General features: G+C 43.3%; 2 protein-coding genes across 4 annotated transcripts; one reads left to right on the top strand and one right to left on the bottom strand.

Annotated features, from left to right (window-relative positions):
* The first annotated feature begins 25,329 nt into the window (after positions 1-25,329).
* LOC148518650 (uncharacterized) lies at positions 25,330-63,945 on the top strand. Of its 2 annotated transcripts, none has more exons than XM_088477416.1 (5): positions 25,330-25,365; positions 52,630-52,682; positions 54,695-54,848; positions 56,953-57,119; positions 57,496-63,945. In XM_088477416.1, exons 2-5 carry the CDS (start codon positions 52,680-52,682, stop codon positions 62,098-62,100), a joined length of 4,929 nt encoding a protein of 1,642 aa, XP_088333542.1. In that variant the 5' UTR covers positions 25,330-25,365; positions 52,630-52,679; the 3' UTR covers positions 62,101-63,945. The 2 variants fall into 2 exon arrangements, with proteins under 2 accessions (XP_088333542.1, XP_088333543.1); XM_088477417.1 differs by lacking the exon at positions 25,330-25,365 and adding an exon at positions 47,704-47,767.
* A 16,417-nt stretch (positions 63,946-80,362) lies between these two features.
* On the bottom strand, positions 80,363-141,693 carry EDARADD (EDAR associated via death domain). 2 transcript variants are annotated; one of them, XM_088477646.1, is made up of 6 exons: positions 141,592-141,693; positions 96,497-96,558; positions 95,966-96,005; positions 87,275-87,363; positions 86,046-86,091; positions 80,363-82,395 (listed from the first exon to the last, which is right to left on the bottom strand). In XM_088477646.1, exons 1-6 carry the CDS (start codon positions 141,617-141,619, stop codon positions 82,028-82,030), a joined length of 633 nt encoding a protein of 210 aa, XP_088333772.1. In that variant the 5' UTR covers positions 141,620-141,693; the 3' UTR covers positions 80,363-82,027. The 2 variants fall into 2 exon arrangements, with proteins under 2 accessions (XP_088333772.1, XP_088333773.1); XM_088477647.1 differs by having other exon boundaries at positions 96,497-96,555.
* Positions 141,694-144,179: the final 2,486 nt, after the last annotated feature.

Below are 144,179 nucleotides of genomic sequence, written 5' to 3'. Positions count from 1 at the left end.
TAATATTTTGTATGTGTTTTTTATAACAATTATTTATATACTTCGGAGAGCTATTCAATATGTGAATGATATTTTATGTGTAATAAAACACTCATAATTGTATTATATTCATCTTGTATTTTTGAGCGCTGCTAAGCACTGCACATATTCTTTGTATTTCTGACTGTTTATATGCCTTTTCATGTCTGACTATTTAGATTAGCCACTGCCATCTCCTTCTCAGCATGAGAGCTCCCTGCGTGTCAGCAGAGCTGCAGTGTTTGTGGCTGGTCAGACTTGACATACATGCTGCGTGGCTGCCCTATGTGCGCTGATGTTACAGATGTTTACGCTGTTGCACATCGTCGGACAGATATGAGACGGCAGCAGTGGGCGTCCCTATGCTCGGCTGTACTTTGGAAGGAATCAGCATATTAAAGCAACGGCAATCTATGTCTATGCGGTTGCGATTGCATTAGTATAAATCTCTGAACCAGGCCCTAAGTCCATACTAAATTCCCTGTTTAAAAAAGGAAACACCCTATTCTCCAACTGATAGGAAGACAATTTGCAAATTATCTTTAACTACTCTGCTGTTCCAATCACACCACCTGTACACCAGTAGGAAACCATCAGCGATTGTTCCTGGCTGCTCTTTGAGAACCTCCCAATATTGTCATAAGGTTCCCACAAAGGAAGGAGAGCCTCTCAGCCTCAATTAGAGTCAGGATCACAACTAAAACAGGGTCAGATTTGCATTTTGGCAGAACCATGATGTATTACCACCTCCTGCATCTAACATGGGAGACTCCTTTGGAGAGTGGGAATTAGGGTAGTTGCACTGGTGGAGCCTGGACAGGTCATGTCATCTATGGCGGTGACACATTGGACCTCTGTCATTGGTGGTAAGAGCATCATTCGTAGCAAATCATAGACAACTAATGGCCAACCGTACCTCCTCCTTGGCAAGCTTTGCTACATTGTCAGAGGCCTGCCAAAAGACTCACACATGTTGCCTCTCCGGCACTACCTTTCTTGTGTCTTCTGCTGCAGGGAAGTATTTGGGCCTGAGTCATTCTTTGTGTTTTTCACTCTCTTGCTGTGTTTCTGTGTCTGATGCCTACAGGGTTCATAATTTGTATGCCTGCCTTTAGCTCTTACTTTTCTGCCATATCTGGCAAGGGGAATCATTCCAGGTCTGAATTTGGAGGTGTTTGACAAGTAACTTTCTACACTTATGTGAATTGTCAGACTAAATAACCCCAGAGGTCAGTCAGGCACAATTGTCTTATGTGCAGCCTGTGAGGTTGAAAAATGATTGTTGCTCACGCTTGTGGTTTGTGCTACTTAACTAGCAGAACCAGCTTGGGCAAGATCACTGGCCCAATATGTCTTTGAGTTTATGCAGCTTGTGGCGGACCCCAGGTGGCAGGCAAGGGAACCGTCCAACCATCTCATTTCTTAGGCTTGGATGGAGATAAAGTGGACTGAGATAAATTACCACCCAACCAGCTCCTAAATGTAATTTTTCAAACACAGCCTGTGACATGGCAGTTAGGAGCTGATTGATTGTTACTTTATCTCTGTTCACTTTATCTCCATCCTAGGCTTAGTAAATAGACCCCTTAGTAGCTGATGCTCCAGCTGTTGATGCCATATATCTGGGCCATCAGATCTCTCAGAAGCACCATTAGACAAAGACAAGCCCTGGTTAAGTCCATAAAGGATTTTAGATTCCTCATTATTAGAGAGGACATTGGAGGACTCTTCAGAAGCTAGCCCCATGAAATGTCAAAGTTCATCTGTAGTCCCGTCCTGGGGAGAGTCTGATTCTGAGTATACCTCCTAGAAAGATGGCGAAGCAGCAGAGGAGTTAGTCAATGAGGACTCTGAGATGCTATGTTGTGATTTAGTGTAGACTGTGCAACAGACACTTCACCTTCAGGACATTAGGAAATCAGCTAAGCCTAACCTTAGTCTTAAAGAAAGAAGAACAGTTTTTTTTCCTTTGTCCCCAAACTTGTATCCTTTTTTCTACGAGGCATGGACCAGGTTACCTGCAGATTGCTGACCATTTATCCCCTGTCTATCAGGATGTGGCCTGGGATCGGCCGCTACTCATCCCTACACCGGCATCTTCATGCTCCGAGGCATGTGGATGTCAAGCCTAGGAATCGGTAATGGCTGAGTATTCTCCCTGGGGTCTGCTAGAATTCTCATCTGCGTTGGTTCGTGCCATCTGACTTTTGTCCTCCACTGGTAGCCTGCGGTCGGTCAGCTGCCTCATTCGGCCAATGACCAGCCACCTAAGGGTATTTTAGTTCAACTCTTGGAACAGGAAGTTGCCTGTGCAACTTTGCTTCTCTAGTGTTCATTTGCTGAGACTGCATCCTAGGCTCAACACAATTCTCTAGTGTTCTCTATCAAGTTGCAAACCTGTGTTTCTCATCGCTATTTAGCGTCTGGATTCCCAGTCACCTAAAACCTTCGCTACATAGCGTCAAACTCACCAAAACTTTTATCCATCAATATTCAGCGTCTGGATTCCCAGCAACCTTGCTATTCAGCGACTGGTTTACCGAAGCTGTTCTTTTCATCATTCAGCGTCTAAGTTTCCCAGTACAACTAATTGTGGCAAACAGTGTCTGGATCTCCATTGCTAATCAGTGACTGCCTCATCTAGCTGATTTTCCTAATTGCTCCTCCAGCAAATTCCTAGTCCTTGTCTTCCTGCTACTCTCAGATACCTCCTCTGGGGGTTGCGACCTGTTCACTTTGGAGGGGTCATTGGAGAATACCATCAAGTGGATTAGACTCCGCGCCCTGGAGTAGGTCTCACCAACATCTGCGAGTATACATAAAAAATGTACAGAATTAAAATGCGCAAAAAAAGCAGCTAGTGAGATGGTGTCAAAATAAAGAGGTATCCTTCACCCTCCACCACAATAGTAAAATAGAAGCAGAGTGACACCCCACCACCAGCGCTGATGTATCTACAATACTTAGAGTAAATGGTGGGTAAATCCAGAATCCTCCAAATTTCATGAACAAAGGATGGTCAGGTGAGTCTCACACACAGCATATTCCGCAGAAATAAATAGCATATGTCCCCATATGAAAAAGAGGATTGGCATATAGTGAAGTACAGTTTAATTATAAAAAACACATAGCAAATAAACAACACACAGAGAAATCCTTTTCTGATGTGCAAAAAATGACTAATTAGCACATGATGGTAAGCAGTCAATACTAAAATGAAATCCCCAACCAGCTGAAATGCAAACAATTACCAGCTGAGTAGGGGAAATATGCGACAGTCAGGTCTTTATACACCGGTGAATGCGCCTCGATCCAGCATCTGCCTGGAACATGAACTGGAGTCTTCCGGCGTTCGTTACACGGTCCCGGCACTTCCGTTAATTCCACGCTTTCAAACAAAACACAACCAACGCGTTTCAACCCCTTCCCTGGGGTCTTTTTCAAGGTCAGCAATCGGAATAATCCCAGAAGCAAACGAGTCCATTAAATACGTAGTGTGTCCTATCAGAGTGGTCCGGACACAGCTGATCTCTATACAATGATAAACTACAAGTCCCATGATCACTTGCTGTGTCCGGCCAATCACCTCCATTAATGCAAAGCACGTGACCCCTCTCCTTCCGCTATGTCGCCACAATCCATGGTATTTCTCCTCATTATAGCGATACGTCACTTCCTTAGTTGTATCCATGGTAACGAAGCGTTTCTTAGAAGCGGTATCTCATTTCCAATACAGATCATTCACTTATAATAGCGGTACGTCACTTCCTTACTTTAACCATGGTAACCGGACGCTTCTTAGGAGCAGTATTTAGTTTTCAATACAAGTCATCATAGCGTGGCAATTAAGTCTGCGGATTGAGGTATTGTGATTTAAAAGTGCTCTGTGCCTATTAGTACAAAATAACATAATATTAAAAATCCATAATCAGACAATATACATAAAAAAATTCATAAAACAACTCATAAAAACCATTTTACTTCAAAATCGAGGTTCAACCCTCCCGGTTTAAGAGTACCTAGTTCATAAATTTTCCTCATCTCAGCTTTAGCTAGCTGTCTAGGTAAATCTTTCTGCCTCCAATGTCCCGTAATTCACGATAATCCTATAAATCTTTTTATAGCTGATGGACAGCATTTGTGACACTGCTTAAAGTGACCTGACAAAGCATGTGTCTCAAGACCCTTTCTTATATTTCGCAAATGCTCCCCTATTCGTACTTTTACAGGTCTTGAAGTACGCCCAATGTAGAAAAGGCCGCATTTGCATTCTATAGCATATATCACATTGCTAGTATTGCACGTGATAAATTCCCGAATTGGATGTGTCTTTCCATTTATCTCAACTGTTGTTATCTTCGCTGCTCCAGTACTTTTAATATGACGACAGGCTATGCATACACTGCACCTGTAAAACCCTTTCGATTTGATAGTTGTCATATTTTTAATTCTTGGTAATGCACTTTTTACTAGAGCAGTTTTTATTGAGGGGGCCTTCCTATAGATACATTTAGGTTTTGTTGGAAGTAGAGGGCCTATAATCGGATCTTTCTGTAAGATAATCCAATGTTTTTTCAAGGTTTTTTCGATTATCTTATGTTGACAGCTATAAGTTGTGATAAATGCCCAGTCAGCAATATTTTGTTTATGCTCCGATCTTACATCTGGTTTTTTCGCAAGAAGTTCTTCTCTAGGTATCCCATTAATCTCTTCCATTACTTTTTCTAATAGATCTGACTTATAGCCACACGCTAGGAATCTATTTTGAAATTCTTTGGATTGTCTATCATAGTTGTCTTTCTTTGTGCAATTGTGTTTAAGGCGTCTAAATTGACTACCTGGAATTGAACTAAGCCAGTTGTGGTGATGGCAACTGTCTGCCTGAATATAAGTTTGTGAATCTGTTGGTTTAGTAAAATTCATAGTATTAATAACCCCACCCTCAATTAATATAGTAATATCCAAAAAATTAACCGTACTGTCACTAGCTGTAAATGTAAAATTGATATTTTTGCAATTGGTATTAAGATAATCATAAAATTAATTTAAAAGCTCCCAACCTCCTTTCCAGAAAATAAAACATCATCTATATACCTAGACCAGGACACCAGGTTTGCTCCATAGGGATTATGGTCCCAAATCTTCTCGTTTTCCCATAGTCCCATAAACAAATTAGCGTAACTTGGAGCGAACCTGGTGCCCATCGCAGTCCCAACCTTCTGTATATAGAAATTGTCATTAAAGTTAAAATAGTTATTGGTTAAAATGAATAGTACTATGAATAGTTGCATTTATCACAACTTATAGCTGTCAACATAAGATAATCGAAAAAACCTTGAAAAAACATTGGATTATCTTACAGAAAGATCCGATTATAGGCCCTCTACTTCCAACAAAACCTAAATGTATCTATGGGAAGGCCCCCTCAATAAAAACTGCTCTAGTAAAAAGTGCATTACCAAGAATTAAAAATATGACAACTATCAAATCGAAAGGGTTTTACAGGTGCGGTGTATGCATAGCCTGTCATCATATTAAAAGTACTGGAGCAGCGAAGATAACAACAGTTGAGATAAATGGAAAGACACATCCAATTCGGGAATTTATCACGTGCAATACTAGCAATGTGATATATGCTATAGAATGCAAATGCGGCCTTTTCTACATTGGGCGTACTTCAAGACCTGTAAAAGTACGAATAGGGGAGCATTTGCGAAATATAAGAAAGGGTCTTGAGACACATGCTTTGTCAGGTCACTTTAAGCAGTGTCACAATTGCTGTCCATCAGCTATAAAAAGATTTATAGGATTATCGTGAATTACGGGACATTGGAGGCAGAAAGATTTACCTAGACAGCTAGCTAAAGCTGAGATGAGGAAAATTTATGAACTAGGTACTCTTAAACCGGGAGGGTTGAACCTCGATTTTGAAGTAAAATGGTTTTTATGAGTTGTTTTATGAATTTTTTTATGTATATTGTCTGATTATGGATTTTTAATATTATGTTATTTTGTACTAATAGGCACAGAGCACTTTTAAATCACAATACCTCAATCCGCAGACTTAATTGCCACGTTATGATGACTTGTATTGAAAACTAAATACTACTCCTAAGAAGCGTCCGGTTACCATGGTTAAAGTAAGGAAGTGACGTACCGCTATTATAAGTGAATGATCTGTATTGGAAATGAGATACCGCTTCTAAGAAACGCTTCGTTACCATGGATACAACTAAGGAAGTGACGTATCGCTATAATGAGGAGAAATACCATGGATTGTGGCGACATAGCGGAAGGAGAGGGGTCACGTGCTTTGCATTAATGGAGGTGATTGGCTGGACACAGCAAGTGATCATGGGACTTGTAGTTTATCATTGTATAGAGATCAGCTGTGTCCGGACCACTCTGATAGGACACACTACGTATTTAATGGACTCGTTTGCTTCTGGGATTATTCCGATTGCTGACCTTGAAAAAGACCCCAGGGAAGGGGTTGAAACGCGTTGGTTGTGTTTTGTTTGAAAGCGTGGAATTAACGGAAGTGCAGGGACCGTGTAACAAACGCCGGGAGACTCCAGTTCATGTTCCAGGCAGATGCTGGATCGAGGCGCATTCACCGGTGTATAAAGACCTGACTGTCGCATATTTCCCCTACTCAGCTGGTAATTGTTTGCATTTCGGCTGGTTGGGGATTTCATTTTAGTATTGACTGCTTACCATCATGTGCTAATTAGTCATTTTTTGCACATCAGAAAAGGATTTCTCTGTGTGTTGTTTATTTGTTATGTGTTTTTTATAATTAAACTGTACTTCACTATATGCCAATCCTCTTTTTCATATGGGGACATATGCTATTTATTTCTGCGGAATATGCTGTGTGTGAGTCTCACCTGACCATCCATTGTTCATGAAATTTGGAGGATTCTGGATTTACCCACCATTTCCTCTAAGTATTGTAGATACATCAGCGCTGGTGGTGGGGTGTCACTCTGGTTCTATTTTAACATCTGTGAGTAGCCTATGAGGAAGACTTATAGAAACCTCTAAAGCTGAAATTAACCCTGGGATCCCTAGTCACCTCCACCTGCTATTCACAAGCCTCTGAAATGTGCTTGCTGAGTGACACTAATATACATAGCAATGCTCACTATTTTCCTATCTGCACTATCCCTAAGAGCTGCAGCATTCAAGTCCGGAATAGTGATGGCCTTAAACATATGTGCTATAGGAGCATCCACCTTAAGTGTTTACAAATGAATTCATCCATTTATCCATATCCAACTTAGATGTCAGGCCCTGGTATAGATTGTCCTCAGCTGTGGGTTCAGTAGCCAGGGGCTAGGTTGAGTTGGAGGTAAGAGACGGGGAGGCAAATATTCTCATCAGACTCCCTGTCTCAAGATGTTTGGAGGTAAATTGAGAATTTTGCCTTGCTCTGTTGCTGTCTTGTTCTGGATAAGATCATTAATTAGATCAGGGATAGGCAACCTGTGACACTCCAGCTGCTGTGGAACTATACATCCCAGCATGCCATATCATGTAGCAGGGCACGCGAAGGTGTGTAGTTCCATAGTAGCTGGCGTGCCACAGGTTGCCCACCCCTGAGCTAGGTGATGGGTGGAAGAGCTCCTTCCTGCTGGTGAGGTTTCCTATCACATGCATTATGAGCTACAAGCAATTAACCAGAGGCAAGACAAGAAGTGTGAGTGGATTTGTTAGCTACAATAATACATTTCAAGCATCATATTTGGAAAAAGAACATATTAGGTCTCATGGTCACCAAATTAAAATATGTACGTTTGTTCGGGAAGGCCAATTATTGGCTTTGTAGCTATACCATGACTCAGCTTCAACTGCTGTTTTAACAATGCTGAATCTATAAATATCAACTGTCATTACACCCATTTAAATATGAATCAGGTGTGTATATCTATAGCATGATAATGAGACCAAATACTGTATACAATTGTTTTCTCCATATCCTTCTTCTCCCTACCCTATTCATTTTTATTCCAGATGTCTTCTAAATATTGTAAAAATTAAAACCGATGTCTATATAGAAATGTGAACCCTTTCATATAAAGACAACACAATTAAATGTAGATGTTTAATGATATGTCTATGGGCAGCCATAAAGAGAGAATGCCAGATCCCTAAATATTTTCAAAAACATCACATGGTCAGTGGAATTTTTTCCCTCTGAGTGAAAGTTTCAAGTAATTGCATGTTCTCAGTCTCTACTACAGCTTATGTTATTTTAATGGATATAAATCAAATGTGTATGGCAATCTGCCGTTGCCATGTACTGATGATAATTAGTCTTTCTGTCCAAGGGCTTATTAAAAGTCTCCACCCGGGGACCCCTCCTCTCTAACTGGTGGTGCACAGAATAGACTCTGGAATTTAGCAGGTCTCTGGGAAAAAAAGCACGGCAACCATTTTCCCAGTGATTCCTCAACAGCTGAGAGACAGGCATTATTTTGTCTATGTAATTACTTCATCCAGCTGCATTCATTTAATTTGGTGTTATACAATACATGTCTTAAATTTATCCTCTTCATGAGACCTCCATCTTGATATGCAGTCGCGGACGGTCTGGGGCTGTGCTTTATAGCAATAGGCTGCACAGCCCCTGTACCACACGGAGGAGGAGGTGTAATGTGTGGTGTTTTAACTTAAACACCACACAATACCCCTTCTCCACCAGCCGTACAGCCTATTGCTATAAAGCACAGCCCCTGACAGTCCGCAGCCGCCGCTCCTTTCACATGTTTGTCCCCCCTGTTCCGACACCCATGCTTAAGCCGGTATGTGATTACTATCCCTACAATCATTTAAATGTTTGTATTCACATTGCGATCGCATCCTAACATAAGGACACCCACTTCACCTTACTCACATCCGTATACTAGGGGAACATAGCAAAACCATTGGTAACATCGAAAAACATCGGACCATATGCACACTTCCACAAGCCCTGACCTTACTTAGAAATTGCTACCAGCCACGCACGCTATCAGTGCTTTGGCTACTTATAGCCACACAGTGAATAATTTATGCACGACCCCTCCCCCCGTCACCCCCCACAATTGGCACTTCCTGTCTATCACAGTGCTCTTGGTCTGCATAGCCTTGCAATTGCAGTTCCCACCTCAATTGCTAGTTTGCTCACGCGCACTCCGATGCACGCACAGAGCATAAACATCGACCGATTGCGTGCGTATTAGCATCTGCGCTCCTTGCTGAATCAGGCCCTAAGTTGTCTGCAGTCAAGTGCAGGAGCACATCAGGTTGGAGGACAGACCTTCATGCCGACTCTGGGTACTAGTGCCCAGCACAATGTTGTTGTTTTTTTAACAACAAAGACAAAATGAAGGGGCCTATTTATCAAGTTTTTTTTTCATTAGATTATGTAGAAACTGCAGTGGAGATTCCCAGCTTGTGGGCAATTTGGAGGTAATTGATTTTTTTATGCGCCTTTTTTGCTATATATACTGGCTTCTTTGTTTAGTGTTTGCATAGGCCCCTGAGGAAGACTGACAGAGATCAGTTGAAACAGCTGTTGTCAGGGCCGCCATCAAGGGGGGACTGCCGGGACTGGAGTCCCAGGCCAGCACACTTGGACAGCAGCTGCACTGGCCTGGCAATAGGAGCAGGAAGGCGGTAGGAGCGGGTGAGAATCGATCTAGCAACAATCGTGAGGATAAACCACAAGAGTAGATAGTAAGTCTGAATGGGGTGTGGAGACTGGCTAGGGTTGGAGAGACAGAAGGGGACTGGATGGGCTAAGGAGACAGTGCAGGGCTGGAGACACAGGATGGGTGCTGGCTGAACACAGGATGGGTGCTGGCTGACAGAGAGACAGAAGGGGTGCTGGCTGGGAGATAGAAGGGGTACCAGAGAGACAGAAATGGGCATGCTGGACCTGGAGAGACACTGCAGAGGTGGAGTTGCAAAAAACTCTGGGAGGGGGGGTGGCAGGGTTATCTGCCTATTATTTTCAGTCCCGGCCCCCCCAATTTTCTGTTGGCAGCCCCGGCTGTTGGGCATCTGCCCCCCCTGTCATTGCCAGTATCATGACGTCATATTGAATAAAGTCCACCACTATCTACTGAAACTGTGAGTGCTGCTCGTACACTTTGTAAGGGCTGAGGAGAGTGTTGCTATATATATATATATATATATATATATATATATATATATAAAAAGCCACCCACTTGGAGCAACCTGAAAACATGGCTACCCTAACCAAGACAGAATACCAGCGCTCCATTACAAAATGCAAAAATGGGTTTTACTGTAACATAAAGCAAACAGCCGTAAACATGTAAAAAAACAGCAATACTCATCAGTAGTTCATCAATCTGCTGGTCTATTCAAGGAGCCACATAACAGACATAGGCCCTGATTCAGAGCCGGACGCTCTGACCAGAGCGCTCGCTCTGAATCAGGGCCCTCCTCCATTAAAATGGAGCGTCACCACCCACAGCATATACGAGCGTCCAACAAGATGGTCGCGATGGTCTTGACCATCGCAACCATCGGACTTGCGAGTGAAACCCTGTGGTCGGGTTTCTCAACCACAAGCCCTGGAGTGATTTTGGCTCTATCAACATCGACAGCACGCCCCCTTTGTGCGAGACCCGGAGCGATGGAAAGTCCTTCGCTCGCCGGGTCTCGCGCATGCGCACGATGGAGCTCCCTCCGTCGTGCGCATGCGCAGTGGGGAACATCGACCCACTTGCGAGCGTACTGCCGCTCGCGAGTGGGTCTGAATGACCCCCATAGTCCCGGTCTCGACAGCTGTTTCGGTGCGCCAGCACCTTTGCCAAGAGACTGTCACACACTACATTGCACAAGCCCGACTAAAATACCCCTCAGGGAATTAACAACCACCTCACCTGTTTGTCGAACACCTGTGCACAATCACCGCCGGTCTGCATGGTGTCTCCCTCACCAACAGGCTCGCATAGCATGTGCCGGAAGTGATGTCGCGCCAACCATAAACAATAAATAATAACACCAGAAATAGATACTGTTTAGTAATAGGATGCATCATCCACGCATCCAAACTGATCACATCAGAAACATTTAAGTTACACAATGAACATAACAAGACATGACAATACAAATAATACAAATAGCGGATCCATAGTCAATACTGGAAACAATGCATATAATGCAAAATGAACATCAATCATGTTTTTTATATATTTCATAGAACAAAATAAGACTTGAGGATCTTAGGCATGCAACCCAATCCTGTATCACAGGAAGGCTGAAAAAAAAAACTCCTCATTTAATCCTGATGGGGACATAGGGCCTGATTCAGAGCCGAACGCTCTGACCAGAGAGCTCGCTCTGAATCAGTGCCCTCCTCCATGAAAATGGAGCGGCCTCCTGGCCGCTCGCATAGCTGTGGGTGACCACCCACAGCATATGCGAGCGTCCATGATGATGGTCGCGATGGTCTTGAACATCGCGACCATCGGGCTTGCGACGGAGACCCTGCGGTAGGGTCTCGCTGCCGCAAACCCTGGAGTGATTTTGGCTCTATCAGAGCCAAAATCACTCCCACTGACATCACTAGTGATGTCAGTGGGGCCGGCTTCAGACGGTAGGCGTTCCCATGGGAACGCCTCTGTCTGGCAGGCACGCCCCCGGCACGCATACCAAAGGGGGCGTGCTGTCAATCAACATCGACAGCACGCCCCCTTTGGTGCGAGACCCGGAGCGATGGAGAGCCCGTCGCTCGCCGGTTCTCGTGCATGCGCACGACGGAGCTCCCTCCGTCGTGCGCATGCGCAGTGGGGGAACATCGACCCGCTTGCGAGCGTCCTGCGCTCGCAAGCGGGTCTGAATGACCCCCATAGTCCACAATTTGTGAATCCATTGTCCCTCTTTTTGCAACAACAGCTTGTGTCGATCTCCCCCTCTCCTCAGGGGGGGACATAATCAATGGGCATAAAGAAAAAATCTTTGATAGTGTGACCATATGTCGCCCAATGTTTTGCAACAGGCGGAGTGCCAGATTCAACCAACAGGTTAGCTTTTTTAATGGAGGATCTATGCATAGCAATCCTTAAGCATTCTTATTGTCTTACCCACGTATAGTAACTTGCAAGGACACATGATGGCATATATCACATATTTGGTCATACGGTGACATAACTTGTAGGTCGTATCCATAGTGGGGTGTACAAACCTATCACCCAAAAGCATATGCCGACAGTTCGCGCATCCTGAACACCGAAAGGCTCCCATCTGTGGGTTAACCAGCACTTATTTTATGAGACCTTAAGACTTATGTCTGAATGGCTTATCCTTTCTTTAAGGTTATGGCTGCGCTTATGGCAGAATAAGGGTATGTTCTTGCATTTATTGCCCAACACCGGGTCAATGGCTAAAATGTGCCAGTGTTTCAGGATGCTCTTACGTAGTGTCCCAGAAGTAATCAACTAAGTACTAGAAAATACCATCCTCTCCATATTGGCTTCAGTTGATGTAGCCTGTAACAACTGTGCCCTATTAATGGTTAAGCATTTTTGTATCGCGTCCTGCACTTCTCCTTTTTCGTAACCTCTTTGTATAAAGGATCAACCCATTTTCTCAACTGCACCTTGGAGTTCAATAATATCTGAGGTAATGTGAGCCGCTCTCACCAGCTGAGAGAAAGGCAACCCTTTCTTTAGGGATAGAGCATGAAAACTGGACGCCAACAAGAGGGTATTCTTATCCATCGTTTTTTTTTTTTTAAATCTTAGTAGAAAAGCCTTCTTCCTGGACAGTAACAGTGACATCCAAAAAATCTAATTCTAATGGGTTGCATGCATAGGTAAACCTAATGGATCCAGATAGCATATTTAGTGTCTCAACAAATAGTTTCAGCTTGGCCTCCCCTCCAGTACACACAAAGAACAGGTCATCAATGAATCTGACATAAAAAGCAATAAATCTAGAAAACATGCTATTCGCCATAATGTGGATGCGTTCATAATGGTACATATATAGGTTAGCATACGATGGGGCCATATTCAACCGCATCACAGTACCCACTAACTGCAAGAAGAACGCATTGTTAAACAGAAAATAGTTTTTGTTTAGAATGACCTGCATTAATAGTAATAAGAATTCAATGGGCGGACCTCCATAGTGCAGGCTGGAGCATAAGGCCTCTTTAGTAGCTCAAACTCCTTCTTCATGATTTATGTTAGTGTACAAGCTCATGACGTCAAGCGTCACAAGCAAACATTCAGTGGGTGGTCGACCAAATAAAGACAATTTATTCAGAAAATCAGAGGTATCCCACAGAAAGTATGGTGTGTTTTGCACCACAGGTTTCAAAAAGAAATCAACATACTGTGATAGTGTCTGACTGAGGGACCCTCTTGAGGAAATTATTGGTCTACCCAGGGGTTTGTCAAGTGTCTTATGTATTTTGGGTAAAATATACAAGAGGGGGATCCGAGGAAATTCCTGTGTCAAAAATTTGACCGTATGTTCATCTATCCACTGGTTAGCATACCCAAGTTGGATTATAGAATCAATCTCCCTCTTTTATCTATCTGTTGGATCAAACATAAGCTTTTTATAGCAGGTGGTGTCCGACAATTGACACATCACCTCATCAATATAGTCGGATCTGTTCATTAGAACCACGCCCCCACCTTTGTCAGCGGGGCGTATTATTACCTCAGTATTGTCTTGCAATGTTTTGATGGCCAAGGCCGCGGCCCTTGATGTATTGGACTGATGAATCTTAGCCATAGAAACCTGAGGGAGCGTATCCATTTTAACCAATCTCATGAATGTGTCTATAGAAGCATTTGATGAAGGTGGATCAAACGAACTTTTGACCATAAATGGGGATTTATTTTTGGCGATATCAACTTGCTTAGCAAACAAGTCTTGTAGCCGTAGCTGCCTATGAAATTTGTATAGTACGATTTCACAATAGAGGGGCCTCTGTCTATATGTCTGGATGAAGGATAACCCCTTGGCCAGAACTTGCATCTCTGCTGGATTGGGAGAATAACTAGACAGGTTAAAGACAACTACCTCTTTGCCCCCTTGTTCTTATTTTTGAGCCCCCTGTATCTGAGCCCCCCTCTCCCGCAGGGTTTTCTAAGTTTTTCCCCCTGGATTCTTGCTGCGGGTGTAGATCTTTTTGCCTAAAAAAGCCCCTCTTGTAGTAGTAGACTGGTCTGAATCACTCTGTGATGTGTGCGAATCAACGTCCATGAATTGAACATCTATTCACTCCTACCACCTTGTCCTGGTCTCCAAGTTCTTCTATTAAATTGACCAGTTAGTCATGGGTAGACCCTTAATTCACGATAATCCTCTTTGACCTTTCTATATTTTCTCTTTTTAAAGGCTAACAGATCTACTTTAAAGAACTCAACTGTCTCATCTAGTTTGGTCAACCAATCACAACCACTGTCGGCCTTAAGGACCTCAAGACCACTAGCTTCGCATGCATTAATCTCTTTCTTAACAATATCTATATCAGTGTTCACTTGTTGCACCACCAACAACATCAAATCTAAACTGCATTGGTTCAAAATCATACACCAATTTCTGCAAAACTCTTTATTGCTGCGTCCCAAAGTGGGCTGATTCTTTAAGCGGAAGCCCTTAGGAATAAGGCCATCTTTGTGATACTGCGATAACGTGAGCCCATGTAGCTCTAATTCCACAAGTCTTTTGCGAAGTTTTAGCAGATCAGCATTGATTTCCGCAGGACTATCTAAATCAAAAGCAAGAGAGTCAGTGTTTGCAAAAATGATTTTAGATGCATCTTTATCAAGGAATCTTTTCGTGCCAGTGATATCACCAATATCAGGATCCATTAGGTTAATCACACTGGTTTTGGTGATTCAAAAGAGATTTCTTTAATTAGACAAACTTTGTACTCAAAAAAATATCTATAAACATTTGTAATTAAATTTGTGGTGCCACTCCAGTTCCATTACAGGTATATAGAGATAAAGAGTGGGGAAGCCGCACACACTTATAAGTCTTGAATTGTTTGGGTGCAAGGTAATAAAATTAATTACAAAAAATCCATCCACTTGGAGCAACCTGAAAACATGGCTACACCAACCAAGACAGAATACCAGCACTCCATTAGAAAATGCAAAAACGGGTTTTACTGTAACATCAAGCAAACAGCCGTAAACTTGTAAAAAAACAGCAATACTCATCAGTAGTTCATCAATCTGCTGGTCTATTCAAGGTATTTTAGTCAGGTTTGTGCAATGTAGTATGTGACAGTCTCTTGACAAAGGTGCACCGAACAGCTGTCGAGACCGGGACTATGTCTGTTATATGGCTCCTTGAATAGACCAGCAGATTAATGAACTACTGATGAGTATTGCTGTCTCTTATACAAGTTTACGGCTGTTTTGCTTGATGTAACAGTTTGCAATTTCTAATGGAGTGCTGGTATTCTTTATCTCTCTCTCTCTCTCTCTCTCTCTCTCTCTCTATATATATATATATACACAGTCAGGTGCATAAATATAGGGACATTGACAGAATTTTCATATTTTGGCCTCTATTCACCACCACAATGGCTTTGAAATGAAACAAACAAGATGTGCTTTAACTGCAGACTTTCAGATTTAATTTGAGGGTAATTACATCCAAATCAGGTGAACGGTGTAGGAATTACAACGGTTTCTATATGTGCCTCCCACTTTATAAGGGGCCAAAAGTAATGGGACAAGCTAAACAATCCTAAATCTAATTTTAACTTTTTAATATTTTGTTGCAAATCCTGCAAATGTCTTCAGTTCCTGCTTGTTCTTGGGGCATTTTCCCTTCAGTTTTGTCTTCATCAAGTGAAATGCATGCTCAATCGGATTCAGGTCAGGGGATTGACTTGGCCATTGCATAACATTCCACTTTTTAGCCTTAAAAAACTCTTTGGTTGCTTTTGCAGTATGCTTCTGGTCATTGTCCATCTGCACTGTGAAGCGCCGTCCAATGAGTTCTGAAGCATTTGACTGAATATGAGCATATAATATTGCCCGAAACACTTCAGAATTCATTCTGCTGCTTTTGTCAGCAGTCACATCATCAATAAATACAAGGGAACTAGTTCCATTGGCAGCCATACATGCCAACGCCATGACACTACCACCACCATGCTTCACTGATGAGGTGGTATGTTTTGGATCATGAGCAGTTCCTTTCCTTCTCTTCTCTTCCCATCACTCTGGTACAAGTTGATCTTTGTATCATCTGTCCATAGAATGTTGTTCCAGAACTGTAATGGCTTTTTTAGATGTTGTTTGGCAAACTCTAATCTGGTCTTCCTGTTTTTGTGGCTCACCAATGGTTTGCATCTTGTGGTGAACCCTCTATATTCACTCTTGTGAACTCTTCTCTTCATTGTTGACTTTGACACATATACATCTACCTACTGGAGAGTGTTCTTGATTTGGCCAACTGTCGTGAAGGGGTTTTCTTCACCAGAGAAATAATTCTTTTGTCATCCACCACAGTTGTTTTCCATGGTCTTTCGGGTCTTTTGGTGTTGCTGAGCTCTCCGGTGCGTTCTTTCTTTTTAAGAATGTTCCAAACAGTTGATTTGGCCACACCTAATGTTTTTGCTATCTCTCTGATGGGTTTGTTTTGATTTTTCAGCCTAATGATGGCTTGCTTCACTGATAGTGACAGCTCTTTGGATCTCATATTGAGAGTCGACAGCAACTGATTCCAAATGCAAATGTCACACCTAGAATCAACTCCAGACCTTTTACCTGCTTAATTGATAATGAGATAACGAGGGAATAGCCCACACCTGTCCATGAAATAGCTTTTGAGTTGATAGTCCCATTACTTTTGGCCCCTTAAAAAGTGGGAGGCACATATAGAAACCGTTGTAATTCCTACACCGTTCACCCGATTTGGATGTAATTACCCTCAAATTAAATCTGAAAGTCTGCAGTTAAAGCACATCTTGTTTGTTTCATTTCAAAACCATTGTGGTGGTGAATAGAGGCCAAAATCTGAAAATTCTGTCAATGTCCCAATATTTATGGACCTGACTGTATATATATATATATATGGTGTGACAAGAACCGGAAAAATCCATCCGTAGCTTTTATTGTTCACCTCAGGCAGGTACACAGGATTCGGCAGCTTCACAGGCAAGATGTTACACAGTCTTCCAATACAACACTATTTCTTCACTGGACTCGTAGGTCCAGGAGCCCTAACATTAGTCAACCCCGGGCCTATAAGCTGGCCGACTATTTCACCGTCAGACTCAGTTTCCCCAGTGTCTCTGCAGCTCTTAAACCAGCATCACACAGGTGTCTGTAATCAGCTGCCTTTTCAGGCACTGATTGAGGCAACACTTGAACTGGACATAACACAATCTTAATGCCTTTGCTCTGCCAAACCTGGGAGATCTGGATATTCCACATTTACTTCATGTGGAATTATGCTGACCCTGTCACAATATATATATATATAGATATGAAATTGCCAACAGAAGAGACAGCAGTACTGATAGAGTAGTTCATATTACACGGATTTCATAAACAGTGTTATAAATAATCAAACTAGTGTACCAGTGACATAAAGTACAATTGTCATCATTACTATTTTATGATGTCTTGAAAAACAATAATTTTGACGTGTGTATTACAACTAATAAACTAGTATTAATCATGTTTTATTTAGGAAGTAGCTCGTTTGTCATCATTAATGTTGTTGACAGTCAAAATGTTGACGGCATTATGTCGACGCAACAGTGCAGACAGTTGAAATGTTATTTAAAGCATTTTAACCATATTGACATTATAACTTTAAACACAATCCTTTATGATCATGTTAAAAGTTATAATGCCGACACAGTTAAAATAACATTACAAATTTGTCAGTATTATCCCATTAACATAATGCTGTTGACAGCATTAATGTCGACAATACATATATATCCAATTTTATTTGTACAAATTCACAGTTTCCTACTTAATTTATGGCTACCTAGTTATTTGTAGACAAGTAATTAAAGGGAGCAGATTGGTAAATAAAAACTGTACCATAATAAGGACACTTTATTCCTTTGTACATGCATAGATTCTCTTTAGATTGACTTAGCCCTGCAGCCGTAGTGATTTATTTTCTATAACTTTGCTTAATGCTTGGCAAAAATGTGTCCAGGCATGCTGTACTTGGCGACTTGGCGTAATACTTGTGCTCCCCAGTTTGTGTGCGCCAGCTCTTAAGTGGTTTCAGCATGCTTCACGCAGACTCTGCGGTCTGGCACCATTCACTTCTGCCATAGGTGCTGGAGTGTGATACTTCCTTCACTTAGGGGCCTATTCATCAACACCAAAATAAAGTTTTTAAGGACATTCTACTTAATTAATGTTATTTTAGTATTCATGAAGAGACTTAACACAGGAGATATCACTGATATCTCCTCGTTAAGTCTCCCTGTTACTGTCCACCATTGTGAGGTGGCGTATAGCAGGTGACACTTACCTGTGTCAGCATGTGCAGGTCCCCCGGCGTTTCCCTCCGGTGCTCTGGTCCGTCCTCTGGCTCCGGTGGCTGGTCTGACACGTGTTCTCCCAGCAGAATACAATAAAGTTTAGAAAAAAAAACAAAACTTATTTTTTTCCTCTAAAATGTACTGTGGTCTGCTGGGAGAACACGTGTCAGAGCAGCCACCAGAGCTGGAGGCGCTGCAGCGGGCAGGTAAGTACAGGGATGGGGGACTCAAAATTACCGCAGCGGTAGGTAGTGCTGCGCATGCGCCGGTTTTACAGATTTAAAAATTGCAAAAATGACAGCTTTCCGGAATAAATAGTTCTGGAGAGGAGAAATGATGAATTCCTCCGGTAATTAGGTAGCACTCCATGCGAGTTCTAAACCTAATTATCTCCATCGAATTTTTAGGCATGATGAATAGGCCCCTTAAATGACGTGGCCGCTGCTGTCACTGGAAATGGGTTGTTCAAATCTGGCCTCCTTATTTAAGCACTGCTCTGGCTGCATATGATTGCCAGAGTATCAGGTATAATCCTATTCTAGTGTGATTGATTGCTACAAGCAGTATCTCCACTTGTCCTCATTAGATTATTGTGATAAATCTCCCCCTAATGACAAAGACAATTTCTATAGCACAGGCAGGCTTATTATTTGCATCACTTATAGCACATTAGTGCTAATGGGCCCAAACAGTCATATTTTCTGTATACATACAGGCAGCATGGATGGTGTAGTAGTTAGCATTACTGCTTCACAGCACTGAGCTCATGGGTTCAATTCCCCCTAACTGTGTGGAGTTTGTATATTCTCCCTATGCTTGCGTGGGTTTCCTCTGGGTTCTCCAGTTACCTCCCACACTCCAAAAATATACTGGTAGGTTATTTGGCACCCAACAAAAATGAACCCTAGTGTGTATGAATGAGCATGTGGTAGGGAACATAGATTGTAAGCTCCACTGGGGAAGGGACTGAAGGGAATGGCGATATAGTCTCTGTACAGCGCTGCTGAATATGTGTGCTCTATATAAATATAAGTCACAGTATCGGTTTGAAATGTTTGTAGATTTCCAGTTATATTATATATTGTGGAAGTTTCAGCGTCAGAGGAAGCATTCTACCGACTGTTCCTAATGTGTATATGTAGAGGCACATCTGAAATGCACATTTTAAAATACAATTGACATGTTTAATTCGCCTTGCACCAAGAAAAAATAATGCTGCAATAATAATAAATATACCACATTGGAAGTGGTGATCAGGGGTGTATCTAGGGACCCAAGCACCCCTGGCAAGGTAATGGACTGGCACCCCCCTCCCCCCATAATTTTAGGAAGTGCCCCCAGTAGTAGTCCCCCTATGCAGTGCCCACAGTAGTAGTCCCCTCTATGCAGTTCCCCCAGTAGTAGTCCACCCTATTCAATTCCCCCAGTAGTAATCCTCCTTATGCATTGCCCTCAGTAGTAGTCCCCTCTATACAGTGCCCCAGTCCCCTCTATACAGTGCCCCCCTATACAGTGCCCCCAGTAGCAGCCATCCCCCCATAACATGCCCCCAGTAGCGGCCCCCCATAACATGCCCCCAGTAGCAACCCCCCCTATACAGTGCCCCAAGTAGCGGCCCCCCCATAAAGTGCCCCCAATAGCGACCACCCCCTATTCAGTGCCCCCTAGAAGCCACACTCACCCCCCCCCTGTGCTGTGCCAGAAAAAAAACGCACACACAAAAAAAAAAAAGCAACCCACCTGATCTCTGCTCCTGCCGACAACCGCTGCTGTCCACTCCTCCGGGCCCGCTCTAGCTCAGCACTATGGGATGGGAGAGACATCATGACGTCTCTCCCATCACCCGCTGCAGGGGGAGCTGGAAGACGGAGCTCATGAGTGAGCTCCAGCCGGCTCCCTCCGTGGACGCAGCAGCCAATGAGATTCTGTCTGACTCTCATTGGCTGGCTGCTATAACAAACACACAGCCGCCGCTGGCGCCTGTCTGCTTGTTACTGTGTAGGGCAGACAGCTCTCACTGCGGTCTGCCCTACAATGGTGGGGCGCGGGGGACTAGCGGGGCTAGTTCAAGCCCCTGGGGTAGTCCACCCATTGGCTGCTGGTGGCACTGCCGGACGGCGCCCCCCTTTGGCCGGCGCCCCTGGCAAGTGCCTCCTGGTGTGAATCAACAAGCTGAAGCCCATACTTCCCGGCATTAGTGATGAGTGGATAAGGACAAGGGGTGTGGCCATGTTACAGAGGAGGAATGTCTGCATCATGGAAAGAGCGTGGCCACTAGCCATGGGGCACTTCTAGTATGGAAAAGCACATTGGGCCTGATTCATGTTTGTACGCAAATGCCGACGTTTGCGCAGATTAAGCGATTATTAGCCAATGTACATACATGTAAGCTGCAGTGAGCACGCGCAGCGATACTATTGTGATTACACCCACACAGAAGATTAATTCGTAAAGTGAGTGACAGGTAGTCAGCGTTTGGGGGAGGTAATGGGGGGTGGCTACAGAAAATCAGGGATGTCAGGACTGTTTAAATACTATATTCTGGGCATGCATAAATTAGCCACTGCGTTCTTGCTTGCAGCAGGAGAGCCCTCTGCATGTCTGGAGACCCGCTGTGTCTGCGGCAGGTTATACATACTCTGCAGGCTATTGGCTGTCTGATCTGCATTCGATGTTTATGGTAATGTTTGTAAGCGGCAGATGTCAGATGCTTTCAGTGGGCGTCTCTATGGACTAGGCAGCAGGGGGAGTCATTAGCATATTTTCGCAAATTTCCTATCAGCAAGAGATCGCAACTGCGATTGCACTTGCATACAAACCATACTTGCCTACCCTCCCGATTTGGTCGGGAGCCTCCCAAAAATCGGGTGCCGCTCCCGACCTCCCGGGAAGGCAGGCAATCCTCCCGGCCCCGGCGATGTGTCCGCACCCCCCCGCGCCTTTAAGTACAAACCCCGGCAGCAGGGGGGCCGGTCGCGTCATCATGGCTCCACCCCCGGCTGCACAATGCCATTAATCACGGCATTGTGAAGATGGGGCAGAGCCACGATGACGCGATTGCGCTGTCACGCCCCCATGCTCTGCCTCCAATGCTGCGTCATGTGACAGGCCCCGCCCCCTTTGGCCACGTCACGCCCCCAGCCCTGTAAGCCCGACAGCTCCCTCCCGGAAGGAGGGAGCCAAATGTCGGCAAGCATGATACAAACATGAAAAAGGCCCTTTGTTAATAGTTGTTTCTAAGTTATTGACCTGTCTGTGTTCTGTTTTATATACTTTTTATGAGAGACCTTATATCATGTTTTGGCTTTGCTGCCGCTGCTATGCACAGTTGCCACCTTACTCCTGTCACCCAGAGCGATGAGATATGTTATGAAATGATTGATAAACTTGCTCACATCACTAAAGGTATAAGATGTGAACTGAGCAAACTTTTAGTCAGTCTCTTTTCAGATGTATGCTTATCTGATTGTTACTCTGTGTACACATTATGGAGCCCATTTATCAGTGAGTTTTATCATACGCAACGAGTTTTAGAACTCGTTGCATATGATAAATGGTGCTCAAGCCAACCAGCCAACCAGCTTCCAACTGTCATTGTTGAAATAGATGACAGTTTGGAGCTGATTGCCTGGAGCGCCATTATCATACACAACAAGTTTTAAATCTTATTCTGATAAAACTAATTGATAAATGGGCCCCCAAATATTACTTCTTTCATACTTACAGATTTTGTATCTTTTAATAATGAGAAAAGACAGAGCACACCTAGGGCCTGATTTAGAGTTTGATGCAAGTCACAAATTGCCTTTTCCAGTGAATGCGAGGAAAGATCTGGCTACAGTGACAGTTTCAAGTAACTTGCACTTGTGACCCCTTATGTCCATACTTGCCTACAGTCCCGGAAGTCGCGGGAGGCTCCCGATTTTTCAGGTAGCCCCCCGACCCCCAGAAGCATAAGCATATCTCCTGCATCCTGCCCAGTGGAGCGGATGGGATGGGGAAATTTAATGGGGAATTTGCAAGTCCGTAGGTAGGGGGTGGTGCTAAATGACGCAAATCACATTGTTTAGCCCCACCTCTCCTCGCGCACCTGCGAATCACAGACTTTTTGGGAAAGGGTAGAGCCTAATTACCCTTACAGTCCGGCCCAGCCCCCCCGAACTGGTCAGCGGCATCTCCTCTTCGGGCTGCTCCCGGATAGAAGTTTTACAAGGTCGGTAAGTATGCTTATGTCTGAATAGCCAGAAATGGATGCACGTATGTACAAGTGTAATAATAGGGTGCTTTGGGCTGGGCGGCAGGTGAGCACCTACTCGACGTGCCCATACAATTTGAACTGTCTTATACTACTTCAAAATTATAATTAATTGGCACCTATGAAAGTTGAGATGTCATTAAATTATGCAATCTATTCAGGTGGTCCCCATACATTAATTGTAGAATGGCTGGAACTATCCAACAAATCAGAGTGCTGGGAGCTTTCTACTGGGTATGACAGCATCAAACCACAGCATTTTAAAGCCACCAGAGCTTTTAGGTGTCTGCACTGTGACACCACTAGAAATATAGTTATGGGGATCTGTATTTTATTATGACCTCCAGAGCAGAGTTGGCAGTGAATTATAGTCACTAAAATGCATTGTGTTTGGTGTATAGGTAATGAGATTGCTCTTTGTATTCTATGGAGAAAATTAGAATTTTCACTATATTGTATTTGTTTAGTAAGCCACAGTACACAACACCACTGCCAGGTGCAGGAATACTGTACCTATTGACCAACAGTGGTGGCTCCAGAGGTGAGGCCACAGCACAGTCCAGAATTCAAATAGGGAAACCACATTAACTGGCATCCTCACTGGCAGTTGGTGTGGCTCCCTTATTTGAACTTTGGACTGCCTACCATCTCACACCCTCAGGGGGTGCACACAATAAAACACGATTTTCCTCTGAAAAAAGAATGCGAGTTTGAGATTGGACTGCAACTGCAATTCGTGGTTCTCCATGAGAACTGCTCGCACCTAATGAAATTGACCCCAATGTTTCATGTGTCCTACTTTTAAATCACACATCACATAGAAATGCTCAATGCTTTAGTTAATACTAAACACCACTAGACAGTACCTTTTAGTGTAGTATCTTCACTATCCAGTCTACACGTGTAATAGAAACTCCCTGTACAACATTTTTTTCTTCTCAGGTTATAGGGGACCAATTGGTGATCAAGGAGGGGACAGCAGCTGAAACACTATTAGTAGCTGTAAAGTTAGATGTGTGGGTTGTATTAGAAAAATGGTTAATGAGGTTGGGTGGAATGGAATACTATTAATAATTTTATTTATAGTATCTAGCACCATTATGCAGTGCTATATAGATATATATAATTGTAGAAGGTTTGTCCCACCTCTTCAACGTGCGGGCAAGGGAAGCCTGGGCGTGCTTCCCAATGGCTCCCACTGTGAGAGAGTCATTGAGACTGGAGGAGGTTGCTGGGGGGAAGTATGGGAGTGGGTGAGGGTGGTGAGGGTTGGCAGAAACGGAGGGACAGGGGGGTGTGCGTGCAATGGGGCAGGAGGGGACGGGTTTGAGCAGGGTGCAAAGACCAGGTCTGTTACACAAGTATTAAATAATTCATATCAGTCCCTCCTCTATTTGAGCTTACAGTCTCTGTTCTCTACCACACAAACCCTAGTGCCCATTTATGCCAGTATCTATCTAGTCTACTAGTATGTTTTTAGAGTGTATGAGGAACCAAAGAACCTGGAGGAAAACAAAGAAAACAAATACAATATCCACACAGATATTGCCCTGGTTGGAATTAAACTCACGTCCACAGCACTTTGAGGAGCAATCTTGACAACCTGGCCCCATGCTATCCAGTACTATATTAGATTATAGTGGACTATAGTGAAAACCTGATTTAATGTTTCATTTTACACAACATTTGGAACAAATATTTTCGTGATGGCCCTATTTTATATAAAGCATTATTTTCTATGCTTGTCATACTTCATGATTAAGTCATTTTATGATGTATGAAGCCAAACAAGTCTATTCAAAGCTACTTACAGAAGCATATAGAAGAACAGCTGTTAATAGTTATTGATTTAAAATACCTTACATTGTTTTGAGATGGTTTTGTAAACTACTGTATAATTGGTGGATGTTACACAATGCCCTTTCATATTTGAGCTTGAATTTTTGGAATAGTGACCTATAATAGGAGTGAAATGTTATTAACCTGGTGAAGCTCTGGATGTTGCCTTCATCTCTATAATTATTGTAAGGAAACAAACATTGTCACTAATGCAAATAATGTAGATGTGTCCCCAAAGCATTCTGGGTACCCATGGCACTTGACAGCTTTCCAACCTTTATTTAGTCATCTCTCTTTTCCAGCAATGTTACAGCCTTATTCTCTGCAAGAAGTTACAGCACAAGGTGTCACACTAATTCTGTAGTAGGTGGCAAAATCACAGTAGCTGCCCATCCCGAAATTAAGAAGCCTTCACAAACTAATTTTAGAGGCTTATCAGTATGCTCATTTTTTGTGAATGAGGGAGAGGTACATCTTATTGGTGACTCCTCTGTACCTTTTGTAGTTTCACTGTGTACATCTCTGTGTTTGCATGTGCTATGATGTAATTTAATGCAGGCCTACTTCATACATTTCTGGCCCATCCCTTTTTGTCATAAAATTGTCACCGCCCAGCATTTTTCAGCTTGCAATACTTGTTTGGCTTCTACAAAGAATAGTACCAATTGTAACAAGTGACAAACGCTCACTTCCCTAGCGTGACAATACCTGGACACTTCACCTTGGGCATCTTCTAAAGGTAAATCAGACTACTTATATATATATATATATATATATATAAATGATTGTGTGTGATGTTATTCATTGATAATGTAACTGGTCGCGCAATATGATTATTAATCAGTTATATTTTACATTATTCTCTATTAAATTTGGAAGTATTTTCGATAAAGATAAAAAAAAAATTATACAAGATTTATTTTGTCCACAGTCAAGCTGTTTATAGTATCACTAAGTATTGGATTATAAATGCATAACACCCTCATTCAAGAAAAAAAAAAAAATATATATATATATATATATATAATTATATATATATATATATATATAAAAACATATAGGGTGAACTGACATTCATGGTGTTTTTTAAAAGTGCATGATAGTGTATTAACGTTTTGGAATGAGTCGAAAAAGTTAATCAATCAACGTACACTTTCTTGCAATTGTAATAGTCCCCTTGATTTCCAGATTGTTGTATTAAAATTGCCTCCTGTTTCAGGATATTAATATACTGTATATTTTTGGAGTTCCTATAAAGGATATATATATATTTTAAACATAAATATATATATATATGTATATATATATATATATGGCACAGAGGACGTAGTGGATATCATTGCTGCACTGAGGTTGAGAGTTCAATTCCTGGTCATGGCCAATCTGTGTAAGTACTTCTGTGTTTGCGTGGGTTTCCTCCAGGTGCTCCGGTTTCCTCCCACACTCCAAAAACATACTTGTAGGTTAATTGGATTCTGATTAAAAATAAACCCCAGTCTGCGTGTCCATGTGATATGGAACATAGTTTATAAGCTCCACTGGGGCAGGGACTGAACCCCCAGCTAATTGAATCTATCCCCTAGTGTTCTGTGCACCTGGTGAACAACACAGCTTGTACTTTGTCAGAACAACAAACGCTATATATTATATTGTATTTTCCTTCAGATGCTGACCAAAAAAAAAGAAAAAAACAGAGAAAATCCTCAAATCTAGATTTATATTACCCTTACTTCCTGCATCTATTTCTTCCTTCATTTACTCCCTTTCTTCATTATTTGAATAGGTTTTGGGAACCCTTTTAATGTGTATCATCAATAACTGACTTAGATATAAATGTCACTTAAAAACCTTGCAAGTTGCATTGAACAAAGAGCTATATGATCAGACAGTCTTCAACCCACTACACAAGGGCAGTCAGATGACTATGCTACTGTATATGCAGGCACATCACAATGCAGGGAACAATATTGGGAGTTAACATAAATGTTAAGTGTATTATTGCTAACCACTTAGCTGGGATGGTTGCATGGGATGCGACCGCTACCAGATGGGGTTTTTCTGACAGGGCACTCCCACTACGTCCCCACAGGAACTACTGGCCCGACGCCCTGGCAGTGATGTAGTGGTCTGTGACCGCTGACATCACTGCCGATTTTGTGCCCCAGAATGCTGTGCGGACGGCATTACAGAACACATGTGCTCGTAGTAAAAGATAAAAGCAAGTGCAAAGAGGGGAACTGCGCACTATTAGTTGATACCTACACTCTGAGTGCAGAGCTCTGCTGGGGGACTAATGATCGACCTGCCCTGCTGCCCTTTGCAGGAGGCTGTTGGGGAGGGCAGGTGACCTGGGGGGTGGGGTGCATCCATACCCATTGGGGGATTAATAGATACAGGGGTTGGAGGTTAATGCCTCAAGGTAGTTTATTGCCCCTGCAGGGGAGGGGGGTTACTATTACTGAATTTTTGGGAGGGGGGCTTCGATAGTGATCTATAGATACTAAAGTGGTCAGGAAAAACACTAGAGGATCTGTTGCTATTAGGGGGGATTGGGATTAAAGCCACTGGGGGATCTGTTGCTATTGAGGGTTAAAGCCACTGGGGGATCTATCGTTACTTGGGAATCTATTGCCACTGGGGGGAATCAGGGTTAATGTTTCAATTGGTACCTATGGACATTGGGGGGGATGCTAGGTGTTTTTTTATGGTTGTTGCTAGATCCAAGTTGGAGAATGGACCTCTAACGTCACAACCACGTGACCGCTACCAGTGTTACAATCCACGTGGGCATAGAGGGTGAATATAAACCTGTAGCAAACGAAGCGAGCCCCCGAGGGGACATTTTTGGCCCCCATTCTGAACCTTGCTTCTCCTCCTTTTGCTGCGGGTCAGATGGTTGTGACATCAGAGGTCCTTTACAGCACCTCGTTCTAGACCTAACCGTTTTTTTATTTCCACTAAAACATTTAAATCTTCTTTTAAAAATATATTTTTTTAATTAAGTAAATTAAAAAAATTAAAATTTGTATGTAATTTTTTTTTTTTTTTTTAACAGTTAGTCAACTGGTTAAATAATCAACATGAAAAGCATCAACAAAGTTCACTTTGATATAAGTAAAATAAGTAATTACAAATCTATGCTAAAATTGAAAGCACTGTCTTATGTGAAATATTTTACCAGATTTGGGCATGGTGAATAAGTGGTGTTACTTAGACATAAAGTATGTGACCAATGCAGAGATAAGGGGAGTGAGGAATGAGAATGTATGTGTGGCGCTGGGCAGAGACTGCTGAGTCTGACAGGTGAAGTGAGCTATGAGATAGGAATGAAGAAGATGGGAATGTTGTCAGGTGAGTCAAAAGCAACGTATCCATGCAAACATTAAAGCAACTAATTAATTGGCATGACGTTATGACTGAGCTGATATAATCAGATACCACAACCCAACAGAGCAGCATTAACCTCTGCAACAGACACAGCGGATACACACACCAGAGACAAACATTATTTATGAGACTGCGCCCTGTCATTTCTCAAGGTACTAGTCTATATGCATGATTCCATGGTGTAATTGTTGGTCAGGGACTTGCTTAGCTGCTTGGTCTTATTTAGTGGCTGAACCTAGCAGCACGCTTGGCTTAGTGGTTAGCATTACTATTTCACAGCACTGAGGTCATGAGTTCAATTCCTGACCACTTAATTACAACCAGGGCATTGTCTTTGTTCAGTTTGTATTTTCTCCCCATGTTTGAACGGGTTTTCTCATGCAGTCCAAAAACAAACAGGTGGGTTGATTGGCTCCTGACAAAAAATTACAGGGTCTTGGGGCACACCACCTCTAAACATGCCAGCCAAGCACCAGGAGGCGGAGCTGCTCAGCCAGACCTTTAGATGGCTGGACAAGTCCATCAGGCCATCGTCCCTTCTGGCATTTGCCAGATGGCCAGTCTGGCTGTGAATAAATATGATCTCAGACCCTTTCTCACCCAGGATGCTACCAAAACTCTCATACATTCACTGGTCATCTCCAGATTGGACTACTGTAAACTACTCCTATCTGGCCTCCCCAAATCCCATCTCTCTTCTATCCAGTCTGTGCTCATTGCTGCTGCTCGGCTCATCTTCCTCTCCAAATGCTCTACATCTGCCTCCCCTCTCTTACAAGCCCTCCACAGGCTCCCCTTCCCTTTCAGAACCTAATTCAAGGTTCTCACACTCACTTACAAAGCCCTCACCCATTCCTCTCCATTTTCCATCTCTGATCTCATCTCCCTTCACTCTTCTGTTCACCCTCTTCGTTCACTTAAAACACTCCGCCTTTCATGCCAATTGATATCTTCCTCCCACTCCCGCCTCCAAGATTTTGTCCACACTGCTCCCCACCTTTGGAACTCCCTCCCTCTCCCCATCAGACTCTGCACCTCTCTACAATCATTCAAACGAGCTCTTATGACACACTACTTCATTAAAGCCTTCCAGCTCTCATCCTAACTTGCTTCTGCATCTATCTTCCTCCACGCCCATCTGTGTCACTCCTGTTTGTCTGCCCCTCCCTTAAAGACTGTAAGCAATTTCGAGCAGGGCCCTCTACCCTCTTGTGCTTCTCCCTACTGTAATTTAATGTATCTCTTACTCCCCACTAGGTCAACTTATACTTGGCTGCTTATGTGGGTGTTAAGGTCGCTAATATAGCAATGTTTATTATACATGTCCGTGTCCTGCTTTGTATTGTACTGTATTGTAAGTCACTGGTTACTTATTTGTTTATGTTCTTTGTAAGGCGCTGCGGAACACTTGTGGCGCCATATAAATAAATGATGATAATAATAATAATCTCATCATAACTTATTTAACTCAACTCAAAAAAAGTTTTATATTTCAAATTAAGCTTTCAAGTCATCTAACCCCAGAGATAGGATCTGTCCAAGCTATAAACTCTCTTTCACACTAGTAACTCAAATAGGCCAAGTTCAGATTTACTATTAGGCAAAGTGGGAAGAAACTGCTAGGTAGCTATTGCTGCATGTATATCAATGTGAAGATATCAATGTGAGGATGAAAACTGCTACAATAGTATTATACTTGGCTATTCTCCTGGATCGTCTAGAAGTCTCCAGAATCTTGGTTGGCTCTCCTGGATGCCCAGAAGAATGGGCAAGACTCACGGAGGGAAGTGGGTGCTCTGGGTGGCTTGATGATGTGATTTGCTCTGAATTGAGTAATCAAGAACCCACTCCCTGCAATTTACAAGTTGGTAAAATGGATGTGGAAGATGGGGAGAAGCAGGCAGAGAAAGAAGGGGATGCGGTGACAAGGGTCTGGTGGGATGTGAGTTCCTGATGGATTGATTAAATTTTTTGATGTGAAGTCAAGGGCAGGGAGTAAGGAAGGGGCAGAGGAGGGAGTTGAAAGTGGCGAAGAGATGACGGGGGTTGGAGGACTGGGAGGAGATAAGGGTTTTGAAATAAGACAGTTTGGAAAGGGAAATGGCATCACTGTAGGTCATTATATTTATTAACAGTTATTGATATTGCACACACATTCTGAGCACTTTACACATGAAATGTACCCATTCACATCAGTTCCTGCCCCAGTGGAGCTTCCAATCTGTGTTTCCTACCACATGCACACACAGCTAGGGTAATTTTTCAGTTAGCACTCCAGTATATTTTTGGAGAGTGGGAGATAACCGGTATACCCAGAAGAAACCCACGCAAGCACAGGGAGAATATACAAACTCCACACAGTTAGGGCCATGGTGACAATCAAACCCAAGACCTCAGTGCTCTGAGGCAGTAAGGCTAAAGAATAATACTATCCATGCTGCCATCACAACGGTGCAGTGACATGTGGTGAGGTAAATGGCTGGGGAGGCACACATGGAGATGGGTCTGAGTGCTGGGAGACTGTCTCACTCCCTACTCACTGTAACTCTCCCCTCACTATGTTAAGCTTCAGTGTCCATTGATTATCCTACCAGCATCACTGTGTCTTCTCTTGCTGCTGCTGACTGAGCTCCGATCTCTAAACAATGCAGTGCACTTCATGGTCACCAGTGCTTAAGACATGCCCCCCATACTCAGAGGCATGCCTCTACTAGCTCTCTTTCTGTGCAGCTTACTGCCCATGGTGTGGCCCCGCCCCCATCTCAACAGAATGACATGCAACAGTGAGTGAAGATCAGATCAAGTGAGTGTTCAATCACATGGGATCACATTCACACACAACAACCCAGACGTTAGGTGGAAGGAGCCGGACAGGGGCGGAGGGATTTGTTTACGTGACCCGGGACTCGGAGCGATTAGCGGGAGCACTCACCATCTGAAGGTGGAGAGTGCTCCCGTAATCAAGCTCGGGAAATATAAAATTTTCGGAGTTTGATGAGTTCTGTGTATGGGACAGCGGGCCATTCCACCAGAGGAAGATAAGCGTATCTGTGATATCTCATCCTTTACCTTTACCTGCTTTTGTAAAAATTAAGTGATAATGAATAGGCTGATAAGAGAGAATGGAGGGTGCAGGGCTTAGTGGTGGGATAGCAGAATCATGGTGGAAGAGTGATTGAAAATGGAGTAATGGAATGCAGAGGAGAGTACCATATGGGAGGAAGGGAGACAGAGGTGGAGGTGACTAAGCGGGGAGAAGAGAGGTAAGAACAGCTGGTAGAAGAAAGGATAATCTAGCCACTGATTGAAGGGGAAGTTGAGGGACATGGTGTGGATGAGAGAAATGGTGGGGGGATCAATTGCAGTAGTAATGGAGAGCGTGAGATACAGAAACAGTGCAGTTAAAATGTAGAAAATGCAGATAAAAAGAAGTGCTGGTAAATATATAAGCACAACTACAATAGTATATTATGAAGATGGATAGTTTGGAGCTGGTATGTATGAAGGAATACAACATTAATATAAACAATGTTAAAAATGTATGGATGTGAAGCAATGGCAATGCAGGTAGAAAGTACAATGGTATGAATCTAAAATGACAAAGGAACTGGAATGATATAGACTATGGGCCTCATTCAGCAGTGCACACAGGTGCACTGCTGAATGCAGATTCCCGACCATCGGCAATCTGCACATGCGAAGTCCTGCTTGATTGTACGCAGAGCGGCAGCAGATTGTCAGTGATTGAAAGTCTGCTGCAAAGGCTGCCCTGCGTGACCCCATTGTCACTAGGCCGGCCAAGAATCAAGCAGATGAACCGATGCTGCGTCCATGGGGGCATAAACAATTGGGCACAAGGTTTAGCGAGGAAAAAACCTTGCGCCCCTCACGCCCAATTTAGGAATACTGTGGATATGCGCGCTCCCGATACCCGCGGTATTCAATTTAAAAAATAGTGGTCGTGGGGTTTTCAGCCCTGAAAACCCTGTACCGCGTAAAAAAAATAAAAAATTCTTCACCTACCTGGCCGGGGGTCTGTGGTGGTCTCCGCCACTCCCAGAGGCATCCCCTCTTCTTACTGGAGAGGAGGCTCCAGGGGCTGGTGGGAGGGGCAAGGGCTGCTGGGAGATGTAGTTCTCCCAGCACCCATTCTGGGGGCTACACGGATACTAGGGGGGCACACTGGCAGTGGGGGTCACACAAACTCATACACACAAACACACTTACAAACACCACACACACTGACATACTCACCCTGCTGCAGAAGAGCCGGCTCCCGACACTGGATGCAGAAGACAGCGCTGCAGTAGGTAAGTAATTAAGGACTAATTAAGCTCATTGCAAACTTCCAATTGCTTAACTAGTCTAGTGGGGGTGTCGCCGGAGTGCCAGAGCAAGTCCCACTAATTTTTCCTAAAAATAAAGATTTTAGGAAAAATCACGCTTGCTCTGGAGGTGCGAGAATAAAATCCTCGTGGAGCGCAAAAAAACCCCACACATCTAATTGATTAGCAAAAATGCTGCACCTGCAGAAAAACCTTGCAGGTGCGGGTTTTTTGCTATTCTCACCAGGCCCGCTGAGAGCCGCAGCAGGCCCGGTTAATAGGGGGCATGGCCTAATCACGGGAGGCGTGGCCATGCCCCCTCCCGGCAAAAAAAAAATAAGTTTTCTGGGAAGGGGGGCGCTCTGGGCCCGGGTAATCTGTACCCGCTCCCCCCCCTCGGCGCCCCTGATTCTCGCACCCAATTGAATATGCCTCATGGATGCAGATTGGATCTTTAATGCATGCAGGAGGCATGACGCCTCCTGCTGTATCAATATAATTGCAAGGATGGAACTGGAAAGCTACTTGCATGCAGCTTTGCAATTCCATCCACTGCTGAATCAGGCCCTAAAAACAATCAATAAGTGCAGTAAGCAAAGTGTTGTAAGTTGCAATGTCCAAGCAGGGAGATCAGTAAGAAGTGTCCAGAATACGGAGAAAGCAGGTATTTGAGTTGGAGGTCGAGCACACGCACAGCAGTAAAAGTAGTCACACAGTGGCAGAGATTTAAAGTTGAATGTTCTCCTTTTGTTTTCTTCTGTTTAACTCCGTATAACTCCAAATAATGCTTTAAATCTAAATACACTGAACAAAAACACAAATAAATAAGTGAGGAGTGCGTATGTCACATATGGTAGAATAATAGCAAGGCTCTTCCCTGGCTCCTCTACTGCTCTGTGCAGGAAAATAAACTGGCCATAGAGTGCACCATTAGTGCAGAGGAATAGGGAAAGGGAGGAGCAACCGGCCAATAATCGGAGCACCTCCATATTGCAGGAAGTGTGGATGCTATCCCCATGCAGGGCGTGGAGTCAGGCTAGATGATCGCACAGGTTTGATAACTAAACCAAGTTATTTAGACCTATTTTTTAGAGCCATTTTCAGGTTGTGAACATGTCCATACAGTAATTTCATCGGCTGATCTGAAAGCTTATCGCTCAGTGTATGGCCAGCATACGAATGTTTCCTTTAAGAATGTATCAGTCGTGCCAACTTAATTAAGATGATATTATTTCCCAGACTCCTTTACCCACTCCAATCTCTTCCCATCTTATTGACCAAAAGGGACACATTAGAAATTGAATAATTGATGAGAACATTTATATGGAGGGGGGAAGAGCCAGAATTGGCATGGTGCGACTTCAACAACATAAATCAAATGGGAGTATCAGCTTGCCAAACATTACTCTGTATAGTCATGCTGCACATCTTCGTTACCTAAGAGATTGGATTCACAACAAAAATCAATACGCCAATACGACATTAGAAGCAGCCTTCCTGGACAAAATTAATATTATATCTTTTAAACATTTACACGATGAGGAAATACCGGAATCAATTCAGATTAATCCTCTTCTGATGACCACCAGAAAACTATGGCATATCCTACGGCACAAACATGAATTAAACCCATATTTTTCCTTACACCTCCCATTTATACAAAAACCCAAATTTCCAACATGGTGAGGCTGGACATCCCTTTACCTTATGGCATAGAAGTGGAATCACTTCCATCCGACATTTCACGGATAACACTTTAAGAAAACCCTTAACATTAACACAAATAAGATAAATATCCAATGGTCAATTTATCACCTCTATCATACTTTCAAATACAACACTACATACACGAACTCTAGCTCCGAATGACTTTGTTAATGACTTAGATAATCTACTCAATACGGAAAACCCCCAAAATAAAGCTATATCATGGCATTACTCGTTCCTACATAACTCTCTAGACTATAATACCCAATACATGGGTTTGGCACAGTGGACAGAATATTTCCCATCCTTACCATTAGAGGATCTACTGCGTTCATATGAACTATCAGTCAAATTAGTGCCAGCAGCCTCTTACACAGAACTCTTCTTGAATATATTACACAGAACCTATCTTTCCCCTAATCGTAGATGTGTAATGGGATTGTTGGAAAATTCTAAGTGTCTCCGTTGCGGAGCACAGGATGCAGAATTGATGCATTGCTTATGGAACTGTCCAATCATACGGGGTTTTTGGGTTATGGTGGGGAACTATGTAAATAAATATTTGGTGAATTGCCTTCCACTAACACCCGAATGGGCAATATTCGGTATTACACCTAAAGAAACCAAAGTACCAAAAGGGGTTAAAAAGCTACTGATTATTATCTCAGCAGTGGCTAAGAAATGCATATTGCAGGTATGGTTGCAAACTACAGTACCTACACTTATGATGTTTCAAGGGAAGCTTTTCCATATTTTTCGTATGGAATGGCTGGAGGCCATGTTGCAAAAAGAAAAGTTCACTGAATTTTATCCCAACTATTGAAAGAACAAATAGAGAAGTGTTTTAGAAATACACTTTGGTATGAAACACGTATTTGTTCAAATGATCCCCCAATATCATTCTAAGGTATATGAATACCGAGCTGAGAGTTATGGGGAAATATAAAAAAAAAAAAAAGTGTCAAGAACCCGGGCTTATATCTTTATATCTATATCTTTATATTTATATAACACGATTATTGCTTATATATTTATTAATAGTGTTTTATTGATTGAATTGCAGTGTTGTATTGGTACAATCATTTATTGATAGGTTATTGGATCTCTTTTCAAATGTTGATTTTTCTGTATAAATACCAGAAATATACCACTGTTTTATTAATAATATTTTTATATTTGTAACATTTGTACTTATGTACACAATTATTTTGCTTCACTAAAGAAATATTTTTTTAAAAAAAAGAATGTATCAGTAATGCTGGCCATACACGCTGCAATTATCGGGACGATCCGCCCGATATCGGCGGATCGCCGCGATAATTGTAGCATGGGGGGGCAACCGAGGGTTAAATATTGCTCGGTCGGGCATGCTGGATTGTCCAGCATGCCCGTCCGATGCGATATTTACCCGGTAACTGTCGGCCGCATCGGGCAGTGTATGCCCAGCGCGGCCAACAGACAGACATTTCCTGTGTTCCTTCCTACAGAAGGAACAGGGAAATGTCTCCTCCCCCGGGGGCGGAGCGCAGATGTCGGACTATACACTGTGAGATTTCTCTCACAGTGTATGCCGCGGACATCTGCGGCTGGCAGCCGGCCAGATAAAATGTCTGTCGGTCTGACAGACATTTTATCTTGCCGTGTATGCCCAGCATAAGTGAACCGACTAATGAGATTTATGAGATATAATTTACCTCGGCCGTAGCTACATTTTTCCATGTTATCAAAATGAATGAGAAAAGTCAATATTTATTTGGCTGCTTCGATAATGCCCCTATAGTTACCACAATGAGGTGTGTTCATAGTACGCTTGTAGTCTCAGCATGTCATTTTGTGCGTCTGCAGGAATGTGGTAAGATGACATTTCTGACCATGTTTTGCTTCTTTGCGATCGTATTTACTGTGAGTATACGGAGAAATGTCCTGGAGCTGAGGTGTATCTGTGAAATCATTTCATCCTGTAAATCAATAGGTTGAAGGCTGAAGAGTGAACTTTGTCACAATCAGGCTGCACAGTTACTCAGTGAAAACTGCTTAACTGCATTATAGCTTGTCACCCTGCTTTAATTGTAAGGAATCTGTTGCACACCCTAAACTATACAGTTATGCACAACATCTCTTAAAATAATATCATAGAAAGAGTAAGTGAAGATTATCTATGGGGGAAGATGTTTAATGATCCATCCTGACAATTGTCCCTTTTGTTCTTTCACCACCTCCCACTGCCCAAGTCATTAAAAATTATTAATATCATAATTATGTCACATTTTGCCATAACCAGTCCAGGAGATCCCCAAAACGTTAAAGCACCACATATGATTATTGCAATTCAGTAAAAACATTGATTTCAGTTTCCTGTACCCACTCTCTCACCTGTTGCTCACCATGCTTCTATGTATGGACTTTGACTCATTTCTGCTATATCTAACTTAAGGAAGAACTTCACCCTCCATGATTTTCTCATTATCCCCCTCTCTCTAGCTGGTGTACTTATGGAGTTCCATACACTATAACCCTATCCTTAGATGGAACCCTAAGCCCCTGATTCTACAGTAAAGTAAAGTGACGGTTGGGGTCAGATCCAGCAAGTTCAATTGTCCAATCACTTTAGTTTCGCCTATAGGGTTTGCTCATTTCAGTTCAAGGAGCACTTTCTGCTCTTGTCAGACATCTCCAAAAACCACAAGAGGTTTGCAGGGAGATGTAAGAATCTGAAAAGACAGACTGTTCAAAGGTGTAAATGTTATATGAAAGTCCATCCTCCTACCACTTTAGAACCAAACACCCCTTTCATTGAATTCAAATTTACAGACGAAAGAGTTCAGTTAGGACAGTTTAAATTGTATCTTGTTAATGAGGACATGCAAGTGGTATCTGTGTCATAGCCAGCTCAGTTCAAGTGCAAAATGCAAGTGTCTGTGCAGGTATTAATGACTGTGCATCTGTCTGCAAAGCAAAGAATGCCTCTAAAAAATTGCCCTCAGCACATATTTATTTCATTTTCACCAAAACTAAATCTTATTTCTGCCTTACTGGCATAAAACTGGCAGATGGGTGCATCTACTCTATACTTAGCAAGGATTTGTGGCAGATTTTACCTAGGTGCTGCAACCCCCCAATAAAATCTGTCACCTCAGTGAGCTAGTTGCAGTCTGTGACTACACTGGCTACACTGTGACAGTCAGTGGCTTCCCATTGGAGAGATCGATTATATTCTCTCCATAACGCTACATACTTGCATCAGAGTCAGCCAGGAGAATCCTGCATTAAGACTGTGAGTGCTCCCATAAACATACAACAGCACTCTAGGGCGTTACTTGAGTAATGATTGCTTGAACGTACTGGCTATTCTCCTGGTAACCAACGGCGGGTGCTTGATTGCAATAGTGATGACTGGTGTCAGAGAGGAGAGTGGAACACAGACATTGGGAGCTTTTTCACAGCTGAGTGGTTGCTCTATATCCATAACGGGCTTACTATTAAAAGTCATTGATTGGAGTACTTACAAGGGGAGTGTAAGGTCATTCTGTATTTCATGTAGAACACTGGCCTTCATTTATTTATTAATAAGAGAATGTCACGTTTCTTCAGATGAGTGGGATAAATGAACAAATCCCCCAAGGATAATCTGCTGTCATTCTGAATGGGACAGAGGAAAGTATTTAACTAGCTGCTTTCACACGAGTATCTTTATATACATTTCCTTATGCACTTTTTATAAGTGAAGTGGGGTTATTTCAGGGCGGTGAGGGTATAGATCCTCTGCATTATTCAGTGTGTGTATTTATTAATGTCATAGTTATGTGCTGTGTGTTTTTAATGCTTTGAATGAAGATTAAGTGTTTCCTTCTTTTATGGTAATAAAATATTGATTGCTTATATACCTGTGTCTCAGTTGATATAGTATCGCGCACCCTCAATTGGAGTCATTTTTTACTCCTCTTTTACTTTATTAATTCCATTGGGAGGCTCACCTGCTAGTCACACACAGGACAGGCAGTCCCAGGGGAAGGTATATTCTCCCACTGGGACTGCCAGTCCGGGCTGCGATTAGCAGAGAGCGTCTTCCAGTGTCAGGCAGCACTACACGGCTTCTAGGGGCTGCAGCCAATGCAGTCTTTAGAAGCCGGTGTTATGGTCATGCGCGGTGCCACCTACACTTGTGCACATGCGCCAGTCCCGGCACCTGCCAGATCCATTGCGCAAGCACCGGGTCCCAGTCGGCCCGGACCAGTAGCAGCGGCAGCCCCTTGCATGGCAAGGAATGATCCCACTCCGCACAACTCCTCCTATCACCCAATTCAAACTTCTGCTCCCCTGCCAGCTTTTCCATCTTGCTCTGCAACCAAATGCACTTTAAAAGATATATAGGTGCTCCAGCACAACTGGAAGATCGCAAAATCAATAAAGAGGATTTTGTTCATCATCTCAGCCTGTGACTAATATGTACATTTAGCTTTACAGGGGGAATTCAATTGTTTTTGTCGCGGCTGACACCGACAGAGAAATTCAATTGTGAGTGCTCTGGCTGCACACATTTCTGCTCGCAGACTCCTCAGATGGCAAGCAAAAATGTTCAAAAAGTCAGTGGTTTGGATGCCATAAACAGGATTTTAGATGGGTTTTGCCGATTTATGTGGCTAAAACCGGTCTATTTGGGTGCCACAAGCGTAATAATTAATAGGTGTCCAAAACAGTTGAGTTGCTCCAACGGGCGCCCATTAATTATCGCAGTGATAAAACAATTGAATGACTCCCTACGAATGTAATGTTGGCCCTTATATTTAATTGTTGAAATGTTATCTCCTGTGTCCAGGACATAGAAGACTCAGGGATCTATATACAGTGGATGTTGCAAGGTGGAAGCTGCAATGCAGTCAAAACTGCCAGGCAGGATTCCGATAAAACAATAAAATGAAGTCTACCCTGCTTCAAATGTAGGTGCTGCTGGGGATCGATCGTTAAACAGGGGATCAGCTAGGTCTCTGTGTGTATCACAGTATTAGCCAGCCCCCAGACTCTGGTGTCAGCTAGCTCCCATTGGCCAAAACTAGCCAACGGGAGCTAGTTTGTACTTATATAAATTGTTGTTTGTCCTATTCCCTTTGTACTGCACTATGGGCCCTTGTGGCACCTTATAAATAAAATAAAAAAATTATAATTAAATGAATAATGGCAAATCATTACGAAGGAAAATTTAGGAGACTTGCCATCTTGTATAAGTAAAATATAAAACAAATATGAAGTTGTAAACAAAGAAAATTCTAGAGCATGTTGGAGAAGACTTGGTGATAATCTAGAAGACATCTAAAAAAACAAACACTGTGCTGACACAATATGAATATATGTCAAATAACTGTGGAAACATGGCCCAAGATGATATGTTGTCCAGCTGATGGCCTGCTTTTAATAACATATATGTAACCTTCTTATATAATCTGTTTTCAAATGTGACCTGGAAAATTACAAGATGCTCACAGCATTACATCATGCTGGTATTTAGAAATAAAATGTTTATTTAATGAGACAGGGCGTTTTATGCATATTTAAAATAAAAGTATCACCTCTGATAAATTGATCACTGTAATGTGCCTTGTAATAAAAAAATCTATATAATAAATGGTATAGTAAATGCCTAATATAAGTTAACCACTTATGGTAACGTAATTTATTAGTCACAAGTAGTAGTAATGCCCAATAATATTACTAGTGTATGGGGACAGCTGGGCATTCCACAAGAGGAAAGTAAGCAGGAGATATCTGTGATACTAGTGCACAGGTTCTCAAACTCGGTCCTCAGGACCCCAAACAGTGCATGTTTTGCAGGTGTCCTCACAGAATCACAAGTTAAATAATTAGCTCCACCTGTGGATCTTTTAAAATGTGTCAGTGAGTAATTACTACACCTGTGCTCCTGCTGGGTGACCTGGATAACGTGACCTGTGTGGGGTCCTGAGGACCGAGTTTGAGGACCTCTGTACTAATGTATGGGGACAGCGGGCCATTCCGCAAGGAAGGTAAGCAGGAGATATCTGTGATCCTAGTGTATGGGGACAGTGGGCCATTCCACAAGAGGAAGGTAAGCAGGAGAGGTCTGTGATACTAGTGCATGGGGACAGCGGGCCATTCCGCAAGAGGAAGGAAAGTAGGAGATATCTGTGATCCTAGTGTATGGGGACAGCGGGCAATTCCACAAGAGGAAGGTAAGCAGGAGATGTCTGTGATACTAGTGTATGGGGACAGTGGGCCATTCCACAAGAGGAAGGTAAGCAGGAGAGGTCTGTGATACTAGTGCATGGGGACAGCGGGCCATTCCGCAAGAGGAAGGAAAGTAGGAGATATCTGTGATCCTAGTGTATGGGGACAGCGGGCAATTCCACAAGAGGAAGGTAAGCAGGAGATGTCTGTGATACTAGTGTATGGGGACAGCAGGTCATTCCGCAAGGAAGGTAAGCAGGAGATGTCTGTGATACTGGTGTATGGGGACAGTGGGCCATTCCACAAGAGGAAGGTAAGCAGGAGATATCTGTGATATCTCTTGCTTTACCATCTTGATGAATGGCCAAATACTTAATTCTTACAATTGCAGGTGAAAATTGTAATTTTCACCTGTATTTGTAAAAATTAAGTGATGATGAATAGGCCCATAAAACTGTTCCTTTAGTTTTGATGAATAGGCCCCTAAGTGTGAAAACATGAGGAACTTCAAATAAGAGCTTGGTGGAACTTCCAATCGAAAACTGTTGAGGTGTTGTTGGAACCAATTTAAATTAGAAGAATGAATTAAAGATTTGGAATTAAAATAAAAATTAAATTAATTCCTAATGTGGAACCCCAGCTTGTAAACTGAGAGGAGCAGTGTTAGAACAAACAAATGTAGTCACATGGCTAACACTCCCAAAAATGGCTGTATATTGTTATTTTACAGAAAACTGTGTTTTTAAATTGAGATTGTTCAATACAATTTCCAGCTTCCCTCAGGTCCATGGAAGTTTTGGAATTTAAAAACATTATTCTTAGGGGTATATTTACTAAAGTGAGAGTTTTAGAAGCAGATTATACTTAAAATTTAATTAGCACTTTCTAAAAGATAATAGCTAGAATCTGATTGGTTGCTATGGGCAACATCTCCATTTCTAAAAACTCTCACTTTCGTAAATTTGCCCCACAGTGACCATTATTCAGAATTTTTATATAGCACCAAAATAGGGCCTAAATTTGAGTAACGCAGGTCTCTTAGCACAGATGCAAATGGAAAATGTTTTGCATATAGCGCATTCATAGAAGCAATATTACGCTATTCCGAGTCAGACGGAATGTGGCTGGATCTGTCTTTCTGTCCAATGGGGAAATTCAGAGCTGGTACTGGACAGTGACAATGCCATTGCACATAACCACCCTGAATTGTGTGAATGTAATGCATACTTGCCGATATCCTGGCTGCCCCTACCGGGAGGGAGCAGCCAGGTCGGCTTAGCAGCAGGGCGGGGCCGATAAAAGGGGCGTGACAGGGCATTACATGCCATTTAGGGGCAAGGCTAGGGCGTGACCATGTACTCGCATCATTTTGGCCCCGCCCCTGCTACACAATGTTGAGATTTTCGGCATTGTGGAGTAGGGGGCGGGGTCATGATGACGCGATTCAGCGAGAATCGCATTATCATCAGCCCTCCCGCTGCGGGTGTTTGGAGATGCATTGGGGGGGTGCGGACTGGAGGGGCTGGGAGGCTTGCCTACTTTTCTGGGGGCCAGCAGCGGCACCCAATTTTCAGGAGGCTCCCGGCCAAAATCGAGAGAGTAGGCGTGTCTGTGCGATACTGAGTCATGTTTACAGGGAAGAGAAACCTGTTACTGACAGATCTCTTGCACCCAGCATGGGGCTGGGGCAAGTGCAGGTACTAATGATGACGGTTATGGTGGCCCTGGTTTTCGCTTGCAAATACACTAACCTCGGCATTAGTTGAACGGAAACGCGCATTAGCATAAGGTAGTAAATCTGGCTGCCGCGGCCTAGCTGTGCAGAGATAACTTTATACAACTGTTCCACCCTATGATCTTGGTGGCTGGAGCTTCAAACACTGCCCGTGATTGCTTCTATGACCCCACCTAGACTTTGTGTTTCCATCCTTCATGAAGACATTGGCCAATAGAATGGCCATCGGTGCCACATTACATACACAGAATCCAGGGTTGTGTGTGGGAGTGTATTCCGGGAAGATGAGCACGGCCACCTGCCTGGGTCCCCTGAGACTCCAAATAATGAGCTAAATGAAGATGTGTTTGTTCTCTTTCTTAATAGCACTCTCTAAACCTGACAAAGTTTTATTACAAAGCTTAATGTATCAAGCAGTGAAAAGTGTGGAGAAGTGGACCAATGGAGAAGTTGCCCATAGCAACCGATCAGCTCCTACCTATTATTTTATAGACTTCACTTGATAAATACTACTACAAATGTGATTGGTTGCTATAGGCAACTTCTCCACTGGTCCACTTCTCCACTGCTTGATATATAATCCCCCATGTCTGCTAGAATATTGCAGCCTGTAAATTCAAATTTGATTTTGTTTGAAAGTGCCTGCCAGAAGGTGACTATCAGAGAATTTATATTCTATCCAATATACAAGGTCATGACGCAGAGTCAAATATAATTTTGACCTAGAGTCATCGAGAGCGTATGTAATGCAGTTCTGCAGTCAGTAGAATCATGCAGAATAGGATCATTCCTCATCATGGGCCTTATTCAGAGTTGGACATAAACACAATTGCAAAATGTGTCTGGAAAAAAAATTGAGAGAGCTATTCTCATTGGGTTAACACAAGTTAGCCAGTGCAGCTCCGTCCCTTTGCACATATTACGAGAAGCACCAGACATTTGACAGGAGGTACGGCTTGGCTGTGTGTAAAATAGATGCAGTTCACAATGCAGACACATTACTATAAATGGCAGTATAGTGCAGTCAATAAGTATACAAGACCCTTGGATCACGTGAAATGCTAATGGAACAAGATGAAAATATAATTTTTAGTTTTAATGACAACATTCATAATATAGGCAGCCTTCCCCTTCTCAACCTGAGTTTGAAACCTTCTTTATTTGTGTAAAACAAGTATGCAGTGAAGTGCAATTGGACTTTTCAAACTGAGTTGCAGGAGTTTCACTCTATTTGCATTAATAGCTGTGTTTTATTCAGTTTCATCCAATCAGATGCAGCCACAAGTCAATTTGTGTCAACACATCCACACCACACCCTTACTGTAATTAGACTTCTGTACGTCTACACCCCCATGGCTGAGTCTCCAATCACCTTGTCATAGAGTCACAAGTCCAACGTCCCAGCAACTTTGTCATATAGAGTAGCAAGCCCAACCTCTCAGCCCCCTTGTCACATAGGGGAGAATTCAATTCAGTGCGATGTTGAGTAGCCGCGGGAGGGAGCTCCCGAAGCTATTCAATACACTGCGTTGTTTGGGCAGGCAAAGGATTTCTTTGTGCACACCCCTGGGGATGCGAGGAGAAATCTGACAAAAGTGCCGAGTGCGCAGCTGTTTAACTGCTTAGCGCGACGCTAACAGCGGCATGCCCGGCACTTTAGTCAGAGAACACCGGTTCTCGCACCTTAACACACTTGTTAAGTCACGAGAAATGGCATTCTCCGATATAACAGCGCATTGAATTGAATAGCTCCGGGAGCTCCCTCCCATAATTCGTGTTGAATTGAATTCCCCACATAGAGTTACAAGCCCAACTTACATGTGAAGAAATGCATGAGCACTAAATAGAAGAGGAAGTTGAGGCAAAAAATAAAATAAAAGCTGCAACTCTGAATAAGGACCCATATGTAATTCATACCAGTGAAGAATACAGCAGTCAACTACCATTGTTTAGCCTCTTTTTGTAGAAAAATAGCTTATAACAGAGAACAATTGCTTACACTCATAGTAACTCAGGGGCGTACTTATAATAAGTGCAGGGTGTGCGATGAGGTTCAGGGTAAGCCCATTCCGCACACCATGCAAACCATACTTTTTTTTTTATACTTACCTCTCCGATGTCCCACGGCGTATCGCTACAGAAAACGCCTGGAAAATGGCCGCCGCATATGCATGCACAGTAGAAAATCATAGAGAAAATGATTCTAGTGCCCTGAGTCTACCGCTGCTGTCAGTTCGCTGATGGCAGCTGGGGAGAGAGGAGGGGGTCCCGGACGGTGAGTGAACACGGGCTTCTCCTGTCTAAATGCGCTCCTGTAGTAATTATAAATACAATGTGAAATATCTAAAGTTCTTTTAAAGAATAGGATTATTAATAAGAATGGGTTCTTTATTACAGTGTTTTAAAATTGATGCTGATAATTAATATGGCATAGGGATGGACATCAGAAGCAAATAGTTAGCAATCACTGATTTTTCCGTTTCGATGGAAGCACTTTTTCCACCGAATAGCGGGAATTCGATGGTTGCCAGTCATCGCTTGCAGCTTTCCGATGCCTATCTGATGGCTGTCTCTGGGGGCAGTACACACCAGCGGGAGAATAGATGCCATGTGCATGTGCCCTGCATCTATTCTCTGTGTATGGGGAGCCCTGGCTAGTTTCCATCTCATCGCAGGATTTGATGTCGGAAGCCCGGAAACCATTCGATGCCAGGCTTCCAATGTCCACCCTAATATAGCAGTGAAAAATGCATGGTTACATATTAGCTTGAGGCAGGTCCACTTCCCCAAGACCACAAAGGTCAGAACAAGGTATTTAAGCCAAGTCAATCGGGAATCCTATGCTGCTGACAGCAAAACCCCTCTGCGCTTCTACCTGTGTGAGAAAGGTGTCTTTGTTTTATGTAGATGATTAAGTGCTAATATAATTGATTAATGATTCCACACACCCATATCCACAGATATTACTGTGACCGCCTAAAAGATCCACCTAATGCATAAAATCTAAATACAATATGAGTTATTACATGAGCCATTGCAAATGCAATTATTCAAAGAAATTATAGCAGAAAAATGTTTCTCATCTTTTTTTGAGAGATTTTTCAAACAGCCCATATATGCTGATATAGAGTATACACAAGCGCTGTACAAGAGTTTACTATTTCAAAACAGATGGGTATAATTTGCATACTGTCTGTAAATATATGATTTAATGAAATATAATAAATTTTTGATTATGGTTATTTAATTAGATATTAAAGCTATGAAATATTAGAAATACTGTATTAGATTTCAAACTGATGAGTTGTTTAGAAGCTTAACAAATATCCATAGCTAATGAAAAACCAAATAAAAATTGAAACATACTGTATTAGATATCAAACTGATGAGTTGTTTAGAAGCTTAACAAATATCCATAGCTAATGAAAAACCAAATAAAAATTGAAACATGAACGCATCTAGCGAGTGGGTCTGAATCAAGCCCATAATTCCACTGAGCCTTTTAGAATTATGATGAACAAGATCATTAGAAATTAGGGGTTGATGTATCAAGCAGTGAAAAGAGTGGAGAAGTTGCCCATAGCAACCAATCAGTTCCTACTCCTATATATCATTTTATGCAATGTACTTGATAAATTCTACCTTGAAGCTGATTGGTTGCTATGGGCAACTTCTCCATTGGTCCAACTCTCCACTCTCTTCACTGCTTGATACATCAACCCCTTAGGGCTGTATTCAATTAGTTTTGCATCGGCGAGGAAGTTTCGCCTGCCTGATTTTTCGCCACCTTCATGTGTTTTGGATGTGAAAACTTTTCGTGCGCACTCCCGATTGCCAAACAGGCAAAAAAGGGACACAGCGAATGTGAAACAGGCAAAAACTGCAAGTTGAATTTGCAGGGAATCACTCTGTGCCCCAGAAAAAGATGGGCTGACTTCGGAAATCATTACGGTAGTTTAGTATTAGCCCTAATTGAACTAGTTGGGGTACTTAAGTGGTGGTAATTGCTTGCTATTAGCATCTAGGTAAAAGTGGTGAAGAATGGCATAAAGCAGTATATTTTGGAGCAAATAAGTAGTTCCATTAAATTTGGGGTGCTTGAAACTGGGTACTACCATATTTTAAGTCTCTAAAGTGAAATTTTCTAAAAATGTAATTCCTTTGTCATACAAACACCTGCAATCCCAAAAATACATGGCCCCTTCTTAGAGCACCCCCAGGAGCTTAGTTCGCAAGTTTTTTAAGTTGTTCCCCCACTTTTTTCATTTTTGCCCCAAATTTCAAATGCATTTTTTGGGGTGTTCCTGGATTTTTTTATTTCTTTTTTTGGGGGTGAATTGTCCTTTGGGGGTGTACCAAGGGTTCTGAGTGGTTTCCCAACATCTGCACCCCAAAATACAGGTTTTGCACTTCTTTCCTCCTGCTATTCTGTGGAGAAAAAGTTTAGCCTATTTCAGTGCATTAATTTCTCGTAAAGGCGAAAACGGACTGGAATTGAATATGAAGATGAAAACGGCTCTTCGCTTCTAATTGAATACGCCCCTTAGTATGGTTTGGGGGCAGGGAGGAAACCCCGATACAGTACACAACGTTGTAATTGAAAATATTAGAAGTGCTGAAGGTGAGATGACTAAAAAAAGGAACAGTAAAACGTGGAAAACACAAGAGGGGAACTATTGACAAGATGAAAATTCTTTTTGAAAATTATTTTTTATCCAGGTTTCAAGGCTCTCACACTGTACATAACACTGGAGTTATGGCCGAGCTGTCTGTTTCTATGGCACAGACCATGGGTAGTATACCGCAGGTCTTGTTTACTAGTGCTAGATAAACTGGCCATTGTTGCCACAGTGCATGTATAGTCCCAAGATGTGGGAGTGCGGTTCTTTGGAAAGACAAATACGGCTTTCTGCATGGATTATATGAGTGAGGAATATACTGAATTGTAGAAATGGGAAGTTGAATGAAGTGGCTGCATATTTGAGTTTGTTCTCATTCCTGAGCACACTCTCTAAAGCGGACATCATTTTTATTAAAAGCATAATAAGCTCATCAAGAGATGCTGTAACCTTGCAGTCTGTAAATTCATCCTTTATTTTGTCTGAAAGTCCCTGTCAGAATCTGGTGGGTGCACACTTGTACAATCTTCATTCATTTCAATCTGACCCCGACCTACCAGCTGATACGACTTTGGAAGCATGCGTATGCTCACCCGGCCTCTGCTTTCATCCAATCCTTGTCATCTGTTCAGGTCAAAAGTTTTTTGTAAAGCTGCTTAAAAATCAGGAGATCCGACCGCTAATCAGCTGACCAATATAGAAGTGTGTATGCCGCTGTTTTGTCCAGTTCTTCTCCTGATTTCTCTCTCTGGTAGCTCCGCCTTTGTGTGCAGGGTGAAAGCACTGCGGCTTTGTGATGTGTTAAAAAATAGAATAAAAGGTTAAATAAAAAAATGGTTGGATTCCTCATATTTTCTAGTGCCAGCCCATGCTCAGAAGTCCAGGCTGGTTACTGAATGTGGGGAGAGGGATCCACACATTATTGTTGTTTTTTACATTTAAATCATGCTGTGTAGTATCTCTGCCCATTATTATGTAAATTGTTGTTTGAGTGGCAGCTGGTCTGCTAAAGATTGGAAAGTGTGTACAGTGATACAGTCCTTTCAGCAGGTGGCGATTGGAGGTCTGCTGCAAAATTGGAGAAGTGTGTACATATAGATTGGATGGAGAGTCTGCGACCAGGTCTGCTGTAGAAACAGTGTGGAGTTGGATCCCCTGTGATTTGAACAAGTATGTACCCAGTTTAAGACTAGAGCATTCTTATTCCCATTGAGTTACGAGGCCTTGGTGCACAATTAAATAGCATTCTGACCTAGAACCATAGCAAACTGCCAGAGGTGTATCAGACTTGCAAAAATAGAAAAGACCCAGTCGGGCTCATTGAAAACCTTCTGAAACGCTGCACAGAAGGCAGTAGCATTGCACAGAATAGGAAGGATCATTACTTTACAAAGGGGGAGGTTCAGACTAAGGGGTCTATTTACTAAGCAGTGTTAGGAGACAGAGTGAAAAGTGATAAGGTGATAGCCAATCAGCTCCTAACTGTCATCTCACAGGCTGTGTTTGAAAAATGACAGTTGGGAGCTGATTGGCTGGCACCTTATCACTTTTCACTCTGTCTCCTAACACTGCTTAGTAAATAGACCCCTTTAAACCACTTTGGCATGTTCAGAAACAAAGGTCCCAGACTGCATCTCAAATGTAATCACTCCCTGGTTAAAGAAAGCCCTGAAGGTTTGAAGATGACTATTGTAATAAGACAGTGAGGGAATGTCCAGAGCAGTGACTGGCTGCACAGACGCGGCATGGCAGGTGTAGGAACAGAAATTGTACTGTTAAAGGGACACTAAACCTACATTTTGCTTTATGCAAAAGGTTGCAAACTTCCTGACACTAATTACAGCATCCTGCGCATGTACAGCACACAGGCGGAGATCGCACCTGCGGACAAATCCACCAGACGTTTCTGACCGGTAACTGGGTGGCGGCCATGTTTACGCACGCACTAAGCTGTTCCGTCTAGTGGGAGTATCATGGTCATGGGTGTAGAACCAACATCAGCAGCGTGCGGATGGAGATGGGTCGCCTGTTTCAGACCGAGACCAATTTTTTGCGCCCAGCATGTGGCAGGTACATGTCCAGATACTAATGATAAGTGATAATGGTTGTGGTTGCAGACACAAAACAGTGGTAGGGACGGCGTTCCACATGAAGATGTATTGATATTCAGCAGACAGGCAGATTTTCGCATTATACTATAGACTAGTAGTACGTAAGCTTCCACGGCAAAATGGAAGAGCGGCTGCAATGCATCCGACTCAGAATCAGCACCATTTTTGCTATAACATAACTGTTGAGAGTCTCATGCATTTATACTCACAGTCACAATATCTGCCGGCATCCTATTATACTATTTTTAATATAAGGTTTTGCACTTTTTCTTTTTTTACTTGTTTGGTTATTACCGGCACATATATATTTTGTGCTGCATCACTGTATAATGAGGATAACTCTATGTGTCTGATCATTCTGACATCATCTTTGTTAAGCACAACTGAATATTCTGTACAAGGATTATTCCCCTAGAAATTACTCAGGAAATTGTTATATGCACAATGGCACTTTATTTCACTAAACAAGAAGAAGAATTAAATCTGCTGTTAATCCCATTTTGGGGTCTATGTATTAAGCCTTGGAGAGAGATAAAGTGGACGGAGATAAAGTACCAACCAACTGCCATTTTGCAAACACAGCCTGTAAAGTGAAAGGAGCTGATTGGTTGGTACTTTATCTCCGTGTACTTAATGTCTCTCCCAGGCTTAGTACATAGACTCCTTTGTATTATGATAGTGTCAGCCTCAGCCTGTGTGAGAACGTTGTCTGTTGCTTTATGTAGATGAACAGCTGTTAAAGTTATGGATTTATAATTCCACACACCCATAATCATAGGAATTACTGTGACCGTCGCTAAGATCCACCTAGTGCTTAAAATATTTATATTAATGGAGTTATAGCATGAGCCAAAGCAAGTGGAATTATACTAAGTAATTATAATGTTTTTTTAATAAAATAAAATAATAATAATAATAATAATAATAATAATAATAATAATAATCAGGTGCCAATAATACTAAAATATAATTTGTAGTGTAACTGACTGCTGCTCCTATTTGAGGGAACACAAGGAACCCCCAATAAGGAAACACAAAACAAAAACAAAAAAAGAAACACTGTCTGTCAGACTGACAACATTTATTAAAGCAGACAATGCACAAAATTAAGATACACATATATGTAATAACCACACACCCGGTGTATGTATTAAATCAATTGTGTTATTCGTATAATCATTATTCCTATCACAAGGGTTAACTAATAAACCAAATAATTGTAGTCCATAATGCTTACAAATTATGTAGTACCGTATAAGCCAGGGCTCAGGATCCCAGCGGTCAGAATCCTGATGCCGGCATCCCGACAGGGTTAGGATACCTGTCGGTAAGTATCATATACCTATCCCTACCCCTAAACTTAACCCTCCCTCCCCAGCAGCCTAAACCTAACCCCCCCCTGCAACCTAACCATAATCACCCCCCTCCCCCCTTGTGCATAACCCTCCCCCTAGTGCTTAACCCTAACCCTCCCCCTAACCCCTGTACTTAACGTTGGGATGGTGGCACCGGGATTCGGACTGGTGTCGGGATTCCGGCACTGGCATCCCGACAGCCGGGATACTAACTACTTACCTAAGCAGTAATTGCTTTCCTATAGGGATATGACGGAGAAATTGGGTGATGGGAAATAGAAGCTCTGTGTTATATTGAATTTGATGAATAATTCACAATATTTATCCTTTACATGCTATGTTGTCTGTTTTGGCATATGGTAAAAGGTTGTGCAGATTATTTCTGATTTTCAGTTCTCCCAAGTATACATTATGTGACAGATATTAAGCTGTTAAGCTGACATTTGGTGTTACATAATGCCCCTGTGGACTTAAGCTAGCTACACACTGTCAGATTTTTTGGAAAATTGAAACCCCAATATCTGTGCTACACATTATGCAATATTCCCATAGAAGCTAGCGATTTGTCACCACACCACAATGATTTTGCATACGTCCGCCCACCAGGATGATGACATAGTGACAGGAGAACATCGGGAACATGTGCAGATTATTGGGAATGCACACACTGCTCCATATTGGGAATTTGAGGCTGAGATTTTAGTTCTTGACGGACAGATCAGATAATGGGAGGAATGCAATTGTGGATGTTTTCTTACCGTTTTATCGGTGAAACACTGAAATGATCATTCATATACACTATACAATAAATAAGGGCGATCATCCAATTATTTGCAAATCGGCCCAATAATTGTATAGTGTGTAAGTAGCTTAAGGGTCCTTTCTTCCCTATGAAAACCCAATCAAGTCACCTGTTCATACTTCTATATATAATATTGTAGTGGTCAGTCCTCTTTAATCAGCAGCCCATTTCCCCTCCATCTACGCTGATATTTATTTCCAGCCCAGAACAGGAACAGACTGACCCATAGATTTAGCTGGTGGATATGATAGGGGACAATGCAGTTATACAAAACTCTGCAAATTAGCGGAGTCATTTCTACAATAGCGTCTTTCTTTTTAGTTAGATACGTATAACATGTAACCATTGTTTTGCCTTAGCCCCAATGGTCCTGGGTAAAGTTTATTACTATTGATACAGTTATATTATGTATACATGTGCAACTGGCAGCTTTATGGCTGAATAAAAATGTAGATATACTGGAAACTCATACATGTTTACTATTCAACAAACTTTTTTTTAAATATACAATAAGATTTGCTATGACCAAATTATAGTGACGTAATGCTTGAAATTGATATTGTTATTTATTTTATGGATTTCTCCTACCTGCTATGTGCCAATGGCTCAATTCATCAGGAGATTTTCTGGTGTAGAGTATGGGGGAAGGGGCAAATAATGATGGGTAACTATTTGTTTAGAAACTGTAGCTGTCTTTTAAGGTATGGCAGTTACCCTAATATAGGAAAGCAATTACTGCTTGGGTATGTAGTTAGTATCCCGGCACCGGCATCCCAACCGCCGGGATACTAACTACATACCTAAGCAGTAATTACTTTCCTATACAGCACATAAGTTGTGTGGTATGATGTAACTGCTGGACAGTGTGGCATAACTATGACATACAAGATGGGTGATATGACATGGGTGACGGATGCTGTGATGGGAATTTGGGTTGCGTGACATAACAGTTGTGCAGTAGGACATCGAAGTTGCATGAAATGACAAATAGGTTATACTATAGGGCAAAGGAGTTGGGTAATATGATGCATGAGGCGGGCTGTATGATGCTAGAGATAGGGAATATGATGTAGGAATTGGGTGATGGGAAATAGAAGCTCTGTGGCATATTGAATTTGATTAATAATTCACAATATTTATCCTTAAACATTCCTTAGAACAATGCTTCCCATATAGGTGTGTAACATTCCATCTCTCAGGGGTCATTTACAGTGATGCATAACACCCACTTACACAAAGATTAAAAGAAGCCTCTTGTCCAAACCACATCTACTGTATTACATTTGTTATGAGGCAATTATACTGCATGATGCTATCTCTAAAGATCGCAAATATACTCAGGGTTCACCTGAGATTGCGGCTTTTCATGTTATCAGCAATAGACATTAAACTTTGCTGTATACTGTATGAGCAAGGGCAGAGGCGATTTCTGTATTGCAGCACAATGCCTTACTGCTCTGCTTATTTATTACAGGAGTTACAGGACAATATGGACTGGATCTTAAGGGAGGATGAAACTCATAATATATTTTTAATTTATATGGAGCGTCTAGCAATGCATACCTAATAGAAATAGATAAGGGTTCATGAACGTATCGGTACTGCAGATATTTAATATACACCACACAATTACTTTATGACTTATAGACATTTGAACCTATATTTAATTATGTCACTGCTGCTTTCCATGTTACTCCAACCTATAGATTGCTTCTAGCACGCTGTCAAATGTGTTGACTAAATTATACTAACTTCTTTTGACAGATATGTAAGAAAAACTCAGAATAACATGAAATTGTGACTTTGGTTACAAAATGGTGAGTAAATAAACATTGCCTGCAGAACCGCTGTTACTATGTGATGCTTGTGGTGCTAAACATTATTTTGACATATATTACACATATCTCTCTTAACGATCATATTTGAAAATATGTTGAAGGCTGACAGCTCGATAACTAACAACTGTGTAAAACCTGAATAACAGGTCACGGGATAAAAGAGCACCTTTTACATGCTATGTTGTCTATTTTGGCATATGGTAAAAGGTTGTGCAGATTATTTCTGATTTTCTGTTCCCCCAAGTATACATTATGTGACAGATATTAAGCTGTTAAGCTGACATTTGGTGTTACATAATGCCCCTGTGGACTTAAGATAGCTACACACTGTCACAATTTTTTGGACAATTGAAACCCCAATATCTGTGCACATTATGCAATATTCCCATAGAAGCTAGCGATTTGTCACCACACCACAATGATTTTGCATACGTCCGCCCACAAGGATGATGACATAGTGACAGGAGAATATCGGGAGCATGGGCAGATTATTGGGAATGCACACACACTGCTCCATATTGGGAATTTGAGGCTGAGATTTTAGTTCTTGACCGACAGATCAGATAATGGGAGGAATGCAATTGTGGATGTTTTCTAACCGTTTTATCGGTGAAACACTGAAATGATCATTCATATACACTATACAATAAATAAGGGCGATCATCCAATTATTCGCAAATTGGCCCAATAATTGTATAGTGTGTAGGTAGCTTAAGGGTCCTTTCTTCCCTATGAAAACCCAATCAAGTCACCTGTTCATACTTATATATATAATATTGTAGTGGTCAGTCCTCTTTAATCAGCAGCCCATTTCCCCTCCATCTATGCTGATATTTATTTCCAGCCCAGAACAGGAACAGACTGACCCATAGATTTAGCTGGTGGATATGATAGGGGACAATGCAGTTATACAAAACTCTGGAATTATCATTTCTACAACAGTGTCTTTCTGTTTAGTTAGATACGTATAACATGTAACCATGGTTTTGCCTTAGCCCCAATGGTCCTGGGTAAAGTTTATTACTATTGATAGTTATATTATGTATACATGTGCAACTGACAGCTTTATGGCTGAATAAAAATGTAGATATACTGGAAACTCATACAGGTTTACTATTCAACAAACTTTTTTTTAAATTTACAATAAGATTTGCTATGACCAAATTATAGTGACGTAATGCTTGAAATTGATATTGTTATTTATTTTATGGATTTCTCCTACCTGCTATGTGCCAATAGCTCAATTCATCAGGAGATTTTCTGGTGTAGAGTATGGGGGAAGGGGCAAATAATGATGGGTAACTATTTGTTTAGAAATTGTAGCTGTCTTTTAAGGTATGGCAGTTACCCTAATACACGGGATACGTTTAAGAAGCCGGCGGCCCCAATCCTGACCGCCGGCTTCCCGAATCCTCTATCTTGCCTAGGGTTAAATGACAGGCGTCTAAAATCTAGATGCCTGTCATTTTCCCGACGCCGGGAGACAGGCGCCCGGCATCCCGATCGAAGGACAGCCGCGGGGCGGGAGGGTTAGGTTTAGAGCACCATGGGGGAATTAGGGTTAGGCACCCCCCGGGAGGGTTAGGGTTAGGCACCCCCGGGGGGACTTAGGGTTAGGCACCCCCCCGGGGGACTTAGGTTTAGGCAGCGGTGAAGGGGGGGTTAGGGCTAGGCACTTAGAGGGGGGAGGTAAGGGTTAGGCACTTGGGGGGAGGTTAGGGTTAGGCACCCCTAAGGAGGGTTAGGGTTAGGGGGGTTGGTTAGGTTAGTTTATACTTACCTTAGGGATGATCGGGATTTCCAGAGCTGTCGGGCTTCCGCTGCCGGGCTCTGCTGTTTTGTCGGGCTGCTGCAGCCGGGAATCAAACTGCCGGTCATGCGGCAGCCGGGATCCCATACCGAATGCCTAATACACAATTATTCTGCTTTTGTTTGATGGTAACTAAATGTTTTCTGTATAGAGCTAAATATCCCTGTTTCTTTTCTTTTAGAGTTACTTGTTGGAAAATAACAATAAGGTGGTCCTCACCGGCCGCCCTGGAAGCATTTGTGATTTGCTAACATTGGATGATGACAATGGGAGTGTAGTTGTCGCTGGGGTTAGGAAAGGTGACCCTGCGGCCAGCAGTCTGGGAGTGAAAGCAGGTACATTGAATACAATGCATGTGACGTCATTGACCCTCACACATCCTATCCTCCTTGACATATCCAGTCAGTGGAGGATTAAATCTACCATTGGTCCTGATTGAGGCTCATGAAATTGATCCCTGTACATTTTTATCTATTAACCATGAAAGTTTTCTTTTGTTTTTTAAATATTCCCTAAAAAATATTTTTTTTTCAGTTTACATTTTCATTACAACACACACAGTAAGCCTCACCCCATGTCACTGTCACTGTAGTCAAAAGCAATCACTTGTACACCTCCAGTATAAAATCCATAGGCAAATGCAAAGGGGGTTTCTGTCTGCCTGGAAACCCCCCTCCCCAGCCCACACCATGACCATAATAGAAATAGTAATGTAATAGAAGTTTACTAGTACTGCATTATCACAAATTAAATAATTAGTACCACATGTGGATCTATTAACATGTATTAGTCAGTAATAAATAACCTGCGCACCAACTAGGAGATCTGGAAAACATGCACTGTTAGGGATGTGCTGCTATAGAGCACAACATGTACATATACAGTATGTCCAGGGCAGTGTTAGGTTCTTCTGCTGCTCTCCCGGACTTGCTCTAATACTCTGGAATGGTGCCCACATCTAAAATAAATACATACAGCTCATGCAGGATGGCCCTACTGCCACATCTAATGGCTTACTGTGATTGCTGGTTCTCTATATGCTGAAATTATGATACACAATACCCTTTGTATGACACATATTAAAGCTGGTTAAGTGCTAATTCTGCCCTCTTCATGGGCTGGCCACACTCACTCTAAAATCAAGCATTTGGAAGCACCCCCTCTACAAATCCTGTGTTTGCCACTGATATCAGCCGCTGAAGCCCATCTCTGCAGCCATCATTAGGAGTAAAAGCACTTATCGAGGCAAATAGTCCAATTTGTAGACATTTGTTAGATCCATCTCTGCTTTATGTCCGTCATATTACCTTTTTAGACCCAAGTAACATCTATAAAGGTAGTCTTTGTATCCGTGACAACATTCATGTACATTTTTTACTACTAGATCAATGATAGGGGGCGTCACAGGTTTTAAAGATTTATCCCTAAAATGTAACTATTTTTCAATGTTGCAGGTGTATATTGTTGAATGAATGAATTAAATCAGTATTAGTGAAAACGGAGATAGAGCAGAGACCCATAAGCAGGGAGAAATTAAAATAACACAGTAGGGAGATCAGTAATGCATATGTGCTATGTACACTCATCCAGGCATATCGGCAGTGGCAGGGACACTGAGGTAGTTCTAGGAATTAAGCTGGATACACACTGATAGATATATCGCCGTTCACAGCAGATCGCCAACATATCTGTAAGATATATCGGCCCTCTGTTGGTGTGATTGGGCGACCCGCTGATCGCCTGTACACATGCTGCGGGACCCGGCGGTAATTGACAGCTCAACTGAGTGGGCAATTTAAATGTCTGCCCATTTGAGCTGTCAAGCCCGGCACATCGGTCAGACAAAATTGGCAAGTGTCTATACACTTACCAATCATCAGATAGATCGGCCAACCCGTCGACCTATTGTGTACCCAGCTTAAGTAAAACATTAATCATTACCAGAAGCAGATTTTACCTAGAGACTGCAGTAAAATCCACTACCCCCAGTGAGTGCCCAGTAAGTGCACTGGCATTGGCTTCATATTGAAAGTGCATTCTTCTGCTAACTGCACGCCAGAGTGGCAGTCGCAGGAGGTGGTGTTTTCTCTCCCTCAGCGCTTCCAATGTGAAGCCACTCCTCTGCTATTACAGCAGCCTTATCGTGGTAAATGCAGGAGACAGCACTAGTAATTGCTATAAGGAAAATGTAAGCAAGAATCCAGCACAACCGTGTAATAGAAGACAGCTGCTTTCGATGACTAAAAGGAAGTGATCTAGTGAGACACAGTGGCCATGTGGACATGGGGGTGTATTGTAATTGCAATGGAGTAAAAAGCGGAGAGTGCTTAAACTGTAGTAGGAGACCTTCTACCTTTCTAGATGCACCATGATAGATACAAAGAAAAAGTGGCTAATTTCACGCTTTTTGTAACCAAGATTTGTAACTTTGTTTTCCAGGAGATGAGCTTCTTGGGGCCACTATCTTTTTTGATAATCTACACAAAGCAGAGGTGCTTGATATTTTGAAAGCTGCAGAGCCCTACAAAGCTGGTCTACAGCTGCATACTAAAAATGAACCAGTGCAGCCTCAAACCAGTTCTTACGCACTGAGATCAGATAATCTGGTAAGTTTGGCTTCCTTGATAAATTGCAAAAAAAACCCAACACATTTAGTGTTTCAGAAATATGAAAAATAGTCAAACAACAGATATGTGCATTACAAACAAACAAATCAAACAACACAGGAAAATGACAATGTAAGATAGGAAACGAAAACACATTTTTCTATTAAAGAGGGAGGAGAGGAGATGGGTGCTGAGTGGGGTGATAGTGACATGGCAAGTAAAGTGTAGGAGGAGGATGGAATCCAAGGGAATAATTCAGGTTAAGAACTAAAAATCAAAAAGGCTGTAAATAAAAATAAACAATGTATCTGTAGGTTATGAAGTGAGGCCTAAGGTTCTCAAACCTTCAATACAATTATTATTTTATTTTTTACAGAGTATGAAAACTTCAGCATATGATGATATTTTCAACAGCAAGATTCGGCGATACCTTAAAGGTTCAGTCTCTTTGCAAGATGTGTCCAAGCCAAGTGAAGGACAGTTTAAGTCAACAATACCTGTCCCCAACATAGGTGCTTATGGTTCATCAGTTCAGTTATCTGATATTCCATCTTCAGAATTTTCTATTCCAAAAGAATATGGAGATATCAATGATGTACAAATCAATGCACCAAAGGTCAACATAAAAGGCCCACAGATTAAAGGGAGTGGACCACAGTTTAAGATGCCCTCTCTTAACTTTTCAGGACCAAAAGTAAATTCCTCCAATTTAGATGTAGATATGAATAGGCCAAATGTACAAGTAGATCGTAAAATGAAGGTTCCAGGTGTGGAACTCCCAACACCAACTGTATCAGGCAACATAAAAAAGCCTGACGTGAACATAGCTGCACCAGGTTTAAAAGGGGCAAAGTTTAACATGCCCTCTCTAAACCTTTTCCATTCTGAAAATTCATCTCATGACAGTGATATTACAGTCCCAAATGTAACAGGATCTGTCAAGGTTCCTGAACTTGCAGCTGATTTGCCAAGTTTCCATGGCCCTGACTTTAATGTGAGTCTCCCTAAAGCAGAGGTGCAAGGTCCACAGTTCAAAGGCCCAAAGGTAAATGTTGACATTCCAAAAGGAGACATTAAAGTCCCCAAACTCAAAGCTCCTGAACTGAATGTAGACCTTCCCAAAATTGGCTTAGACAATCCTAAATTCAAGGGACCAGAACTCAATGTAGATCTTCCTAAAATAGGTGTGAAAGGTGCAAAATTTCCTGATTTAGGTGTTGATGTCCCTAAACCCGATATAACTATACCAAAGTTGAAAGGTCCAGAAGTAAATGTTGATCTTCCTAAAGCTGATTTGCGAATGCCAAAACTGAATGTTCCAGATGTGAATTTTGATCTTCCAAAGGCTGATTTTCAAATGCCAAAACTCAAGGGTCCAGATATTAATATTGACCTCCCAAAGGCTGACATTAAAGCTCCGAAATTTAAAGGTCCAGATGTGAACATGGATCTTCCTGCAGCTGATCTCCAAATGCCAAAACTGAAGGGTTCAGATGTGAATGTAGACTTTCCTAACGCTAACATCAAAGTTCCAAAATTTAAAGGGACAGACATGAATTTTAACCTTCCTAAGGCTGACTTTCACATGCCAAAACTGAAAGGTCCAGATGTCAATATTGACCTTCCTAAGGCTGATATAAGCATGCCAAAACTCAAAGGTCCAGATGTAAATATTGACCTTCCAAATGCTGACATCAAAGGTCCAAAACTTAAAGGTCCAGATATTAATGTTGATCTTCCCGATGCCGATCTCCACATGCCAAAACTGAAGGTTCCTGATATGAATGTTGACCTTCCTAAGGCTGACATCAAAGTTCCTAAACTTAAAGGGCCAGATGTAAATGTTGATCTTCCTAAAGCTGGTTTTCAAATGCCAAAATTCAATGGTCCAGAATTCAATGTTGACCTACCCAAGGCTGATTTAAAAGTTCCAAAATTAAAAAGTCCAGGATTCAATGTAGACCTTCCCAAAACAAATGTAAGTGTTCCAAAGCTTCAGGGCCCAGAGGTGAATGTTGACCTACCTACAACTGATATAAGCCCTCCCAAAATGAAAATTCCAGATGTAAATCTTGATTTACCCAAATTAAATCTAAAATCTCCAAAATTTAAGTCTCCTGGAGTAAATATTGATCTACCGAAAGCAGATTTAAACATTCCCAAACTTAAAGGGCCAGAAGTTAATGTTGATCTTCCTAAAGGTGATTTTCCTAAACTAGATGTAAAGTCTCCAAAACTCAAGGGCCCAGAAATAAATGTTGATCTTCCAAATGCCGATTTAAATATTCCCAAACTGAAAGGCCCTGAAGTTAATGTTGATCTTCCTAAAGGTGCAATAAAAATGCCATCAATTCAAAGTCCAGATGTGAACCTTGATGTTCCAAAGCCTGAAGCAAAAACAAAATTTAAAATGCCTTCATTTAACTTGTTTGGTAGCAAAAAAGGACTACCTGATGCCGAATTGAGCTTGAAATCTCCACATGTGAAGTCTGGAACAATAAACGCAGACATAAAGGGGCCAAACTTGGATGTTAATGCCCCTAATCTGAATGTGTCAGTTCCAAAAATAAAAAGTGATGTATCAGGTCCAAATGTCAACATTGACCTTCCAGAAGCAGATATAAAGGGTCCCAAATTTAAAATGCCTACTTTCAACATTAAGGGATCTGAACCAAAAATAAAGGCACCAAAAGTTAAAATGTCAGGGCCAAACATTCAAGCCCCTGATGTAGATTTTGATGCATCATTATCTACTCCCAATGCAGACATAAGTGCACCTCAAATAAACCTAAAAGGTCCTGAAGCAGACCTAAGTGTTCCAAAGCTTAAAAATCCATCAATTAATTTACCTACATTTCAAATGAAGAGTCCAAACATAAAAACACCTGATATAAATATTGATGGATCTGTAAAGGGTCCACAAATAGATACTAATATACCTCAGATTGATGTAAAAGGCCCAGACACAAATATAAATGCCCCCAAATTTAAATTGCCTTCATTTTCAATGCCTTCATTCCAAATATCTGGTAACAAGATGGATACCCCAGAGTTAGAAGTTGAGGGGTCTCTAAAATCTCCACAAGTGGATCTAAATGCACCAAATATCAATGCTAAAGGTCCAGACACAAAGTTTAAAGGCCCATCATTTAAAATGCCCTCTTTCCAAATGTCCGGCCCAAAAGCTCAAGCCCCTGATATTGATGCATCTTTAAACACTCCACAAGTAGATATGAATATACCTCAAATTGATGTTAAAGGTCCAAACACAGATCTAAACCTGCCTAAATTCAAATTGCCTTCATTCCAAATGTCTAGTCCAAAGGTGGAAGCACCCAATGTAGATGTTGATGGGTCATTAAAAACTTCAGAAGTGGATATAAAAGCACCCAATATTGATGCAAAAGGACCAGATATACAAGTAAAAGCACCAAAATTTAAAATGCCTTCCTTCCAAATGACAAGTCCAAAAGTCAAAACACCTGACTTAGGAGTAGATAAGTCTTTAAATGCACCAGAAATTTATATAAATACTCCCCAAATTGATGTAAAAGGACCAGACACACAGATGAAAGGCCCCAAATTTAAATTGCCTGGTTTCCAAATGACAGGTCCAAATAATAAAACCCCTGATGTATCAGGAGAGGGGTCTTTGCAGGCTCCACAAGTGGATATAAATGCTCCACAAATAAATTTGAAAGGAAAAGAGCAAAAACTGAATCCACCCAAATTTAAATTACCCTCATTTAACATGCCAGGTGCCCATGTTGGTGCACCAGAGGTAAATGTGGGTGGTAAAGTAAAAAACCCTAATGCAAATGTGACATTTTCTCATGGTAGTCCTGATCTACAGGCAGAGGTACCACGTGTTGAAAAAGAATCAAAATTTAAATTTCCAACCTTGCGTATATTTCACCCTAAAGCTAATTTACCAGATGTTGACTTAGGCCTAGATTCTCCTTCACTAGAGACTCCTCCTGTTAATTTACAAGGAAGTGCCACATTGCCAAATATGAATATCAATGCTCCAAATGTCAATCTTAAAGGATCTGATAAGAAGATGACCATGCCAAAGTTTAAGATGCCAACCTTTGGAAAATCTAAATCACATGAATATGATTTTAAAGGTACAGTACCTGATGCATCCTTGCCAGAAGCTAACCTTGAACTGAAAAGTCCAGAGTTGAATGCAAGTTTACCCAGCACTAATATAAAGCCTCCAAGATTCAAAACACCTGATGCGAATTTGAAAGTTAAAGTTCCAGAACTGGAAAGTCAAATTAAGACTCCAGGTGTTCAAGTCAAAGCACCAAACTTAACTTTTCAAAGTCCAGAAGGAAATGTTGCATTACCTTCTGCTAAAATATCTGTTCCTGAAACTGACATACCTGATAGGCAAGTGAGAGTACCAGGTGTGGAGCTATCCCCACTGGAAATAAGTGGGCCTAAATTTAGCAAGGGTTTGCCATCTCCCAACATCAAAACACCTAAACTGAAATCTCCAGTGATACCAGATATGAATATTTCGCCTCCAAAGACAGAATACGATGGACTAGATGATCTGGATATCGATGTTGATATGCCATCTACACGTGTGAATGACCCAAAGTGGAAGGAGCCTTTCCCAGGTAAAACCGAGGTGCCATCTCTTGATATTAACATTCCACAAGCGAGAGGAGACATTCATTTCTCACCTCCAAAGTTGCAAACATATCAAAATGATGACCATTCGTTTAATGTGAATTTGCCCTCTGCGCAAGTGAATGCTCCAAAGTGGAAAAAGCCTTTTTCTGGTCAAACAGAAGAACAAGGAGATGACATAAATGTTAAAGTGCCTCCTGCTAACATTGCAGTAGATCTTAATTCACCAAAGAAAAAGGACACTTCTCAGTCAAAGTTCTCTTCTATCTTTTCTGATACTAACTTCACAATACCTGATGTTGGCTTCGACTTCTCACCCCCACGTATCGGTACATCCTAAAATATCTCAGGGGTGTGCATTGCTTGTGGCAGGTTGAAATGAATAAATGTGTGTAAATACTAAATAGAAGAAAGTACAAATGACAAAAATATCTGTGCTCACTCCGTCCCACCCCAAAAACATGTTACTTTTTGAATGAACCAGTTTAGACTAATGTAAACACACATGTTCATGTTTATTTCACAACTAAACAGAGCCCATAATATTAATTTATGCCATAAATCTAATTTTTCTAAACTTCATTGTATTGTAATTTTATAAAATTACCTACATTTATAAAAATTATATGTTGGGAAATATGGGAAATTGTACTTAAAATATTATAATTGAACATGATTAAATGTCTAAATCTCTTATTTTACCATCTTCATTTGTAGACTTAATAGGATCAGTTTTATGGCAATTTACCACTATGATTGAACTACAAATGTGGCACTCTAACACCATTTATTTTCATTTCTCAAGAAACCTCTCCAGTTCACTCACCACACACATTACATACATTCTCATGCTAACTATATATATATATATATATATATATATATATATTCACACTCACACACACGCATATATATATATGTGTGTGTTTGTAAATAATAAATCACCACAGTTATAGTATAAGTTGGAGAGTTATCTCAGATTTCCGTATGATGGATCACTGTTATTTTAACGACATTAAGAGTCAAATTATTTCCAGAACAAATTTTATTTTGCAGGAAAATAAATCTATTTATCTGAGCGAAATGTTGTTATTTTTTTCTGATACATTTTATGTGCTTTGTAATTTAATTTATTAAAAGACCTTAAAAAAAAAAATGAAAAAAAAAAAATTATATAGACCCCTATGGGAGTTCTTACTGAGGCCCCATGATTTTAAGAGATCCACACCTCAGCTCCCATAATCCCCCACACTCACAGCCCACTGCTCTGTGCATGTGGATCCCTGGAATACATCTGTTTTTGAAGGCTATCTTTAATGATTGTTCAATATTCTTGTAAATATTTATTTGGTTACACTTGTGGTATTTCAAATGCATTTTGCAAATTTAAATGGGAGCTCCATAATAATGTCTCCTATTGTTAAGCCGTTAGGGGTATTATTTACTAAACAGCGTGTTTCCAAAGCCAGCATTTATCAGTGGTTCTGACCACTGGATTTGAAATGGCAATTGCCATAAATATGAAACAAATGTGATTTAACATTTATTACTGTTGCCATTTTAAACTCAGCTGTCAAAACTGCTGGGAATTGGGACCCTTGTTTAGTAAATATACCCCTATTACAAGTCAAAAATGACCAATTGTCAATAACTGTGTGAGGTTCAGTGACTGCATTGTCTTGGCATACTGATTAAGCTAAACTTTAGTCAAATCCTAACATGCGAATGTAGACCTCCACTCCTGAACAAGGAATTACCAAGTACCAAGTAGTATTTTTTAATACTTACTTTTAAGTAGCTGTCTCCATATATTCCATAGCGGGAGACACAGAAGTGTTATACTATAATAAAGTTACTAAGGAAGGAGATGACAACAATTCTTACCATGTATATGTATTTTATCACTATGAAGGATACATGATCACTGTACAATGTTTCTTAGAGCAATATATGATCAAGCTTGAATGTAAAACCCTATGTGTACTATATTTAGTAATTTTGTACTACAGTATGCTGTATGACAATAAATATTATATTTCCTTTCTTTAAGATTAGACTTATATATGTCATCAACATTTATGTTTAAACATATTAAAAGGGCATGTTTAATAAATATATTCTTTACTCTGTGCATCATAATATTTTTTTTTAATATGTAATGGTGTTAAATATAATAAAAAGATTAAATAATCTGTAATACAAAGAGACTTATTATTTCCAGAATGCACGTTTTAATAAAATAACAATCCACATACAGGAGGGAGCAATATTATATACTGTAATAAAGGCATGATATATAAATTACATAAAATGTAATTAGAGATAGGCATCTAATGTACACTGTAGGTAACTTGCTGTGGCTTAATATTTCCCTAGAGTCTAGCAGTATAGACGTAAATCCTAATACTGGCACTGCAGCACAAATGGCCCAGTATCACCATGCATGTGAACCAAAAACATTGTTAGGTCCTGTAAGTACTCTATTGTAACCGATTAGTGCCACTAAAAATAATTGAAAAGTACAAAACATGTACACATCAGAGGTATACACATTACAAAACACATCCATTTGTCCACCTAGCACATTTATAGCTGTACGACCATATTCCGACTTTGGCAATTCCCCCTGACAATCAAACTGTAACTGTTTCTGCGTTATTGGGGTGTGGCTTCAAACGCGCAGGGTAAGAATGAAAAGTCCTGATTACTAATATTTTAGGACCACCCTTCTCATTCATTTAAACATAGAAATTATCTTAAATAACTGCCTAATCTAGTCTTATTACTAGCATTTGCCAGCAGCTTTGCTCGTATGGATGTATGTTATTGCTGATAGATCTGAACCAATCTAATTAATCACCAGCCCAAGTTCATTAGTGTATGTCACACCCTTGCATTACTGAGATCTCAGGAGACAGAATCACCACCACCACACTTGGCTTCAAGATTCTCTCTGGCTATATTTGCATGTAGACAATAATATAAAACACAATGTTCATACAATTGCAACATATCAGAATATTCACATATTATATCTCACTACAGGAGTATTTGTTAGCATTCATTACATTATTATCTTATCTTATACATGTGGGAGTGTTAAGGGGGGTTAGGCATACACAGTTTTATTCATAACGTTATCTGCATGTTTATACATTCCAAGGTTCTTTGGCTCAAAGCTCTGCAGAAATCATTATTTGTAATATTACACATTTAAAGCTATGAATAACTTAAAGGCACACACCATCTTTTGACAAGATGGAGTCTTATGTGGATAGCTTAATAACATATTTATCATTGATTAACGGAACTAATTGTAAAAAGACAGTAGTGGCATATAATATTGTGATGTATATTTTATATTGTAGATATTGATCACAAAATGTCTTTGTAAGCAATATTTGCAGTATTTCCTTCAGGGACTAACACAAACAGATGCTTAAGGCTACTAACTTGTGAGTAAGCCGCATAAAACTGCCCATGGAAGAAGCAGCTGGTACTGAGATCTACGCCTGCAGCCCTGAGCGTTTGTCCCTGCGACCTGTTGATTGTCATAGCGAAGCAGACGCTTACAGGAAACTGCAGGCGCTTGAATTGAAAAGGAAATTTGTTGGGGATAAGGGGTATAAACACAGTCTCATCTGCGCCAAATCCTGTTAGAATCTGTGCATCAATTAGGTTTCTCTGTAGAGCAGTGACTTTAAGTTGACTTCTGTGGCATAACTTGGGTGAAGTCAAGTTCCGCAGAAGCATGATCGGAACGCCAACTTTCAGTGCAATGCTGTGCGCTGGAAATCCAGCTGCACTATCTTGTAGATCCCAAATTCGTTGCTACTTAACCTACAGTAACACTGAAAGGTTGCAAGTAACTTGAGCAGCAACTCTATGATATGTAGTACTTGTTTTGGTGCGCCATCTAATGGATTGACAATACTGCAACTTTACGAGTCATGATAAACTGCCTATTATTAGTGCTTAATATATAGGATTTTCCTGCGAAATAGATCTTGAGATATATATACCTATGTATTTATATATGCATACATATATATATATATCTGTTTGCGTTCGAGCTGTGAAATATATATATATATATTGAGAGAGAGAGAGAGAAAGAAAGAAAAACGGAGAATCAGCAGCACTCAGAGACTTGTAAACTATTTTAATGTGATCCTTCACATAGCACCAATGTTTTGGGGCTCACATGCCCCTTTGTCAAGGTGAATATATATACTTTATTCACCTTGACAAAGGGGCGTGTGAGCCCCAAAACGTTGGTGCTATGTATAGGATCACATGAAACTTGTTTACAAATCTCTGAGTGCCGCTGATTCTCAGTTTTTCTACATATCACTTGCAGATGGCACAGAAGCATCATTTTTTCTGTACAGCGGAGTGCCGGTCCAGTGAGTATCTATATATATATATATATATATATATATATATATATATATATGTGTGTGTGTGTTTATATTCATTTTGGCCTTGAGGAGCCTGTGCAAATTCCAATAAAAATTTTGTCTTCATAGTTCATAAACAGTCCCCCAAAAATTATATTTACATACATTTATTCATTTTTGGCTTGAGGTGTCTGCACGCGCCGAGTGTCAAACGTCTGGTTTTTCCTTTATTGCTCCTCTCCTTGATATCACAATGAGATAATACATACCTCTTTCTGGTGACTAAGCTATACAATATTAAAAACGCAATCCAAATTCATTCCATAGTTTTTGCGTAATGCCGGAACAAACAGACAAAAATTCGGAAAAAAAAAGTTTGTCTCCATAGTTCATACACAGTCCCAAGGACTACATTTCTCTAAAAAAACTTCTATGTACAGACACAACCATTACAACTTTATTATAAGTATAGATTAGGTTATTAATATAGCACACACATATTACTCAGAGGCCTATGTATCAAGCCATTTTTTACATAAAATGATGCAGAAACTGGAGTCCCTGCAAGCTCCCCTTTTTACATAACGGGGATAATTGAATTGAAAATGAAAATATCCCGGGGGAGTTAGGTAGATAATTATCACAGCTGGTCCACGATTATTAATACATAGACTCCTCAATGCTTTGCAGAGAATATTTCAGTCATTCACATTAGTCTCTTCCCAGTGGAGCGTATAATCTATATTATGTATCACGTGGATGCACATACATACTAGGGTTATTTTGTTTTTATTATCAAAAGCCAATTAACCTACCAGATTGTTTTTGGAGTGTGGGAGAATACTGGAGCATCTGGAGGAAACTCGCACAAACACTGGAAGACCAGCTAACATAAGGAAACCATTCAAACCCTACGCAGACAGTGCCTTGGTCAGGAATTAAACTTATGACTTCAGTGGTTTGAGGCAGAAATGCTACCCACTACACCAACCATGCTGCCCATGCTTAGGCTTATGTCTCAAATTATAGTAAAGATGTAACATTATAATAACCACCTTTCTACACATGTCCCTTTAGTGAGGGTTTACTTTTTTGTTTTATCCTATGTTTATACACTATGTAGACAAAAGAGATTGGACACCCCCGTGCAAGCGATATGGTGTGCTCCTGGATAGTGGAACAATGGCAGCGAGTATTATGAAGTAACGAATCATGATTTACATTTTTCAGATCAGATGGACATGCTTGGGTTTGGCAATTGGCAGGAGAATGTCTGATGCCAGAAGTGTACAGTACCTAGAGTAAAGCATGAATGTGGTGGCATTATGCTGTGGGTCTGTTTCAGCTGGTTTGGCATTGGGCCACTTAGTTGTAAATGTAATGCATGGTCACATTAACTCTGAGAAGTATAGAGACGTTCTCGATAGCTCTGTGCTCCCTACATTGTGGCAGTTTGTTTTCAGTGTCACAGTTGGTTACTGTACTTAAGGCGGAATGGCAAAAGATACCACCTGTTGTTGTCCAGGAACTTGTGGACAGTTTGCCAAGAAGTATTGACACATCAATAAAATCTCGTTGATCTATTTGCTGTCAGTGTCCAATCACTATTGTCTACATATACAGTATATATCTAAAAGATATGAAAATATAAAAGTATAATAGGGATATGGTAGAACCCACACAAAGATCAAGACGCCATTTTAATATCATATAGTGTTTATATATGTATTCTGAATAAAAGTAACAATATTATAACAATAAAAATACAACAATACAACCACATTGATAATCTAGTAATAGCAGCATGAACATTAGCAGCAGCCCACTTGGATCTAATGCACTATAATAAGAAATCCAGACCTGAACCATCGATAGTCAGCTTTGAAAAGTACAATTCTGTATATAAGTGCAAATTTAGCGCCCGCATAGGAACCTCGCCACATCCAACCGGAAATGGACACCAGAGTCTGCTCTTATGTACACAGGTCTCCGGACCGGTCACAGAGTGCACCGTCTCGTGCTGATAATAACGCTGCGTGTGTAGTGGCGGCTGGGTGTCCCCAAAATTTCAAGGGCTGAAGTCAAGTCAGCATGTGATGGCCCCAATTGATGGTGTACTGGTGAATTGTTCCCTTAAATAGCGGACCTCCAATTAGTCCATGCATATATTCCACAATGGAAGCGAATGATGGTAACAGGGAGCAGTTTCGCTCCCCTGCTGGAAGCTTTATCAAAGAGCATATCTGCTCTTTGATAAAGCTTCCAGCAGGGGAGCGAAACCGGCCAGAGGACTTGTATTACCACTGGATCTTCCATTTCAAAAGTGACCTTCGATTGTTACCATCATTCGCTTCCATTGTGGAATATATGCATGGACTAATTGGAGGTCGTGATTCTTCGGCTGTAGTTCCACAACCAAAGAAACACTTAAAAAAAAAACACGACACACACACTGTGTCAGTAAAAGTTTATTATAACATACATGCACACTCACTATCACACATACTCACCTAGTATTCCATGTAGACATCCAGGGGGTTAAAAAAAAAAAACCAGCCAATTCCCGAAACAATGCCGGATAGGAGAAAAGGTATGTGTTTAAACATACCTTTCCTCCGTGCGAATGAGTGGCTCACGTGTGCCCAGTCATTGCAGGAGCCGCCAGCAAATCATCGGGCGTCTCAGTCGGAGCTGCTCACTGACTGGCTGCTGTGTGGTCAGCCTGTCTCCTCTATAGACTTCAATGGTGAGAAATCTCCATTGAAGTCTATGGTGTTAACAGCGACATTGAATCCAATGATGTAACCATAAGGTTCACCTCAAGTAACCTTCTGGTTACTAGGGATACTAGGTGAGTATGTGTGATAGTGAGTGTGCATTTATGTTATAATAAACTATTACTGACATGGTGTGTGTGTTGTGTTTTTTTAAAGTATTTCTTTGGTTGTGGAACCACAGGTACCAGTGGACATGTAATGCCCCACATGCTGGTACTTGTGGTTCTCCAAGTACCAGCATGCATGGGGAGGCTTGCTGGAATGTGTAGTAACACAGCTAAAGACAATGGGCCTGATTCAGACCCACTCGCGAGCGGCTGTCCGCTCGCAAGTGGGTCGATGTTATGCACTGAGCATGCGCACGACGGAGGGAGCTCCGTCGTGCGCATGCGCCAGACGCGACGAGCGAAGGAAAGTCCTTCGCTCGTTGTGTCCGATCAAAGGGGGCGTGCTGTCAATGTTGATTGACAGCACGCCCCCTTTGGTGGGCGTGCCTCCCTGACGGGGGCGTTCCCACGGGAACGCCTCCCGTCAGAAGCCGGCCCACTGACATCACTAGTGATGTCAGTGGGAGTGATTTTGGCTCTGATAGAGCCAAAATCACTCCGGAGCTTGCGGTTGAAAACCTCAACCGCAGGCTCCGGCTCGCAATTTCGATGGTCGCGATGGTCTCGACCATCGCGGCCATCACAAAGCACGCTCGTATAGCCTGTGGGTGGTGACCCACAGCTATACGAGTGTCCAGGAGGACGCTCCATGAAAATGGAGCCCGGCCCTCATTCAGAGCGTGCGCTCTGCTCAGAGCGTACGGCTCTGAATGAGGGCCAATATTTTAACTTCTAATTTTTACACAACACATTAACACTATCAACCCAGCACCCACCGGACAGGGGTGCCGGGGATAGCCCCAGGCTATTAAGACTAGGCCTGGTGTGCCCTGGAGAGGGGGACCTCTTTATTGGGGGGCAACACCACCCCAGGGAGCCACGGCCTAGTGGTCAGTGGTAATGCTTTGAAATAGGGAAACCGATGAAAGGTTTTCCCTGGCTGTGGCATTACCCCCCGCTAGAAAGAATCTGGTGCTGGTTATGGAAATTACAGGGGATCCCTACTCGTTTTGTCCTCTGTTTTTCCACAACCAGTACCGGCTCAAAAAAGCCCTGTGCTGGTACTTAATATACAGGGGCCCCTACGCATTTTGGCCCCTGTATTTTTAGAACAAGGACAGGCTTCATATAGCCCGGTGCTGGTTATGCTTTTGGGGAGGGGGTGCACATCTTTTTTATTGTTTTTAAAAGTGTTTTTATATGTACACATAGAAATATGCACGTATCTCATGGATATAACCTGATCAGGATAAACTTGCCTATCTGAACCTGGTCTAAAGTTCTGGCGGAATTTTAGTCAAGTTTGGTTTGCGACTTTGCAAATCTCAACCTATTCCATTTGGCGAGTTGAAAGTTTAGAATGGGAAAACATCTGGATGCGATTTGGCAATTTGTGATTTGGGGAAAAATGTGAAAAAGCCTTCTCACACACTCTATTACATTTGTGATTAGCCAAACATGCACATTTACTGTCAAACTCCCAAAAAAAACAAAATTGCGGCTTATTACATTTGGCCCCTTGTCTATTTTAAAGTTCCTATACTGTGACAGTGTATGTAGCCTATTATGGAATTCAGGGCCTGATTCAGACCCGCTCGCGAGCAGGTCGATGTTGGCCAAGGGCACATGCGCACGAGGGAGCCGGCTCTGTCGTGCGCATGCGCGAGACCCACATAGCGACGGGCAAGCCGTCGCTATGGGTCTCGCACCAAAGGGGACGTGCTGTCGATGGTGAGTGACAGCACGCCCCCTATGGTGGGCGTGCCGGGGGCATGGCTGGCCAGACGGAGGCATTCCCATCTGATAGAGCCAAAAGCACTCCTGGGCTTGCGGCAGACGAGACCCTGCCACAAGGGTCTCGTCGCAAGCCCGATGGTCGCGATGGTCTTGACCATCGCGACCATCTTTTTGGCCGCTCACTATAGCTGTGGGTGGTCACCCACAGCTATGCGAGCGGCCTGGAGGCCGCTCTAAAAAAGAGAAGGAGGGCACTGATTCAGAGCGAGCGCTCTGAAAGAGCGTCCGGCTCTGAATCAGGCCCTCAGTACAAGCTACTGTCATTTTGGATCAGTACGATTACACCAGGGGTGTATCTATAATGGGTGCAGGGTGTGCGGGGAACACGGGCCCCTGGGTCCAGGGGGGCCCCACTCCGCACACCATGCACCCATAATATTACTTACCTCTCCGGAGTCCCACGTCGGCGCCGGCGTCCAGCGCTGTAAAATGACTGGAAAATGGCCGCGGCAGCCATTTTCCTGCCGTTTGCGCATGCGCAGTACAGGGAAAATGGCCGTCGCGGCCATTTTCCCTGTGATCTGTGCATACACTATAGACTCTGGGCACACTCTAGTGCCCGAAGTCTATAACTCCGGCACTGGCCGTGCACAGCTCAGTGCGCTGCCGGGCGGAGAGGAGGGAGCCTGTGTCGGAGACACACGGGCCCCCTCCTCTCTAGAAATGCCCCTAGATTGCACAGATTTTTTTCTGTTAAACTGGGCAGTGAGCTGTAGACAGCTTTAGGCGTACCACCAAACTATCCTGATTCATGGATCCGCAAGATGAGGCGGTAGTTTAAATAAGTGAATTGAGCTGCATTGGACAGTTGTCATATAAAAGAATGGAGAAACACCCAATGAAGACCATCCAACAGTGCAGCCTCGATCCAGACTTCTTAACAAATACCACAAGTGCAGATAGAAAGCGCTGGTACAACAAATGTAGTGTAAAATGTCTTTCCCACAAAAAAAAGACAGTTCAGTTAAATAAGGTCAAGCAAAACCAAACCTGTAGTTTGTTCCTAGGGATTGTTATTCCTTATGGACTGAGGGCCTGAATTAGCAAGGAACGCACGGATGCAGTCGCACGCACCCGTCCGCTGCGAGAATATGCTAATCAATGCACAAGCACGGAGACCGCAGCACAAGATGCAGACGCCCAGCTCCATATTTTATCCACCCATCTCCCTTTACTCACAGCCTGATCAGCACGCAAGATAGCGTAAACATCGGTAACATAGTGAACCATCAGACCTATTAGCATAATAGTAGTTGACCTGACCTGCCAGAGGATTTTGCCAGCTTCCTGTGTACATGTGCCGTCGCACTGCCTTAATTATGCACGCCCCTATAACGTGTAGTCTGCGTACCATAACCCAATCGCACTGGCTAGCTCGCGCACGTGCAGTGCAATGCATACGCATTGCAAAAACATCGGCCAAGTGCGTGTGTGAGGATACGGGGTTCTCTCAATCACCCAGACACCGAGCAGATGAAACCAACGTGATGGTTTATTTTTCCACAGCACACAGCAACATATAATATGTCAGGACAAGCGGTAAATACAGTGAACAGGTAATAAACAGGTAGCAGTCCAGACAGAGGCAGTCCCAGTAGAGTATAATGTCCCAGAACAATTCCACAAAATAGCTAGAGACCCTCAGTCCCCACGGTAGAAACTATCACTGATCACACAGCAGTGAATAGCGTATGTCCACTCAATCGCTTCCAGGACCCCACACGTAGAAACTATCAGAGATCACACAGCAGTGATAGTCCCTGGGTCCAAACAATTGATTCCAGGATCCCATACAGTAGAAGCTAATCACAGAACACACAGCAATGAATAGCGTATAGGTCCTTGCAGAATTTCCAAAGTATAAATCCACAGAGAACTGGTGATGCGTTCCACTAGCACCTTAACAGAGCGAGACCTCTTAGCCAAGGTCAGCGACTAACATGTGGAGTTGCCTTCGGTGACATGTTTTAAAATCTTCCAATTTCCCACGATATTGTGACCACCCAGGGGGGGGTTGCACCGTTTGCTGATTGGTGCGCGTCCCTTATGATGTCACTTTCTCCTACCTCCTCTGGGTATTACTTCCCTGACGAACACCTGCTGGGATGGTTCCGTTCAGACTACCAGATTCACATGAGGCACAAAACAGGCAAATGGAAGGAGGAGTAAATCCTGAGCGTCCCCTGGGGAGGTGGGAATTAACTTAGAGGGTCTTTTGTTCTGGGAGGTGTCACCTTGCTCTAGTGGTTACGAATAACACAGACATATGGACCAGGCTAACATCAGGGCTTATCCAGTATTAAACATTAGAATTACTTACATTATTACAGTACATAATATACATGCTAAAGGAAATGTGTGTCCTGAGAATGATCACACATACACTAGGAGACGGATGGAGGACACAAAAGGACTAAAAAGTAAATTAATCTCTGCAATGACTGAGATGCTGCCAGTACATTTGTAACACACATCTCATATCCTCACATTCCTCTCCCACTTTTTAGGCCTTGTTCCCTGGGGGGGATCCAGAACCACTACTGCTGGGCGAGGTGGGGTGCAGGGTAAAGCCTCTTGTGGGTGAGTGTGCCACCAGTGTCCCACAGAGTAATGTAACATAAGACCCAGGATGTAAGAATTAGTCTAGTTAGACAATCCACAAGTACAAAATTACAATATAACATGTCCCCTTTTACCACCAGAGGATTTAGCAATTCCCTCAAGTCAGACGTTCGGTGTTCCCCCATCACATTATCACACCCCTTTCCCCAAAGCATACTAATCGGGCATCCTAACACCCTCACTTCTGGAACACAGGGACAGTGGGTACCTTCCCCCTCACCACCTTGTACAAATAACGGTTGCCCAGGGGCAGGCAAATATTGGGTCTCTTTACATGGCACTTCTGTGGCAGTGTCCATTCCTTCCTCCCCCAAACACCAACTGGGGGGCTGACAACTTTTAGTGCAACCTGTGGGCTCCTCACGGCTCGGGCCCCAGGATGAACCTTGTATATGGAACAATGCAGTTAGTGGCTGCAGGGGAGCCACCAGGACAGGCTGGTCCTGTCCCAGCCCTCCCCCCTCAAAAGCCAGCGTCTCACCTTTAACTTCTTCTGGACTGTCCTCCACCTTGGTAACTCCCTCTACTAGCCCGGTCAGCTGGATAGCTGGTTGGGTACCACTCAGGCTTTTAACCGCTGAACACTCCAAACTTTTTTCCATGAATGTCTCGTGTTCTGTGAGATGCAGGGGGCCGGGTTGTGCAGTGCCTTCTCCCTGGGGTGGGAGAAGGGGTTGCAAGCGCTGTCTCCTGACATCCACCTGGTCTATACTTGCTGGAATCTTACCAACGGCAGGCATATCCCCTGGCAAATAGTTACAGTCCACACCACTGTCCGAGTTATTACAGGGTGATAACAAATCCTCTTCTGATTTATGATCTGATGTTAGGTTAACAGTCTTTGCTACCCATGTTCCATTTAAATCACAGGGTACGTACCAACATTTTGCCTGCAATTCCTCAGTTTCCAAATAGGGGAACGGGTACAATCCTTCATATCCTTCAGGGGGAGTTAGGATAGCAGGATATACACAGGGAATTTTCTCCTCAGCCACCCCCGATGAAATAAAAGAGTCTGCCAGTACCAGTTCATCATGATGGGCCTCTCCCAGCTGAGTATGCTGAACAGCCTGGACTACGATGCCATCTGCGACTGGTATGCTTGTGGTCGGGAAGTGAGACGGTACTCCCTCAACCTTGGTGATCTCCTCTCGGACACCATCCACATAGATCCCCTGGCAGCTGGTTAATAGGTCTCCATCTTCCACCTCAGCAAAAGGGAAGGTGTAGTGCGACTCCTCCTGGGGTGCCTGTATTATGGGCACTGCTTCCTTCACTTGGGCGCTAGCCTCTCCCAGTATAGTGCACTGGGCAGCTGTGTCCTTTGGGAGTGGGAGAAGCTGTTGCAGGTGGTGCCTTTCTGCATCCACCCTGCAACACTGGTCCCGCCAGCCTGGGGTATCCAGGAGACCACGATCTGAGGCCTCTTCCTCTGCCACAACAAAGCACGACTCCAGACACTCCAGCTGTTCCCCCACACTCATCGGTGGGCTGTGATCGAGTATAAATGTCCAATAATCAGTGAACGCTTTGGTGGGGTCCCCCTCGTCCTGGAGTATACACTGAAGGATTTCCCTGCGCGTGCCGATTTGGCCAGGGATGCCCCGCAGCTGGCATTCTGCTACCAACTCCTCCATGCTCATTTCGTCCAGAGGGCTTAGGGGCCCCCCTGACAATGACCCCGCTCCACTGGTAACAGTTAATTTTGGGGCAACCCCCTCGGTTGTCTGGCCCGGGTTGCAGTAGTTCTATTTCGGATCTTTCCTCTGGGTCTGTCCAGGAGGACAACATATCCTGGACCTGCCCTTCTGTCTTTGTACAGTGGCTTCCTTGTATCATTTGGGCCATTGTAGCTTTCACTTCCTCCGCGAATTCTTCAAACTCTGGTTCATCCAGCATCTTCCATGTGACTGCTTCACTTCTGCAGTGCATGAAAGCATCTCCCAGATAACACAATTTATCTGTTAAGCTGGATACTCTCCACCCGCTAATCATCCTCCGAGCATCATTCCAGTATGCCCATATGTACTGCATCCTTATAATAAATAATATATCCGGCTTCCTAGCCTGCCGACATACCGACGTACCTCCATCCACGAGCTTCACTGCCCTGGGAGACTTGAGGCACTGACTTTCTTTCCTTAGCACCATTTTACCTTTTACAGGACTGATGACCACTCAGTTGCTGGGACCACTTTACTGCAAATTCCTTACATATGGCCTGATCCTCTCTTCTCTATTGTGAGTGACTTCCCGCTTTCACTGCTCCTTGATTGATGTCTGAATGATCCCACTGTCGCTGCCGCCAAATGTGAGGATACGAGGTTCTCTCAATCACCCAGACACCGAGCAGATGAAACCAACGTGATGGTTTATTTTTCCACAGCACACAGCAACATATAATATGTCAGGACAAGCGGTAAATACAGTGAACAGGTAATAAACAGGTAGCAGTCCAGACAGAGGCAGTCCCAGTAGAGTATAATGTCCCAGAACAATTCCACAAAATAGCTAGAGACCCTCAGTCCCCACGGTAGAAACTATCACTGATCACACAGCAGTGAATAGCGTATGTCCACTCAATCGCTTCCAGGACCCCACACGTAGAAACTATCAGAGATCACACAGCAGTGATAGTCCCTGGGTCCAAACAATTGATTCCAGGATCCCATACAGTAGAAGCTAATAACAGAACACACAGCAATGAATAGTGTATAGGTCCTTGCAGAATTTCCAAAGTATAAATCCACAGAGAACTGGTGATGCGTTCCACTAGCACCTTAGCAGAGCGAGACCTCTTAGCCAAGGTCAGCGACTAACATGTGGAGTTGCCTTCGGTGACATGTTTTAAAATCTTCCAATTTCCCACGATATTGTGACCACCCAGGGGGGGTTGCACCGTTTGCTGATTGGTGCGCGTCCCTTATGATGTCACTTTCTCCTACCTCCTCTGGGTATTACTTCCCTGACGAACACCTGCTGGGATGTTCAGACTACCAGATTCACATGAGGCACAAAACAGGCAAATGGAAGGAGGAGTAAATCCTGAGCGTCCCCTGGGGAGGTGGGAATTAACTTAGAGGGTCTTTTGTTCTGGGAGGTGTCACCTTGCTCTAGTGGTTACGAATAACACAGACATATGGACCAGGCTAACATCAAGGCTTATCCAGTATTAAACATTACAATTACTTACATTATTACAGTACATAATATACATGCTAAAGGAAATGTGTGTCCTGAGAATGATCACACATACACTAGGAGACGGATGGAGGACACAAAAGGACTAAAAAGTAAATTGATCTCTGCAATGACTGAGATGCTGCCAGTACATTTGTAACACACATCTCATATCCTCACAGCGTGCATTCTCTCCTTTGCGTTCCTTGCTGAATCAGGCCCGGAATTCCACCCTGGGTTTCTGTAGGGCTGGTAGATGAAAAGACTCCCTTCTCAGGCACATGGACATCTTTGGACTCCAGAGTCAGAAAATATGTGGGTGAGAAAGATGGAAATCTTCTGCATTACCTTTATTATATAGGCATACAGTAGGAGAAAACATTATTAGTAACACCAATAGATGGGGCTAATTCTTTCCAATCAAAGCTTACTTTTAAGAGATCAGTAAAAGGCAGGGACGTGCAGTCAGGGGAGGCAGAGCCTCCCCTGATATACTCCCTTCCCTATTATACTCCCTGTCATGCTCAAGAGTTTTGATATAAAAAACTGTGTTTTTATGTGTGCCTCCCCAGTCACTGACCTCACCACAAGTCACTGGTAAAAGCAACATCTGAAATAGAGATGGTGGACCTGGTATATACAGCCTCGCTCTCCAAGTGTTTCCAGTCCCTCATGTTTGGGGTGATTGATAGAAAGCGACCACTAGTGCGTTATCTCCAACAAAACATATTCATACACAAACATTAGACATACAAGATCCCCAACTTAAAAATCATGTACCAGAGTGAACAGATGTAATCAGCATGTAGGATACCTGGAATTACCACAACCAACCGCAACTGGAACCACTCTTGGATGGGGACCACCATAAAAGCAACACAAAGAATACAACACTGATACGTTTCAACAACCCACAGTCTTTGTCAAGACTGATCTCCTGTATATCTTGGACCAGTTTAAAAAGGCCCAAACAGAAAGTGCAGTGCAGTATAGACCCATACAACATTAATACAATACATCAATGAAATACAGTATTCATGTATTAACATAAACAAACATTTCAAACATAAACATTCCAGTTAAACATCTCCTCACATAAAGGGGGGAGATATATGAAACTCTAGAAAGTGAATGTGTTGCCTATAACAACCAATCAGATTCTAACTATGATTTTATAGAATGCAATAGATAAATGATAGCTGTAATCTGATTGGTTGCTATGGTCAACACCTCCACTTGCCCTCTTTACAACGATCAATAAATCTCCCCTCAAGAAACAGTGCATCAGGAACATGCACATCAGTAACCATACAGCTAATTCGGACGTGCAAAAAACGGTTTGCTGCGGCCCATAATGAATACTGGCAGCTACCTCTGTTGTGAGATCACTATAGTAGTGATTTACTTTTGTGCACTGATAGATAAAACAGCGCCACCCAATCAGCTCTGCGCATTCGCCTGGATTGGAAATACAGACCGTTATTAATACAGGACAAATGTAAGCAGACCTGTGGATGATATGGATTGTACGCCTTTGCCATGGAGGCTGCTGGTGTTAATCAAATATTTATACTGGGCACTTGCAAGATATGGATGGATTACAGATATGACCATATAACAGGAATTAGCTATTTGTAGCAAGTAATGTGGTAGAAAGGTGGTACAGCTCATCAATATATCTAGCATGGACATTCAATCTATATTATGAATAGATAACTAATTAATATTCTGCTGTCATAGGCATTATATAGGTAAGTGGATATATTTTTGTCCTGAATCTGCTTGGATAACTGTTGGGAGGTAGGTTTATGGAATGTATGACAATGAGATGAATCTCTATGTGACACTAAGACAAATATTTTTTTCATATTTGATGATAATTTGAAAATCATCGGGTAGCACAGACGGTGTAATGGTTAGTGTTACTGCCTCACAGCACTGAGGTCATGGGTTCGATTCCCACTACGGCCTTGTGTGGAGTTTGTATATTCTCCCTGTGCTTCCTCCGGGTACTCCGGTTTCCTCCCACACTCCAAAAATACACTGATAGGTTAATTGACTCCCAACAAAATTGACCATAGTGTGTATGTTTGTGAGCATATGACAGGGAATATAGATTGTAAGCTCCAGGAACAGGAACTGATGTGAATAGCCAGATACTCTTTGTAAAGCGCTGCGCTATATAAATAACTGGTAATAAATAATAATAATAAATAATTTGCAGACTGGTAAAGGAAATGGTTTCCTGGCATGCTGCACTGCCCCGTGTCATTTAATCATTTAGGAGAACTTGCCTTCTAAAATTAAAAAGGTCAAGTCAGATAGGTTTATCTGATTTCTTGTGCAACTCATTGTCCAGCGTAAATCTTGTTCCATATTTTATAATTCAATTAAATAAATGTCCATTTGCCCCATAGTGTGTTCTGTTAGTCATCTAGAAAAAATAATGTACAGTACAATTAATTCTGCTTTCTACTAATAGATTAATGTACTGTATATCAAAAAGTGTTGCAGTCATTCAATTGTTTTTATGAATGTGAATTAATGTTCTAGAAGTAGCACAAGCTGAGGACACCAGGTGCTTAGCTGTGCTTTGTAAGCTCTAAAGTGGACATTATACCCTCTGGGACTTCTACTATTTACCTCTGGGTATCGCATTAGACAGAAAAAGGATTTTGTATGTATCTCATAGAGGAATATGGTTTAATGGTGTCAGAAATTTATACTTTTTAGTCAGTCCTGATCTGTTGGGTCTTTAATATTCAAGCATCTAAAAGGAGAAATTTAGGGCCAATATCATGTAGCCTCAAAGGGCTAATTACCCACAATGCAATGCCCGTATTCAATTACAACCTGCAGCCACTTAACGCGGATTTCTGTGCACCTCCTCCTGAGGCTCAAAGAGAAATAAGTAGGACTCTCTGCCCATATCGCGGCAGCCACGAACATGTTACCATATAGCTCCGGGTACTTATCTTGGAATCTGTGTGTTAACGCGAATTAGCAGCAGATTTACCGTGCAAGTAAAAGGGATTATAACTGAATTCCCTTGGGTGTAAAAGTCCAAGGCTATCACCCTTTCCCCCACAAGGTATATTAATGCGGCTTATTGAATCTGGCTCTTACAGTCTTTGGTGTGAGCCTGGTTACAAAATGCATTTGTGTCTGAGCAGGTGACACCGATAAGGTTGTATAGTAAATGCTTCTTCTGCTAAGATTGTAATCGACCCAGTGTCTAAACACAGGAAATCCAACAGGCAACCAGGACTTACATGATCTGCATTCTGTCCATGACAAGTTGCAGATGCAATTTAAGATAAAGCATTTATACAGCTGGCATTCAATTATTTAACACTGTGACTTTCAACGTCTTGTCACACACTGGTATCCTGTTAATCCTTGGGTTTAAAACACAAATTTAAAGGGCCCAAAACACATACCCTTGCCTAGAATATTTGTATCACTACCGTAGTCACCATCACCAATAGGCATTGACTGACAGCCAAGATAGCGCCTGAGCCGGAAAGAAGGACTTTAAAAAAAAAGAAAACATTTCTTATAAAAGAATACTTACAAATAGTATAATACAAGAATGCTTACCAAATAATGTATAATACAATAATGCTTACCAAATAATGTATAATATAAGAATGCTTAACAAATAATGAGTACAGAATGATTTTATTTAAACAAAAAAGTTATTTAAACTAAATAGCTAGTGTACATTACATTTTTACTGGGTAAACTACTTATTTTTTAACAAAAGGTAGTTTGTTTTTGTTACATCCTTGCAAGTTTGGCACAATTTTATATTTGTTACAAACAACTTTCACTTATATACATTTATTTTGAAAAGTTACTAAATTTTTACATTATTTTTAAATTTATAGTTGTTGATTTATTTTGACCACTTTGCATAAGATACATGAAAAGGGAAGGAAAAACAGACTTCATGCATCTTTAGTAAAAAGCATAGCCAACTGTAAGCACTTTACCGGCAGTTCCTTGATATCTAGCTGTGTGAGCATTACTCAAACACTGACACTAAGTGGCTGGTTCTGGAATTGTTTATACCTGTTCTCTATGCTGCAATGTTTAACTAGTTTACTTGGATTACTTAGGTTAATCGGAAAATTATCAGTAGGTCAGAAAAAGGACATATTGCTACAATTAATTGTATTTGTTTTTTTGGGCTGTCATTTTCTTCATATTTTCTATCTAAGAGCCTGATACAAAAGTGGACGCAGTTCATACAATAGCTGCTGTGCGAAATACGTAAAAGCAGCAGGAGGCGTCTGTAATAGAAAAATGTACACTGCAGTTTTTTGTGATCCGCCGCTGCGTCCGAAGACGCAGAATGCAATGGATCCCATCCAAGTGAGCACAGAGGGAGAATATATTCATGTGGCGAGCAAAGCGATCCACCGTGCGCGCAGCGTGGCGAGCGAAGCGAGCCCGCAAGTGGCCAACTTTCTTATTTTCGTGGAAAAGTGTGGGCAGAAGCCTCCACTTCCGCCCTCACTCACGTCACTTCCAGGTAGAGCTACTGAAGGGGTTTTATGCTCTCCCCAACACTACCCCATCTTTATGTAACACTGGCCATCGCCACCCCTTCCCCGCCTCCAAATGGCTGCAGCTTAGGGGTCACAGATACAGATCTGCACATGTGTAGTACAGGTCCTGCGCATGCGCCGATCACCAAACATCGGAGTTGTACATAAAGCATTGGGTTTGTGTACTACTCTATATCAGGCCCTAAGCCCTAACATTAGCAATATGTTTGTCCCATGTATTCTATTAGGAGCCTTCCCCACACATTCTGGGAGACTATTCCATGGATCTATCTCCCTTCCTGTATGCAAGTTATGCCTGTTGATGAAACTTTCTGTCCTTATAAAGACTTAGATTTTATGTAAAAACACCTTTTTTCTGAGCTTTATTTGCTATTTAAATGTAGCAACTTTTTATATGATTGCATCTTATTTCTAATATATTATAGATACTTCCTATAAGACTATAGTGAGGACGTATAGTGAATACTACACTAGCACAAAAAAAGTAAGAAAAATAATGTGCATTACAGATGAACCAATTGGTTCATTACTATAACATTATAATTTATAACCAATTACAATCAGATTTAAGAGCTTTTCAAAATTGCCTGTTTGTTTATGGACAATGGCTGAGTCTGTAGTCAAGCGGGAAGGGCAGTCCTGTACTTCAGATGCCTATTTATAAATGCTGCTGTGAAATGTGAGGAATATTATGCACAGGCAATGGGAATGTAAATTAAATTGTTTAGACATATTCTGCAATGCTTACAAAAAAAAAAAATCAAAAAACAAATATTTATAAAACAATGATCAGTCCACACACATTCCGAGTCACACGCTGTTCCTGTACGTTTTATGTACTCTCACTGCCCAATCTACATTGACCCATTTCAACAAAACTTTCTGAACATCGACCCTCTTATAGAGTTTGCACAGGTCAATCAGCTGCTCCACAGTCCTCTCACTGTTCCGTAGCAAGAACCCAATGGTGGGACTCTGTTGCTTCTGCTCCAGGAAACACAATTCATCGTAACTCATCCCCCATTTGCTGGCAAAGTTTCTCCAGTTCTTCACAGTAGGGTGGCAGGGATCTAATTTTATCTTCAGGGTATACAACAGATCCTCATCATCCAGCAAATCACTGATCGTTGGGGGAGAGTTACACGTCTCACTGCTTTCTTTATAAGAATTAGTTAAATCTGTGAACAATACAATGTGAGAACTGGCTGCATCTGAATAATACATATATTGTATACATATAATAACTACTGAAGTAATACAGTCAGATAACATTACAATGTCAATGTTAAAAGGAACTCTACTCAAAATAGATTATTTCCCTTAAGAAAGGAACCACTTACGTAGGGTAGCTCCCCCTGGTCTCCCTTTCCTAATGCACGCACTACTAGATATACTGGGCCTGATTCAGACCCGCTCGCTAGGCTGCGTTCGTATGCAGCCAGCCGTTTTTCTGCAATCTGCACTTGCTTACGCATCGCAGTTCATGTGCGCAAACCAGTGCGAGTGATCGGGAAGCATTCGCTCGCTGCACATAGACAGCCCGGTTGATTGCGTGACAGGAGAAGGAGTTTGTGGGTGGTGACAGGGGTTGGCTGCTAGAAACGGGGGAGTGGAGGCATGCCTGAGCGTCTTAACGCCATTTCAGAGGCGTGCATAATTAAGAGGCATCATCATAGTACCGTCACTTGGCTGAAATGTACACTGAATCACTCGCAGTGCTTGCGGTAGGGTATGGTCAACCACAAGCTCTGCGATCGCTTCCGATGGTACTCGATGTTACCGATGGTTGCATACACTTCCTGGAGATGATGTGCGCAAGTGGGCATCTTAAGACAGGCTGGTGAGCATCTCCACACACAGAGCGATCGCACGCTAAGACATAGTGGGCATGCTAATGCCTTGCCGTGCGATCGCCTGCCTTTGCCAGATTTGCATATAATGGGTGCATGCGAACGCATCTTGCGAGCGGATCTGAATCGAGCCCACTGTTCAATAGAATGATGAACAATATATCGATAGCGGATCGCCGGGTGTGTACACCCGATATGTCTATGAACAACGTTGTTCACAGACATATCAGGTCAGCCCTGCAGCACAGCCGATGTTGATATACACTGCAGATATATCGGCTCGTCTGGGCCGCCATCAGGGTGGGACTGCTGGGCCTGGAGTCCCGGGCCCAGACAGAGAGGGGAGCCCACACCTGGCTTCTACCCAGAGGCCGGCCCGGGGGCCCGGTGACATCTGCCTCCCAGGCCAGTACAGTTTTGTTACTGGAAGGTGCAGGGCCATCGGCTGGCAAAGACTAAGGGCCTGATTCAGAGCCGCTCGTAAGCGGCTGCTCGTTCGCTCCGAGCGATGTTTGCCCAACTGCGCATGCGTACGGATCGTTATACGCATGCGCGAACCAGTCAGTGCGGCCGAAATTCGTTTGTTCGCTAAACAGCTAATGCCTGCTATTTTGAGTGACAGGAGGAGGCGTATGTGGGTGGTAACAGGGGAAGGTGCTTGAAAACGGGGAGTGGAGATCCGAACGCAGGCGTGCTTAAAGGTCAAAACGAGCGTTTTAAGGGTGTGCATAATTAATACAGGAGCGTCATTGACCACGTCACTGGGTTATTTTATAGCCAGAACTGCTCGCAAGATTGTGGTAGCAAAAACCAACCACAAGAATAGCGAGCAGTTCATACGCTGGTCGATGTACTCGATTAATCTAATAAATAGCGGACATGACGTAGGATGCGAGCGGCCAGGGGGCGTATTTTTCCAAAAAACGACTGCAAGTTTTGTTCGCTCGTTCAGACCTAGAGGCGTGAACAGACCGCAAAGAGCGAACGGTTCATTTGAATAGCCACCCCTATTTTCTGGACAAGCGAGCGCTAATTGCGTCCGGCTCTGAATCAGGCCCTAAGAGCTCCGCTCCCTGGCTGCATGGCCACTTCTGTGCTAGGGGACAAGGTGAAGTGCCGGCGCCCCTGGATGGAGTCATGAGGGGCCGCCTGGCGGCTGTTTCAATGACTATGTATGCCTCCCTACCCAGAATCCCTCTTCCTTCCTATGTCGGCACGCTGCACTGAGAAGGGGAGTGATGTTAGGACGTCTCATGCACAGAAGAGCAGCTCCTCCCTGGCCAGCGTGAGTCGATCCCTAGCAGTGATCACACGCAAGAAGAGAAGTAGAGGAAGAAATGGAAGAACAGGTAAGAAAGGAGACCCAAGATTATTAGGGACACATACATACTGTATAAGAGAAAGGGTGGAGGTGGTCTTGGGGGAAAAAAAAATCAAATACATATATATCACATATATATTGTAAGAGAGTTTGTGGGGGGAAGGCAAAATCCTAAAATATATAAGGTAGGGAGTGGGCATGGGGAATGTAAAATAAATGAGAAAGAGAAGGGAGGCTGGCTGGGGAGACAGAAGGGGTGCTGGTTGGATAGATAGAATGGGGGTTGGATAGACACTGCAGGGCTGGAGTTGCTAGAACACGGGGGGGGGCTATTTTGTCTGTCCAGGGCCCTACAATTTCTGATGGCGGCCCTGCGTGTGCACAGGTGACCTGCCGACCGTCCGTACACTGGTTGCAGCGACCGAACTCAACTTTCCGTTCAGTGGTTTTATACTAATGTATTTTTAAGTTGAATAATAAAAAATAACAGACAACAGTTACAATTTATCACTGAAAATGATTTTACATTGTATGTAAATTAAATGTCAACTGTCCGATGTTAATCTGAATGACTGACAATATTATTAATAACATAGTTATTTCCTGTGGGTGGCCATCGAGCAGCCATTGATGGTCTGAACCAGATGGTGAGTTTTTTTCACCATTGATGGCCAGCCACCGATGGTAAAATATCAATGGCTGAGCCCGATGGTGAATCACAAATGCATACGAGGGCACCGACTGTGCAGGTGCAAAATACAAGCCATCGATGGCTTCTCTCAGATGGTTTAAAACACTAATATTTCCCCCAATCTGTATACATGTTGGGACTGATGCTGAGATGAACATTGCAGAACGTATCTTGCCTATTTTTGTACTGCGCATGCTCCAGAACTGTATGGCCGTTGTAGAGTCATGCGCAGTTCAGTCACACCTTCACTGAACTGGGCTGTAATAACAGGGTGTCCTTACATAAGCTAAGTTCAGTGCTGGCGTCAACGGAACTGCGGGCTATAAACACGGTTACACCTATTTTCAGACATAAGCTAGTGCATGTCCGCACTGAAGTAAAACAAGCATACGGATAGGAGGAAGGTGCACCATATAGATGCATACAACTCTGTGACTGTTTCTGGTGCACCTCTCAGCCAGCAGCTGCATCTGCTTACGCACTTTGACTGGCCCTGGCGGCGTAGTCATTGCACATCTTGTCACCAAGGGATGCTCACCTGGAATGGGCTTTGTAGCGGCATTAGCAGGCATGACAGTGGTAAAAGGCGCAGACCACGTATGCAGCTGTGTCTGATTTAGAATAAGGCCCTAACTCTTATAGAATCCAACAGTTTAGAAAATATGGTGTATGTGACCAACAGAGAATTAGAGATTCATACAAAGAACACACATAGGGGCCCATATGTAATAGACTGCCAGTTGTGTGAACAGGCATGATTCTGGCGATTTAGCCCATAGATTTAAAGCGACACTACTTGACAAAGGCAAAACCTTAGTTTTTCTTTTATATTATTGCCGCTTTAAATCCAAGGGCTAAACTTCAAATATCACACCGCTTCCTGCAACTGGCAGGCTACTACTTATGGGCCAGCAACTCTTTGATTTGCTTTCACTGTCTGAATGTTTGCAAATATACTTCACTTACCTGACAGAGCATTTATAGTAGATACAGGACAGTCATTTTCTTCTGGCTGGAGAATAAACAAGTAACAGAAAGCAAAATTACTTGTGTGGGATTGATTCTGGATTTACTTTTGTTATACTCTTCAAAACTTTGCCATAGAAAATAACTTGTTTTCATCTACTTTAGGTAGAACTGGGCACTATATGGCCTAAGAACTGAAGTGGGTGGGAGTGTAGCTCCTCTATGGATGCTACCGATAGACCAGGCAGGTACAGTGCAGTCACATGACCACACTAGAGCTGAATGGGCTACAGATTCCCAGTTCCTAGGGAGATTTCTGATTGACCGCTAAACTCTTACAGTGCAAAGTTGCAAACATCTGTACTACTCACTTCCAGCCACAGGTACAGTGGGTCTCATTCAGACCCGCTCGCGAGCGCTGTACGCTCGCAAGCGGGTCGATGTTTCCCAAATGCGCATGCGCACGACGTAGGCTGCTCCGTCGTGTGCATGCGCGAGACCCGGCGAGCGACGGGGAAGCCGTCGATCGAGGTCTCGCACCAAAGGGGGCGTGCTGTCGATGGTGAGTGACAGCACGCCCCCTCTGGCGGGCGTGCCGGGGGCGTGGCTGCCCAGACGGAGGCATTCCCATGGGAACGCCTACCGTCTGGGTCCGGCCCCACTGACATCACTAGTGATGTCAGTGGGAGTGTTTTTGGCTCTGATAGAGCCAAAAGCACTCCGGGCTTGTGGCAGACAAGACCCTACCATAAGGTTCACGTCGCAAGCCCGATGGTCGTGATGGTCATGACCATCGCGACCATCTTTTTGGCCGCTCGCATAGCTGTGGGTGGTCACCCACAGCTATGCGAGCGGCCAGGAGGCCGCTCCAAATTTAACTAGGAAGGCCCTGATTCAGAGCGAGCGCTCTGGTCAGAGCGTCCGGCTCTGAATCAGGCCCAGTGTTCTAGAGTACTTTATTTTCTAGTATTCAGGACCTTGTCTGTATATTGTTCATTCTTAGATTGTCGCCTGCCTGACCACTGCATGGACCCTAACTATTTTTGGATTGCTGTCTATTTTGAGCTCTGCCTGGACCATGACCATTTTTAGTTTGCCACTTGCCCGGACCTAAAACCTGGACATTGAGAACTATGGACCTTCACTTGCGGGTATCAATATTATTGGGGATCATGCTAAAAATCAGTACTTGTACAGATATAATAAGAATAAAGTGATAGGCCTCTTACCTGCTTTATTCTACCAGAGTCTGATATGGGGGATGCCACAGGATCAATTGGACTTTCCACAGGTACATGATCTGTTAAGCTACTGTCATCTATAGGAAAATTAATTAGAACTGTCACTTTATATAATACCCAAAGTATAGAAATATCATATTTACTTTGCAACATTTCACACTAATAAGACAATGGAGGAGATGTATCAAACCCAGTAGTGGATATTACCTAGGGGCTGCGAGGCTGCAGCCCCCCCAGTAAAATCCTCTGCTGTTCAGTGAGCTAGTGCTGTCCGTGACTGCACTGGCTTCATTGTGACTGGAGGTGGCTTCCTATTGGAAGCGCCACCTGCCAGTCACGCTGAAGACAGTCAGCCAGGGGGAGGGGTCTCCTCCCCCTGAGACTGCCAGTCTGGGCTCTGATCAGCAGAGAGCGGCTTCCAGTGGAAGCCGCTGCTCTGCCTTTTGGACAGCCCTACAGGGCTTCTCGGGCTGCAACCAATGCAGCCCCGAGAAGCTGGTGTTAGGCGTGCATATGCGCAGGTCCCCACGCCTGCCAGATTAAGTGAGCAGGCGCAGGGACCCGGGCCAGCAGCAGCAGCGGCAATCCCCCTCAGGTAAGAGGACAGGAAACGCTGCTGATCAAAGCTTAACGAGAGAAAAAGTGGAGACGTTGCCCATAGCAATCAATCAACTTCTGTCTATTTTTTATCTGATGCTCTGCTGATGCATGCGGCAGTAAAAAGGTGATTGTGAGGGACAGGAAGGGTTGAAGGGTCAGTCTAGCGCTTCACGCCCCAGGGTATAGCTACGCCCCCTATATGACAGTAACATGCCCCCAAGCTGTTGTGAGACGCCCCTCTGTCCTGATCCAGGCTCACAATATGTTGGGTGATAATCCCCTCACTTTCATGATTCATTTATAACAGCCTCTGAGAGCAGAGTGGAGCTCAGAAGGCTGATGTGGCTATCCAGGGGTTAAATATAGCATCAGCAGACCCATAGCAAAATTTGGGCAAGTGTCTGGCACGATGACACATTTCCATCCATTTCCTACTCCTGCCTATATGGGCTCGATTCTATTCTGCGCGAAGTGAATAGCGCCAGGAATCAGCTCCCGGAGCTATTCAATACACCGCGTTGCTACGCCCGACTAAGGATTTCTTCTTGCACCCCTCCGAGGATGCGAGCAGAAATCCGACAAAAGTCCACGCACGAGGCTGTTTTCTGCCCATCACGCCTGGAAAACAGCATTAGGTCTGGGAATGCCCGTTCTCGCGCCTTAAACAGGGTGTTTAGTCACAAGAACGGGCATTCTCCAACTAAACACCGCGCACAAATGAAAAGCTCCGGGAGCTATCTCCCGGCGCTATTTACATCACGGGCAATTGAATCGAGCCTATGACTGCTAACTATTTAGACAAATCCCACTTCTTTATTACAGCCCAGCCTATTCGCATATATACCACTCACACTGGTACACCCTCACTGCGTCATTAGGCTCCTTTCCCCCATTGTGTAATGCAACAAATCGCAGGTCTATAAAAAGGGGGCAGGGCTGAAATAACGCAATTCTCACAGAATTACGATTCCAACATTTTGCCCCCCGTCACTAAGAAGTGGGTGGGATGCCTGAAAGCTGCCTACACTTGCCAGTGCCTGGAGGGCTCCCCAAAAATATGTGTCTCCTAAACATTTATGAAGAGTGGGCAAGTATGTATGTATATACTGTATGCGCCCCCCCCCCCCCCCCCCAATTGTCTGGCACTGCAGAGCAAGGTTGTACATTACGAACCAACAACTATATTAATAAATGTACCTTTCACTATTGGAGAACCACGCAGAATAATTTCTCTTGTGCTGTATACTTCTTACTGTCTTTTCTTATTCTTCTGCTTTTATAACTTACTATTTATTAATGAGTATTTAATATACAGAAAATCTATTACTAGTAAGTTTGGTAAACAAGTAATGATTGGGTAGATAAAAATACCATTTATTATATTCCAAGAATTACTAAAATTATTAAAAAATTGCGGCTTTGTATGTACGAGTGAATGGAATACTTGACTGTGAAAATGCTATCACTGCTATGTGACATCATACTTTTCTGGCTCTAGAAGCATGGTGTGCTAAACCGACTGAGCCTCTAGACTTACACTGTAATGGGTGCCAGGACAGTAGTCATTAACAGGACTTCTGAGATTTTATATAATGATAATGTAATTATCAATATCTGTCCTCCCTTCTCACCTCTTCTTAGGTCACCTCCAGTTTCATCTAGATCCCCTTAGATTATAAACTCTTAGGAGCAGGGCCTTCCACCCTCTTGATTCTAATCCTGCCCCAGCTTCCCAGGGCATGAGGGTCTTTGAATGTTACTGTTGTTATTAACTCTGATTTTGTTGTATCGTGATCTCATGTTTGATTGATTTTTGCCTCTATACTGTTTGGTTGAACCTTTTTTTATTTTATTTTTTTAATATACTATTGCAATCTCCCTACACAACACTACAAACACGTGGTGGTGCCTTTTGAATAATAGAGAATAATAAACTATGAACTGCAGTATTATAGTCTTATTTTGCAGCTCTTTGATAAGAAGGAATAAGTGCATATAAGTCGGCAGCTTTTTGTGACTACTTTTTTGGCGTTAATAGGTACTGCTATTTACTTGAGTTCAAATAAGTCTAAGTAACAGATGAGAAAGCCTGGATGTGTTAATACATGTCTCTAGCAACCCCTCCCCTACATCCCTCTAGGTGTGCAGTACAAAAAACATGGCCGAATTCCAAACAGGAGAACGGCTGACTAGTGATTATCAAGCACTGCTACTTATTAAATTATTTTATTAAATTCAGAAAATCTCATTATAATATGCGTGAAGGTGGAAATCTTTTCATCTGTTGTGATATTAAATTATTTGTATAAAACTTTTGAAGTCTACTGTTCAAATTTAAAGCAGGTTTGACATTTTAATTTAAGCCAACTAATAGAACATCACTTCCTGTCAGGAATAATAATTTATAACTAATTTACTCATTTTCCAATTGGTACGGGTATTCTGCATGGTAAAGGCTTATGATTTGACTCAGACATAGCATAGTTTGCAGAAAGAGGGATGTGCACTTTGTCAGTCTCCATCGTTAGGGCTTACTTTTGGAGCACAACTGATTTGAGATCCTGCATAACCTTCAGCTATAGAGCACAGTGATCTATAATCCCCTTTTACTGCAATATTTTAGTAAATAACATACTATTATTAAAATCTGGTACAACATTTTACCACATAAATAATGCAGTCTTCTTAATCTAAGCTTAGTCTAAATAAAGAAAGCATGGACAGGAAGTACTGTAAGAAAGCTATACAGTATAAACTGGTGAATAGGACAAATTAACCAGTGCAGAAAAACTTAGGGCACAATACCAGATGCGTGCGTGTGGCTAGCTCACATTCCACAATGCCCTGACTTACAGTATTCACCTGACCTCAGACAGAGCAAATATTTGTACCACCACAGTCACCCCGGTGTTGGCCAAATAAGCTAATTAAAATAATGATTTTATTTATATAGCATTTTTCTCCAAAAGGACTCAAGGCACTTTATGCTTTTCTGCACCTAGATTTTTACAGCTTTGTGCATCACCTTTGTTTTGCTTTTGTTTTTATGGGTCCAACGTCCAACTTGATTATTTGGTGCCATGGATGCCTGTTCAGATGTTTCCTTAGGGTAGCTGTTGTTTTTGTAATCTTGTAAATGAAATGTTTAAAAAAGATAGATAGTCCAAGAGCCAGTAATGGTGTGCTGTTAGCCCCCCTCCTTGTGTAGAGTGCAGCACGCCCACAGGAAGTTTTTGCCACACTTCCAACAACAATAAAGAAATACACAAAAAAAGTAGGCGGCGTCTAAGAGCACATATCAGGGAGTGTATTTATAAACCACCTTTATTGAAGGCTATATTGTAAATGAAATGTGCCTGCTATAATTCAAAGGTGTCTCCTCAGAAACTACATTGTTATCACATTAATGGAGGAATCTAATTAGCAGCCAGGTTCCATAAGAACCTCACAACTTTTGTGCTTTCACGGGTTCAGCTCCAAAAACGATTAAATTAGCCCAACCGCAGTCAGTGACTGTGTCCTACAAAAGGGGTCGTACAGTGTGTTAATGCTGATTTCTGATTGCAACCATAAGAGGTACAAGCAGAAATCAGCAAAAGCAGCCTCTACTGTATTTGCCAGTTAGGGTGCAGCCCCCACATCACACTCCTATGGAGCCTCTCAAGCCAATTGAATTCCCCCCCGAAGCTGTGCAGTGCAACACTAAACAATGCAGTCTGGCATGCCTGTGCTTTGTGGGTATACAGAAAAAACTTTGCAAATACACCTGGTATATGTAAAGGCCTATTTTGCCAACATATAAGTGCTACACATGATTATAAAACTTTATTTTTTTTTTACTCACTTGTAGCTAATCCTTCAAAAAGATTTAAAAACTACATAAATACTTTTATTTATTTATTCATTTATTTTTATCTAGTTACCGTCTCACTTTTACTGGTGTTCTGTAGACTGTAATGGCCCCCATACACCAGTGACGGATTGCCGAAATGCTGCATTCCTGCGATGCCGGGTTAGAGGATCGGTGAAATCCAACATGTTGGATTTCACTGATTTGCCGATCACGATCAAAATATGAACGTGATCTGCAAATCGGTGAAATTTAACATGTATAGTTTCACCGATCCTTCGATGGATCATGGAAAACATCCATAGCCAGTCTGCATTTCCAACTAGCGGATCGCCATTTCTGTGTAAGGGGGCCTTAAGCTTCATGAGCAGCGCCTTCCTCCCTCCTGTCTCATCACCTACTTCTCTTGTACACCTGCCACACATCCTCGCTGGGGCTCTCTGTCCCACACTCCAATCACCTGTTTTTGTTTTTTTCAGATGAACTAGACCTGTGTAGTGCTATTTTGTACTGTACTGTTACCCTTATTGTTTTGCCCTCTGTATGGCGCTGTGGAACACTTGTGGTGCCCTAGAAATTAAATGTATTATTATTAATAATAATAATACAGGTTGAGTCTCCCATATCCAAAATGCTTGGGACCAGGGGTACTTTGGATAACGGAATATTCCGTATTTTGGAATAATTGCATATCATAATGAGATATCTTGGGAATAGGACCCAAATCTACACACAGAATGCATTTATGTGTTAGATACACCTTATACACACAGCCTGCAGGTACTTTTATACAATATTTTCAATACTTTTGTGGCCCAAACTAAATTTGTGTACATACATGAAATTCATTTATGTTTCATATACACCTTATACACACAGCCTGAAGGTAATTTTACACAATATTTTTAATGTTTGTGTACATTGAACCATCAAAAAGCAAAGGTGTCATTATCTCAGTCATGCCAAAAAAAATCTGTATTTCAGAATATTCCGTATTTCGGAATATTTGGACATGGGAGAATCAACCTGTAATAATAATAATAATAATAATAATAAAATACTAGTGTATTTCCATACAGGGCTGTTGAGAGCGCTGCCGGGCACCGGTAAAGAGGGGGGCGTGGCCAAATCGCGGGAGGCGTGGCCACGCCCCCTTGAATAAAAAAGTTTAAAAAAGTGTACATTTGCAGCGCCGTGTAGCAGCGCTGCACGTCGGGGAGGGGGGCACTGCGAGCCCCTCAGCCCGGCGCAAAGCCAGGGGGGGTGCGATCAGTGTGATCGCTCCCCCCCTCAGGCATAGGAGATTGCTCGCGGTTGCTAAGCAGCAGCCACAGCAATCTCCCACTGCATCTCAGCACACGCTGGGCCTGATTCAGAGCCGCTCGTAAGCGGCAGCTCGTTCGTTCCTACCGATGTTCGCACAACTGCGCATGCGTACGGATTTTAATACGCATGCGCGAACCAGTCAGTGCGGCCGAAAATCGTGTGCTCGCTAAATAGCGAATGCCTGCTATTTTGAGTGACAGAATGAGGCGTTTGTGGGTGGTAACAGGGGAAGGTGCTTGAAAACGGGGAGTGGAGATCCGAACGCAGGCGTGCTTAAAGGTCAAAGCGGGCGTTTTATGGGTGTGCATAATTAACAAAGCAGCGTCATCGACCACGTCACTTGGTTGTTTTATATTCAGAACGGCTCGCATGATTGTGGTAGGAAAAACCAACCACAAGAATAGCGAGCAGTTCAGACGCCTTTCGATGTACTCGATTAATCTAATAAATAGCGGACATGACGTATGATGCGAGCGGCCAGGGGGCGTTTTTTTCAAAATTACGTTCGCATTTTTTGTTCGCTCGTTCAGACATAGAGGCGTGAACAGACCGCAAAGAGCGAATGGTTCATTTAAATAGCCAGCCCCTTTTTCTGAACGAGCGAGCGCAAATAGCGTCCGGCTCTGAATCAGGCCCGCTGTGTGCTGGGAGATAGTGAGGAGGGAGGGGGGGCGGCGCCGGACCCGGGCCCCCGCCGGGCCCCTCTGGAAGCCCGGGCCCGGGTAACTTGTACCCGCCCCCCCCTCTCGGCGCCCCCGTTTCCATATATCAGGAGGTGGAAGAGTACTTTTTTTTGCAGTTAGTAAAATTTACCTTATTGAAGGTGTGCAAGCAAATGTGTTATCTGCAAAGGACACACTGTGGTGTGTATAACATGAGATATATCACTGTAATAAGCTCTCAACCTTAGCGGCCTCTGGATGTTGCACTATTAAGACATTTCTTTTAATTTTCTACTAATACTAGAAAAATGACATCTGCCAAGTCATTGGTTACTAGGGTTTCCAGTATAAACTACTGTGTGTACATGCTTATATAATTATTATGTTCTGATGTCTGAGGTGTTGTAAGGGTTAAATAAGTCCAGCCTGTTACACATACGCACAAAAAAAAATACATTTGCCACAGAGTCACAGATATGACATTGCAGTGTATTGTTCTGCAGAGATAAACTGAGAGGGAGTGGGACTTTCCCTGCACCCCTGAGCTATCCGCAGGACAATGACATCAGCCCTGGTAATATGAAATGTCAGGGATATCAAGCAACTACTACGCTACAATGCCTGAATGGTTTTAGCAAGCAGTACATTTTACATAAACAAAAAAATAAAGATTTGCAGTGACATTTTTAAGAAATAAAATTTTGTGGCAAAACAGGCTTTTTCACAGAGGTGCAATGTCACACTGATACAATGTTTGGGCTCAGCTTTTGTTCTGCTGGATATGGCATTTTGCACGATATTTGTGGAATTTATAGTCGCAGAACAAAGGGGCGACTGTCAAATTTTCCTGTTGTGTTGTGTTGTTGGGGTAATACTAGGACAACACTTTTAACAATTACATTTTTTATTAGAAAAAACACATTTTGATATACTATTTTGATATTACTATGTTTATTATAAATTGTTTTAAATGTATTTTACACTTCAACAAATTATTTTTACAATATATTGCAAAATAAATATTTTTAAATAAATCTATATTTATATATATTTTTTTTTCAATAACTTCCAGTACGTAAATAATCTTAAATTTAATTTCATGGAATTTTACGTATTTTAGATTTTGCAGACAGATAGTGGCACTAGCATGATGTCAACAGTGAAACCACATTAGTTGCATCAGTCCACCTCTGGCAATGTATAATATTTCAGGGAAAATCCTTCTATTTCCTCAATGCACAATTATAATGCTATGAAGGAATGTGACCCTGGGGTTAGACAGTTCTAATGATCACATTACCTATAATTTCTCTACACAGATTTTAGGGTTTCATGGATTAAGAAAAACACAATGCTCCATACGTGCTGTGAAGTGTATACATCCCACTTGTCTATCAGACCCAGAATCCTAATGTCTGCCTGTCATTCCTTATGGCTTCCAAAAGATTCCAATTGTTCCATTGAATGTTATTAAATTCAATCTGTATATTTTCAGTTTAGTGAATTGTGACAACTTAACTATGGGGGGAATTCAATTCAACGCGATGTTGAATAGCCACGGGAGGGAGCTCCTGCAGCTATTCAATTCACCGCGCTGTGTGGTCGGAGAATGCCGGTTATCACGCCTATCGCGCCTTAACAAGGGTGTTAAGGCGCGTTAACCGGCATTCTCTGATCAAAGAGCCGGACGGGCGACTGTTAGTGTGCGCTAAGCAGAAAAATAGCTGCGCGCCCGGCACTTTGGTTTGGATTTCTCCTTGCATCCCCAGGGGGGGTGCGAGAAGAATTCCTTAGCACGCCCAAACAGCGCGGTGTATTGAATAGCTGCGGGAGCCCCCTATGTATTGAATATTATACCAAAACATTACACGTAATCCACAGGAGTCTCTGAAATTTAATGGGGAACAGGGGGCCAAGGAAGAGCTAATTTGGTGGATTTTGGTCAGTTTGGTGAAAATGAACGCAGGAAATTCATACAGAAAAATCATCAGTATTTCAATTTACTGATGTTATTATAGCCTTGGACTTTTCTGTAATTACACATTGCTCAAAAGTTGGGAATATGTATACATCTTATAGTGATCAAAGCCTTTTGTGTACCACATTAACTTTTTAAATGTTGGAAAGGAAGAACGTGCAATGTAGTTAACAAATATATGATCATATGATGTAAAAACTATACAGTATATTAAACTAATAGTATTATAACAACAAGAATGAAAAGTAGACAAGAACTCTTACCTTTAGGTAGTGCTGTGTCCTGCACAGGATACTTGTCTGTCTGTAAATAAGATGGAACATGTATATTAATAGTTTAATACACCATTATATTAAAAGCTAGAATGCAATAAAAGCTACAGACATAAATATGTAATTAGTAGGAATTAGGCTTATCTAATGTACTGATGATAATTGCACTATGTGTGTAGATATTTATAATATATTATGAAGGTGGTGGTTTTTTTTATCATATAGTGGTCCAGTTTCCTGTACAATCTACACGCAATGCTATTATGCTAGCAATCTATTCCTAGTAGTTCCATGGAAATAAGATGGAAAGGACCAATTCGGCAGGTATTCTACTATTTTTAACTGAAATTTGTCTCTGAAACGCACGCCACAGATGACACTGGCTAATTGTGAATTGATATGCTGCATTACCAGCTCACAAAATGGCTGCTCCTCTGTGAATGAAGTACATTTAAGAAAAAGGCTGCGTACTACAAGTCCATGGATTGTAAAGGGAAAGATAGTCATTCATGTTGAACTTACTGTTTCATACAGTAATGTGCTGGGCTCAGTATCCTCAACTGGTTCTTTGGCCTCATGATCTGCTAAGAAACAATGTCAGGTTAAAAAAAAACATAATATAGGAAGGAACAGAGTTATGTAAATTTGAAAACATACATAACAATAATGATTGGGGTTCATTGGGGCAAGGATCCATTCTAAATCGCATCAGCACTAGGCTTATGCCTTACAGACAGGTTATTGCCGGAGAGGTGACTTATAATAAGACTTCTCTGGTGACGATATATTTAGTACATTTCAGTGCTAAGACATCTTGCATTGCTGTGATAAGTGGCGATGCAAGATGTCCTAGTGCTGAGAAAAGGACAAAGTAATCAAGACCATTTCAATTAAAGCAATCATTGGGTATTTGCCTAGAATTTAGTATGATTCTGACAATATACCCATCAGTATTTGTCCCAGTGCCAAATATCACAATGTGTTTCACCCCAAAATAAAGAGCATGGTAAAGCATGATCCAAAAGTACCTGTATCATTATAGGCCTATGTATGCAGTCACTTAATAAGTACATTAACAAACTAGCTGCAGTAAGCCACCTGCATGAGCTGTATACACAGAACAAAATTATCTGAACAGTTTTAGGGTGGACAAACTGCAAATCAGACTCTGCTCAGGAGTTGGGCTGAGTGATAACTTCTTAAGGCCCCTACACACTAGACAATATTTTGAATTATATGGCAGATTCTGACACATCGGAAAAACAAATTGTTCAAAAAGTCAATTGTGTAAGCACTATGCGCACTCCCGTGGTGTCGTCCATTGCATCTTCAGATCTCCTCTACATGCAGGAAGATCTGCCAATCTCGTTAACGATTTCCCTGAGATCGTGCAGTGTGTGCTCATTACCAGACGATCAGACAATATGGTTACATTATATAGTTAACAATCTAACCACCAAACGATGCAAGATATATTGTTCGGTCGTTTGTTAGATTGCACAGTGGGCCTGATTCAGAGCCGCTCGTAAGCGGCCGCTCGTTCGCTCCGAGCGATGTTCGCACATCTGCGCATGCGTATGGGTCGTAATGCGCATGCGCCAACCAGTCAGTGCGGTCGGAAATCGAGCGCTCGCAAAATAGCGAGTGCCTGCTAATTTGAGTGACAGGATGAGGCGTTTGTGGGTGGTAACAGGGGAAGGTGCTTGAAAACGGGGAGTGGAGATCCAAACGCAGGCGTGCCAAACACTCAAAACGGGTGTTTTAAGGGTGTGCATAATTAACTAAGCAGCGTCAACGACCACGTCACTTGGTTGTTTCTTAGCCTGAACTGTTCGCATGATTGCGGTAGGAAAATCCTACCACAAGCACTGCGAGCAGTTCAGATGCCTTTCGATGTACTTAATCAAATAAATAGCGGAGATGACGTAGGATGCGAGTGGCCAGGGGGCATCTTTACAAAATAGCGAGCGCATGTTTTGTTCGCTCGCTCAGACATAGAGGCGTCAACAGACCGCAAAGAGCGAGCGCTCAATTGAAATAGCCGGCCCCTTTTTCTGAACGAGCAAGCGCAAATAGCGTCCAGCTCTGAATCAGGCCCAGTGTGTATGCACTAGATCGTTTGCCCGGGAGTTCAAGGGAAATCGTTGACAACATCGCATCATTTGCAAGTCGTCTAGTGTGTACCTAGTTTAAACCTTGGAGAGAGATAAAGTGGACGGAGATAAAGTACCAACCAATCAGCTCTTAACTGTAATTTTTCAAACACAGTCTGTAAAGTGACAGTTAGGAGCTGATTGGCTGGTACTTTATCTCTGTCTACTTTATCGCCATCTAAGGCTTAGTAAATAGACCCCTGAATTTGGATAGGAGAGACTCTACAGGAACTTCTACTTTAGTATGTTTGGGAAAGAATAATGCTACCAAAAACTTTAAAAAAATGTTTTGAGAGGAGGCGATGAAATCAAATAAAAACTAAAGGTGAGATAGAACTACAGAAGTGTACTAACGCATTGTTGCTGCAGTCACGTCAGTCGTTCTCGGTGTGCTAGGTCCTGTGCATCTCTGCTTGTGCCGAGCTTCTTTTTTGTGTTTTTTTTGCCTGAAAATGTGTCTCAGTCGCAAGAGATTGCACTGATTAATTTGATATACGACACTTGTATATCTGTGTGCGACTGAGTCTGAATCTGTATATGAAATGCTACGATTCAGCTGTCGCAACTTTTTTCCATGCCAAGTTCCGTTGTGTTTTATTTACAGACTCAGTCACAGACAGATATACAAGTATTGCATATCAAATTAATTAGTGCAGACTCCTCCTGCATCTTAGTCACATTGCATTGCGATGAAGGCGCATTTTAGGGCGAAAAAGAAGCTCAACGCCAGCAAAGTCGCATGGGACCTGGCGGCTCACTCATGCCGCATACTGTATTGGGGTTAGATGTACCAGGACTCATCTGTATGTAGCCACCAAACTTGGCAAAATACATCCAGACTCCTCTCGTTGATGTGGGTGAGGCATATCTACATCAGGATCATTTCTTCACATTTGGTGGAACTGCCCAAGAATTTCAGGTTTCTGGTATGATGTGTACAATTTAAAATTCTCGATCCACCAGGTCAGTATCCCCTTGAACCCCAAGTTTTTGCTTTTGCCCCTTAGGGGAATATATACTAAGCGGGTTTTTAGAAGTGGAGATGTTGCTCATGGCAACCAATCCGATTCTACTTAACATTTATCTAGCACCTTCTAGAAGATAATAGCTAGAATCTGATTAGTTGCTATGGGCAGCATCTCCACTTCTAAAAACTCTCACCTTAGTAAATTTACCCCTAAGAGTTCAAGCAGCCTATAGCCATCAAAACAAATGTATTACCCATATAATCTCTGCTACTCCCTCCAGCTACAGACATCCAAACCCGCTGATAATGCAGTCCATAATCAGTAGAATTTGGAATACCCATCATATGGAGTACATAACTAGTATAATTAAGAACTCTTCTATAGCCATTGAAACAAAAGCTGGAGTCCTTGATCAGCATTATGCAATGTTTGTTCACCACCTTACCTTTGTGCATCCACCTACACCATTTCCATTAAACTTCTACCCTTCTCTCATGCAACCTGCCAAGCCACCCAGCCTCCCCTATCATGCCACAGTTGGCCAGTAGGAATTATAGCGGAAAAGCTCATTTCACATCAGCATGGGTATAACTGCACTTGATATTGTGTTGGTAAAAACATGTAATTTATCCTTGTACATTTATGTAGCATCATTTGTATGTGGAAAGATGACAAGCGTTTTGAAGCTTGGCAAGAGAGGTTATAGGAAGTTCTGTCTTCCTGAGTCAGCCATAAACCTGTCTCACTGGATAGGGCATAAAAGAAATATGTCTGTGGAAATTATAGGACAGCTGGTCAGACCCTTGGTAAAACAGTCATTAAGAGCCCTGTGTTCGGTTTGGGAACAGTGATCAAAAAATAGTTGTTTACACAGGGGGACACTCGGTGTGTGAATTTCTTGGGCACGTTTATGGACCTCAGCCTGCTTCACAACTTCAAAGAGAGCTGAATGTGTAATTAAAGAACCCCTGCTCATGTGGCCAGGAAACCCTGAAGTTTCAGCCAGCTGGACAATCCACTCTCAGCTGAAAAGGGTTAAAATCACCCCAGGGATGGGGGTGAGGGGGTGCCTGGAAAAGCAGGGATAAATATGTGACTCAACCCTGGCCCATTGTTCATTCTGCATGAGGCGTCTAAGGATACTGATGATCCCTAATTCGTCACTGGGAAGGCCTCATCCCAGAACCATTTAATCCAACATGATCTGAGTGGTTTGTCTATCCAATTTGTTATTTTATTTTATTTTCTGGAAATTGTAAATAACGGTGTGATTTTCTTTAACATTATTATATTCTTTGTAACTTTTTGTACATAAGCTTTGAATATATTCTTGAATTAAACATTAATTCTAGTTCTGGATCTGTGTTTTTATGACCCAAGCCTCATATGGCTCATGTTACCTATTTTTACTAAAATTGATAATTGTGTATGCAGGTAAGAGCAGAAGCTCACCTTATGTTTTAGCATTACATTTTTCTTCTGCTGGTGGCAGTTACCAGGTTTAGTTAACCACATGTGCTGAGGTAACCTGTAAAAGTCACGGGCGGCGATTCTCAGACTGGTATATCTTGAGGGTCGGCCCGCAGGACGGTGACATGGATCACCATTGACATTGTTATTTATTTTATCTATTCTATGTAATTTCTTGTATCAGCCCACCTCTTATTTGTGATTTTTATCTCCTAACTACAATAAATAAGAACAGTTTGGTGATGAACAATGCCTTTTCCAGCATGATGGAGCACCTTCCCATAAGGCAAAAGTGATAACTAAGTGGCTCGGGGTATATAACATCAACATTTTGGGTCCATGGCCAGGAAATTCCCCAGACCTTAATCCCATTGAGACCTTGTGGTCAATCCTCAAGAGGCGGGTGGACAAACAAAAACCCCAAAATTCTGACAAACTCCAAGCATTGATTAGGCAGGAATGGGTGGCCATCAGTCAGTATGTGGCCCAGAAGTTGATTGACAGCATGCCAGAGCAGATTGCAGAGGTTTTGAAAAAGAAGGATCAACACTGACTCTTTGCATAAACTTAATGTAATTGTTAATAAAAGCCTTTGACACTTATGAAATGCTTGTAATTTTACTTCAGTATACCATAGTAACATCCGACAAAAAGGTCTAAAAACACTGAAGCAGCAAACTTTGTGAAAACTAATACTTGTGTCATTCTCAAAGCTTTTGTCCATGGCTGTACTGAGCTAGTGTTGTCATTCTCACTTGAACTTGTAGTTCACCTGTAAAGGCATCTCACAAAGGTTGGGCAGTGGACAGAGGACCTCATTCAGAGCCGCTCGCAAAATGTGAGTGCTCGCTCTGAATGAGGGTGGCCGCATCTCTAAAATGTGCCGGCCTCCTGGCCGCTCGCTAAGCTGTGGGTGACCACTCACAGCTTTAGCGAGCGGCCAGGTTGATGGTTGCGATGGTCAAGACCATTGCGACCATCGAGGCTTGCGACGAGACCCTTGTGGTAGGGTCTCTTCTACCGCAAGCCCCAGTGAGCTTTCGGCACTATTAGAGCCGGAAGCTTACCACTGACATCACGAGTGATGTCAGTGGGGCCGCCCACAAACGGCAGGCATTCCATCGGGAACGCCTCCGTTTGTGTAGCTACCCCCCCGCCCCGCCTACAAAACGGGGCGAGCTGTCGATCACCATCGACAGCCGCCCCTTTTGTAGTGAGTCCCGGAGCGTGTGGAGGGCCTGAACATTGACCCGCTTGCGAGCGCATCGGCGCTTGCGAACGGGTCTGAATGAGACCCAGAGTGTGACAGTTCAGTGCTTTTTTATTTGATCAAACTTTACCAAAATCTAAAAATGTAATTATCATTTAGCCTAAAAATCTTATTCCTAACCCTTATATAGTCCTAACATTGTCCCAAATTCTAAATCTGATCCTACTTCAGTCTATAACCATGAAATCTAAAATGATCCTATGCCCTAACCCAAGTTATTACTAAATTAATTTAGCAAATTGCACTATAAAATTCACCTAAGTGATTACATAGATATTACAATATATTGCCTTCCCAGATACTAAGAAACCCTTGCACAGCATAATTTGTACCAGTGGAAACATAAAGAACTTACTCTGCCTTGTAATGCTCTCTTAAGAATGTGTGATTCATTTAGTTTTTGTGATACAGTGGCAAGTTCCTTATGTTATAAAGTAATGTTTATTTTCTGGCATGCTGATGCATAAGAATCAATAGGATTAGTCAGAACAGATTGCTGGGGCGTCCTGATTTTCTGGTTTCAAATCTAATCATATAACATGATTATTTTTTATGTAACCACTGTTACACTTGTCTTAATTACTGATTTGAGGGGTGCTCTGTTAATTAAGGAAGGTGACACAAAAAATATATCTAAATTGCAAGGGCCTCCTGGGTGGAACCTTAGATAGTACATGTACAGCCATAGACATCCCCATTAAAGAACTACCAGGTACAGATTGTATTTAAGTAAGTTTACAAGAAACATTATTGTTCTGTTTCGCTAGAAAAACAAAATTTTTTTTTATATCTTTTAGAAAGGAGACAGCAAATGGAGCACCAGTATCAGTGTTCAACATATAGTGGTAGATGTACCAAGCCGTGGGGCCATATTTATCAATCATCTATTTACTAATGTAATGTTTTCACACCCTTTTCACATAATTTTAGTTTAACCTAAATATATGAAAGGGCAATTGGAGTATTTTTCATAAAAAAGTACTCCAAGCCCTTAACTTAAATGCGATATGTTTAAAATGTAATAAAGAGAATTGTTTATTGACCCTGTGATAATACCACCTGGGGATGACATTAAGCAGCCCTTCTCATCTACTCTAACTGCAGGCAGGGAAAGCAGGGCCTGGAGTAGGCTTCAGTGAACAGCCTACGTATCTGATGGACCGCAGTGCTGATCACAGTGAAAAAAAACTCCACTTACCTGCATCCAGACCGGTGATCGGTGAGTGGCTTGGTGACCCGGTCATCTGATTGCTGTAACCCGGTTATCTGATCAGAAAACTAAGATGCTGTGCTGCATCCTCAGCTTACTGGATCAGATGACCGGGGACACATGCGCCATCAGATGATCGGATCACCGAGGAACTCACCGGGTCACTGATCATCTGAAGAAGGTAAGTGTAAGCTAATACCCCTCTCCGGGGATATTTTTTTCGAAAAATATCATGAGAAGTGTGTGGAGAGGATTTGCAGGGACAGAGTTTTCTTACAAGCTCTATTCCTGCATGCAATATTTGATAAATCCTTGAGATACATTGTGAATCCTGACAAATTTATCACATCTGTATCTGAGATGCGCATTGTGATAAATAGGACCCTTGGAGAGAGATAAAGTATCGACCAATCAACATCTGTCACTTTACAGCCTGTACTTTATCTCTGTCTCTCTCTCCTTTTTTCTCTCTCCAAGGGGTATATTTAATAAAGTGCGGGTTTTAAAAAGTGGAGATGTTGCCCATAGCAACCAATCAGATTCTAGCTATCATCTTCTAGAAGGTGCTAGATAAATGTTAAGTAGAATCTGATTGGTTGCTATGGGCAACATCTCCTCTTGTAAAAACCTGCACTTTAGTAAATATACCTTCAAGGCTTAGTACATCTAGTACATCTCCCCCTTGATTTGATTTAGTAAGGGATAATGTTTTCCTTGAATTGTAGAACATCAGAGGCCTACTTCTGAGTCATACGCAAAGTAGCTGTAATCGCTGGAAGCCGCGGTAGATACTATAGGTTTACTACCTTATGCTAATGTGAGTACCCGTATGGCTAATGTGAGTACCCGTATGGCTAATGTGAGTATTCGTATGACTAATGCAAGTACTTGTATGGCTAATGTGAGTAGCCGTATGGCTAATGCAAGTGCCTGCAACCGTCATCATTAGTATCAGCACTGTGCATGCACCATGCTGGGTGCAAGATATCCATCAGAAACAGGCTTCCTTCCCCACACATGCTTCTCAGAATAGCACAGGACTAGCTACATGCCCGCCCACAACACTCCCATAAGACAGATCTCTTGTGCGCAACTGCAACGTTGCCAACCAGTTGCTGCCCAGAAGCTCCCATTACAGGCAAGGGGAGATCTGGCCAATATCCGTCTGACTCAGAATTGCCTGGAGATAGGCATTAATGTGTACATTCACTTTTGTGCATCCAGCTCAGAATCTAGCCCCAGTTGTTCTAACTGAAATGTTTACTGTAGTAGAGGTCTGAAATGCTAACCTACTCTTTTTTTTTATTGGACTTCAGATACTTATTCAATGCTGGACTTACACTATAGCCTGTAGAAAGGTTCATGTCATGTCAATGTGAAGGAAAGGTAAAAAGAAAAACTGACGAGGAGTGTCACAATCGCAACAACCCTAAGCTGGCCATTTATGGCACATGGGTGTAAAAGGGTTAACATTACCACATGGTCTGTCTAAAAATGAATAAGATACCCCAAAATCATTTCTCTCACGTACTATTAAACACCCAGTTCTGCCACCACTAAGATTTAAATAAAATAGAAGACACTCTTTAGGTTACTCCCAGACTAAAGGGGCCCATATACCAGTAATCAATTGGGGCAATTCTGCATGTGTAAAAAAAAAAATCATCAATGTATCAGGTTCACAGATTGACGATTCTGACCAAAAAGAGATCAGAATCGGTGAATCAGGTTGTCCAACATGTTGGATTTCACCGTAGATTGCTATTGTATGGCAACAATCAGCCGATTTACAGACTGTTACTTGTGTTTTATGAGTAAAATGTGCACATTCATGATTCGCATATATAATCTTTGTATGAAAATTATTTGCCAATCACTGTAAAATATTGGCAATGTATGAGCGCATATTGGTGTATTTGCCTTGAGTGCAGAGATATAAGAAAAACAAACATGAATTCATAACAACAGAATATTATTAATAAAAGTTTAACAAGGCAGTTGCATATGCTTGCTCTAGGAGCCATGACTCCACGCTACACCTGTGTCATCAGGACAAGGAATTTATACATTTATTGCAGTTTTCATTAAAAGAATAAGTTCTTAGGGAACTGTAATATGTCATTTAAAATCTGTAATTAAGGGGCATATATGCATGCTACCGCTGTGGTGCAGGTACACATTCACCCAGAGACTGTAGGTTTAAATATGAACTGTAGGAAATGCAACAAAAAAGGGCATATTAAACAGTTTTGCTAGTAGCGGGCATATCACCCTGAGGTCACTGTTGGGAGACCAAATCGCACTAAGGCCCTGATTCAGAGCCGGACACTCTGACAGAGCGCTTGCTCTGAATCCGGGCCGTCCCTGCTCCTTTTTGGAGCGGCCTCCTGGCCGCTCGCATAGCTGTGGGTGACCACCCACAGCTATAGCGAGCGGCCAAAATGATGGTCGCGATGGTCAAGTCCATCGCGACCATCGGGCTTGCGACGAGACCCTAAGGTAGGGTCTCGCTGCCGCAAGCCCAGGTGTGCTTTTGGCCCTATCAGAGCCAAAAGCACTCCCACTGACATCACTAGTGATGTCAGTGGGGCCGGACCCAGACGGTAGGCGTTCCCATGGGAACGCCTCCATCTGGGCAGCCACGCCCCCGGCACGCCCACCAAAGGGGGTGTGCTGTCAATCACCATCGACAGCACGCCCCCTTTGGTGCGAGACCCTTAACGACGGCTTGGCCGTCGTTATTTGGGTCTCACGCATGCGCACGACGGAGCCGCCTCCGACGTGCGCATGCGCACTTGGGCACCATCGACCCGCTTGCGAGCGCTCAGCGCTGGCGAGCGGGTCTGAATCAGGCCCTAAGTACAAAATACATATGCTTTGGAAGACTACAAGGTAGACCCAGACAGTGACAATGATCTGGGCAGTCTGGAAGTGTTTGCAGTAAAAGGCAGTGACAAACAAGCAAATTGGGTCACTCCACGAGTACATGGCCAACCTATTAAAATGGAACTGGACACAGGATCAGCAGTCTCGGTAATGTCACAGCAAGAGTACCAACGTCATTTTAAAAATGTCAAATTAAACAAAACTTCAATGCTGCTTAAAACATATACTGGGGAGAAGGTCATTTCATGCTAGGTGTTGCCTGTACTCGTACAATATAATGGGCAGCAGGAGACTCTGGACTTATACATCATACAAAAGGGTGTCCCAGCATAGTGGTGCTGAGAATGGCTGCGAAAAATTCAGTTAGACTGGTTGGCCATCAAAAGCCTAAGCGTCACAAATGCTCCACCTTTGTCCCTTAAGGCAGTCCTAAACCAAGCTACAGTTGTTTTCCAACCAGGCATTGGGACTCTCAGGGGCATTTCTAGAGAGGAGGGGGCCCATGTGCAGTCTCTGACACGGGCCCCCTCCTCTCTGTCCAGCGGTCGGCAGCGCACTGAACTGTGTGCGGCCAGCACCGGAGTTATAGACTCTGGGCATTAGAGTGCGCCCATAGTCTATAGAGTATGCGCAGGTCACCGGGAAAATGGCAGCGGCGGCCATTTTCCCTGTACTGGCAATATGCAAACGATGGGAAAATGGCCGTGGCGGCCATTTTCCAGTCGTTTTTATAGCGCCAGACCCCCGCGCCGATGTGGGACTCCGGTGAGGTAAGTAATACTATGGGTGCAGGGTGTGCGGTGCGGGGCCCTCCTGGACCCAGGGGGCCGTATAACCAGCACACCCTGCACCCATTATATATACGCCCCTAGGGACTCTGCAATACATAAAAGGGAAACTAGTGCTAACAGAAGGAGCTGTTTCCCGGTTTCATAAGGCTCACCTAGTACCTTACGCTCTTCGGCGGAAGGTGGAGCTGGAGTTGGACAGGCTGGAAAGTGAGAAAATCTTATCCAAGGTGGACTGGAGCCCTTGGGCAACTCATGTTGTCCCAATAGTAAAGAAAAATGGCACGGTAGAACTATGTTGGGATTTTAAGGTCACCATAAATCCAGCACTGCAGGCAGATCACTACCCATTACCAAGAACAGAAGATATCTGGCAGGAGAGCAAAAGTTTAGTAAGATTGATCTAGCTGATGAGTACCTACAAATGGAGATAGAGGACGATTCGAAGGTGTTCCTCACCATTAACACACATAAAGGACTTTACCGGTACAATTGTTAGGTGTTCGGCATCGCTTCTGCCCCTGCCCTTTGGCAAGAGCCATGGACCAAGTGTTACACAGCGCACTGAATTGAATAGCTGCAGGAGCTCGTTCCCGGCGCTATTCAATTGGCGTTGAATTGAATCACCCCCTGAGTTACAGCATCGTATGTGCAACCAGTGCTCTGTAAACCAGGGATGACCATTGAATAAAGGGGACGATGATGGCTGACATTATCTAAGCCATAACACCAGATAGGCTACAGTCAAAAAGTAATAAGCAAATAGAAAAGCGATGCTAAAAGTGGTTCACATTATGGGCCTGAGATGGGCGCATTTGCAGCTGCGGTTCCAATTATTGTGGAGTTGCAGCTGCTGTAATATGAAAATTCTAGTTTCAGCCTTCCCCTTGTGTTGGACTGTGCAAGCCCTGAGACACCCACTTTCAATGTCCGCTGATGCTTGTGAACACTCCACCATCGGCGCACCATCACATCCACCATTGACACGCGCACCTGTGGCTGGCGCAGTGTCTCCTTCTGAACTCTGGCTGACACGTCCGTGACGCTCCCATACCGCAGCCATGAGACGGCTGTTTTTGTGCTCACTTCAGGCCACCTCCTAGACACCGCCCAGGAACGCCCATGGTTTTGCCTCCCCGGTTCTAATGACAGTGCCTTCATATGCAACAGCCGATGCCCAATGTCATAGTAGAGGGCACATACAATCCCAAATGACAAAGTTCAGGAAAATGACCTTGAAAAAAACATTTAAATCATCTGAAGAGAAACGTAAACTTGCCAATATGCCATTTACGACACGGAGTGGCAAAAAATGGCTAAGGTCTTTCCCTATGTTCGTGACTAGTGGTTCAGCTTCACATGACGATGGAAGCCCTCCTCCCACAAAAAAAATCAAACGAGTTAAGCTGGCAAAAGCACAGCGAAGAACTTTGCGTTCTAAGAAGATATCACAAATCCCCAAGGAGAGTCCAAGTGTGTTGGTGGTTGCGATGCCTGACCTTCCCAGCACTGGACGGGAAGAGGTGGCTCTTTCCACCATTTGCACACCCCCAAGAGGCACACCGCCGACAACCTCTTAGAGAAACTGAGGGAAATCATCGCCCAGTGGCTCAACCCACTTAGACTCTCCTGGGGATTTGTGATATCTGACAACGCCACCAATATTGTGCGGGCATTACATCTGGGCAAATTCCAGCACATCCCATGTTTTGCTCACACAATAAACTTGGTGGTGCAGAATTTTCTGAAAAACGACACGGGGCGTGCAGGAGACTCTTTGGGAGACCCCAAAATTTCTGCCCACTTTCGCCATTCAGCGACTGCGTGCCGAAGACTGGAGCGCCAGCAAACACTCTTGAACCTGCCCCGCCATCACCTGAAGCAAGAGGTTGTGACGCGGTGGAACTCAACCCTCTATATGCTTCAGAGGATGGAGGAGCAGCAAAAGGCCATTCAAGCCTATACATCCACCTATGACATAGGCAAAGGAGGGGGTATGCACCTGACTCAAGCGCAGTGGAGAATGATTTCCGTGTTGTGCAAGGTTCTCCAGCCCTTCGAACTTGCCAAACGTGAAGTCAGTTCATACACTGCCAGCTTGAGTCAGGTCATTCCCCTCATCAGGCTTTTGCAGAAGCAGCTGGAGAAAGTGAAGGAGGAGCTAAGACGGAGCGATTCCGCTCGGCATGTGGGACTTGTGGATGAAGCCCTTTATTCGCTTTGCCAGGATTCCAGGGTGGTCAATCTGTTGAAATCAGACCACTACGTTTTGGCCACCATGCTCGATCCTAGGTTTAAAGCCTATGTGGTGTCTCTCTTTCCGGCCGACACAAGCCTGCAGAGGTGCAAAGACCTGCTGGTGAACACACTGTCAGCTGAAGCGGAACGTGACACGTCAACAGCTCCTTCATCATTTTCTTCCGCAACTGGGGCTGCCAGGAAAAAACTTAGCTATCCTAAGCAACCCGCTGGCGGTGATGCAGGGCAGGCAGGACCAAGTTTGGACATCTGGTCCAGACTGAAGGACCTGGCAACAATTTCTGACATGTCTACTGTCACTACATATGATACTGTCACCATTGACAGAATGGTGGAGGATTACATCGGTGACAGCATCCAAGTAGGCATGTCAGACAGTCCATACCTGTACTGGCAGGAAAAAGAGGCAATTTGGAGGCCCCTGTACAAACTGGCTCTATTTTACCTGAGTTGCCCCCCCTCCAGTGTGTACTCCGAAAGAGTGTTTAGTGCAGCCGGGAACCTTGTCAGCGAAAGGCATAGGAGGTTGCTTCCACAAAATGTGGAGAAGATGATGTTCATAAAAATGAATTATCAACTCTTCCAGGGAGACCAGCCTCTAGAACGTACAGAGGGACCTGTGGTGGTGGATTCCAGTGGGGACGAGTTAATACTCTGTGAGGATGAGGATGTACACAACACTGAAGAGGGTGAGGAATCGGTGGATGAGGACGACATCTTGCCTCCGTAGAGCCAGTTTGTGCAGGGACAGATTAATTGCCAGCTTGTTTTGTGGAGGCCCAAACGAACCAATCATTTCAGCCACAGTCGTGTGGCAGACCCTGGCACTGAAATGATTGCTTTGTTAAAGTGTGCATGTCCTGTTTATACAAGATAAGGGTGGGAGGGCCCAAGGACAATTCCATCTTGCACCTCTTTTTTTTCTTTGCATTATGTACAGTTTGGGGCCTAGTTTTTCAAACTGCCATCCTGTCTGCCACTGCAGAATCACTCCTAGATGGGTCACGTGTTTGTGCCGCCCACTCGTGTCACTTAGCATAGTCATCCAGCTACCTCGGTGCAACCTTTTGGACATAAAAACACTATTGTGAGGTGTTCAGAATAGACTGGAAATTAGTGGAAATTAAGGTTATTGAGGTTAATAATAGCATAGGAGCTGTTTTTATGCTTTTTAAAAAAATAATACAGATCCAAAACACAAAACCCAGAACCCAGAACACGGAAGGGTGGTTTTAGCAAAACCAATCCAGATCCAAAACACGAAGAAAGATCCAGATCCAAAACCAAAACACGAAAAGTGGCCGGTGCACACCCCTAGTTCAAATACATACATTTTTGTTGCATGCAGGGTGAATACTGGCTGTTTTTGCATGTAGCCCACAGATTCTGGACAGCTTTGCTTTTACACTGCAATTTAGATGTCAGTTAGGACTCACTCCTCCCAAATCTAATTCTGTCTGCACATTGTATATCTGCCTCACCTGCAGTGCAGCATGGTATTACCAAGGTGCAGAGTTACTTGCTCTATCTCTATTCCCAAATCTGAATCAGGCCCTCAGATGGGACATTGTTTTCCACTACGGTTAGCAAAATAATAAACAAAAGACAGTGCAGGAGCAGTAAATTGGGGTTGTCAAATTTTGGAGACTTGTGTATTGGAAACAAACGGTTCATCTGATAAATATTAATTCCTGCAATTTGACACTGATAGAAGAAAAAGTATACGGTATGTAAAAAACTGCATGAATCCTGGATCTGTACAGCCACGTCTCAACCTTGGAGGTGTCAATGTAAAGTGCGGGGTGTGTTTGTGTAACTCTTTTGATACGAGTACAACATTCGGATGCCTCAGGATATCAGAACATGGTGCACACCTTTCAGCTGTTTTGTTTAGGACAGTGGTTCCCAAGCTGTGCCTGGGGTGCCTCAGGACACTTGCAGGGGTGTCTCAGGTTGGTGGTTTAGCACCAAATCAAATTATTTATGATCAATGTAATGTAAATATGTGAACAAATAGAATCTCAAACCTGTCCCCCACTACATAACTGAGCCTAAGGATGACAGGTCAGCACAATTTACTTCACTTTACTACTTTATTAATTTTTTTCTGAATTTCTCAATAACAAACTTTTGGCTTAGGGGTGCCGTGAAAACAATGCTGACACACTAGCGCTCCGTGATTCAAAAAAGTTTGGGAACCTCTGGTTTAGGATAATGGATTCTGCAGTTCTAGCTAAGGTTTGTGCAACCTAGGGCAAGGATGTGGAGTCTAGTGCAGCATTGGTTTCCCCAGGAATCGCAGATTTTGGCTTCGCTATGACAGGTTCCTAGGCCCAGATTATCAACAAGTGATATTCTTGCTATCATTCGTTACTAATCTTCAATGGTGCTCCAACCAATCAGATCCTAACTGTAATGTATTTGGAAAATGATAGTTAGGAGCTGATTGGTGGGAGCACGGAATCCCCAAACGCATGCCTGTGACACTCCCATAACAAGCCCATGGAACAGCCCCTTTTTGCCATCACTTTAGGTCAAACCCCCCCGTCTCCACCGGGAAAAACCCAGGGCATAGTTGCTGACTTCCTGGCTGCCCCCTCCGAGAGGGGGTAGGCAGGTCGGCACAGTGGGGGGCGTGTTATGACATAGGGGGCGGTACGGGGGAGCATAGTGCAGCAGAGAAGGCGTTACGGTGCGATTGTATCATCATGGCCACGACCCACGGTATACAATGCAGACATTAACGGCATTGTACAGCAGGGGGCATAGCTACAATGACACAATTCAGCGCAAATTGCGTCATCAGCCGACCAGACCACACACTTCACCCAGTACATAAGAGGATGGGGCTGGTGGCCCACTTTTCCGGGTGCCTGGGAATGCCACACAATTTTCGGGAGCCTCCAGGCCTTTGAGAGAGAGTAGGCAAGTATGGCCCAGGGATTACAAACCCTTCCTCAAGTGTTAGCGATGTTGTTTGCAATTGCGAACACTTGGGTTCACTCGTGCACAGTAAGGGTTTCTAGGACTTTTAGCGCATGCACAGTAAGGGTTTCCAGGACTTTTAGCGCATGCACAGTAAGGGTTTTCAGGACTTTTAGCGCATGCACAGTAAGGGTTTCCAGGACTTATAGCGCATGCACAGTAAGAATTTCTAGGACTTTTAGTGCATGCACAGTAAGGGTTTCTAGGACATTTAGCGCATGCACAGTAAGGGTTTCTAGGACTTTTAGCGCATGCACAGTAAGGGTTTCTAGGACTTTTAGCGCATGCACAGTAAGGGCTTCTAGGACGTTTAGCGCATGCACAGTAAGGGTTTCTAGGACGTTTAGCTCATGCACAGTAAGGGTTTCTAAGACTTTTAGCGCATGCACAGTAAGGGTTTCTACGACTTTTAGCGCATGCACAGTAAAAGTTTCTACGACTTTTAGCGCATGCACAGTAAGGGTTTCTAGGACGTTTAGCTCATGCACAGTAAGGGTTTCTAAGACTTTTAGCGCATGCACAGTAAGGGTTTCTACGACTTTTAGCGCATGCACAGTAAAAGTTTCTACGACTTTTAGCGCATGCACAGTAAGGGTTTCTACGACTTTTAGCGCATGCACAGTAAGGGCTTCTAGGACGTTTAGCGCATGCACAGTAAGGATTTCTAGGACTTTTAGCGCATGCACAGTAAGGGTTTCTAGGACTTTTAGCGCATGCACAGTAAGGGTTTCTAGGACGTTTAGCGCATGCACAGTAAGGGTTTCTAGGACTTTTAGCGCATGCACAGTAAGGGTTTCTAGGACTTTTAGCGCATGCACAGTAAGGGTTTCTAGGACGTGTAGCGCATGCACAGTAAGGGTTTCTAGGACTTTTAGCTCATGCACAGTAAGGGTTTCTAGGACTTTTAGCGCATGCACAGTAAGGGTTTCTAGGACTTTTAGCGCATGCACAGTAAGGGTTTCTACGACTTTTAGCGCATGCACAGTAAGGGTTTCTAGGACTTTTAGCGCATGCACAGTAAGGGTCTCTAGGACGTTTAGCTCATGCACAGTAAGGGTTTCTAGGACTTTTAGCTCATCCACAGTAAGGGTTTCTAGGACGTTTAGCTCATGCACAGTAAGGGTTTCTAGGACGTTTAGCTCATGCACAGTAAGGGTTTCTAGGACTTTTAGCGCATGCACAGTAAGGGTTTCTAGGACGTTTAGCTCATGCACAGTAAGGGTTTCTAGGACTTTTAGCGCATGCACAGTAGCAAAATATCGCTCAACTGTGGGAATGTCGACACTGCATCCGTCCGCGGCGGCCATTTTCCAGTCGTTTTTATAGCGCCAGACACCCCGCGCCAATGTGGGACTCCGGTGAGGTAAGTAATACTATGGGTGCAGGGTGTGCCGTGCGGGGCCCCTCTGGACCCAGGGGGCCGTTTAACCAGCACACCCTGCACCCATTATATATACGCCCCTAGGGACTCTGCAATACATAAAAGGGAAACTAGTGCTAACAGAAGGAGCTGTTTCCCGGTTTCATAAGGCTCACCTAGTACCAGTGGAGCTGGAGTTGGACAGGCTGGAAAGTGAGAAAATCTTATCCAAGGTGGACTGGAGCCCTTGGGCAACTCATGTCGTCCCAATAGTAAAGAAAAATGTCACGGTACAACTATGCAGGGATTTTAAGGTCACCATAAATCCAGCACTGCAGGCAGATCACTACCCGTTACCAAGAACAGAAGATATCTGGCAGGAGAGCAAAAGTTTAGTAAGATTGATCTAGCTGATGAGTACCTACAAATGGAGATAGAGGACGATTCGAAGGTGTTCCTCACCATTAACACACATAAAGGACTTTACCGGTACAATTGTTTGTAATCAAATTATTTATGGTCAATGTAATGTAAATATGTGAACAAATAGAAGCTCAAACCTGTCCCCTACTACATAACTGAGCCTAAGGATGATAGGTCAGCACAATTTACTTCACTTTACTACTTTATTAATTTTTTCTGAATTTCTCAATAACAAACTTTTGGCTTAGTGAAAACAATGCTGACACACTAGCGCTCCGTGATTCAAAAAAGTTTGGGAAGCTCTGGTTTAGGATAATGGATTCTGCAGTTCTAGCTAAGGTTTGTTCAACCTAGGGCAAGGATGTGGAGTGTAGTGCCGCATTAGTTTCCCCAAGAATCCCAGATTTTGGTTTTGCTATGACTGGTTCCTAGGCCCAGATTTATCAACAAGTGATATTCTTGATATCATTCGTTACTAATCTTCAATGGTGCTCCAACCAATCAGCTCCTAACTGTAATGTATTTGGAAAATGATAGTTAGTAGCTGATTGGTGGGAGCACCATTTAAGATTAGTAACGAGTGATAACAAGAATATCACTCGTTGATAAATCTGGGCCTTAGTGTTTTAGGCTGTGGTGTGGTCAGCAAGCAGGGTCAGTACACAGTATAGGGTTGCCAATGCCATGGGATGTAGCGAAAAATAGAAAGTCACTAGCACCTTCACAAGAGATGAAGGATAAATCCTAGGGATCAAAGCAGGCAACAGGCCAAACAGCTAGCTGGGTCAGTACACAGGAGTCAGCAGGAAATCTGTGACGTCTAAGGGGCATATTCAATCAGCCACGGGAGTTCACCCACGAGGCCGAATAGGTCATTTTTACGCAGATTTTACCTCGCACCCCCATGAGGTGCAAGGTAAAGTCCAACTGCGGGGACTTGCGCGCGGAGTCTCGGGGACTCCAGCACGAGGAATCCCCCCTAATTGAATCGGATCAGCGCGACAATTAGCCGTGGGAGCTAATTGATTATGCCCCTAATACTCTGAAAAAAAAGTAGGGTATCCGTACCAGAAATATTGAAAATCAATAATTTGTAATCAGATGACCTGAACCCTACTTGTAATTCATAATAAGAAATGTTGCTACACATACTCATGTAACTAAGTAAAAAATAAACTTACAACATAAAAAAAAGAACACAGTGAGTTTCTTAGGGCCTGATTCAGAGATGGTCTCAACAGCAGTTGCAACAATATGAAAATGCCTTCCCCTTGTGCACTAACGTGCGACGGAGAGTACAAGCTCTGAGATGAGTACATTCAGGCTCCGTGCAACCGTGACGGTAATTGTAAAAACTCCACCATCTACGCCCCATCGGCACTTATGGTTGCTTATTTGTCACTAGTACTTCCAAACATGGCCTATGTCCAGGACCAGATTAACAAAGGGTGGATGGAGCAATAGCTCCCGGCCTCCACGTAAAAATAGGCCCATCACCATGACAGCATGATGATGACCAGCCACCAGCATAAATCATAAGTATTGAAATTGTATTTCTATTTTCCTCACAAAATGACACAATTTTTATACATGGCACTGACCACGCCCACACAGCACTGGTTGCAGATCCTGTGTTTCTCATAATAGGCCCTTGAACATTTTCAGATCCAGGCCCATGTGGCCTTTAGTCCGGCTCTGTCTCTGAGGCTGTGGGTGTGTGCGACTGGGAACACAGCTGCTATTGAAGACATGCCCTTGGCACTCCCATAAAATGCCCATGAGACAACCTATTTTTGCGTACACTTTAGCTCACCTCCCAGTCCCCAATGCCCCTGGATCTTTGATGCCATCGGACACCTCGGTTAGCGCATGCGCAGTAAGGGTTTCCTAGACTTTTTGTGGATGCGCATTAGCAATAAATTGTCCAACTGCATAAACATTGCATCCATCTCTGAATCAGGCCCTTAGGGCAAGGAAGCGGCTGTGCAATACCGTCCAGCAAATATTTCAATACTGCAGAAGGCGTCTATAGGAAGCAGACTCCTTCTAACAACAATATCGATCCGAGTGCAGCGTCCGTAGACTCAAGTAGACTTCAGCTTATTCATGCTGGCAGCTTGAGAGGGCAGGAAATTTGCATCCACCGACGCAGACCCTGGACTCGGCACTTCCAGAAAAAGGGGGCGACATGCCCCTGCTTCAGGTAACACAGACCAGACGCACCCCTGCTCCGACCCCCAGACACCGCAGCATGTCAATCATGTTGCAGCTTGGGGGAATTGTGAGCGCATGTGCAGAACTGGTCCTCCGCGTGTGCAGTTTTACAATAATCGGAAGACTGCGCTATCCCAACCAGACCTGAATCGGGCCCTTAGTACGGTGCACATAGGTCACTAGTAGCAATTAAATATTAATTTCTTTTGTATATACTTTAAAAAAATCTGTCATGGCAGATTATCTCCCCCTTTTTTAAAACCTAGGACCTCATTCAGAGCAGCTCGCAAAATGCGAGCGCTCGCTCTGAATGAGGGTGGCCGCTTCTCTGTAAAGAGCCGGCCTCCTGGCCGCTCGCTAAGCTGTGGGTGACCACCCACAGCTTTAGCGAGTGGCCAGGTTTATGGTCGCAATAGTCAAGACCATTGCGACCAACGGGGCTTGCGACGAGACCCTTGTGGTAGGGTCTCGTCTGCTGCAAGCCCCAGTGAGCTTTCGGCTCTAATATAGCCGGAAGCTCACCACAGACATCACGAGTGATGTCAGTGGGGCCGCCCTCAAACTGCAGGCGTTCCTTCAGGAACTCTACCGTTTGGCCAGAACACCCCCCCCACCCCACCCCGCCTACAAAACGGTGTGAGCTCTCTCGCTCCGGGGCTTGCGCTCGTGCAGTGCGGCTGCTGCGCGTGCGCAGGGCCTCAACATCAACCCGCTTGTGAGCGCTCAGAACTTGCGAGCAGGTCTGAATGATGCCCCTAATATCTAGTATTCTAAAGAGACTTAAATATTCATAAAGATAAATTCCAATAATACAGAATTAGTGTTGACCATCGACCATTCGTGCAGAAGCCATTGGTGGTTTGTCTTTTGCACATGAGCAACAGTGCCCGTGTATGTGCAAAACGCAGCTGGGATTCACCATCAGGCTTAGCCATCGATATTATACCATCGGTGGCTGACCATTGATGAAAACACTCTCCACCGGCATCATTCCTAAACCATCGATGAATGATAAACGACTCTACTTAGAATATAATCAGTTTTGTAAGAAAAATTGTTAAAACAAAGGCCCTCATTCAGAGCCACTCGCTATTTGCGGTCGTTCGTTCTAAAACAAGGGGTGGCTATTCAAATGAACCGTTCGCTGTTTGCGGTCTGTTCACGCCTCTATGTCTGAACGAGCGAGCAAAACATACGCTCTTTTATTTCTTAAAAACGCCCCCTGGCCGCTCGCACCATACTTCATGTCCGCTATGTATTAGATTAATCGAGTACATCGTACAGCGTATGAACTGCTCGCTATTCTTGTGGTTGGTTTTTTCAACCGCTATTTTGCGAGCAGTTCTGAGTTAAAAACGCCCGTTTTGACCTTTAAGCACGCCTGCGTTCGAATTCCACTCCCCCGTTTTCAAGCATCTTCCCCTGTTACCACCCACATACGCCTCATTCTGTCACTCAAAATAGCAGGCACTCGCTATATAGCGTACAAACGATTTTCGGCCGCACTGACTGGTTCGCGCATGCGTACTAAAAACCGTACGCATGCGCAGATGTGCGAACATCGCTCGGAACGAGCGTACTGCCGCTAGCGAGTGGCTCTGAATCAGGCCCAAAGATTTAATACAATAATAAATGACTATTAAATACACTATTGGGTGTATTTCTCTATATATCTCGCCTATTTATTATCAACAGTATTGTGATATCAGGCCTGATTCAGAGATGGATGCAAAGCTGATGTTTATGCAGTTTGAGCGATTATTGGTAATCTGCGCATGTGATTGTGTGGCACTGCACATGTGTCAAGTTTCATTACTGATGTAGCTTGCATATTTGGGATGTGTCCAGGTGTGTAACTAGACCTAGTGGGGGCCCATAGCAACATTTTCATGGGACCATCAAGTCATGGACTACTAAGTGCAGGGCGGGCTCTCAACTCCTGTGCCCCATGAGTAGCATCTTCCTGTGTGCTGCTCTACTGTCTTTTACGACTCCGTCTCTTCAGTCCTCACTGATGCAGGGAAGAGGCTTGGTCATGCTGAGCCTGCTGGGACATTCCCAAACCACGGCCATGCCACCTGCTAGCATCAGTAAGGAGAGACAGCACACCGCAAAGAAAGAAGATGTTACCCATGAGGCTCATGAGGTGATTGCTTGCCCCGTACTTAGTAGCAGAGACGTGCAGTCAGAGGAGGCAGAGCCTACTCTGTCGTTAATGATTAAAATAACACAATGTAGATATTTATGACACATTCGGTGTCATAGGAATCTTCTTTATTATATTCTAATCATTTTTACAGTGGAAATAGAGTCAAAATGTTTGGGAGGCACAGAGAGCTGTGCCTCCCACTGAGTATAGTAAAGAAGATGAAGTGGAGGGCGGGGCCATGCCGCGGGGAATAAAAGCCTATTGAAAAAAGCAGGAGGAGCGGCTACTATACAAGTGCCTCATTGACAGAGATGTGCTTTCAGCCCACATCAAAGCACGCCCATGTCAGTGAGGCAGATGTGATTGGGCTTCAGATCCAGCACTGACAGTGACTGTATCCGATTATCACTGTCAGTGCTTTACTCTGTGACTGGGAGAGTGTCAGTGTCAGTCTGCAGGGTGCAGACAGGCAGCATGTGAGTGTTTAGTTTAATACATTCAATAGTTCACTATCACTACTCACTAATTGGCTATTTTGTTGTCCAGGTCTTCCGTAAACTTAATAGCACCGCACCTGCTATTAAGTAAACTGAAGTCCTAGACAGCATATTTAAGTATGTTTAAAGTTGCATACACACACAACGATTTAGTAAATGAACGATTTTAGTAAACGATTTTCGTTCATTTTTTCAAGGGAAAAATGAACGAAAATCGTTTACTAAAATCGTAATGAACGATTTTTTTGAACTACAAACGATTTTTACATATTCCCTTAATGAAAATCGTTGAGTTGGTCAGTCTGACTGAACTAGAAACTACGAACTACAAACGTGAACGCGCATGAACGATAATCGTTCATGGTTTTCACTTAGAAAGTGAACGATTTTTTCAACGATTGAATGATAAACGATATCGTTAACGGTAATCGTTCAAAAAATCGTAGTGTGTGTATGCACCTTTATTGTTAGGTCTTAACTGGAATAAATTCTTTACATGAATATAACCAGAATGGGTATGTAATGCCGGCTGTCAGGATGCCTCCTGTCAGAATACCGTCAGCGGCATCCCGATGGTTGGTATCCTTCCCCCTTCGCCCCCTAACCCTCCCCACCCGCACCCTAACCCTCCCCATTAGTGCCTAACCCTAACCCTCCCCCCCCACAGTGGTGCCTATCCCTCCCTCCTAGAGGTGCCTATCCCTAACCTCCCCCCAAAATAACCTAACCCTAATCCTGCTACGCTCTCTAAACCTAACCCTCCCTCCCGCTGCTAACGCTAAGGGCGCCCTGAACTTACCTCGTTCAGGCTGGCGTCCTTTGGCATTCTGGCATTGGGATTAAGATAGGCGTCTGTATTTCAACGCCTATCTTAAGTCCCTTGTCGAGATTTCCCTGTCGGTACAGGTGAATGTATATCTAGTTATTGAGTATTCCTGTGCTGTAAATTCTGTTGAGATACAAGGTAATGTATGTTATTATGCAACTTGCCAATTGAGTGATGGATATAAGGTACCTCTTTTGGGTCCATATACTATATGTGTGTGTAAATCTGGTTCTGATACTAGCCAGTGCCTCATCAGCCACTGACCTCACCGGACGCCACTGCTTAGTAGTACAGTGGAGTGTGGTGCAGCATAACTGGGTGCAGGTGGAGTGCCGGCCCTGGTGGCGGCACGGGTCTTGTGGCATCCTTGCACCTACTGTAGCTACGCCTTTGGGAGTGTCTCTGCCTGCGACTGCAATCCCGCACATATGAAGTGAAAATGGCTCCGGCGTCTCAGTTCCTCATTCTGTGCGACCATAGGGTTAGTCAGAAATCCCATAATCAACTGATCTGTGACCAACACTGTGCCATTGCAAGCAGTCGCTTGGATTTGCCAAGCTGCCAGCGCGCGCCTCAGAACAAATCCTGGCAGCTGCGACATTTGCTTATTATCACACAGCCGCTAAGCCGCGTGCCCGAAAAGGAGGTGTGGCCAAAATAAGAGCGTGGTCTCACGTATCCCCAAACGCATGCCTGTGACACTCCCATAACAAGCCCATGGAACAAGCCCATGGAACAGCCCCTTTTTGCCATCACTTTAGGTCAAACCCCCCCGTCTCCACCGGGAAACACCCAGGGCATAGTTGCTGACTTCCTGGCTGCCCCCTCCGAGAGGGGTAGGCAGGTCGGCACAGCGGGGGGCGTGTTATGACATAGGGGGCGGTACGGGGGAGCATAGTGCAGCAGAGAAGGCGTTACGGTGCGATTGTATTATCATGGCCACGTCCCACGGTATACAATGCAGACATTAACGGCATTGTACAGCAGGGGGCATAGCTACAATGACACGATTCAGAGCAAATTGCGTCATCAGCCGACCAGACCACACACTTTACCCAGTACATAAGAGGATGGGGCTGGTGGCCCACTTTTCCGGGTGGCTGGGAATGCCACACAATTTTCGGGAGCCTCCAGGCCTTTGAGAGAGAGTAGGCAAGTATGGCCCAGGGATTACAAACCCTTCCTCAAGTGTTAGTGATGTTGTTTGCAATTGTGAACATTTGGGTTCACTCGTGCACAGTAAGGGTTTCTAGGACTTTTAGCGCATGCACAGTAAGGGTTTCTAGGACATTTAGCGCATGCACAGTAAGGGTTTCTAGGACTTTTAGCGCATGCACAGTAAGGGTTTCTAGGACTTTTAGCGCATGCACAGTAAGGGTTTCTAGGACTTTTAGCGCATGCACAGTAAGGGTATCTAGGACTTTTAGCGCATGCACAGTAAGGGTTTCTAGGACTTTTAGCGCATGCACAGTAAGGGTATCTAGGACTTTTAGCGCATGCACAGTAAGGGTTTCCAGGACTTTTAGCGCATGCACAGTAAGGGTTTCCAGAACTTTTAGCGCATGCACAGTAAGGGTTTCTAGGGCTTTTAGCGCATGCACAGTAAGGGTTTCCAGAACTTTTAGCGCATGCACAGTAAGGGTTTCCAGAACTTTTAGCGCATGCACAGTAAGGGTTTCTAGGACTTTTAGCGCATGCACAGTAAGGGTTTCCAGGACTTTTAGCGCATGCACAGTAAGGGTTTCCAGGACTTTTAGCGCATGCACAGTAAGGGTTTCTAGGACTTTTAGCGCATGCACAGTAAGGGTTCTAGGACTTTTAGCGCATGCACAGTAAGGGTTTCTAGGACTTTTAGCGCATGCACAGTAAGGGTATCTAGGACTTTTAGCGCATGCACAGTAAGGGTTTCTAGGACTTTTAGCGCATGCACAGTAAGGGTTTCCAGAACTTTTAGCGCATGCACAGTAAGGGTTTCTAGGACTTTTAGCGCATGCACAGTAAGGGTTTCCAGGACTTTTAGCGCATGCACAGTAAGGGTTTCTAGGACTTTTAGCGCATGCACAGTAAGGGTTTCTAGGACTTTTAGCGCATGCACAGTAAGGGTTTCTAGGACATTTAGCGCATGCACAGTTAGGGTTTCTAGGACTTTTAGCGCATGCACAGTAAGGGTTTCTAGGACGTTTAGCTCATGCACAGTAAGGGTTTCTAGGACTTTTAGCGCATGCGCAGTAAGGGTTTCTAGGACTTTTAGCGCATGCACAGTAAGGGTTTCCAGAACTTTTAGCGCATGCACATTAAGGGTTTCTAGGACGTTTAGCTCAAGCACAGTAAGGGTTTCTAGGACTTTTAGCGCATGCACAGTAAGGGTTTCTAGGACTTTTAGCTCATGTACAGTAAGGGCTTCTAGGACTTTTAGCGCATGCACAGTAAGGGTTTCTAGGAATTTTAGCTCATGCACAGTAAGGGTTTCTAGGACTTTTAGCGCATGCACTGTAAGGGTTTCTAGGACTTTTAGCGCATGCACAGTAGCAAAATATCGCTCAACTGTGGGAATGTCGATACTGCATCCGTTAGTGCATCAGGCTCTCAGAGTAGATTGGGCTGTGTATTCCGTCAGTTATTGCTTTTAAAAATTACTCTCCCCAGCAATTAAATTTTACACCTTAATTGATATTCTGATACAGTTAAAGAGTGTATTTGTATTTTGTTTAAATATAATACCTGATCCTTCACAACAGTCTGCTAATAACTAATAAAAAAGGTAAATAAACAAAGTGATATGATTCACTCATTCACGGGAAAATGCTACAATCCGTTCTTATACATTAAGCCAATTCCAACAATTTCGACAGATAATTTCAGTTGTATCTAGTAAGTGTGGATATTGTAATTGTATATCTAACATGTAGGTCAGTATATGCAATATATGTGCAATCTGTACACAACCTGTCCGACAAGCAATTTATTTTTCCATAGTATTTCAACGCACAGACAATTGAGTATTCTTAATCTAGGTCAGTGATAGAGAACCAGATACACTTCAGGGGCCATTCTGGGCGGCCATCTAGTTTCAAAAGCACCACACATTGGACCTCATTCAGAGTCGGTCGTTGCGGCCACTCGGTCGTACGCCACCGATGTTCGCTAAACTGCACATGCGTAAAATTCGCAATGCGCGTGCACAAACTAGCTATTACGATCAGAAATTGCTCTCTCCTTGAACACAGCCAGGTCGTTAGTTTGAGTGACAGGATGAGGCGTTTGTGGGTGGTAACAGGGGAAGGTGCTTGTGAACGGGGGAGTGAAGATCCGAACACAGGCGTGCCTGACTATGCAAAGGGCATTTTATGGGAGTGCATAATTAACAAAGTAGTGTCATGGCACATGTGACATGGGAGGTTTTTACACTGACTTGATCGTAGTGCTTAACAGAGGGTATGGTCAACCTTAAGCTCTACGACCAGCGCTGATGGTTCCCGATGGTATTGATTAATCCTTATATGCCCGGAGATGACGTGTAATGCGAACAAGAAGGGGGCGTATTTTTAGTCTTACGGTCGCATCCTCCCGTCGCTCGTCCAGCTAACGATCCCATCTTAACGACGCAACTTGCGAGCGATTCATTTGTATATCCAGCCCCTTTTACCGTACGACCAAGCGGCCGCAACGACCGACTCTGAATGAGGTCCATAACTCTTAATCTCAGTATTAGGTTAAAAATGAAGAGACGCCAATATTTAATCATATACAGTACTAGCAGGCCTTTGAAACAATCATTATTAGGTATAACGGGATAGGTTCAGTATCACAGGGGATGCCGACACTTAGAATACCATCGCCGGAATCCCGACACCTGTCAGAATACCGGTGCCGGCATCCCAACCACCGACATCCTGAATTTAAATAGCGGGGTTGGGGTTAGGCACTAGGTTGGGAAGGGTTAGCGTGCGGGGAGGGAGAGGTTAGGTTTAGGCCAGGGAGGGAGGGTTAGGGTACGGAGAGGTGGAGCAGGGGCGTTTCTAGAGACGAGGGGGCCCGTGTGCAGTCTCTGACATGGGCCCCTCCTCTCCGCCCGGTGGCCGGCAGCGCACTGAGCTGTGCACGGCCAGCGCTGGAGTTATAGACTCTGGGCACTAGAGTGTGCACAGAGGGCCTAATTCAGACCCGCTCGCGAGCGCTGAGCCGTCGTTATGGGTCTCGCACCAAAGGGGGCGTGCTGTCGATGGTGATTGACAGCACGCCCCCTTTGGTGGGCGTGCCGGGGGCGTGGCTGCCCAGACGGAGGCGTTCCCATGGGAACGCCTACCGTCTGGGGCCGGCCCCACTGACATCACAAGTGATGTCAGTGGGAGTGCTTTTGGCTCTGATAGAGCTAAAAGCACTCCAGGGCTTGCGGCAACGAGACCCTACCGCAAGGGTCTCGTCGCAAGCCCGATGGTCGCGATGGTCTTGACCATCATTTTGTCCGCTCGCTATAGCTGTGGGTGGTCACCCACAGCTATGCGAGCAGCCAGGAGGCCGCTCCAAAAAGGAGTCACCAGAAAAATGGCCGCGGCGGCTATTCTCCCTGTACTGCGCATGCGCAAACGACGGGAAAATGGCCGCTGCGGCCATTTTCTCATCAGTTTACAGCGCCAACGTGGGACTCCGGAGAGGTAAGTAATATTATGGGTGCAGGGTGTGAGGTGTGGGCCCTCCCTGGACCCAGGGGCCCGTGTTCCCTGCACACCTTGCACCCATTATAGATACGTCCCTGGGGTGGAGGGTTAGAATACCTACCAAGAGGTGTCGGTATTCTAACCATGTCGGGATGCCGGCGTCAAGAATTTGACCGAGCGCCAGCATCCCGTACCCATCCCGGTATAACAAACAAGTATTGCAACAAAGCATGAAGCAGCCTTGGGCTGCAAGGTAAGTGAAGGCTTGGGCTTGAGAGGTCGCATAGAGCCTGGGACACCGAGAGGCGGGGGGGCGGGTATTAATTACCCAGGCCCAGGCTTGTTGGAGGGGCCCACAACGCCCCCTTTCCCTCTTACCTGTCAGCAGCCCAGCACATGCTGCTGTGTGCTGTACTGCAGTGGGAGAAAACAGTAGCAGCAGTCTCCTCTCCTCTGCCTGTGGGGGGGAGCGATCACACTTATAGCACGTCCCTCCCCAGCGCAAATAGTATTTTTTTTTCCAAAGAGGGGGCGTGGCCCCACCTCCCGCCATTTTGGTCACACATCCCAATAGTAATCAGGCCCAGGCCGGCTCTCTACGGCCCCCCATGCAGCCCATCATTGATCTAGGTAGTGCCCCCGCGTTTTGATTGGTGTAGTAAGCAAAAGGCACAGTCACGCAGCACCTGTTCTATGCGCTCACAGGACACGGGAGGACACCAGGAGCCACACGAAGCAGCAGTGTCAAACTCGGAAGATAGGTTTCATGGCACAAAGTTAGAATGGTTCTAGGAATGTGACAGGACAGTGAATTCAGCTTAATGCACTTCCTAGTAAATAGGTCAGCATCAATGTTCTACATGTGCAACACCTTGTTATGTCTTATCCTTAATTAATTCAGGATGTTCTGATGGCAAATTATTGTGCAATATACAAGAGCGGAAAAGTGCCTCACAAGAACCCATAGCAGAATTTACTGCTGCTCTATCCTCCGAGACACCCACTCTCAGAGGCACTGAGAGGGGGGGAGCGGATACTATCTACCCAGGCCCAGTGTTGTAGTAGGGGCTTAGTGAGCTTTGGAGGAGGAGACTTATCCCCCTCAGTGGTGTGCATTGTGGTGCCATGAATAGTAGTTTCCTAATAGGGGCATGGCATTGGCTACACCTCCAAGATTTGGCCATGCCCACTGTTTCTCCTGCGCCCACAGTTTGTCTCACTGGCCCTGCCCACTCTGTTCTCAGAAGAGGTTACTTGGGTCTTGTGTATATGTAGTGTATTCCTGACTGAATCTTCATTGCACATGCGCCAATCCCAAGCATTCCCAGAAGAGTCCCTCATTCTAGTTTCCCCAGTTTGTGGGTCTGGCACATGTGCAGCTAAAGGCACACATCCACTTGCAGACATGAAAACGACTGCACGATTACGACATTGTAATCGTGCAGTCGTTTGTCAGTCTGTGCTGTGCCTACACTGATCGTTCAGTCGTTCAGTGTAGGCACAATCAATCATCCCCTAACATGGTCAACCTGACGTTATCGTCAGGTTGTACAGGATGTTCGGCCGATGATTGATGTCGGAAACGAAAAGTGAGAGCGTGCATCGCTGGTCGTTTCCGACATAAAAGTGCACATTTACTGAGCGATTGCACGATTACGATATCATAATCGTGCAATCGCTCAGTATTATCGCTAGTGGATGTGTGCCTTAAGCCCTGACCATCAGATGCTCAGAAGAGCAGAGCAAAGGTTCTCCCCATAGTGGCAGTATTACCATTTCATAGATCTGCTTAATAAAGCAGTCATTCAGCATAGTACCATATATGAAGTGTTTTTACCATTATAATAGTCTCTCCTTTTTGCGGTTGCTCTGATGCTAGAACTGTTACTCTAGCCTTGTCCAGTTATACTGTTATTCATTTATTATGCTGCATCCCAGGACTAGTGGTCAAAAGTTACAATTACAAGGTGTTATGTCATGTTCTATGCACCCATTTTCCCTGCCCACCTTGCCTGATGTCTAAATAATTAAAAAGGCACAGGATATCCCCTTCAAATAATAATTTGTACCAGTTAAATTTTCCCCCTCTTATTCAACAATTTAAGACAGACTTTCAGAGATGGTCTCTATTGAAGCTATCCTGGTTGGGTAAAATTAATACGGTTAAGATGTCTATTTTACCTAAGGTCTTATACCTGATGCAAGTGTTGCCTATTACCATACCAGTTTCCTTTTTTCGGGAATTGCAAAGCTTAGTGGGACAATTTGTTTGGGGCTCAAGTAGATCCAGACTATCACAGGCTGTATTAACGCAAAGCCGTTTGAGAGGTGGTTTGCAATTACCCCACTTCCTTACTTATTACCATGCAGTCCACTTGTCTAGGATTGTTGAAATGTCTCGTCTATCTGCAACCAAACAATGGGCATGTGTAGTAGGTCACACAGTAGGTAAACCACCTCATGTCCTTCCTTGGATTGTTAAATGTCCATCTTTATCTCACCCGACACTAGGCCCCACTCTACGCTGTTGGAATAAATTTAGAAACCTCCCCTTGTTTAGCCCATGCGCCTCCTTACCTACTCCGCTGGTAGATAACCCGGATTTTCCCCCAGGCCTTACGGCATCTAATTTATCTAGTTGGTCCACAAAAGGTATTACACGTATATCCCATCTAGTGACACCTAGTGGAATACGATCCTTTACAGAACTCCAGCAAATATATAATCTCCCGGCTCGTTCTTTTTGGGTATTCTCCAACTAAGACATTATGTGAATTCTCTTAAGGCTAATGAACCCCGCTGGACTCCAACTAAATTTGAAGTTTTATGTATGGCAGTAGAACCACCAAGACACCTTATTTCTTCCATATATCAAATATGTCTTGAGTGCTCTAACCCATCTCTACCCTCTTATGTTTCTGCTTGGCATAGTGAATTAGGGAGGGACCTAACTGAGGTTCAGTGGTCACAAATATTTGATTTTACTTTTGCTAGTTCCTCTTCACTCCAAGTTCTAGAAACCCAATATAAGATTTTGGCAAGGTGGTATAGATGCCCTGTTCACATCCACCGGATGTTTCCAAATTTATCTGATTTATGCTGGCGTTGTCAACAGGCAGTGTGCACTCCTTTCCATATTTGGTGGCAATGCCCGGTGATAGCCGAATTCTGGAGGAAGGTTCGACAATTATCGGAATTGATCATTGGTCTTCCTTTATCTGATAAACCTGAATTTTGGTTGCTAAATTTATCTGACTTTCCAATATCCATATATAAAAAATCCGTGTTGCGTCATCTGGTGAATGCTGCAAGGGCTACTGTACCGTGTTATTGGAGGTCTTCGACTTGTCCTCCCATCTCTCGATGGTTCCAGAGAATAGATCAGTATATGCATATGGAAGATCTCTCATTGTCTAAATCATCTCCCCTAGATTTTACTGACATTTGGTATTGCTGGCTGAACTTTAAAGAGACGGCTGAGTACAAAACAAATACTTAAGTGCCTCTTAGGATGTGCGACATCCTCTTTTACTTTTCCCCATTATTTTATTATCTTTCTTTCTCTCTATTATTTTCTTTCTTAAATTCTTATGTTTCTTATTTTAGTTGATTAGTTATTTTGATTTTTGCTTTTATATTGTTTTTTGTTTTTCATTCTACTTCAGTTAGTAATATTTGACAGCACGTTTAAAACTAAGCGACTTAAGACTTATTCTTTCTTGCTCCTTTATTTTATGTTGTATGAGTATATTTGTCCACTGAATTTATATTGTTATTTGACTTTATTTGATGTTTCTGTGGGCCGTTGTAGGCCATATATGTACTGTGCTGTTTTAGTTTTCAATAAAAACAGATTACATAAAAAGGCACAGGATGATTTTGTACACAGGGCCTGAAGTTTACACATTCGAGCGATTATCTACCATTGCGCATGGGTGTTAGTGGAACTGCGCAGGCGTCGTGATTGTATTGCGCTTACATACGCACAGAGGATCCATTTGCAAAATGAGTGTCATGTGGTCATTGTTTGGGTGTGGTAACGGGGGGGTTAGATAAACGCAGGAGTGTCTGACTTATGTATGCCCGTTTCATAGGCGTACATAAATTAGCCATAGCGATTACATTGGCAGCATGAAACCTCTGTGTGCGAGGAGAGTTGCAGTGTTTGCGGGTGGTCAGACTTGCCGTACATGCTGCGTGACTGCTTCATGTGCATCAATGGTACCGATGATTACGCAGGAGTGCGACATTGGACAGATACGAGAAGGTAGCAGTGGGCGTCTATATGTCGGTTGTTGTTTGGCAAACATTAGCGTATTTTAGCAACTGTAATCCGTAAGTGATTGCAGTTACGATTGCATTTGCATCTGCTGCTGAATCAGACCCAGAAACCATAAATCAAATGGTTCAATGCGTCATACTTCTTATATACAACACACTGAATACACCATCTCTCCAAGAGAATAATTATATAATGTTCCAAAATCTATTGAGGACATACTAATTATAGAATACTTATAAAACCAAATTCTAATTGCAACTGATTTCTATTCAACCACGCTAAGGAGTTATTATGTGGTATAATTAAAAATCCCCTGAGGGTAAGAATCATGTTTTTGTTTTTGTATTTTAATCCCTCCTAAAGAAAAACATAAAGTTAGTTTGAAGCCATGTGAGAGGGAAAACAATGACTGTGTAGATTGTACTACCGTATATACTCGAGTATAAATCGACCCGAATATAAGCCGAGGTACCTACTTTTACCACAAAAAACTGGGAAAACTTATTGACTCGAGTATAAGCCTAGGGTGGGAAATGGCAGCAGCTGGTAGTGCCCCCAGTAGTAATTCCCCCTGGTTGTGCCCCCAGTAGTAATCCCTCCTGGTAGTGCCCCCAGTGGTAACCCCCCCTTTTAGTGCCCCCTGTAGTAATCCCGCCCTGGTAGTTCCCCCTGTAGTAATCCCCCCCTGGTAGTACCCCCAGTGGTAATAACCCCTTTTAGTGCCCCCTGTAGTAATCCCCCCCTGGTAGTACCCCCAGTGGTAATCCCCCCTTTTAGTGCCCCCTGTAGTAATCCCCCCCTGGTAGTTCCCCCAGTGGTAATAACCCCTTTTAGTGCCCCCTGTAGTAATCGCCCCCTGGTAGTGCCCCCAGTAGTCTCCCCCCCCCACCCCAGTAGAGAGAGATGTAACAAGAAGAATAAAAAAAAATAATAATCACATACCTGAAACCCCCGCTCCTGGTCCCGCCGCTAACAGTTCCTCCGGCCACTTTCCATGGGAGAGACGTCATTGCTCATGACGTCTCTCCCATTACCCACTGCGGGAGCCGGAAGATGGCTCCCGCAGTGGGAGCAGCAGCAGCCGATGAGAGTCTGACAGGCTCTCAGCGGCTGCTGATTACAGCAAACACACAGCTGCCGGTCAGCGCTACACTTCACTCGAGTATAAGCCGAGGGGGTACTTTTTCAGCACAAAAAAATGTGCTGAAAAACTCGGCTTATACTCGAGTCTATACGGTAGATTATCTCCATGTTACCTGGTCACTCTGGGAGATGCCAGAAGGGGAGGTCCTGGCTGAATTTGGGGGGGTGTGGTGCAGTGACTCTTGTTAGTGCTGCCCCGCCCCCACTGTATAATGCCATGATTTGCAGAATTGTGCAGTGGGGATGGGATGGTGTTTTAGGATGAAGCAATTCACTGCAAAATGCGCCATACAGTCGTCGCACATCTCTAGGGAAGAGGGTGGATCTGGATAACATGTCTATTTTCTCAATAGAGACTGGGAAAACTTCCCATAATTCAGGAGTTGCTGGGTGAGTCGGCAAGTATGTTTGAAAGGCTGATCATCCATATGGGGAAATGAGCTATCTATGAACAGTACTTACGCTACAATCATAGGACATCTATACTAATATTTAAGAACGTTGTGTCTGTCTGTTTGTTTTCAAGTTTGTGCAAAAACTACTGAACCAATTTTCATGAAAACAGCATCGTATTGTAGTGGAAACTCCTAGAGATAACCTTCACTTTGTTTCATCCTGATCTGTCAAGGTAAAGCTGAGCAATAATAAAAACAAAATTAATTGACATCATCAATGCAAGAGATAGATGTGGCACCATGTGTGCGGCCGGTAAGGGGTGGGGGGAGAGGTGCTTTGGGCCAGCATTTACTTGAATAGGATAGGTTACATAGCAATCTGTGCACAGGGTACACAGTGACATTGGTGTGAGTGGTGGGTGAATAGGATAGGTTACATAGCAGTCTGTGCACAGGGCACACAGTGACATTGGTGTGAGTGGTGGGTGAATAGGATAGGCTACATAGCAATCTGTGCACAGGGCACACAGTGACATTGGTGTGAGTGGTGGGTGAATAGGATAGGTTACATAGCAATCTGTGCACAGGGCACACAGTGACATTGGTGTGAGTGGTGGGTGAATAGGATAGGTTACATAGCAGTCTGTGCACAGGGCACACAGTGACATTGGTGTGAGTGGTGGGTGAATAGGATAGGTTACATAGCAATCTGTGCACAGGGCACACAGTGACATTGGTGTGAGTGGTGGGTGAATAGGATAGGCTACATAGCAATCTGTGCACAGGGCACACAGTGACATTGGTGTGAGTGGTGGGTGAATAGGATAGGCTACATAGCAGTCTGTGCACAGGGCACACAGTGACATTGGTGTGAGTGGTGGGTGAATAGGATAGGCTACATAACAGTCTGTGCACAGGGCACACAGTGACATTGGTGTGAGTGGTGGGTGAATAGGATAGGTTACATAGCAATCTGTTTACAGGGCACACAGTGACATTGGGGTGAGTGGTGGGTGAATAGGATAGGTTACATAGCAATCTGTGTACAGGGCACACAGTGACATTGGGGTAAGTGGTGGGTGAATAGGATAGGCTACATAGCAATCTGTGTACAGGGCACACAGTGACATTGGTGTGAGTGGTGGGGAATAGGATAGGCTACATAACAGTCTGTGCACAGGGCACACAGTGACATTGGTGTGAGTGGTGGGTGAATAGGATAGGCTACATAGCAATCTGTGTACAGGGCACACAGTGACATTGGTGTGAGTGGTGGGTGAATAGGATAGGTTACATAGCAATCTGTGCACAGGGCATACAGTGACATTGGTGTGAGTGGTGGGTGAAGGTGCTGCTGCCACCCGTCTGTCATCCTACCCTTTGTCCCATGCTCATTGTCTACCCCATCTGTGTCACCGCTGTCTGTCTGCCCCTCCCCTTTAGAATGTAAGCTCTCACGAGCAGGGCCCTCTTCCGTCATGTGTTTTTCCTTCCTTTACTTAGATCGTTATCTACTCTATACTCCAATGTTTATATACCATGTACTTGTCCTGCAATGTCTTGTACTGTATGTCACTGTTTTCTTGTTTTGTTCAACTGTTTATGTACTGTTTATGTACTTTGTAAGGCGCTGCAGAACCCTTGTGGAGCCATATAAATAAAATATAATAATAATAATAATGGCGCTGCTGGTCACCTGGCCCACTCCCGCAACAGAGCCAATATGCAAAGCAATACAACTAGAACACCTCAAATAAAAAGATGATGGCAGATGTGATTCCATCGTGAGCAAAGTAGCAGGCTACAGCTAGTGCTACATATACACATTCAGTAGTTAGTAAGGGGCCATTTCTCTCCACTTCATATGTCTTCCAGGATCAGGCATTTCATATATTCTAGTGCAAACAGAGCATAACGACAATGCAGAGAACATTATCCAGTTAGTCCTAATTTTTAATTAGTCTAACAAAATAAACTGCAACCTTCGTTCATAATGTCAACATGTTCATAATGTAGACATGAAAAATTGTAACATTTAGAACAGATCAGCATTAGGGTAAGGCTGCAGTTAGGATTGGGGCTAGGGTTTCACTGTGGTTAGGGTAAGGCTGCGGATAGGGTTAGGGTAGGGGCTAGGGTTTCACTGTGGTTAGGGTAAGGCTGCGGATAGGGTTATGGTTGGGGCTAGGGTTTCACTGTGGTTAGGGTAAGGCTGCAGTTAGGGTTGGGGCTAGGGTTTCACTGTGGTTAGGGTATGGCTGCAGTTAGGGTTGGGGCTAGGGTTTCACTGTGGTTAGGGTAAGGCTGCGGATAGGGTTAGGGTTGGGGCTAGGGTTTCACTGTGGTTAGGGTAAGGCTGCGGATAGGGTTAGGGTTGGGGCTAGGGTTTCACTGTAGTTAGGGTAAGGCTGCAGTTAGGGTTGGGGCTAGGGTTTCACTGTGGTTAGGGTATGGCTGCAGTTAGGGTTGGGGCTAGGGTTTCACTGTGGTTAGGGTAAGGCTGCAGTTAGGGTTGGGGCTAGGGTTTCACTGTGGTTAGGGTTAGGCTACTGTTATGGTCAGACAATATTGTCAACGTTCTCAACATGTCGACATAAATACAGTTGAAAAAGTCAGCATTATGCTAGTGTTGACATAGAGAATGTCAGCATGACAACTGTCTATTTTGAAACCATGTCAACATTTTCGTGCCAACATGGTGAATGTCGACAGTATGACTGCAGATCTCGTATACCACACGCTCCCCAGCAGATAAAATACTCATCCTGACCACACTGTTCCTCTGCAATGAACAATGTAGTATAGTGTGACCGTGACACACTCCTACTGTGTAATGGTTCTCCACCAGTAGTGACGTGGTTAATCCAGCCGTATAACTAATGCTTGTTATAGTCAGCTTTACAAACACTGTGTATACCAACGAAAACACTAAAAGAAACCTGGAAGTGTCTGCTGACATTAGACTTCCACATCAAATAAATATTACGTGTACAGACTTGAGGTGCATGGCAGACACGCATGTTAATCCCATATTTGTTGAAACATGAATTGAGTTATGGTTGTACTTGCTCTTAACATTTGGCAAGATGCACAGTGTGTAATGGGCCTGCATGCTGCAAACAGTTCGTTGGGAGTGCAAGACGTGACTGAATCTTCTCACTGTAGCTACTGTATGTAAGCAGGACAGATTGCTTATAGCACTGGGAGAAAGCACTTTATTAGTTGGTGAAAACCACCAACATTCAGCAAAAAAGCCTTTTGTATAGCTGACAATATCCAGGGTGAGTACGGACCATTCTCTGTGTATACTACATTGTATATCAGAAGAGGACCATAAGAAAAAGGAGGCTTACTGAACCGGGGAAAGATATAATGGGGCCTAATTCATTACGGATCGCAACTGCAATTGCAATAGCGATTATGCACGCAGCCCATAGGCTACAATGGCTAATACCATAAGATGGCACTAGCTATCTGGGCCAAGCTCTGGAAAGTGTAACCTACTGTATGGGGGCTGCTTTTCTAAATGAAAATGTAGTGAGTGCAGGAGATATCTGGTATCTGCTATAGTCACTGCTTCTTACATTGCAGGATCTATTTTATGTTGGGGATACAAACTCCAAAAACAGCTGTTTTTTTGAGGTTTTCATGCAAACTAGTGTTAATAAAGATTTTTAAAAGAGGTTTCCAATAGCCTGTTCTCTGTCTGTCTGTTGTCTCTATATATAAAGGTATCACTGAGAACTCTTATTTACCACCAAGCCACACTTGTATGACACAGGCTACTAGCAGTCCCTTATCTACAATAACATACTGTACATGTTGAAGAACAAATTCTGATAAACTCATGTTAGAAATGTTCCACCTTTAACACTTTAATAGTTGCTTAGTACAAAACCAGTCGTCATTATCTTTTACATTACTGATTATTCTTGGAAAAACTCTGGGCATCCACTATACAATTATCTGTCAGATATCTGGCTTGTTGGAATGAAAGCCTGGTAATGTATGGGAGCAAATGACTGTCGATCATATGGTTTTAAACACTGAAAAAAGGACAAACAAAATTGTTCAAATTGGTTAAATTTGTGTGTTTTAACCAATTTGTCTGAACAACCATTTTTGGCTATTTTCCAGTGTTTGTGAACAAATGGACAATTGTCATTTCATCGCATACATTACCATGTTTTCATTCCTAGGGGTTTGCGGATTCAGGCTAGCTGTATGAGTCGAGTCCACGTGAGTGGATATGTCCTGCAGGAATTGCATGCATTGACCTTGCATAGCTTCTTGCCCTTCTGGTCTGCTAGCCAAATTTTGGACATGGTCAGTCATTGGAGTTGGTTTACCATCCGAATCCACGGGACCAGTAAAAAATATCACGGCACTATGGGTTTGTTTATTCAGGTTGGGGCCCCTAGCTGTATGGGTTGGAGTGTGAATGAAGCTGGGTGGCTTAAAAATATTATTCTTCATGCAGGTCACTAGGAGTAGCAGAGGACTGATGCTGCAGTGATTAGTAGAACAGGTATTGAGAACAGGTGCTGGCTAGCTGTAGCAGTAATACTGGACCAACTTTTCTGGATTATACTGGAGACAAAATGCTGTAAAGCAATTACTGAAGCAAGTTTTCTGGATAGCACTGGAGCAGAATGCTATGAGGCAATACTGGAGCAGGTTTTCTGTCTAGCAATGGAGTTCAATGCTGTGAAGCAATACTGCAGCATTTTTTCTGTTAAGCACTGGAGAAAAATTCTGTGAAGCAATACTGGAGCAGGTTTTCTGGATAGCACTGAAGCAGAATGCTGCGAAGCAATACTGGAGAAGTTTTCCTGAATAGCACTGGAGCAGGAACTGAACCAGGAGCCAGGGTCAGGGCTGGCAACAGAAATTTTTGGGCCCGTTACACTGATATCTCTGAGGCCCCCTCAACCCACACATCCCTTCTGCATCTATATCAATGTTATGTAGTGTACATGCATATATATATAGATATATATATAAATATATATATATATATAGATATATATATATACATACATACATTACAAAGCAAATGTTTTAGCACTCGTATAAGTCCTAGTACATCCACCTGAGTGCCTTTGCTATAACGTGTACAATCCCATGTGAAATACCCCTAATGATAGGCAAGTAATTCACAGCACTTAAGGAATTTTTACTATATATTTTATATATATATATATATATATATATGTACACACACACATATAAATATTATATATATATATATATATATATATATGCATATTTTATATATATATATATATATATACACACACACACATATATATATATATATATATATATACACACATACATAACCACTCACATCTAAACATATATTCACACATATATTATATATACACTTATCCTGTCATTTATGTCACACTTATCCCCACAAACATCTGCTGGAACAGTGGGTGGCGCAGAGCTGTGCCTGTGTGCTGTGTGTGTTCCCGGCGTTGGGCGGCTCCGTTTCTTCCCTCCTTCCCTGTTGCAGCTGCTCCTTGGTGGATCACGTGACACGTCACACAGAGGCAGACCAGGGACAGGGCCGTGCAGCGTCATGCACATTGATGTCATGACGCGAGCGGTACCGGTAGTGCTGTCAACGCTCGTCACTCAGCACTACGGACACGGTGATGGGGTCACCATATTTTACTTTTGGGAGGGGAGGTGGTGACAGGCGCGGCCGGCAGGGGGGGGGAGTGGTCACTTTATAAAATTTACTATTAACCGTGGACCCACGCAGACGCCGTTAGTGCCCCTGAGACAACTAAACCTCATGGGCCCCTCAACACCTCGGGGCCTGGCACAGGTGTACCCTCCTGTTGCCGGGCCTGGCCAGGGTACTGATCCTCAGAGAGAGATGTTGTTCTGGCCATGAGTAGTCAGAATTTTCTGGTTTAAATTAGGGATGTGCAGGCTCGGAGAGGTTCGAGTTTGCACGTTGAGTTCGGATTTTTCCCTCCAAAAAAACGGAACTCAGAAAGAGGCAAAACGTCATCTTGCATGGACGAACATCATCATTCCTAGTTTAAATTAAATAGGACACCCTTAGAACTGATAGGCTGAATGAATCATGTGACCGTAGTTGCTGGAGACTGGTTTGTAAAGTGATCATGTAATACTGTCCAAGCTGGCGATGCACATAATGCAGAACAGCAGGAACTGCACTCTACAGATGAGTGCCCACAGGTGTCAGGGATGCTGCAGGTGGCCAGCGGGGACATATGTGGCAGTAAGTTGAATGCCAGACCTGTATGGTACATACATGGTTAATGGATATTCAGTCTAACCAGTGGTGACAGTGGTAGTTGCAGTATATGGGTATACTACCCAGCACCTGTGATATAGTGCCAATTATGTCTCTATACCACCAAATAATCTCTGTTATAGTTAGATGCTATGGGGCACATTCTGTCTCAATGGAGGGTGGAGATGGAAAATGCATGGACAGGCTGTACATACACAGTAACGTTTTTGGGTCAGAGGTCACGCTGTGCACACCTCCGTCTATGGGGCCTTTTTCAGCAGTGCATGGAAGTGCACTGCTGAACATAAATTCCAGATTATCGAGAATCTGCGCGTGCGCATGATCCATTCTGCACATGCGCAGAACGGGTCCTGCATGTTCGCATGCAGGACTCCATATGCCTCTGCCTGATTGACAGGCAGAGGCGTTTATGGGGCGGGGACAGCCTGCATACTCAAAAGCGGGGGGTGTTTTGCCCCCGTTTTCCGGGAGTGGCAAGGCTAAGATCTGCGTCCATGGATGCAGATCCCTGGCCTCGCATGCCGGTCAGGCTGCATTATCTGAGGCTTACTTAGCTGGCTGGCGTCGTTCAATATCCTTGGTCGTAGCACTGGGAGCGCAGATGCAGCAGGAGGTGTCAGACATCTGTTGCATTTGCATTTTAGCAAGGACCAAACTGCAAAGCTGCTTGTGTGCGGCTTTGCAATTCCGTTCTCTGCTGAATCACCCCTACTATACGGAGTCCCGGACAGGCAGTAGAGGGAAAGACAGCACACTCCCATCTTAACAAACTTGCTGTAATATGTGGTGATAGAAATCTATTTTAGAGACGCATATATTTAATAATAATAATAGACTCCTGAATCACTTGTCTGTTGCATTGGTCCTCTCCTGTGTTCCTCTTGTCAGTGCATGTGTCGGTGGTTTTTAGATGGTTGACTATCCTCTCCTGCTTATAATCCTGTGCCTTCTCTTCCCCCGTGCCTTCTCTTCCCCCGTGCCTTCTCTTCCCGTGTGCCTTCTCTTCCCCCGTGCCTTCTCTTCCCCCGTGCCTTCTCTTCCCCCGTGCCTTCTCTTCCCGTGTGCCTTCACTTCCCCTGTGCCTTCACTTCCCCTGTGCCTTCACTTCCCCTGTGCCTTCACTTCCCCTGTGCCTTCTCTTCCCGTGTGCCTTCTCTTCCCCCGTGCCTTCTCTTCCCCCGTGCCTTCTCTTCCCCCGTGCCTTCTCTTCCCCCGTGCCTTCTCTTCCCGTGTGCCTTCTCTTCCCGTGTGCCTTCTCTTCCCGTGTGCCTTCTCTTCCCCCGTGCCTTCTCTTCCCCTGTGCCTTCTCTTCCCTTCTTGCACTCTGTCCTCCTCAAAACTGTCTCTCCTCTCCCTCTTCACACTAGCACAAAACACGGAATAAACAAACACAGAAAAATAAAATTTAGTCTAACACTAAACCCAAACACACCAAACAGCTAAGTACCCTCCCCCTCCCCCACTGCAGCTTAACCCTAACCCCCCACCCCGCGCAGCCTATGTCTATAAATGTGTGACTATATGTGGGTTAGGTATGGGATGCCGACAGTCAGAATACCGACCCAACTACCCTCCCCCTAACCATCGAAGGTTTAATTTTATTGACCGTTTACATTTTTATTCTCGTGAATGGGTGGGTAGGGGCCCTAGTGCATTGCTTTGCCCAGGGCCTACAATGCTGTTAAGATGGCCTTGGGTTCAAAGAGTCGCAAGGGGGCGAGTTGCTTTTGCAGTGGTGTGGAAACACCAGCAACAACACCTCATCTCGCCCCCCTCGCAGCAATATCTCGCCCGGACTCTGATTTTTGTTTGCAGCCCCATAGGGCTGCGTACAAAAATGCACGTGAGTTCGGAGCCACTGCATGTGTACTGCACTTACTGGCATGGACTCGAAGAGTCTAAATGAATCAACCCCTTTAAGCTCCAAAGTTGACAATCACCTGAATAAAAAAAATACAGCTCCTGACTGACTGCATGCAAACAAAGAAGGTTTGTGAGTGCGAAGTAGAACAAATGATCAAGGAAAACAACTGCATTCCTGTTCCACACACTTCTCCTCCAATCCTAATGCGCTCAGGATTTCCATAATAAACAACAGCAAACCAAAGACAATGTGGGTTACAGCTTCCAACATTCCTTCAGTAGTTTCTCCAGCATTCGTGTATGCTTACTATAGATGGAAATTGGCAGTGACTGTAACTCACTCCGCACACTGCCTGCTGTCACTTCTGAGAGCCTATTAGAAGGTTATAATAACTACTAAATGTACTTAAGCTGGGTGCACACTAAACGACTGTGTACCCAGCGATGCGACCCACGACCCCAGCGCCGACGGGCCAACATATCGGGCAGTCCGTATACACTGGACGATCCGGCGCCCGACCACCCGATATGCCGGCCGCATAGTGCTGCATGGTATCGTCAGCCGCATTGCCTGATTTTACTGCATGTACAAAAGATCAGGCGATGCGGCTGACGTCTCCATGGGAGCACAATATGAACGATTAGTCTTTAAGATACATCGGAATCAGCCAAATCGTTAGCAATATTGTGTAGTGTGTAGGGGCCTTTAAACTTGTTCTTTTATACTGTGGTGATATAGTTTGACTGTTACTCACATGGGGCTGTATTCAGCAATTACATTACTACTTAAATAAAGCAGAAACCAGCATTTCCGCATTTTTTAAGTATTCCCGCTATTCAGCAAAGTGTTAAAATGGAGTAGATAACGCAATAAGCTCTGTTAATACACAGCTTGTGCGGTATCGCACTGTAAAGAGCAAGCTATTGCTCTTTACAGCTCTTTAACTTTTTTTGCTATTGAGCAAGCATCAAAACGTAAAAAAAATGCAGAAAAACTTTATGTAATGCCAAACATCCTTTATTTCAGCCGAAAACTGCAGGGACAGAGGGATCTTGTCCAACTGGTCCCTGCAGGGGGCTGAAACTCCGCCCACTCTCCACCCGACTCAGTAATTAAAGTGTCAGTGTTCCCAGCAGTGTCACACAGATTTGTAAACATGTATGTATGTATATATCTGTCTTTGTGGGAATGCTGGAAGCTTGAAAAAGATGGTCACACCTCAAAACGTTGCCCCGAGGCATATTTTGAATACATTTATGTTTTATGACAATCTCCGAGTGCCGTCTTGTTACATGCTGGAACGTATCATATGATTGGGACGGGCACTGAAGTCTGCTATAGCCCTGTAATTCTGTGAGTGCCGGCATATCGTGGATATATATATATATATATATATATATATATATATATACACAGTATATATATATATATATATATATATATATATATTATACATACATATACACACCAGCACTTAGCCGACGCTCACCTAACCAATAAACGATGCGCCCAGGTGCACTACCAAACAGGAGCATGTAGTGGAAGGAACAGGGTGGCACTCCGGGACTTATACAATGGCACAGCAGGCTCTTAAAGCAACGTGTCGGTTTTATTTAAATAAATCCGAAACAGTGAATGAAAATTAACTTACTTCGGAATTTACTCTGGTGTATATGATTCCTGTCACACTATATATATATATATATATATATATATATATATACACACATATATAGTGGAAGGAACAGAGTGGCACTCCAGGACTTATACAATGACACAGCAGGCTCTTAAAGCAACGTTTCGGTATTATTTAAAAGCCGTCATCAGGCATTTGTGCCTGTCGACCTTCTTACATGTCAACCTTTAGTGTGTGGACCTTTTATCCCTGTCGAATTATTGTCTGTCCAACATCTGGTGTCTACCTAGACATTGTCGACCTTTTTACTGTCCATCTACATTCCGGAACCAAGATAATGGGTAATCCCAGCAATATTTACAAGAAGAGGTGCAACAGCTTCCACAGCGTAGCACAATCAAGCAGCATTGGAGTCAGCAAAACCAACACAACAGAATAATAGTGCAGACGGGAGGTCACCTCGAGTCAGCAGCCTTTGCCATGTCCAGCAGGGCATCTCTGGGTCACAGTGCCCGGGTTCACACCACGTCCAACAGGGCCCAGCAAAAGCACGCCTTACGTCTCCCGTCACGTCCAGCATGAGAGACCAGGCTGCTGCAACAGTCGATGCAGTACAGTGCGGACGGCAAATCTTATTTGCATAGGAATGGTGAGAATATAAATAATAATTGCAATTTTCGTAACGTTAATAAATAACCACAGGATCCTGTGTGTTTTTGCTGGTTACCACAAATGCTAATTAGCCAAATCTGTCCATTTTGCTCATCTATGTGTGTGCTCTAAATGAAAAGTAATGTTATTTTTCGGTACTTGGGTTGAGTAAGAGGATAGTCCCATATGTGCAAGCAGTAGAGAAAACATATTAGTCAGGAAAAGAACACAATGCTTATTTTGTCATAAACACAGCAACCAACTAAGCAACACATTGTGTGAAAAATATACCGGTGCTATCAGCTTGTCGGCCAATTGAGCACTTACAGATAGACGATGGGTGTAACACACAAGGTGCAATAGATTGCTCTTACCTTTGACAGAACACAACTAAAGATACAAAGCATTGTATTATCAAAAATATAAAATATGAATACAGTTAAAAGCGAGAATCTAAATACATACATTTATTTGATCATCGTTACCATCAAGTCTCAATCATAGTGAAACCGAGTATTTCTCTATATATTTTTAGCAGCAAACACAGTAGTTGAATGCTCAGCTCCTTGTTATGTAATATGTCTAAGCACTTACTCTTAGGTAAATAATTGAAGATATTTGTGATGGATATAGACAAAATTGCATGGAGGCAACAACATATCAGATGAGTGCAAACACAAACCAACCTGTAAACTTATAAAAACTGAAAAGTATAAGACATACAGTAATATTGTCCCCCAAAGCTGCTACAAACGGAATTCTTACTTCTTCTTCTTCTTCAAAGTCATACAATGACATCTTTCTTACTCACAATTTTGTTCCAAGCAGCTGATGATAACCCTGCAATAAGCGCATTGAGGAAGAGTATGTTTGAAAGGAAGAGCAATACAGACAATGCTTTTACCAAAAACTGTCTTTGCCCTGATGCTGGCACTCTCCAATGTTATTCTCACTCAACAGGCAGCTGACTACAAACTTCTCTAAGGCGAAGTCCTAACAATACAGCCACAACCTCAGGCATTATAGTACTGACAGATTGTGTGAGCTCAAAACGCAGTAAGTAAACAGCACACCTTTCACGAAGGAATTTGTCTTCACTTGCTAATAAAACAAGCGTTGAAAGAGATGGACAGCACTTATTTTTTTTTTTTTTCGCCACAAAAAAATAAATAAAGTGGCACATACATTTTATTAACCAAACACATAAGAAAGAAGAATTGAACAAGTCTTACTGTCAGAGTGAGGCTCCTCAGAAGCCATGTGCTTGTATTGTCCCAGGATTCCTTAATGTCTGTATCTAACAACAGGCTGGGTTATGTTCTGTACCGAGCTGATGTCTCACTTCCTGGTTGTACAATAAGCATCCTTCTCTATCTTGTTTTTTTTTGGATGGAAAAGTGACGTTTTCAAATGTCTTTTTAGAAGCATATTTACACCACCTACTGGATATGTTGATTATTTGAATGTAACACCTCTCTTCCCTCTTCGCCACCTCCCCACTCTATTCATAAAGAGGCCCATTCAACCACATACCTTTATTGTACGACTGAAGCAATTCCCTGAGTGAGAATAGGAGCCTCCGGCAATCATCCACTGTGATCTTGTCTATATTATATGCTACATTTTGGAGAATTCTTTTAACTCTTTGCATGTCTGATTCTGCCAAACACCTGTGATGTCCCCCCCCCCATGTAAAGGTGCAGAGACTTGCAAAAGAAAAAAGGATTGACAAACTGTACTTAGCATAATACCTGGGGGCCTGTTTATCAAGCCAAAAGCACGATCCATTTCTGTGTGATTAAGGCACTCTAAATATTGGGGCAATTTATTAAGGGCTGAACGTAGGAGATATCAGAGATATCTCATGCATTCAGCTAAGTAATGTAGCATACTACTATCACCATTATTCTCAGGGATGGGTACGGGATCCCAGCGGTCATAATCCTGACGCCGGCATCCCGACCAGGTTACAATTCCGACACCTCCAGGTAAATAAGCCTAACTTAACTCCTACCCCTCCCTCCCTGCAGCCTAAACCTAACCCTCCCCCCCCCCCCCCCTGCAGCCTAAACCTAACCCTACCAGAAACCCCAGTATTTACCTTCGGGATGCCAGCAGCGGTATTCTGATACGTTTCGGGATTCTGGCGTTGGCATTCTGAACACCAGATTCCCAGCGGTCGGGATTATGACCACATCCCTTATTCTCAATAAGTACTGCGGTCTGGCCCACTATATCTAGCTTTGAAAAACTTGGCGTTAGACATTCTCGCTTATGGGTAGAACATCATCAGCGAGGGATATTCTGTATTAGAACAAAATAGGGCTGGTATTCTATTAGCAGCGCTAAAGTAGCACTGCTAATGGATCATTTCAAGGCCATCCAATTATCCCCCAAGTGCCGCCCAACGCCGTTTCTTCATCGCCACAATGGCGAAAACACATAGGTCAGTGAACTTATCATGGATCCTAAATGTTTTTGGCCGAAATGTCCAATTTTTTTGTCGTCCGAAAAAGTAGGATATGGGCAAAAAAGAAATTGCGGCTAATTGAATACCGGCTTAAGTAGTAAAATTATAGTGAAAGCTAACATTTTATTAAAGACTCTTCACCGGGACAGACTCTTATTGGAGCCTTTGACCTGAATTTACTTTTTTGATAAAGAAAAACAAAAAATTATTGCTTATCGCTGCGATATGTGTCAATAATAAATTATACTTTACGGGGCTAAACTACATTATTTGTCCCATTGTACACTGAAAAAAATGCTTATTAAGGCAACGAAAGCCCACTAAGGTCTCCCAACTCTACCTAACCTGGCTCGTCTGTCTCTGTGGAGGTCCTGGGATGTCCTGCCTTGCTTATGTCGTCTGGTCCTTCCTTCTCTGCCTCCAGTGCTGTCTCCTGGCCTGGCTGTCCTCTCGGCGCGGGTCTGTCCTTGCTGGGGTCAGGGCTGCATTGGCGGCTCACATTCTCCTCTGCCTTCCTTTAAGTATCCCGCAGGTGTTCTAGCTGTGGTGGTACCCGATCGACTTGTAGGTCAGTATCCTAACCCCCCCCCCTCCCCGATGCCTGACACTAACCTCCCCTCTATTGCCTACACCTAACCTCCAACCTGCACCCTAAATTAACCCTCCCCCTTAGTGGCTAACCCTTACCTTGGGCCTAACTCTAACCCCAGTACTTACTACTGGGATGCCGGCGCCGCGATTCTGGCAGGTGTCGGGATTCTGGTGCCGGCATTCTAAGTACTGGCTTTCCGACAGTCTGGATTTTCACAGGATCCCCTCTGAGATACATACTCCATACCCTGGTGAATGTGCCACAACCACAATCACTTCCAACTATACATACTGCAGATTCTGTATTCAGAGCATTGTGACCTTAATAAATAACAGAATTAGTGGGAACACTTGCACAATAGAAGCACAGACTACCTTTCTTTATTTACATTAATCCTCACAGAGATTTGGACATCTCTGTCTAGTCTGCAGCTCATCAATAGGAACAAATCTCCGTGAGCACTAGGTATATACCCTAGAATATTATCAAAGTTTTACCAAATTTACCCCATAGTCTATATTTAGGAGAAGACCTCCTGGACTCCCGGGAGAGCAGGCAATTCTTCTGGAGATCACTTGCGTGCCACAAGGTGGGCTGGGACATGATACATTATGTATCATGAAGCTCCGCTGTGGCTGGTGCCACCTTCCTCCACACAACAATGGGAAACAAATTATGTGTTTTGTAAATGTATTTCTATTATTGGTAGTGCACTTGGCAACATGTTTGTGTAACATTGTGAGATGGCAAATTACATG

The sequence above is a fragment of the Taudactylus pleione genome, unplaced genomic scaffold, assembly GCF_031769625.1.
Source record: "Taudactylus pleione unplaced genomic scaffold, aTauple2 ptg000201l, whole genome shotgun sequence".
Lineage (NCBI taxonomy): Eukaryota > Metazoa > Chordata > Amphibia > Anura > Myobatrachidae > Taudactylus > Taudactylus pleione.
This window is presented reverse-complemented; position numbering and strand designations above follow the sequence as displayed.

Bases quoted from the DNA above. Each gene is read 5' to 3' on its own strand.
- EDARADD (XM_088477646.1), bottom strand. From the start codon at position 141,619: ATGGCTTCTGAGGAGCCTCACTCTGACA. The intron at 96,559-141,591 runs GTAAGACTTGTT...ATTGTTTCTTAG, and splicing joins TGAGGAGCCTCACTCTGACA to CAGATCATGAGGCCAAAGAA. The intron at 82,396-86,045 runs GTAAGTGAAGTA...TATTGTTCACAG, and splicing joins TACTATAAATGCTCTGTCAG to ATTTAACTAATTCTTATAAA.
- LOC148518650 (XM_088477416.1), top strand. The intron at 54,849-56,952 runs GTACATTGAATA...TTTGTTTTCCAG, and splicing joins CAGTCTGGGAGTGAAAGCAG to GAGATGAGCTTCTTGGGGCC. The intron at 57,120-57,495 runs GTAAGTTTGGCT...TATTTTTTACAG, and splicing joins CACTGAGATCAGATAATCTG to AGTATGAAAACTTCAGCATA.